Genomic DNA, 120,985 nt, shown 5'->3' with positions numbered 1-120,985 from the left:
TCCCGGACTGGGACACGAACCCGTGTCCCCTGCATCGGCAGGCGGACTCTCAACCACTGTGCCACCAGGGAAGCCCAAGGAGGATTTCTTTTTCCTTTGGTTTGTTTCAAGGATTTCTCTTAATCTTTTCTTCTTTTCTTTTCTTTCTTTTTTTTTTTTGCAGTACGCAGGCCTCTCACTGTTGTGGCCGCTCCTGTTGTGGAGCACAGGCTCCGGACGTGCAGGCTCAGTGGCCATGGCTCATGGGCCCAGCCACTCCGGGGCATATGGGATCTTCCTGGACCGGGGCACAAACCCGCGTCCCCTGCATCGGCAGGTGGACTCTCAACCACTGCGCCACCAGGAAAGCCCTCTCTTCATCTTTTACTTTCTGCAGTTTGAATATGACATGCCTAGGTGTAGATCTTTTTTTATTATTTATCTTGTTCTCAGAAATTTCTGAATCTGTTGTCTGGCGTCTGCCATTAATTTTAGGAAATTCTCTGTGATTACTATTTCAAATATATCTTTTCCAGATGTATGCCCAGGAGTGGGATTGCTGGATCATGTGATGACTCTGTTTTTAGTGTTTTAAGGAAACTCCATACTGTTTTCCATAATGGCTGCACTAATTTACATCCCTACCAACAGTGTGGGAGTGTTCCCTTTTCTTCACCCTCTGGTATTCCCATTATGTATATGTCATAACTTTCGTAACTGTCCCACAGTTCTTGAATGTTTTATCCTTTTTTTTTTCTTTTTCTCTTTGTACTTCAGTTTTGGAGGTTTTTACTGACATTTCTTCAAGTTGACTAATTCTTTCCTCAGCCATATCCAGTCTGTTGATGAGTCCATCACAAAGGCATAGTTCATTTCTGTGATAGTGTTTTTTAATTTCTAGCATTTCTTTTTGATTCTTTCTTAGAGTTTCCATCTTTGTTGTTATATTACCTATCTGTTCCTTCATGTTGTCTACTTTTTTCATTAGACCCTCTACCGTATTAAGCATAGTTGTTTTAAATCCCAGTCTGACAATTGCAACATCTCTTCCATATGTAGGTCTGGTTCTGATGCTTGTTCTATCTCTTCAAATTGTGTGGGGTTTTTTTGGTAAATTTTTTAAATCATTTTTTGAAATAGTCATTATTAACATTTTATTCAGACTCAGGTACCTTTTGGTACGCGGGCCTCTCACTGCTGTGGCCTCTCCCGTTGTGGAGCACAGGCTCTGGATGCGCAGGCCCAGTGGCCATGGCTCACGGGCCCAGCCACTCCATGGCATGTGGGATCCTCCCGGACCGGGGCATGAACCCATGTCCCCTGCATTGGCAGGCGGACTCCCAACCACTGCGCCACCAGGGAAGCCCCTTTTTGGTAAATTTTTAATTGAAGTATAGTTGATTTACAATATTGTGTTACTTTCAGGTGTATAGCAAAGTAATTCAGTTATACATATATATGTATATATATTTGTTATTTTAAAAATTCTTTTCCATTATAGTTTGTTACAAAATATTTAATATAGTTACCTGTGCTATACAGTAAATCCGTGTTGTTTATCTATTTTATATATGGTAGTGTGCATCGGTTAATCCCATACTCCCAATTTATCCCTACCCCCACCTTCCCCTTTGGTAACCATAAGTTTGTTTTCTTTGTCTATGAGTCTGCTTCTGTTTCATAAATAAGTTCATTTGTACTATATTTTTTAGATTCCACATATAAGTGATATCACATAATATTTGTCTTTGTCTGAATTACTTCACTTATTATGGTAATCTCTGTGTCCATCCATGTTGCTGCAAGTGGCATTATTTCATTCTTTTTTGTGGTTGAATAATAGTCCTTTATCCATTCATCTGTTGATGGACACTTAGGTTGCTTCCATGTCTTGGCTATTGTAAATAGTGCTGCTATGAACATTGGGGTGCACGTATCTTTTCAAATTAGAGCTTTTGTCTTTTCCATATATATACCCAGGAGTGGGATTGCTGAATCATATGATAACTCTATTTTTAGTTTTTTAAGGAAACTCCATACTATTTTCCATAATGGCTGCACTAATTTACATTCCCACCAACAGTGTGGGAGTGTTCCCTTTTCTCCACACCCTCTCCAACATTTATTATTTGTAGACTTTTTGATGATAGCCATTCTGACCAGAGTGAGTTGATACCTCATTGTAGTTTTGATTTTCATTTCTCTGATAATTAGCAGTGTTGAGCATTTTTTCATGTGTCTGTTGGCCATCTGTATGTCTTTGAAGAAATGTCTGTTTAGGTCTTCTGCCCATTTATTGCTTGGATTGTTTTTTTTGTTTGTTTGTTATTGAGTTGTATGAGCTGTTGTATATTTTGGAAATTAAGCCCTCATTGGTCATATTGTTTGCAAATATTTTCTTCCAGTCCGTAGGTTGTCTTTTCATTTTGTTTATGGTTTCCTTTGCTGTGCAAAATCTTCTGGGTTTGATTAGATCCCATTTGTTTATTTTTGCTTTTATTTATATTGCCTTGGGAGACTGACCTAAGAAAACATTGGTACGATTTATGTCAGGCAGTGTTTTTCCTGTGTTCTCTTCTAGGAGTTTTATTCATGTCTTATATTTAAGTCTTTAAGCTATTTTAAGTTTATTTTTGTGTATGGTGTGAGAGAGTGTTCTAGCTTCATTGATTTACATGCAGCTGCCAGCTTTCCCAACACCACTTGCTAAAGAGACTGTCTTTTCTCCATCATATATCCTTGCCCCCTTTGTTGAAGATTAATTGACTATAGGTGGGTGGGTTTATTTCTGGGCTATCTATTCTGTTCTGCTGATCTGTCTATTTTTGTGCCAATACCACATTGTTTTGATTACTGTAGCTTTGTAGTATTGTCTGAAGTCTGGGAGGGTTATGCCTCCAGTTTTGTTCTTTTTCCTCAGGATTGCTGTGACAATTATGGGTCTTTTATGGTTCTGTGTGAATTTTAGGATTATTCTAGTTCTGTGAAAAATGTCATGGGTAATTTGATAGGGATCACATTAACTCTCTGGATTGCTTTGGATAGTATAGCCATTTTAACTATATTAGCTCTTCCAATCCAAGAGCATGGGATATCTTTCCATTTCCTTGAATCATCTTTGATTTCTTTTATCATTGTTTTATAGTTCTCAGTGTGTAAGTCTTTCACCTTGTTGGTTAGGTTTATTCCTAGGTTGTTTTTGTTTGTTTGTTTTGTTTTTTGATGCAATTTTAAATGGGATTGTTTTTGTTGTTGTTTTGGGTTTTTTTTAGTTTCTCTTATATTTTCTTATTAGTGTAAAGAAATGCAACAGATTTCTGTATGTTAATCGTATATCCTGCTACCTTGCTAAATTCATGTATCAGTTCTAATAGTTCTTGTGTGGAGTCTTTAGGGTTTTCTATATAGAGTATCATGTCATCTGCATATAATGACAACTTTACCTCTTCCCTTCTGATTTGGATACCTTTTATTTCTTTTTCTTGTCTAATTGCTGGGGGTAGGACTTCCAATACTATGTTGAATAGAAGTGGTGAGAGTGGGTACCCTTGTCTTGTTCCAGAATTTAGCAGGAAGGCTTTCAGCTCTTCACCATTGAGTACTGTGGGTATGCTGGCTGTGGGTTTGTCATAAATAGCTTTTATTATGTTGAGGTATGTTGGGAATTCCCTGGCAGTCCAGTGGTTAGGACTCAGTGCTTTCATTGCTGGGGCTCGGGTTCAGTCCCTGGTCCAAGAACTAAGATCCTGCAAGCTGCATGGCCAAAAACAGAGAGAGAGAGGAGAGAGAGATATGTTCCCTCTCTACCCACTTTGGCAAGAATTTTTATCATGAATGGATGTTGAATTTTATCAAATGCTTTTCTTGCATCTATTGAGACAATCATGTAGATTTTGTCTTTTCTTTTGTTGTGGTGGTGTCTCACATTGATTTGTATATGTTGAACCATCCTTGTGACCCTGGAATGAATCCAACTTGATCATGGTGTGTGATTGTTTTATGTGCTGTTGGATTCAGTTTGCTAATATTTTGTTGAGGATTTTTGCATCTATATTCATCAAAGATATTGGCCTGTAATTTTCTTTTTTGGTAGTGTCTTTGTCTGGTTTTGTTAGTATTCCCTGCTCTTCAATCTTTTGGAAGAGTTTAAGAAGGCTAGGATAAGATCTTCTTTGTATGTTTGCTAGAATTCACCAGTGAAGCCATCCAGTCTGGATTTTTGTTTGCAGGGAGGTTTTTTTCTTTCTTTTTTTAAAATTTTATTGGAGTATAGTTGATTTACAATGTTCTGTTAGTTTCAGGTGTACAGCAAAGTGATTCATTTATACATATACATATATTCATTCTTTTTCAGATTCTTTTCTCATATAGGTTATGACAGAATATTGGGTAGAGTTCCCTGTGTTATACAGTAGGTCCTTGTTGGTTATCTATCTTATATATAGTAGTGTGTGTATGTTAATCTCAAGCTCCTGATTTATCCCCACCCCCCACTTTTTTTTTTATTACAGATTCTATTCATATCTAGTGATTGGTCTGTTCAAATTATCTGTTTTTTCCTAATTCAATTTTGGCAGGCTGTACATTTCTAGAAACTTGTCCATTTCTTCTACATTGTACACTTTGTTGGCATATAACTGTTCATAATATTTTCTTATGGTATTTTGTATTTCTGCAGTGTCAGTGTTATTTCTTATTTTTCATTTCTTATTTTGTTTATTTGGGTCCTCCCTCTTTTCTTCTTGAAGAGTCTGGCCAGAGGTTTGTTGATTTTGTTTAGCCTTTCAAAAAAACAGCTCTTGGTTTTATTGATTTTTTTTTCTATTTTTTAATCTCTAGTTTATTTATTTTCTCTGATCTTTATTATTTCCTTCCTTCTGCTACCTTTAGGTTTTATTTGTTTTTTTCTAATTCTTTTAGGTGGTAGATTAGGTTAATTGGGATTTTTCTTTTTGAGGAAGGCCTGTATCATTATGAACTTCCCTCTTAGAACTGCTTTTGCTGCATCCCATATATTTTGTATGGTTGTGTTTTCATTACTGTTTGTCTTGAGGTATTTTTTAATTTTCTCTTTGATTTCATCATTGACCCATTGGTTTTTTCAGCAGCATGTTTTTTAGTCTCCATGTAATCATTTTTTCCTCATTTCTCTTTCTGTGGTTGAGTGTGCATTGTAATTCTTGTTGTAAGCCAGACATGATCTACTGGGTAGAAGGAACCCAGTTCTCATTCCTGTGAAGATTTCTGATCTTGGGCTTCTACTATTTTTAGGTGGTGATTCTCTGTATCTGCTTGTCCCTCTTCAATTTTGAGGGCAGTGCTTTGCACTGTGATGTTAGTTTTCTGCTGGACCTAAGAAGAATTGTTGGTTTTCAGCTTGCTCAGCTTTTTTCTTATTGTTAGGGTAGAGTGACAACATCTGAGCTCCTTTCATGCAGGACTGACTGAACTCTCTCCAGCTTTTGAAGGAGACTGTTGGCCACCTTCTATGGCCTGCTCTTGCCACTACTCCCACTTTTGCCCTGTGGCATAGAAATCTCTTGAGGAAGAAAGATGAGACAATCATAGGTATCATCTGGTTGATTTTCCCATCTCTCTGGCATTGCTTGCCTTCATTGCCAAAAATGTCCAGTGTCTTGAGAACTATTATTTCGTATATTTTGTTTTTTTCATTATTTCAGGTAGAGGAGTAAATATGATTGCTGTTATTCCATCTTGGCCTGAGGCCAAAGCAACAGGTTTTATTTTTAATAATAATATTTAATGCCAGTGTTCCTCCCAAACACTCTCTATTTACAGCTTTATTTTTTGAACATGTCTAATACTTTAAGAGAATAAGGTGAGAATTAAAGGAAGCACCACTTTCTCTACCCAGTGGAACTGTGTCTAAACCAAATTTGGCAACATTTATCTTTGGTTATCCCAGCTTCCCTGTTCTAAACTCTTTTCCTCATTGATTGTACCTCTTTTTGTCCAGGGTTTAAGAGCCCACAAGCCTTTTCTCCCATATGCTCTTACCTCCTATTCAGTCTTTTTCTTTTATGTCATCAGATGATAGCTCAACTCAGAGCATCCCCACCCATGTCTTAAGTTAAAGAAATAAAACTCTAGCAGTATGATTAGGTCCTGGAAAGCATTTTACTTTAGTGGGGGAAGAGGTGCCAGTAATAGCATTCTAACTTAAAAATGCTATAGGGTTGCATTTTCCACATGATGATTTCATCTGAACCTTGTAGTCTCTTTGTATTGTAGGTTGGACAGGTGGTGTTTGATGACCCTTGCATCACTAAAGCAATGTGAGTTACCTCTGAGCAGCACAGTAGTCCAGGAGGTAGAAAGGAAAGTGAGCTATAAGAAACCCTGAATTGTATTTTACAGTTGACTATTGAACAACACAGGTTTGTACTGCACAGGCCCACTTATATGTGGAATTTTTTTTTTTTTTTTTTTGCAATATGCGGGCCCCTCACTGTTGTGGCCTCTCCCGTTGCAGAGCACAGGCTCCGGACGTGCAGGCTCAGCGGCCATGGCTCACGGACCCAGCTGCTCCGCGGCATGTGGGATCTTCCCGGACCGGGGCATGAACCCGTGTCCCCTGCATTGGCAGGCAGACTCTCAACCACTGCACCACCAGGGAAGCCCCTTTTTTTTCTTTCTTTTTTTTTTTTTTTTTTACTAAATACATACTACAGTACTACATGATGGTTGAATCTTTGGATGTAGAACCTAGGATATGGAGGGCCAACTGTAAAGTTACACATGGATTTTTGACTGGGCAGAGCGTCAGTGCCCCTAACCCTGACATTGTTCAAGGGTCAACTGTATTAGCTAATTTTGTTTCTATTTTCAGCTTGTACACTCTTCTCCATTTCCTTCCCTGCAGCTGCCTTTAAGGCAAGCTCAAGGAAAGCCTCTTTCAAGTTGCTTTACCATTATCCCCATCCTGCCATTTTTGTCCTTCAGGTCCATCTCAAAATTCACTTGCCTCTAGCAAAAAGTAGACATAACTAATGAGGAGTGAAGTACTCCTTGTACATGGTAGAAGATAATCCTGAGTATCTGGGAGAAGAGAGGAAACTGTTTTGTTAATGTACACCTTTCTGTATCTTTTGAATTTTGAACTGTATGAATATATTACTTATTTTAAAAGACTAAGTGAAAAGAGGACTTCGTTTTTTTTTTAAATGCAGAATATGAGCTAATACTGGTTTTTTGATGGTTTACATAATGATTTGGAGAAACCACATATTTTCAGAGCTGATTAGCTGTCTCTTCATTGCATTCATGTTGGGGATACAGAAGCCCAGCTTTTAATTCTTGAGGAAAACCTCGTTCTATCCCAGCAGGTTATAACACGTGTTTTCCTGCTTCTTTGTATGCCTTGTAATCTTTGTTTAGATGCCAGACATTGTAAAATTTACCTTGTCAGGTGCTGAATATATTTGTGTTCCTATGAGTAAATTGAGCATTGTTCTGAGATGCAGTTATGTTACTTGGAAACATTTGATTCTTTCACGTCTTGCTTTTATGATTTCTTAGGAGCTTCCAGAACAGTGATTTCTCTAAGGTTAGCTATTTCCCCCTACTGAGGCAAGAACTTCCTGGTTATTGTACCTAATTTCCCTTGAATTGTGAGGTTTTACACTCTAGCTATTGGGAATGGGCACCATTCCTGGTCCTGTGTGGGTTTAACATTGTTCCCTCTAATTCTTTTGGATGTTTTCTCCCCAACCTCAGATAATTTCCTCACATGCATTTATTGATAGCCTCTGTGATGAATTCCTGAGGGAGTCCCTCTCTGTTTAACTCCTTGTCTCTATTCTCTGTCCTGCAAATTCTCACCACCTTGGTCTCTCTGGACTCTCAGCTCCATTTCCTCAACCTGGGGGATTTGATGGGCTTTGCCTGGGTTCTCTTCTGTGCTGCAGCTTGGAAACTCTCAAGGCAGTAAGCTGGGGCAATTGTAGGGCTCACCTCATTTGTTTCTGTTCTCTCAAGGATTACTGTCCTTGACTGCCTGATACCCAGTATCTTAAAAGCATTTGTTTAATATATTTTGGGGATATTTTGATGGTTGCAGACAGAAGGATAAATCCAGTCTCTTCTTGGATGGAAGGGAAGTCACTAAATTTTTATGTTTTGGATTTCTCTCCTGGAATGTAATGATTAAAAGCTCGTGATGGAGAAATGAGATATAACACTTTCTCTAATTTTATTTAATTTAAACCATTGTCATAAGAAACATTCACATTGCTAACAATGTTAGGAAATATAGTAATAACTTTTGAGTCTCATTTTTGACTTGAAAAATATTATCCTTGATAATATCCTTTCTGAAAAACAAACTCATCATAATTGAAACTCAGAGTAATGACATGTTTACCAACAGTGGATTATACTTCTATGCATTTAGCTTGATTAAGTGCAAACTGTGTTAATATAAATGTCAAATAATATGGCAGTGACCCTTCCATTAGGAACTGACCTTAATAAGCTAGATAATCAAATGGAACCCCATTCTACAAAAGATTAAAAGACTTGTTCCTTCCATTTCATATATTCATTACATGCTGTTCTCTATTTTTCCTGTGCTATTTGTCTCAGTTGGCTGTAGTGTTTATTGAGACACGTCTAGTTCTTGCAGAGTTCGTAGGTGTGCTCACTTAGGTATTTTCTATTCTAATATCTATTTCAGTAGATATTTCTAATATCTCTATATATTTTTGAAGATACTGATTGTGACTCACTACACTGATTTCCTGACACATTAAATTGAAACGTCTAGTTCTTGCAAAGAGTCCATAGCTATTTTTCTATTCTATTCTGATATCTAACTATTATTTTAAAATTCTCATTGTGACCCACTTCATTGATTTCCTGACACATTAAACTGTGTCAACCAGCAGTTTGATAAGCAGTGCCTGACAACACTGGCTGTTGTCCAGTTCACCAGGTTCAAACAGGCACCTATTTGAACCTAGCCAGCTTAGTAGCTCCTGATAGAACAACCAAGAATCCTGGATTTTAAAAAGTACTTTTTTTAAAAAAAAAAAGCCTGGAAACATTGATTAACTAGCAAAAAATCAAGGAATTATCAAGGAAGAAGTTGAGTAAAAGTGGGAGATCCAGAGAGTAAAGCAGAGCACTGCTGCAGCTGGCTTCAGCAGTTATTTGTTGAACCAGAGGAATTGACTTTGGCTTTCACAGGCTCTGGGGCATGACTACAGCAAGCAAATCTCAGAGGTTCTAAATTGTCTAATATGTGATATTGTCCCCACAGAACCAGAGCCCAAAGGGCTGTGCCCTTAGTATAAAGATGACATAGAAAATAATCCCACTCTATGAGGGAACCACAAGGAATCTTAGCTTTAGCTAAGGAGAGAAATTACTGCTAAACATTGGGAACCACAAGGCTTCACACAGTCTTGTGGCTTGAATGCACAGTATTAAATGTTTTGACAAAAACTTCAACCTAAGAATTTAGTGTCCCTCCAGAACGGTAGTGCCCCATGGTGCCTGGCAGATGTAAATGCAAATTCACTCTGGAAGAACCTACATTCACCCCAGAAAAAACTTCCAAGGCAACTGAGCTGCTTGGAGTAAAACAAAAATCTTCAGTTTACGATGATCAAGAGGAAGAAACAATGAAACAACAAAAACCTTCACGGACTTCAGATAATGAAATTATCAAAGACAGACTATAAAATGACCATCTTAGCATGTTTAATGAAGTGAAAAACAAGACTGAAAAATATATGCAAGGAATGAATTATAAAGTATATCCAACTAAATGCTAAAAGGTACCAAATAGAACTTGTAGAAGTGAAAGTGATTGAAAAATTGAAAACTATGTACAGGTTTAACCACAGATTAAACTCAGGTCCGAAAGTTAATGAACAAGGTAAATGCTTTGCAAACTTTAATGTGCATGAAAATTATGTGGGAATGATATTAAAAGGCAGATTATGATTCTGTGTGTGTAAAGTAGGGCTTGAATTTCTGCATTTCTAAAAAGCTCAGAGGTGAGCAGGATCCTCCAGATTCAAGGAGGAATAGCAAGAAATTTCAGGCTAAGTCAGAAGTCATCTAAAATGCAGCTCAGAAGTATAATGAGATGGAAAATATAAAGAAGTTGTTATGAGTCATGAATGATAGAGTGAGAAGGTCTGATATGTGTCTAGTTGGAGTCCCCGAAGAAAGGAAGAGAAAGAATGGGAAAGAGACAATATTCAAAGAGATCATGGCTGAGAATTTTTCAAAACCAATGAAAGATATCATGCCACAGATTCAGGAAGGTAATAAATTCCAAACAGAAATAAGAAATTTACACCTTGACATATCAGAGTAAGCTTTAGAACACCAAAATAAAGAGGAAACTATTAAAATCAAAGAGAAAATAGATATCTTCAAAGGTTTGACAGTTAAACCAATAGATGATCTCTCATTAGCAAAAATGCAAGCCAAAAATGGACACTTCAGTGTACACTGGAAGAAAAATAATCTAGAACTCAGTACCAAGTGGAACTCTTTCAAGTATGAGAGTAAAGTATATTTTCACTTGAAAACAGAAATTTGCCCTAATAAACCTTCACTAGAAGATGATATAAATTAGATAGGATAGAAGGAAGAAATCCCACATGGAAGAGCTCAGATGTGAGACAAAGGCCACAGAAAGTGACTGATTAGCAGATGTTGACTAAATAACAATTCATTGTGGGATTTTAAAAAGGGAAAAAAGATAGAATTAAAATCATAAGAGGGACTTCCCTGGTGGTCCAGTGGGTAAGACTCCACGCTCCCAATGCAGGGGGCCTGGGTTCGATCCCTGGTTGGGGAACTAGATCCTGTATGCATGCCATGATGAAAATTCCCCATGCCACAACGAAGATCCTGTGTGCTGCAACTAAGACCTGGCATAGCCAAAATAAATAAACAAATATTTTTAAAAAATCATATGAGTGGCATATGAATGGGGAGGAACCTAAATGCCCATCAACAGATGAATGGATAAAGAAGTTGTGGTACATATATACAATGGAATATTACTCAGCCATAAAAAGGAATGAAATTGAGTCATTTGTTGAGACATGGATGGATCTAGAGACTGTCATACAGAGTGAAGTAAGTCAGAAAGAGAAAAACAAATATCATATATTAGCGCATGTATGTGGAACCTAGAAAAATGGTACAGATGAACCAGTTTACAGGGCAGAAGTTGAGACACAGATGTAGAGAACAAATGTATGGACACCACGGGGGGAAAGCCACGGGGGGTGGGGATGGTGGTGTGCTGAGTTGGGTTATTGGGATTGACATGTATACACTGATGTGTATGAAATCGATGACTAATAAGAACCTGCTATATAAAAAAATAACATAAAATTAAAAAAAAATCATATGAGTGTCATATGAGTGGGGAGGAAGTGATGAATAGGCTTTTTATTGGCAAAGAAGAGGGTAAGATATTAATCTGCTTTAGATTACATGTTGTCATTGTTGGAATAACTGCCAAAAAAAAAAAAAAAAAAATGGAGACAGAGTGAACAGCTTCCAAACTGGTAGGGGGATAAATGGGATGTAAAAACATAATTCAAATGATAGAAATGGATGATCGAAGTAGAAACATCAAAATTGTGGGATAAATGGAAAGCAAAAAATAGTTGATATAAGTCCATATATCTCAAAAATTACATTGTGAAAATGGACTAAGTGCTTCAGGTATATTACAAAGATGGTCAGATATCAAATAATATGCTGTTTACAAAAGACATTTGAAACACAAGAGTGCAAAAATGCTAAACTTAAGATCAAATTCTGGGCTTCCCTGGTGGCGCAGTGGTTGAGAGTCCGCCTGCTGATGCAGGGGACATGGGTTTGTGCCCCAGTCCGGGAAGATCCCACATGCCGCAGAGCGGCTGGGCCCGTGAGCCATGGCTGCTGAGCCTGCGTGTCCGGAGCCTGTGCTCCGCAACGGGAGAGGCCCGCGTACTGCAAAAAAAAAGAAAAAAAAGATCAAATTCTAACCCAGGGAATTTTGAGGTAGTTGTATTAATATCAAACAAAATGGCCACAAAATTATTAGATAATACAATTTAAAAGTTATATGCACCTAGTAACATAGCCAAAATATATATTGCAGAAAATGTAAGAACTGCAGGGAGAATAAAAAAAAAAAATCCAGTCATTACAGGAAATAGTAACACACCTGTCTTTGTAAGGGATAGAGCAAACATTAAAAAAATTAGAAACCTACAGAATTAAGCATTAACAAACATGATTTAATGAATATATATAGAATACTATATCAAACAATATATCAAAAGAATATACTTTTTTTAAGCATAGATGGGACATTTCATAAAGATTTCAAAAAGTTAAAATACAGAAGTATGTCCTGTAACCACAGTGCAGTTAAGCTAGAAATCAGTGCAAAAAATTACATGTCTCGAAATTAAGCATAAATAATTCATGGGTTTAAGAAGAAATTGTATGACTCTATATACAAAACAGAAACAGACAGACATAGAAAACAAACTTATGGTTACCAAAGGGGAGAGGGAGGGGAGGAGGGACAAATTAGGAATATGGGATTAACAGATACAAACTATTATATATAAAATAGATAAGCAACAAGGATTTACTGTATAGCACAGGGAATTATACCCAATATCTTGTAATTTATTACAAGATAATTACAATATCTTGTAATAACCTATAATGAAATATAAACTGCAAAAAAACTAAATCACTGTGCTGTACACTCAAAACTAGCACAGCATTGTAAATCAGCTATACTTCAATTAAAAAAAAAGTTTTATTAGAGATTAGAAAGTATTTAGAATTGAATGACAATAAAAACACAATATATATAAACTTTTGGGATATATCTAGAGTAATACTTAGGGGGACGTTTGTAGCCTCAAATATGTATATTAGAAAAGCTAGGTTGAAAATTGATGAGGCAAACATCCATATTAAGTTAGAAAAAGACTGGCATTATAAGTCAAAAAAATAGAAGGAAAAAATAAGAGTAGAAATAAATACAACAGAAGAATGCAATAGAGAGATCAATGTGTTTTCACCCCACTCCCCACAGCCTTCCTCCCCTTGCAAACTCTAACCCTTCAGATTCCAGTTTAGCCATCCCCTCTTCTAGGGTAGTGGTTCTCTAAGTGTGCATTCTGGGAGTTTATCAAAATTGCAAATTTGTGGTTCAGACTTACTGGCGGTGAGGCACAGCAATCTGGGCCTTGATGCTCTGTGTACATTAACCAGGAGCCCTCCAGGGGATTCTGATGCCTGTTTAAGAACCACTGTTCAAACCACTGCTGAAACTTGAGTTTGTATCAGAATCCCCTGGAGGGCTGATTTAGTGGAATTTCTTTTTTTTTTTTTTTTTTTTTTTTTTTGCGGTATGCGGGCCTCTCACTGTTGTGGCCTCCCCCGTTGCGGAGCACAGGCTCCGGACGCGCAGGCTCAGCGGCCATGGCTCACGGGCCCAGCCGCTCCGCGGCATATGGGATCCTCCCAGACCGGGGCACGAACCCGTATCCCCTGCATCGGCAGGCGGACTCTCAACCACTTGCGCCACCAGGGAGGCCCTAGTGGAATTTCTAACAAGTTCCCATGGGATGTTAATGCTCTTCTTTTAGAGACCACTGTTTTAGGGGCTTTTAAAACATGCCCAGGAGATTCTGGTTGGATTAATCTGGGTTGTGGCTTTGGTTTGGCAATCTGACAAACTTCCATGTGTTCCTAATATACAGCCACTTCTCCAAGAAAACTTCCCCAACAATCTGTGCCCTCCCAAGCTTTGAGCACATCTCTCTGGGGAGTTCTCCTAGCACCCTGTGCTTCCCTTCTCTGTAGCAATTATTTTGCAGCCCAGGATGGACAACTGTCTACTTGTCTGTCCCTCTCACCAGAAGATAAAACTCTTGTAGGCAAGGACCTTGCCTCCTTTGCTCTTCTACCCTTAATGCTTCAGTAGGCATTCTGTAAATATTGGTTGAATAATTAATACATGAAATGCCTCTGACTGTTAGTAGTACTTACCAGCTGGGTGGTGATAGTCTCCTTTGACACTCACAGAAGCACAAAGAAAGGCATGTGTTCTGGAGTTTGGGATGAGGTTTCTGGAGGGAGAAAAATCAGTAGGGGAACTGAATCAGACATTCCCTGTCACTTGGAATTGAGCAGTCTGACAGGACCCTGTCGTAATGGCTAAGAGTGTGGACTGCCTGGGCTCGAATTCTGCCTCCCTGTCTGCCATTTACTAGTGTGATCTTGGCAAAGTTACCTAAGCACTCTATATTCCAGTTTTCTCTTGTGTAAAATGAGGATAATAAAAGTACTTTCCTTTTGGGTTTGTCTTTTTTGAGAATTAAAATATATGTAAAGTTATCAGAGCAATACCTAATACTTATTAAGTACTATTATTCTACTCCCTTTTAATTTATGGAAGTGACTAAAAATTATTCGATTATTACATCTCAGGCTAGAATAAATGGCTCGCATTTGCCAAGCCTTTAATTAAGCCCCAATATTATTTTTCCCCCTAAGGATGACCACAGATGCGACCAAAGTAAAAAAATTAAAGTAGTAAAGCAATGCAAACTGATAAAATTATTAAACCAAAGGCATTAAAGTATTTGCTAACATGAACTCATATTTTTCACTCAGTTTTGGTATATTTTCTAATTGGATGTATTTTGCATATAATAAGGTTATTACATTTTTCTTACTTTGTAGCTGGTGCCAAGCTTACATTTCATTGGTCTTATTGATTTGGCAATCCACCCCCTGCCCCCAGTTTGAGGTTCTCTCTTAGGCTTAGAGGTAAACTTGCTGTGAGCTCTGTAGAGAGGTAAATGTATTAAAACAGTGCCTGTACTGGCATACTGACTTTATTAGGGATATTAAAAAATAGCCTTTTATATAACTTTTTCCCCCAAAGAGCTATATCCCATAATCCCATGAGGAATATACAGCAGAAGTCTCTCTCTCTCTCTCTCTCTCTCTCTCTCTCTCTCTCTCATTTCCGCAAAGGAAACCAAGCCACGGACTGTTCATCAAAGGTCAAACAGGACTCCAAATTGATTTCCAACCCAAGACATTTCCCATCAGGCGCGCTGTCTCTGGAAGGAGCAGTAACCATCTTACATGAGGCTTGGGAGGTAGTGGCTGTAGTCATCAAAGGACACCGTAAATTCACTCATTTCATCCAAATCCACAAGCTCTTAACCCAGTGGTTCCCAGCGCTGCCTGCACGTCCGAGTCACCTGGGGAGCTTTCACAAATTAACCTGTGACTGGGCCCCACCACAGACCAGTTAAGTCAATTTCTGGAGAATGGGTGTCCAGCATGGACATTTTTAAAAGCCTGGGGCAGGGGAATGGGGAGGGGAGATTCTAAGGTGCAGAACCATAGTGCCTGGAAGTAGGATAAATATCTGGAATGAATGAGCAGGAGAATGAACCCACAGGACTGTAGGAAGTTGCAGTGCACTGAGGCGCAGTCACCTGCCCGTGGAGAGGGTTAATTGTTCCAGAGGCTCCTGTCTACAGGGGAGAATTCTAGCCCTGCCGTTGTCAAATATAGGGATAGCAGGAGAAATAAATATTGAAACTCTGGTTCCTTCTCTCCCTACCCCCCGACTCCCTCTTCCCCTTACACCCAGACTAGCTGTTCATCCCAGTTGGGTTCCAGCCCCCAGGCCTTTGTGCTAAGTGAGAAAGTCACCTGGCCTTGCTGGCTGCCACACACCCACCCTTCAGCCCTTTGTGGGAGTATTGCTGCAGGTTCTGCAGGGTTTGGGAAGGTCCGGTTCTCCCCACCCAGACTAAGACAGTCTTCCAAGCCTGGGAGGGAGACGGTGGATTTCTAATGATGACGCAGTACCCCTCATGGCTGCTGCTGCCCAAGGGGTTGAGTGGGACTGCCAGGGTCAGCCAGCGGTGTGCCAGGAACTCTGTTCCCACTCAAGTCAAAAAAACCTACAATCCAGAGTGCCCACAGGAACCAATGATCTGTACCTGGGACCTGTCAGAACTCAGCGCCTCTTCAGTATGCGAGTGGGGGAAGCTCTCCATGTACTTGAGGCTGAATTTCCTGTCTCCTCCGAGAGTGGGGGTAGGGTGGAGGTGCAAGCAGGATTATATTTATTTAAAGGAAATAAACACAAATGCCACAGTTTATGAACAGATCCACTTCTGTTATGCATGCCAGAAAACAGAAAGGGAATTAGCCTTCGTTGAGTGTCTAATAAGAGCTAACAGTTATTGACCCCTTACTCCGTGCCAGGCACTGGTTAGCTCATGTAGTCAGCCCAGTGACCCTGTGAGGGTGGAGATGTTGAGGAGGTGAGTGGGAATTACTCGTCCAGATTCACACAGCTGCTAGGTGAGGAAAATGAGATTAGAATTCAGGCCGCTGAATTCCAGCCTCTTACTCAAATTGCTGGCTATGTCTCTTCACCTACATCTTCTCACTCAGTCCTCAAAACAAACCTTAAGGCCAGTGATGTTTCACCCATTTTACGTCAAGGAGACTGGAGCACTAGGAGGTACACTTACCCAACATCTCCCAGCTACTAAATGGTGGACCCAGGGTCTGTCAGGTGATAAATACAAATTCTTCCTAATTCTGCATGTTGCCTCTGCCAGATGCCTCACCTCATTCTGTCTCCCCTCCCTCCATGAGGGAACAGTTGATGACAGAGCCAGTCCTTGCCTGGTTCGAGCAAGGCAGACACATAAGCATCTGTAATGTAAGTAATTATACTATAATGTGATAGGTGGTAAAACAGAGTTCCATGTAAAGTGTTGTGGGCAGTGGGGATGGAGTAACTGCTCTGTCTTAGAGGAGGAAGGGCAAAGTTCTGGCAGAGAACCGAAGGAAGAAGGATATTTTCAGGTGGATCCACTCATCCAAGTGAAGATGTCACCATGGGAAAAGGTCCAAGAAGTGAGAGGACTTGTACTTAAGCAAAGGTTGATCCAGTTTTGTAGAATTTGGAAATTATACGATTTTGGGGTCCCTCTTTAGGAAAATACAATATTAGGAATACAAGTTTAGGTATGAAAGTAAATATTCACTGAGAAAGAAACAGATCACACAGTTCAAAATTTTAAAAGCTAATGTGTTGAAAGTCCCCAAGACCACCCTCAGGCTCAGTGATAAACTAGAAGGCTTCAGAAAAGCTGTTATGCTCATGGTTATGGCTTATTACAATGAAAATGTACAGATTAAAATCAACAAAGGGGAAATGCATAGAGGGTGCTTATGTTCAAATAACCCATATTTTACTTAGTAATGGCTCCCAAATGCAAGAGTCATGATGCTGGCAATTTGGATATGCCAAAGAGAAACCATAAAGTGCTTCTTTTAAGTGAAAAGGTAAAAGTTCTTGAAATAATAAGGAAAGAAAAAAAATCGTATACTAAGGTTGCTAAAATTTACTGTAAAAACGAATCTTCTACCTGTGAAATTGTGAGGAAAGGAAAAGAAATTTGTGCTAGTTTTGCTGTTGGACCCCAAACTGCACAAGTTACAGCCACAGTGCATGGTTAGTGTTCAGTTAAGATGGAAAAGGCATTAAATTTGTATAATATATTTTGAGGGAGAGACCGCATTCACATAACTGTTATTACAATGTGTTATAATTGTTCTATTTTGTAATGTTATTGTTGTTAATCTCTTACTGTGCCTAATTCATAAATTAAAATTTACATAGTTATGTAGGTATAGGAGAAACCATGGTATATATAGGGTTCTGTACTATCTGCAGTGTCAGGCATCCACAGGGGATCTTGGAACTTATCCCCCAATGATAAGGGGGGGACTACTGTACCCTCCCTTAGGATACCCCCTCAGAAGGGGGGACTTCTGATAAACAACAGAAATTTATTTCTCATAGTTTTGGAGGCTGGAAGTCTGAGATCAGGGTGCCAACATGGTCAGGTTCTGCTGAGGACCTGCTTCCAGGTTGCAGACTGCCGACTTCTTGTTGTGTTCTCAAGTGGTGAAAAGAGAGAGCTCTGGTCTCTTCATCCCCTTATAAGGGCCCTAATCCCATCCATGAGGGCTCCACCCTCATGACCTTATCACCTTCCAGTACCATCACACTGGGGATTTAGGTTTCAACATATTAATTTTGGGGAGGGGAAAACACAGAAGGAGGTCTGCAAAGCTTTCTCCTTGAGGCCCCTCGTCCTGGAGTCCAAATCTTCAGATTTAGCTATGACCCAGGCTCGCTTAGGATTGGAGGGCAAATTGGGGGATAACTGATAAAGCAACAAATCAGAAAACTTCTTTATTACTAACAGAATGACTTTTGTAAAATATAAACCTAGATTTCTACTTCATTTAGCATATTGATAGCTTTTTACCAAAATTATTTAGTAAGCAAGATTAAAACTTATTCAGTGTATAATTGAACACTGGTTTATTTGTATTTAATGGGTAAATGAAACAAACTATGATTACTAAAGGCTACTGGTATGATAAAGCTAACTGAAAAAACACTGATATATGAACTAATGAATAAAAATAGATGTAAAGTGCTTATATTTTAAAATAAACCATAAATACAAAGTTAAATAGAAAATGTACAAAATTACAACATTTTACAAAGTGGGCTACAAAAAATATTTTTTTAAAAGATGACTCACAAGACTATAAATATCTAAGCAGTGTTTTTAACATTAAGACACAGAAATGGAATGGATGGCCATTCACAGATTATCTCCCTGTGCTTTCTGTGGAGAGAGGGCTGTGAAGAGGGGACCAGAGGCAGTTACGACCCTCAGACTCAGGCTGGGCAGCAGAGCTGCTGCTCTCCTCATGAACCTGCTCAGCTAAGAATACCATGAGAGATGAGTGACAGCTTCTGTAATCTACAGCGGTAGAGCTATTAGAAAAAACCTGGAGGGGGTGGATCAATCCAAAATCAACGTCTGTAACAAAAGGCTTCACCCAGCTCCCAGCACAAACGTGCCACTGAACAGCAGCTAAAACGTGAGCATCCCGAGACTTTGAGAGCCTCATCAAATTCACCCTGTTGTCCCCACCCTGAGCTTCTGATGGTACTAATGGATAACATTTAGGTAGCACTGTAGTTTAAAAGCGCTTTTACTTATATTCTCTTATTTAATCAAGCATCATCAGAGAATGATTTACCAAAACTGATGGAAAGAAAGATACTCTAAAATTTAAAGAGGTCATTCTCAACCATAGCTAAACACTCAAAACACCTGGGGAGTGAAAAGAAATCTGTGATGCCCAGGCTGCACGCCAGGCCAGTCAGACTTCAGGGGCTAAGGAGCCAGGTGGGAGCAGTAGTCACATGTAGAGCTGTAGTTTCTGATTTAATGTGCATCTGGGCCTTGGCCTGGGTGAGGGTTGGGAAGGGCCTCTGGCCTTTGAATATGCTCTGCATCATTGCCCAGGAACAGCGGGCCCTGCAGTGGGAGGAATGTGGAGCCTGAGGCGGGAGGGCCAGAGTAGGGGCTTTGAAGAACTTTCTTGGTGAACAGAGGCTTAATGAAGCGAGAACCCAGTCTGCTGCCAGCTGCCCCAAATTATCTGAATTTAGAAAGGAACACACAATTACAGCAAGTGCTGTATCTTCTTTTAGCTCAGGCGAACCCAAAACCATGGGTAGAAGAGAAAAAATAAAAACCCCATTCAGAGCCTACCTCCTCCAAGAATTTGGGAGATTTTTCATCTGTCTCCCTGTGAAGGATCATTTCATAATTCAGAGCAGCTGTTTTTCTTTTATCTTTTTTGTTGTTGTTGTTCATTCAGCTTTAATGGATAGAATTTCAACATCTCGAGGTGATGGGGAGGGAAGAGTATTCCAAGCAGAAAGAGACACGAGCCTCTACAGAAAGGTAATGGCTAGTTCATCCATGAGGCACTTCACATGGTCTGGTTTGTTATGGGCAAAAGGAGAATGAAAGAGGGACAGCAGAAGATAGAGTTTTGAATCCAAAGTTAATAAATTTGGCCTTTAATCTACAAGCAACAAGGAGCTGGTGAAGATTTTCTATCATCTTAAAGATGAGTAAACCTACAGCAGCGATGTGTAAGATGGGCAGGTAGGAGAGTGATGCTAGAGGAAGGGCATCAATGAGAAAGGTATCGCATTCCCACTGTCCAGGGGGTGATAATGACAACTTTGACTAGGTGGAGGCAGCGGGTATGGAGAGTGGATGGATGCCAGAATTAATGTAGGGTAGAATCGACAGAACTTAGCAACTGACAGAAGCAAGGGAAAGAAAGAAATGGCATCAAATGTAGACACTGATGTTTCCAAGCTGGAAACTCGTGAGAGTATTAACAAAAAGGGGTACCAGCCTGGAAAGCAATTTGGGAGGGAGGAGACCAAGATATATTAGGGAATATTCAGCGTTTATAGCACCTACTGAACGTCCCAGAAGAAAGGACCAAGCCTCCTGGAGGTAGCTCGATCCTGACCACTTAAGCTGGAGCAGAGCGGGGCTGTGTTTTGGCAAAAACACGTACAAAACGGACTACAGAAATCTTACCACTGAAGCTTGCCTGGGCAGGAGTGAAAGGTGTAGCACCACTGAAGGAATCCACCTTTCATCGCCTGCCCTCGCCTCACGTTCCTCACCAAGACTCCCCACACAGGCAGCCGGAAGTAGCCTTTCCCTCCCTGCTAGGCACAGAAGTTCCAGAACTTCCGTCCCTACCCATCACTGGCTCCCAGTCAAGGAAGCTCAATATACAGCGATGCGTCTATTCCTGCACAGCCACCAGGCAGACCGAAAGCACATGGAGGGCACCATCACCTTTAGCCCGTCAACGCACCACCCTCGTAGAGCTACATGCGAGCCACCAGCGTTGGAAGAATTCTTTCTTTTATCTTATAATCCATCTTCATTGTTAATCAAGTTGCTGAATGTATTTTGGCCTATTTCTCTGGTTTCTATTCTGTCCTATTGGTAATCTATCAATTCAAGTATCACTACCACACTGTTTTAATTATTGAGGCTTTATAGTGCATTTTAATATGTGGTCAAGCTATTTCCATCTTATTGTGCTTGTTTTTCAGAGTTGGAGAATAAGGTTTAATCAAAGTCACAAGTTTATCTAGCCTAGATCTAATCTTTCATGCCAGTGGTTTGCAAATGCTTTCTCTCTTTGCCCTGAATCCCTATTCTCTTTTCTTCATCTTTGGTGATACTTTTTCTTTCAAATTAAATCTTATGAGTAGATGAAGAGGAGTGACCCCAGTGAAATGGGGGTGGGGCCTGGAGCCTCTCTCTGGAAGTGCTGCCATAGAAACCTGTGGTTTTGAAGAAGGGTCTGAAAATCAATGACTTATATACTTATTATCATGCTGCATGATAATTTGCTAGAAATCACAAGCCATTCTTCTAAATAAGCGCAATTGATATTTTAATATTGGCACCACATTAAATGTTTTTCTCTTCTCACTGTATAAACACTCCAGCCTATTGACTATTAATAGTATTCTCTTACCTGATGTCTCTCTCTCTCTCTCTCTCTCTCTCACTCTCTCTCTCTCTCTCTCTCTCTCTCACACACACACACCCTCCTACATTTCTCAGAGACCAGACCCACATCTTGCCCCACATTCCCTCAAGACTAGTGTCAGGCATGGCATGATATCAGAGCAAGAGCCCCTTAAGACCTTCTTCATCTAATTATTGATGCCCCTTATTTTCTTTACAGGAGAAAAATCCTTGACATAATAAGAAACATTAGTGTGAATAAGCACTGCTCCACGCAGATATGGACAGCTACCATAGCAAAAAGATGAGGAAACCATGGAGGCCACTGAGGGAGTCAAGGTCATAGGAAAGGAAAGGTAGGTATACAGAAGACTCTGGGACTTCACAATTTCGTAGTGGTCTCTTGTTGTCATTATCTTTCTATCTCCATGTGTACAGAGAGAGCTATGGGCAGATGTGAGCTGGGTCCAGAAAGATGCAGTGAAGCCTCTGATTATAGAGCCTTCATTTTTCTTTGTGGGTAAATTGGCCTGTCCGGCCATCATTTAATTGAGCATCTACTGTATGCCAGGTGCTGTGGGGAATATAGAGATTTTTTAAAAAATGATGCTTCTCTAAAGGGAGAAATAGGCAACGATCTCACAAAGATAGAAGTGAAGACAAATTCACTAGAAGATAACATAGGTGAATATTTAAATGACCTTGGGTACGATGATCACTTTTTACATACAACACCAAAGCCATGATCCAGAAAAGAAATAGTTGATAAGCTGGATTGTTTTTTGTTTTTTTGTTTTTAAACTTCCTCCTCACTTCCTCCCCTTTGAAGTCTAGCTTTTATTTTTTTAATTTATTTTTTAAGCCGCATCGTGTCATGTGGGATCTTAGTTCCCTGACCAGGGATTGAACCCGTGTCCCCTGCAGTGGAAGCATGGAGTCCTCACCACTGGACTGCCAGGGAATTCCCCTGATAAGCTTCTTCTGCTCTGCTAAAGACACTGTCAAGAGAATAAGAACACAAGACACAGACTGAGAGAAAACATTTGCAAAATATATATCTGATAAAGAATTGTTATTCTAAATGTACAAAGACCTCTTAAAACTCAACAATAAGAAAACAGGGCTTCCCTGGTGGCGCAGTGGTTGAGAGTCCGCCTGCCGATGCGGGGGACACGGGTTCGTGCCCCGGTCCGGGAAGATCCCACATGCCGCGGGGCGGCTGGGCCTGTGAGCCATGGCTGCTGAGCCTGCGTGTCCAGAGCCTGTGCTCCGCAACGGGAGAGGCCACAACAGTGAGAGGCCCGCGTACCGCAAAAAAACCAAACAAACAAACAAAAAAAAACTCAACAATAAGAAAACAACTCAAATTTTAAAATGGGGTAAAGGCACCTCATCAAAGAAGATATACATCTGGCAAATAAGCATATGTAAAGAGCTTAATATCATGTCATTATGGAATTGCAAATTAAAACAATTTATTAGAATGGCCAAAATCCAAAACACTGGTACCACCAAATGCTGACAAGGATGTGGAGCAACACACTCATTGCTGGTACAGACACTTTGGAAGACAATCTACTAGTTTCTCATAAAATTAAACATGCTCTTATCATACCGTTTAGCAATCACATTTTTTGGTATTTACCCAAAGGAGCTGAAAACTAATGTCCACACAAAAACCTGCAGCTTTAGTCATAATTGCCAAAACTTGGAAGCAACAAAGATGTCCTTCAGTAGAAGAGTAGGAGAGTGGTACATCCAGACAATGGAATATTATTCAGTGCTAAACAGAATTGAGCCATCAAGCCACGAAGACATGGAGGAAACTTAGATGCATGTTGCTAAGTGAAAGAAGCCAATCTGAACAGGCTACATACTGTATGATTCCAACTCTATGACATTCTGGAAGAGGCAAAACTATGGAGACAGTAAAAAGATCAGCAGTTGTCAAAGGACAGTGGAGAGGGAGGGATGAATAAGGCAGAGCACAGAGGATTTTTAGGGCAATAAAACTATTCTGTATGGTACTATAATGATGGACATGTCTTATACATTTGTCAAAACCTATAGAATGTATAACACCAAGAGTGAACCCTAATATGAACTATGGGCTTTGGGTGATAGTGACATGTCAATGTAAGTTCATCGATTGTAACACATGTACTGCTCTGGTGGAGAATGCTGAAGTGGGGGATGTTGTGCATGTGGGGAGAGGGTGGGCAGGGGGTATATGGGCACTCTGTACTTTCTGCTCAGTTTTGCTGTAATCCTAAAACTTCTTTGAAGAATAAAACCTTTTTTTTTTTTTGTAAAGGCAAGGCATACAAGCAAACAGTTTAAACTTTATTAGCTTAAAAAAATTGCATGGAAATACATGAACTGTCAATAGTCAGTTGCCTCTAAAACATGGAGAACATCTTTATAATCTTGTGTTAGGCAAAGGTTTCTTAAGCCAATACCATTAACATTCACTAAGAAAAAATATACATTGAGCTTCATCAAAATAAAGTTTTGGGGTTTTTTTTTGCCTTTCTTTTGTTTAATTTTGTAATTACATTTGTATCTTAACAATCCACATAATTGTAGTGTTTAAGACTATTTACAAAATCAACATTCATGGGAGGTCTACGAATCAGTACTTCTCTGGATCTTTTCTGTCACTTTGAAAACTAGTGACAGACTGTGTTCTTTTTTAAAAAAAAAAACATCATATACGTATGATAAAAAATTCAAGGAGGACAATGTCAATGCCTAGTCCACAGCGAGGGCAACAAGAATTTAGTTTCTTTAAAACCAAGGAGGTGCCCTTGCACCTGCAGGACAATTTGTTGCCCCATCCATAGGGAGGAATAAGCTTCCTGTTACGGTTGCAACTGCTAAGAAGCTGGCCTTGCTGCGATTTCTCCCAGACGTTTTTAGATACCATGTGGCTGACAGGGTCTTGGTGCTCCAGCCAGGTGTCAGGCCTGAGCCTCTGAGGTGGGAGAGCCGAGTTCAGGACATTCATTCACCAAAGACCTCCCAGCTCCATGTAATATCAAACAGCAAAAGTTCTCCCAGAGATCTCCGTCTCAACGCTAAGACCCAACTCAACTCAATGACCAGCAAGTTACAGTGCTGGACAGACTATGCCAAACAATTAGCAAGACAGGAACACACCCCACCCATTAGCAGAGAAGCTGCCTAAAATCATAATAAGGTCACAGACACCCCAAAACATACCACCGGGCACACTGTTGCCTACCAGAAAGACAAGATCCAGCCTCATCCACCAGAACACAGGCACCAGTCAGCTCAACCAGGAAACCTACACAACCCACTGAACCAAACTTAGCCACTGGGGGCAGACACCAAAAACAATGGGAACAATGAACCTGCAGCCTGTGTAAAGGAGACCCCAAACACAGTAAGATAAGCAAAATGAAAAGACAGAGAAACACACAGCAGATGAAGGAGCAAGGTTAAAACCACCAGACCAAACAAATGAAGAGGAAATAGGCAGTCTACCTAAAAAAGAATTCAGAGTAATGATAGTAAAGATGATCCAAAATTTTGGAAATAGAATGGAGAAAATACAAGAAATGTTTAACAAGGACCTAGAAGAACTAAAGAGCAACAAACAATGATGAACAACACAATAAATTAAATTAAAAATTCTCTAGAAGGAATCAATAGCAGAATAACTGAGGCACAAGAATGGATAAGTGACCTGGAAGATAAAATAGAGGAAATAACTACCACAGAGCAGAATAAAGAAAAAAGACTGAAAAGAATTGAGGACAGTATTAGAGACGTCTGGGACAACATTAAATGGACCAACATTTGAATTATAGGGGTCCCAGAAGAAGAAGAGAGAAAGAAAGAGACTGAGAAAATATTTGAAGAGATTATAGTTGAAAACTTCCCTAATATGGGAAAGGAAATAGTCAATCAAGTCCAGGAAGCACAGAGAGTCCCATACAGGATAAATCCCAAGAGAAACACACCAAGACACATTAATCAAACTATCAAAAATTAAATACAAAGAAAAACTATTCAAAGCAGCAAGGGAAAAGCAACAAATGACGTATAACAAATAACAAATAACAAGGGAATCCCCATAAGGTTAACAGCTGATCTTTCAGCAGAAACTCTGCAAGCCAGAAGGGAGTGGCAGGACATATTTAAAGTGATGAAACGGAAAAACCTACAACCAAGGTTACTCTACCCAGCAAGGATCTCATTCAGATTCGATGGAGAAATTAAAACCTTTACAAACAAGAAAAAGCTAAGAGAATTCAGCACCACCAAGCCAGCTTTACAACAAAGGCTAAGGAAACTTCTCTAGGCAGGAAACAAAAGAGAAGGAAAAGAGCTACAATAACAAACCCCAAACAATTAAGAAAATGGTAATAGGAACATACATATCAATAACTACCTTAAATGTAAATGGATTAAATGCTCCAACCAAAAGACATAGACTTGCTGAATGGATACAAAAACAAGACCTGTATATATGCTGTCTACAAGAGAACCACTTCAGACCTAGGGACACATGCAGACTGAAAGTGAGGGGACAGAAAAACATATTCCATGCAAATGGAAATCAAAAGAAAGCTGGAGTAGCAATTCTCATATCAGACAAAATAGACTTTAAAATAATGACTATTACAAGAGACAAAGAAGGACACTACATAATGATCAAGGGATCAATCCAAGAAGAAGATATAACAATTGTAAATATTTATGCACCTAACGTAGGAGTACCTCAATACATAAGGCAAATGCTAACAGGCATAAAAGGGGAAATTGACAGTGACACAATCATAGTAGGGGACTTTAACATTCCACTTTCACCAATGGACAGATCATCCAAAAGGAAAATAAATAAGGAAACACAGCTTTGAATGATACATTAAACAAGATGGATTAAATTGATATTTATAGGACATTCCATCCAAAAACAACAGAATACACTTTCTTCTCAAGTGCTCATGGAACATTCTCCAGGAGAGAGCATATCTTGGGTCACAAATCAAGCCTTGGTAAATTTAAGAAAATTGAAATCATATCAAGTATCTTTTCCAACCACAACGCTATGAGACTAGATATCAATTACAAGAAAAATATTTGCAAAAAATACAAATAGGGCTTCCCTGGTGGCGCAGTGGTTGAGAGTCCGCCTGCCGATGCAGGGGACATGGGTTCGTGCCCCCATCCGGGAAGATCCCACATGCCGCGGAGCGGCTGGGCCCGTGAGCCATGGCCGCTGAGCCTGCGCATCCGGAGCCTGTGCCCCGCAACGGGAGAGGCCACAACAGTGAGAGGCCCGTGTACCGCAAAAAAAAAAAAAAAAAAAAAAACCAAATACATGGAGGCTAATTAATAACTTAATAACCAAGATATCTACTTAATAACTAAGAGATCACTGAAGAAATAAAAGAAGAAATCAGAAAATACCAAGAAACAAATGACAATGAAAACACGATGACCCCAAACATATGGGATGCAGAAAAAGCAGTTCTAAGAGGGAACTTTAGCAATACAATCAATAGCAATACAATAGCAATACAATCGTACTTCAAGAAACATCTCAAATAAACAACATAAACTGACACCTAAAGCAATTAGAGAAGAACAAAAAACCCCAAAGTTAGTAGAAAGAAAGTAATCATAAAGATCAGATCAGAAATAAATGAAAAAGAAATGAAGAAAATGATAACAAAGATCAATAAAACCAAAAGCTGGTTCTTTGAGAAGATAAACAAAATTGATAACCCATTAGCCAGAATCATTGAGAAAAAAAGGGAGAAGACTCAAATCAATAGAATTAGAAATGAAAAAGGAGAAGTAACAAGTGACGCTGTAGAAATACAAAGGATCGGGAGAGATTATTACAAGCAACTATATGCCAATAAAATGGACAACCTGGAAGAAAGGGACACATTCTTAGAAAAGCACAACCTTCTGAGGCTGAACCAGGAAGAAATAGAAAATATAAACAGACCAATCACAAGCACTGATATTGAAACTGTGATTAAAAATCTTCGAACAAACAAAAGCCCAGGACCAGATGGCTTCACAGGCGAATTCTATCAAACATTTAGAGAACAGCTAACACCTATCCTTGCCAAACTCTTCCAAAATACAGCAGAGGGAGGAACACTCCTGAACTCATTCTACAAAGCCAAAATCACCCTGATACCAAAACCAGACAACGATGTCACAAAGAAAGAAAACTACAGGCCAGTATCATTGATGAACATAGATGCAAAAATCCTCAAGAAAATACTAGCAAACAGAATCCAACAGCACATTAAAAGTATCATACACCATGATCAAGTGGGGTTTATCCCAGGAATGCAAAGATGCTTCAATATATGCAAATCAATCAATGTGATAAACCACATTAACAAATTGAAGGAGAAAAACCATATGATCATCTCAATAGACACAGAAAAAGCTTTTGACAAAATTCAACACCCATTTATCATAAAAACCCTCCAGAAAGTAGGCATAGAGGGAACTTACCTCAACATAATAAAGGCCATATATGACAAACCCACAGCAAACATCGTTCTCAATGATGAAAAACTGAAACCATTTCCTCTAAGATCAGGAACAAGACAAAGCTTGTGGACACACTCTCACACTACTATTCAAAATAATTTTGGAAGTTTTAACCACAGCAATCAGAGAAGAAAAAGAAATAAAAGGAATCCAAATTGGAAAAGAAGAAGTAAAGCTGTCACTGTTTGCAGATGACATGATACTATACATAAAGAATCCTAAATATGCTACCAGAAAACTACTAGAGCTAATCAATGAATTTGGTAAAGTAGCAGGATACAAAATTAATGCACAGAAATCTCTTGCATTCCTATACACTAATGATGAAAAATCTGAAAGAGAAATTAAGGAAACACTCTCATTTACCATTGCAACAAAAAGAATAAAATACCTAGGAATAAACCTACCTTAGAGAGAAAAGACCTGTATGCAGAAAACTATAAGACACTGATGAGAGAAATTAAAGATGGTACCAACAGATGGAGAGATATACCATGTTCTTGGATTGGAAGAATCAACATTGTGAAAATGATGATTCTGCCCAAAGCAATCTACAGATTCAATGCAATCCCTATCAAATTACCAGTGGCATTTTTCACAGAACTAGAACAAAAAATTTCACAATTTGTATGGAAACACAAAAGACCCCTAATAGCGAAAGCAATCTTGAGAAAGAAAAACGGAGCTGGAGGAATCAGGCTCCTGTACTTCAGACTATACTACAAAGCTACAGTAATCAAGACAGTATGGTATTGGCACAAAAACAGAAATACATCAATGGAACAGGATAGAAAGCCCAGAGATAAACCCATGCACATATGGTCACCTTGTTTTTTGATAAAGGAGGCAAGAATATACAATGGAGAAAAGACAACCTTTTCAATAAGTGGTGCTGGTAAAACTGGACAGCTACATGTAAAAGAATGAAATTAGAACACTCCCTAACACCATACACAAAAATGAACTCAAAATGGATTAAAGACCTAAAAAGCCAGACACTATAAAACTCTTAGAGGAAAACATAGGTAGAACACTCTATGACATAAATCACAGCAAGATCCTTTTGGACCCACCTCCTAGAGAAATGGAAATAAAAACAAAAATAAACAAATGGGACCTAATGAAACTTAAAAGCTTTTGCACAGCAAAGGAAACCATAAACAAGACTAAAAGACTATCCTCAGAATGGGAGAATATTTTTGCAAATGAAACAATTGACAAAACTTTTTTCTTTTTTAAAGAAGATGTTGGGGGTAGGAGTTAATTAATTTATTATTTATTTTTGCTCTGTTGGGTCTTCATTTCTGTGCGAGGGCTTTCTCTAGTTGTGGCAAGCGGGGGCCACTCTTCATTGTGATGTGTGGGCCTCTCACTATCGTGGCCTCTCTTGTTGAGGAGCACAGGCTCCAGATGCGCAGGCTCAGTAGTTGTGGCTCATGGGCCTAGTTGCTCCATGGACTGTGGGATCCTCCCAGACCAGGGCTCGAACCTGTGTACCCTGCATTAGCAGGCAGATTCCTAACCACTGCGCCACCAGGGAAGCTCCTGACAAAAGTGTAATATCCAAAATTTACAAGCAGCTCATGCAGCTCAATATCAAAAAAACAAACAACCCAATGCAAAAATGGGCAGAAAATCTAAATAGACATTTCTCCAAAGAAGATATACAGATTGCCAACAAACACATGAAAGGGTGCTCAACATCACTAATCATTAGATAATGCAAATCAAAACTATAATAAGGTATCACCTCACACCAGTCAGAACAGCCATCATCAAAAAATCTACAAACAGTAAGTGCTGGAGAGGGTGTGGAGAAAAGGGAACCCTCTTTCACTGTTCGTGGGAATGTAAATTGATATACCCACTATGGAGAACAGTATGGAGTTCCTTAAAAAACTAAAAATAGAACTACCATATGACCCAGGAATCCCACTACTGGGCATATACCCTGAGAAAACCATAATTCAAAAAGAGTCAGGTACCACAATGTTCATTGCAGTTTTATTTACAATAACCAAGACATGGAAGCAACCTAAGTGTCCAATGACAGACGAATGGATAAAGAAGATGTGGCACATATATACAATGGAATATTACTCAGCCATAAAAGGAAACGAAACTGAGTTATTTGTAGTGAGGTGGATGGACCTAGAGTCTGTCATACAGAGTGAAGTAAGTCAGAAAGAGAAAAACAAATACCACATGCTAACACATATATATGGAATCTAAAAAAAAAAAATTGTTCTAAGAACCTAGGGGCAGGACAGGAAGAAAGACACAGACGTAGAGAATAGACTTGAGGACATGGGGAGGGGGAAGGGCAAGCTGGGACGAAGTGAGAGAGTGGCACGGACATATATACACTACCAAATGTAAAATACCTAGTGGGAAGCAGCCGCATAACACAGGGAGATCAGCTTGGTGCTTTGTGATCACCTAGAGTGGTGGGATAGGGAGGGTGGGAGGGAGACGCAAGAGGGAGGAGATATGGGGATATATGTATATGTATAGCTGATTCACTTTGTTATAAAGCAGAAACTAACACACCATTGTAAAGCAATTATACTGTAATAAAGATGTTAAAAAATTCAAAGAGAAAAGGTAGTTAGAAAATAAAATGCATACAGGAAGATATTTCGTTCAAGATTTTTAAAAGCCACCTCGCTGACATCAAAAGGCTGTAATCAATGAAAGAATACCCTCTCTTCCCTACCACAAAATTTACAATAATACATTCAGGGCTTCCCTGGTGGCGCAGTGGTTGAGAGTCCGCCTGCTGATGCAGGGCACACGGGTTCGTGCCCCGGGCCGGGAAGATCCCACATTCCGCGGAAAGGCTAGGCTCGTGAGCCATGGCCGCTGAGCCTGCGCGTCCGGAGCCTGTGCTTTGCAACGGGAGAGGCCACAACAATGAGAAGCCCGCGTACCGCAAAAAGGAAAAAAAAAAATAATAATAATAATAATACATTCAATATAAAGGTGACAATATTAAGGTGACTCCAACAGCTGAATTTTCATTATGGTGTCTATAGCACTGTGAAATATCTGTCAAATGTAAGCAAGATGATTCCTGGGCTGGACTAACTCAGGCTTTCTCCTGTTGTGTGTTAGCAGCCTGTGTTAATCTCAGCAGCCCACCTGCTGATGACCAGTGTGACACGTTCCTGAGATGGGAAGCGCTAAAGTTCTGTTTTGAAACACACTGTTGAAAAGTGGAAAAGAAGAGTTATAGACTGGGAAAAAATATTTGCGAAAAACATATCTATGTCTCTCTATATAATATATATGTAAATAATCAAGAATAAGAAAACAACTCAATTATTAAGTGGGCAAAGTGTTTGAACAGAAATTTCATCAAAGAACAGGTATAGATGGCAAATAATCACATGAAAAGATGTTCAACATCGGGCTTCCTTTGTGGCGCAGTGGTTCAGAGTCCGCCTGCCGATGCAGGGGACGCGGGTTCGTGCCCCTGTCCGGGAGTCCCGCATGCCGCGGAGTGGCTGGGCCCGTGGGCCATGGCCGCTGAGCCTGCGCGTCTGGAGCCTGTGCTCCGCAGCGGGAGGGGCCGCAGCGGTGAGAGGCCCGCGTACCGCAAAAAAAAAAAAAAAAGATGTTCAACATCATTAGTCAGTGGGCAAATGTAAATTAAAGCCATAGTGAGACATCATTATATACTTGTTAGCATAGAAAGAAAAAAAAATGACGATACCAGTACTGGCAAGTTCAGCCCTCATACATTGCTGGGAGGAATGCAAAATGTTACACCACTTTAGAAAACAGTTTGGTAATTTCTTATGTTAAACATTCACTTACAATATGATCCAGCAATTCCATTCCTAAGATAAATGAATATTTATTCCCACCAAAACCATTATTTCCACTAAAACCTATACATAAATAGTTATAATAGCATTTTTATTCATAATTGCTACAAACTGGAAACAACCCAAATGTCTTTCAACTGGGAAATGGATAGATATTAACTGTGATACGTCTATACAATAGAATACTTAGCAATAAAAGGAAATACTGCTGATATACACAATAATATGGGTGACTCTCAAATGCATTGTTAAGTGAAAGAAGATAGACTCAGAAAATTACGTAACATGAGATGCCCTTTACGTGACATTCTGGAAAGGGCACGAAACAGATTAGTAGTTGCCAGCAGATGGGGGTGGCAGGGGATATTGACTATAGAGAGTCATATGAAATTTGAAAGGGGGGATAGAACTGTTTTATTTGTTTTAATTTTCATGGTGGTTACACAACTCTGCTTTTGTTAAATCTCCTAGAACTGTATAGTTTAAAGGGTGAATCTTAAGGTAGGTAAATGTGATGGTTAATTTTATGTGTCAACTTGACCGGGCTAAGGGATGCCCAGAGAGTGGTTTATGAGGAAGTTTCCAGAAGAGATTAACATTTGTATTGATAGACTGAGTAAAGAAAGTTGCCCCCACCGGTGCAATCATCCAGTCTGTTCTTGAGGGTGTAAATAGAACAGAAAGGCAGAGGAAGGGCGAATTTGCTTTCTTTTTTTTTTTTTTTTTTGCTTGAGCTGGGACATCCATCTTCTCCTGCCCTCAGATATCTGTGCTTATGGTTCTTGGGTTTATGGACTCAGACTGTGAATTATACCATTGGTCCTCCAGTTCACAAGTCTTTAGACTTGGACTTACACCATCTGCTCCCCCTGGTTCTCAGGCCTTCAGACTCTGAATTACACCACCAGCTTTCCTGGTTCTCCAGCTCGCAGACAGCAGATCATGGGACTTCTAGGCCCCCATAATAACATGAGCCAATTCCTGTAATAAATGTCCTCTTATATCTACCTATCTATCTATCTATCTATCTATCTATCTATCTATCTATTTATCTATCTATCTATCTACTATTGGCTCTGTTTCTCTGGAGAACCCTGACTAATACACTAATTATATATCAATAAACCTGACCCTCCTAAGTAAAAAATCCATATCAACAGAATAAAGAAGAATCATATAATCATCTCAATAGATGCAGAAAAATGTATTTGAAAAATTCATTAAAAAGACTCATTCATGATAAACATTCTCAGCAAACTAGGCATGAAAGGGAACTTCCTCAACTTAATAAAGGATATCAAAGAAAAACCTACAGATAATATAATTAATGGTGAGATACTGAACAATTTTCCTCTAAAATGGGAAAAAGGTAAGGATAGCCACTCTCCCATTTCTATTCAAAATTGTTCTGGGAGCCCTAACAAATACAGGAAGGCAAGAAAAAGAAATAATAGAGTTACAAAGGAAAAAAAATATTAATTTTGTGTGCACAGATATGATTGTATATGTACAAAACCAAAGGAATCAATAAAGAAACTTCTAGAACTAATAAGTGCTTCGTACTATGGGACACAAGATCAATATTCAAAATTATTCCTATTTCTATATACTAATGATAAACAATTGAAAAACAGGGTTTAAAAGATGCCGTTTTAAAGCAACAACTCCTCAGTCAGACAGAGAAAAATACTGTATGATATTATACGTGGAATCTAAAAAATACAACAAACTAGTGAATATAACATAAAAGAAGCAGACTCAAAGACACAGAGAACAAACTAGTGATTACCAGTGGTGAAGGGAGTGAGGGGGAGTGGGAGGTACAAACTACTGGGTGTAGAATAGGCTCAAGGATGTATTGTACCACGTGGAGAATATAGCCAATATTTTGTAATAACTGTAAATGGAAAGTGACCTTTAAAAATTGTATATATAACAACAACAACAACAACAACAACTCCTCAGTAGCAGTGAGCACATCTAGTGGCCAGATCTTTGTTTCTAAAACCATTCTCCAATGAACAGGAACAGGGTCCTTGGTGAAATGGCTGATTCTAGGACTGGGGCAGGAAATACACAAGATGAACCTGGAGCATCCTGCAGTGCCAGAGAGTAAGTGCTAAGAGTAAGTGCAAACAAACAAAATCAAAAAACACTTTGATAGGGATATGTCAAAGCAACACAGGAAACTGAAAAAGCTCCCAAAGGCTCAAAGCTGGAACAATTTGTTAAACAAAATTAATAAAGTAGTATTAGATTATAATCCAAAGTATGTAATAAATATCCATGAGTCCATACTCTTATAAACAAATGACTGAATAAATAAATAAATGGGGAAGGAAACATCACCCATGCAGAAGAATTCCAAATAATTTATGTAGATATATTACTTCCACACTCCCAAAGTGTGGCTGACCACAGTGGCTTCTTTCCAAAGAGTATGTATGGAGTATAGTATGGAGAGGGGGGAAAAAGTAACTTTACAGGGGAGAAGCCTGACCAACACTGCCTCAGCCAGGTGATCAAGGAAGGTAAAATCAGGAGTGATTAGTCATGTTGATAGCATGTACCCTTGATATGATATGATGAATGTGGCACTTCACCTCTGTGGTCCTCTTGCCAAAAACCCATACTCCAGTCTAGTCACAAGAAAAACATCAGACAAACCTATCTGAGGGGCAGTCTACAAGATACCTGACCAGTACTCCTCAAAACTATCAAGGTCATCACAAATAAGGAAAATCTGAGAAACTGTTACAGCCCAGAGGAGCCTAAGGAGACATGACGACTAGATGTAATGTGGTGTCCTGGATGAGATCCTGGAAAAGAAAAAGGACTTTAGTTAAAGACTAAGGAAATCTGTAAAACTCAGACTTCACAGAAAGTGAGGGGAGATGAATCTGAATGTGGAATGTAGAATAGTGGTTACCAGGGACTGGGGAATGGGGAATTATTGCTCAATGGGAACAGAGTTTTAGTTTGACAAGATGAAAAAAGTTCTGTGGATGGAGAGTGGTGATGGTTGCACAACAATGTGAATGTACTTAATGCCACTCATTAAACTATACACTTAAAAATGATTAAAATAGTAAATTTTATGTTGTGTACATTTTTTCAAAATAACAAATAAATTTTTAAAAATAAAAATAATTTAAAAAGGAGGCTCAATAGGATACTATTCCACAGAAGACTCAGATGAAGTGTGCAATGCTCACAGTCATCAAACCGAGTTGTAATAATGAGATGCCGTGACCAGTTTCATATTTCTGATTTCTGACTCTTTACAGAAGGTTGCTTAGCAAAATGATGTTGTGTCCAATTTCAACTTAATAACTCTATTATTAATAAAATTTGTTTTCATATTGCAAAGACATGTCTTCATAAAAGAAATATAATTATCTAATGATACAATAAATATTTGTCTAAAAAATTGGGGGGCAAAACTAATAAAAGCAAACAAAACCTGTATCAATGTCTAACAAATTAAATATTCTTAGAAACCAAATTTTATAAATGTAAAACATTAAAAACTAAAGTCATTAAACCTTCTTGTACAATCTATACAAAAAGACTAAGGAAGTCTGAATAAACTCTGGCCCTACTTAATAACAGTGTATTAATATGGGTTGATTGATTGTTACAAATGCACCATACTAATGTAAGTTGTTGACAATAGGGGAAACTGAGTATGTGGGGTATATAGGAACTCTGGACTATTTCAAAATTTTTCTTTAAAACTGTTCTAAAAATAGTTTATTTTAAAAATGCCACTCACAATAACATCAAAGAACATAAAATACCTAGGAAGAAATTTAATGAAAGACATAGAAGCCCTCTATGATGAAAACTACAAAATATTATTGAGAAAAACTCAATAAAATATGAACAGATGAAGATGTATTCTATGTTCAAAGATTGGAAGATAATATATTTCAGATGTCATATTGTTAGGATGACATCTCATTTTTGTTTTGTTTTTTTAAAATTTGAATTAAAAAAAATTAAAGTATAGTTGATTTACGATATAGTGTTATTTTCTGGTGTACAGCAAAGTGATTCACATATATATGAATATATATATAATCATTTTCAGATTCTTTTCCATTATAGGTTATTACAAGATATTGAATATAGTTCCCTGTGCTACACAGTAAATCCTTGTTGTTTATCTCGTTTATATATAGTAATATGTATCTGTTAATCCCATATGTCTAATTTATCTCTCCCAGCCCCTTTCCCCTTGGTAACCATAAGTTTGTTTTCTATGTCTGTGAGTCTGTTTCTGTTCTGTAAATAAGTTCATTTGTATTAATTTTTTAGATTCTACATATAAGTATTATCATATATTCATCTTTGTCTGACTTCACTTAGTATGATAATCTCTAGATCCATCCACATTGCTGCAAATGGCATTATTTCATTCTTTTTTAGGGCTGGGTAGTAGTTCATTGTATATATAAACCACATCTTCTTTATCCATTCATCGGTCGATGGACACTTAGGTTGCTTCCGTATCTTGGCTATTGCACATAGTGCTGCTGTGAACATTGGGGTGCATGTATCTTTTTGAATTAGAGCTTTTGCTTTTTCTGGATACATGCCCAGGAGTAGAATTGCTGGATCATATGGTAACTCTATTTTTAGTTTTTAAAGGAACCTCCATACTGTTCTCCACAGTGGCTGCACCAATTTACATTCCCACCAACAATGTAGTAGGGTTCCCTTTTCTCCCCACCCTCTCCAACATTTATTATATGTAGACTTTTTGATGATGGCCATTTTGGCTGGTGTGAGGTGATGGCTCATTGTGGTTTTGATTTGAATTTCTCTAATAATTAGTGATGTTGAGCATCTTCTTGTGTGCCTGTTGGCCACCTGTAGATGACATCTCAATTATAATTCCATCAGACTTTCTGTAGAAATATCAATTTTTACTTATTAAAGCTGATTCTAAAAATGCATATGAAATTGCAAAAGGACCTAGAATAAGCAAAAAAAATCTTAAAGATTGAAGTTGGAGGACTTATACGTTCAGATTTCAAGACGTATATAAAGTTACAATAGATGAGACAATATGTACTTGGCATATGGATAATTAAATAGATCAATGGAATAGAATATCAAATCTGAGTAAACCCATAGATACAGTATAACTTGATTTTCTGTAAAAGCACTAATGCATTTCGATGGGAGAAAAACGTCTTTAACAATAAACGGTATTGCAATAACTGAATGTTCTTATGGAATAAAAATGAACTTTTACCTGTACTTCACACCACACACAAAGATTAATTTGAGATGGATTATAAATTGAAATACAAAAGCTAAGTCTATAGACCTTCTAGAAAAAAACAGAGGGAACTATCTTTGCAACCTTGGGGTGGAAAAAGAATTCTTAGAACTCCAAAGTACCTAATCAGAAAAGAGAAAAAATAGAGAGATTTGACTTCATCAAAATTTTAAATTTCTAATAATCAAAAGACAATATTAAGAAATGAAAACACAAATCACATTCTAGTGGGAAATATTCATGAGCCACATAGATCTGAAAAAGGACATGTATACAGAATATATTTTGAAAACCTCCTACAAACAAATCCATAATAAAAGGCAAATATAACAGCATTATGAGAAGGACAAAATTTTAAACAAGCTCTTCATAAAAGAAGGTATAAAAAGCTGCTAATAAGCGTATGAAAAAGCTATCAATTTCTCTTCCTTTTCCTCCAACACCTTCTTTAGCCACAGATATCAGATAAATGTGTGTGTGGGTGAGGGGAAAAGGAACCAATAGGGTGAGTGTGTGTGTGTGTGTGTGTGTGTGTGTGTGTGTGTGTGTGTGTGTGTGTGTTTAGAGAGAAAGAGAGAGAGAGATTAAGGAACTGGCTTTTGCGATTGTAGAGGTTGGGGAGTCTAAAATCTGCAGAGCAGCCTGGCAGACTGGAGACCCAGAGAAGAGCTGAAGTTGCAGCTCAAGTCTGAAGGCCTACTGGAGGCCAAATTCCCTTTTTCTCAGGGGAGGTCAGTCTTTTTTCTCTTAAGGTCTTCACCTGATTGGGTGAGGCCCACCCACACTATGAAGAATAATCCACTCTACTCAGAGTCTACTGATTTCAATGTTAATCTCATCTAAAACTTCTAGAATAGTGTTTGACCAAATATCTGGGTACCGTGGCCTAGCCCAGTTAACATGTAAAATTAACCATCACCTTCAGCAAACACTGACTGGACGTAACATCCCTAGGTATGCCTATTGGTGATATAGTAATGAAGGAGAGAAAGGTTCCTGTCCTCAGCTCTCCACGGTCTGGCCAGGTAGGGCAGCTGCATGCAGAGGAGGAGGCAAAGAGCTTAGCCTGCAGGTGGGCATGAAGGAGTGAAGGGAGGGAAGGTGACATTTGAACCAAGTCTTGAAGGTTTATTACTATATCCTGAGCTCCTAGAACAGTGCTTGGCACATAGCAGGTGCTCAACAAGTATTTGTGAATGAAGCTGAAAGCCATAGAAAGAGAGGTAGATTAAGATAGTGACAGTCATCACATGCCTGGCTGAAGAGTTGAACACAATGGAGAGTGACGAATGGATTTTAAACAGCACATGAGATCAGCATTGACAAGCAGTTGGTGGCCGTGAGGAGAACAGACTGTAGGGGCTGACAGGGGAGACTGGAAGAACTGTCCAGAGTCTACTACACTAGACCAGGCATGACATAAATAGGAAGCTAGCTAAGGCGTTGACAAGCCTAATTGGTAAGGGGTGAAGAGGAGATTTAGGAGGTGGGACTGAATGTTAGAGAGGCTCCAGGGATGCACCCAGCACAGAAGGCCCTCATATACCCTTATTTTACAGATGGGAAGTCTGAGACCCAGAGAGGGAAGCAACTTGCGTATGGCCACACAGCATGCTGACAGCATATATTGGATGGCAACCCAGGTCCCATCTCTGGTCAGGTGTTCCTTCCATGCCAGACAGTCTGTGTTCTGCTCTCTCTTGCTCTCTTAGCCAACCTTGTCCTCAGGAAACTTTCCAAAGTCATCCCAGCCCCTGCAGTGGGAGGGGAGTCCCCAGGCCTCCTTACTCAGCGCCGCCTCTGGCTGCTGACAGGCCGGAGAGGCAGTGGATACCATGGTGGGCGAAGGTCACCTGAGGCTTCTCCTGGAGCAGCTGCCTGCTCTGCACAGCTATGAGGCTGACCCCCAGCGGCAGTTGTTATTTTAAGTAATTCATGCTGGAGGAGGAAGTGACTGAGGAAAATGTGAAAATGAGTAGCTATTGCAAGATGTGTGTGATAAATGAAGCAGGGAACATAAAGACAGACCAAGAGGCACATCTGTTATTTTTGTTCCTTTTTATAGCAACCTCTAAGTCAGACTTTTCACACCCAGTAGGAACCTTAGCTGCTGAGCGATTTCCTGACCCAAGCACTCATGAGCCCGGATGGGAGGGGAGGAGGGAGGGTGTGGCGGGGCCCTGGGAACAGTGTGTGAACCCTCAGAGCAGCACCCCAGGCCCAGGCGCCAGGCACAGCCGGATCTGAGGCTCTGAGCAGGAGGGGCTGGAGGGTTTCGAAGGCCAGAGCACTTCCCCTCCATTGACTGAAGAGTAGGGTGGCGACCTCAGTCAGTCCCTAAACCCAGGGATGTCCGCACCCACACTGCCCCTGACCGGCAGCCAAGAATGCAAGGGGGCCGTTTTCACAAGAATATGGACCCGGTACCCTGAACCTGGGGGAATGCTGGCTTTCTCTCTCGAGGCGCTTCCCCTCTGTTTTGAGGCAGAGGGAGTGCCCGGTGCCCTTGTGCCAGTGGGGACTGAACCTGGGGGCGGCCAGAAGTGTCCTGGCGGAACAAGCGTCCTGCAGGGGGACTCTCTCTGTTCTGAGGCTCATCAGTGTCTCAGAGGAGGGATTGAGGGGCTGCTGGGGGAACCCTATCCCTGAGATGGCCCCAGTCAGTCTGCTCAGGGCCTCCTCTGGACGCACGCGGGAGGCTCTGGAGCATCCTGGGAGCGTGTAGGGATTAAGCCGTTAGCCATGAGCGCCTTCGCTCTCGTTGTTTGTTTCTGTTGATTGTGCGCTCAGCTCTGCGCTGAGCGCTACTGTGGGACTCAGGGAGAGAGGGGGTCTGCCCTTGCCTGGGCACAGTCACCTCCTGGTTGGAGCTGGAGCAGCTTCAGAGAAACAAGAGGGACAGATGAGTGGGAGGACGGGAGGCAAGACCAGGGCTGGGAACAGGGGCGGGAAGAGGGTTTCAGGAAAATGATTGAATACTTGGAAAAATTGCAATGAGGCATGTAAAAGAGAGGGCCATGGCCTTGTCCAGGAGTGGGGCTGGAAGCCACACGTCCACAGACTTCCCTGTCAGCATGACTGGATGGTTTTCTCTGGCAGTGGGGATGGCCTGGAAGCGGAAGTGGATGGCGAAGTCATCACTGGCTGTGCATTGGCCTGGCAAGTCCTGCACAGCAGGAGGACCATCCTCCCCTTCTCCCTTTTATTTGGAGCAGGACGTAAGCAGCAGCTAGGTGTGGCTATGTGACCGGGTTCTGGCCGATGAGAGGTAAGAGGAAGGCGTTGGATGGGAAGGTTCCAGAGCAGGAGGATAGACCGCTGGGGCTCTCCCTTTTGTTCTCCCCTCCTCTTCCTTCCTCTGTTATGCTGCCTGGAACATAGACACCATGGCTGGTGCTCAAACAGCCATCTTGGACTATGAGACAACGTGCAAACAGTTAAGAAAAGAGCGTGGGTCCCCCATCCACTTAGAGCCACCATCCCACCTCGGGGCTAACTACCTCTGGATTCCTTTTATGTGAGAGAAAAATAAACCCTGATGACCTTAAGAACTGCTATTTTGAGTTTGCTATTATATGCCACTGAACCTAATTCTAACAGACACAGATCAAGTATGAGGAAATGGTGGGTAATTATAAGGATGTCAATAAAGTGATTCACCATGGGGTCTGAGCAAAGTAGGAAAGAAGCCAGGAGGTGGCCGGTACACTGGGAATGGGGACTCCAGCACCCTTTGGGCACTAACGCAGCAGAGTAGCCTATTGAGGGCAGGGGATCTTTAAGAATGGAAAACAGGAAGTTGTGGTTAGAAAGCAGAATTTCTGGTTTTATGGTTTCAGAGTCTTCGTGACAAGATGTGGTCATAGTAAGTGCTAAGGTTTCCTAAATACTTCCTGTGCGACCAGCTACCTTTTAAGTAATTGGTGTGCCTACACTCACTCCTCACTATAATTCTGGAAGGTAGTTTCTTTTATTAGCCTATTTCATAAATAAAGAAACTGAAGCTCAGGGAGGTCAAGAAACTAATCTGAGGGGACGAAACTGGTGACTGGCTGGGTTGGCAGTAGAACCCAGGCGGTGTGACTCCAGCGTCCAAGCTCTCAGTCAGCCCTAGCTTCTGCCTTGCATGGCACTGGGGACCACCGGGCAGAGTGGAGAGAAGCATGTGAGCCCAGGGGGGTGAAGGCCTGCGAGGCTGGCTGGAGGCTGGGTGTGCGAATCTTCCAGCACGGTGGCAGGAGGTGAGGTGGAGGGGAGGCGGCGAGTCACAGCACCAAGCGCTGAGTCGACAGACCCCTGCCCTGGGCTCTGGGGTTCTGAGGTCTTGGAAGATGACACAGGGCTCTAGGGAGCCAGCACCCTGCAGCGTGAGTTAGATTTCGGCTGAAGCCGAAGAAAGGTAGGTTCTAGAACCAGATGGCCTAGGGTCAGATCCCATCTTCCTCACCGTGTCACCTTGGACAAGTTACTTAACCTTTTGTGCCTCAGTGTCCTCCTGTGTACGGGCATAATAATAGATCCTACCTCATAAGACTATGCAGATAAAATGAATTAACAGGGCTTCCCTGGTGGCGCAGTGGCCGATGCAGGGGACACGGGTTCGTGCCCCGGTCCGGGAAGATCCCACATGCCGCGGAGCGGCTGGGCCCGTGAGCCATGGCCGCTGAGCCTGCGCGTCCGGAGCCTGTGCTCCGCAACGGGAGAGGCCACAACAGTGAGAGGCCCGCGTACCGCAAAAAAAAAAAAAAAAAAAAAAAAAGAATTAACACCGGGGAAGCACTATGGACAGCGCTCACACACAGTGAGCACTCAATACTCTTACTGCTGTGGATCAAGGTGAGGAGGGCAAACGGTGAGAGGACTCCATGGAGGAACCATGGGGCCAAACCACCTGTCAGGGAAGGCTCTCTTCCTTCTCCTCTGCACATCACTCTGGATGTGTCCCTGGGCCTCCTCTCCTGGGTTACTTGCTTGTCAGTCTCATGTTTATAATATGAGGAACGACTTGACTCCTTCTAAGTAGATGTCTGAGCATCTCGGGAAGGGTGAGGAGTTTTCCTCTGAAACTCCCATGCGTTTCTGAACCCATGCCTGGGTATCACTAGGCACCTGTTTCATGGTCACTGTCCACATGGTGTTTGTTGGATGATGGCATGAGCTGCCCAGCTTTGCTCATGTGGCCAGGATGGGGCCTGACTTTGGTCCACCGCCCTCCTCATCCGGCCAGGTGACTGGTTTCCAGCCCCGCCCCTGCCCTGGCTGTAGACACTGCCTTGGCCCTGACTGATTCACATTCCATCTGGTTCCAGAGGGTCTCACACACTATGCACAGTTAGTGATTTCCTCACTCATGTCTGCAGTTATTATTAGGCACTGTTGGAACACAATCCTGCTGAGGGAACTGTTTTTATTAGCAAGTGTCATAAGGTTCGTATTTGTGCATCTGTTTAGGAAACATTCTGGCGAGGCTGAGACAAGTATTAGTGAGGATGCCAGCGAGTCTGGGAAAGAACCAGGCATCCCCAGGCCAAAAAAAGCACCTGGATGGCTACACGACTGTGGGCAGGTCGGAATTCCCTCCCCAGTGTCCCCACCCCCCATCAGGAGGGCTGTAGCTCCAGGCAGTGGCTGGCCCAGCCTCGGAGCCCAGGGTCTACCCTTACCTGTGCTGCTGACCCACTGTGTGACGATGGGCAAGTCATCTTGCCTCAGTGGGCATCACAGTGTCAATCTGTGAAATGGACATAATAAGTGTCATCTCACAGGGCTTTTATTTTATTTTTTATTTATTTTTATTTTTTATTTTTTTCACAGGGCTTTTAAAATGCCCAACCAAAAGTATAAAAATGAAAGTGCAGTGGCTCCCCTGGTGGCGCAGTGGTTGGGAGTCCGCTTGCTGATGCGGGGGGTGCGGGTTCGTGCCCTGGTCCGGGAGGATCCCACATGCCGCGGAGCAGCTGGGCCCGTGAGCCATGGCCGCTGGGCCTGTGCGTCCGGAGCCTGTGCTCCGCAAAGGGAGAGGCCACAGCAGTGAGAGGCCTGTGTACTGCGAAAAAAAAAACAAAACAAAAAAACCAAAGAAAGTGCAGTGGCTGTCATATGGGCCACCACGTGTGGAGTGCCAGCATGCACGGGTATTGTGTGGAGTACAGGAACCAGCGGATTTGACCCTCAGGACGGTGTGTGGGCTGGGGTGAGAGAGGTTACGTCTCTTCCAGATTCGCAGAGGCTGTGAGCAGAGGGGCTGAGATCTAGATCTTGGTAAGCCTGGCTCCAAAGGTCATGCTGCGCCAGAAGGCACAACAGCCTCAAAAAATTACCACCACACCCCACCCCCACCCCCACCCCCACCCCCAGCTTGTCTGGGAGGCCCGGGCAATGAGGAGAGCAGAAGAGAAGATGGGGCTAGGACAGAGCTGGGAAGGAAAAGGGAGAAAAGGGAAGGATTCCAGATGGGCAGATTGGATTGCGGGGAGCACAGGAGGGCTCTGGGCGCTGGTGGTTTCTTTTTTTTTCTTAGTGGTAGTTACCTGGGTGTCTTCACTTTGTGATAATTTGTGGAGCCATACACCATGATTTTTACACTTTTCTGTACATATGTTATACTTTTTAAAAAGGTTAAAAAGAAAATAGGAACTTTGTAGCATACAGTTAGTACAAATGCATTTTTAAAGTTCATACTCATTATTACTTATGCAGATCTCATCTGCGTCTATTCTAATGACACTAAAAAATTATGTTTAAGAATCTGAAGGGGGCTTCCCTGGTGGCGCAGTGGTTGAGAGTCCGCCTGCCAATTCAGGGGACACGGGTTCATGCCCTGGTCTGGGAAGATCCCACATGCTGCGGAGAGGCTGGGCCCATGAGCCATGGCCGCTGAGCCTGCGCGTCCGGAGCCTGTGCTCCGCAATGGGGAGAGGCCACAACAGTGAAAGGCCCGCGTACCGCAAAAAAAAAAAAAAAAAAAAAAAAAAAATCTGAAGGTATCCAAGTAAAATTCCCAAGAGCCTGGGTCAATGTATAAATCCCAGAACTGAAATTCTGAGGATCATTGACCCTTCCCTGTGGTGGACTAGCTCCTGACATGGAACCCACCAGCAGTCGTAGGTCATCCTTCCTTCTCCTCCCATCTAGAAGGTGATTTCCTCCAGCTTCCCTTTTATTTAGGTTGACTACAAAACTCAGGTTAGCTAATGAGGTGTGAGCAGAAGTGTTATGTGAAACTTCAGAGAATGTCTTTGTTTAAAAAATTTTTATTGGAGGGCTTCCCTGGTGGCGCAGTGGTTGAGAGTCCGCCTGCCGATGCAGGGGACACGGGTTTGTGACCCGGTCCAGGAAGATCCCACATGCCGCGGAGCGGCTGGGCCCGTGAGCCATGGCCGCTGAGCCTGTGCGTCCAGAGGCCTGTGCTCCGCAACGGGAGAGGCCACAACAGTGAGAGGCCCGCGTACTGCAAAAAAAAAAAAAAAAAAAAAAAAAAAAATTTACTGGAGTATAGTTGATTTACAAAGTTGTGTTAGTTTCAGGTGTAAAGCAAAGTGAATCTATTATACATATACATATATCCACTCTTTTTTGGATCCTTTTCCCATATAGGACGTTACAGATTATTGAGTAGAGTTCCCTGTGCTATACAGTAGGTCCTTACTGGTTATGTATTTTATATATTGTAGTGTCTATGTGTCAATCTCAATCTTCCCATTTATCCCTCCCTCCCTTACCCCAAGAGAATGTCTTTAAATGGAGAAAGACCTCCATTTCTTTATCTCTTTCCTCATGTTGTTAACTGGACCTTAGATCTGATGGCTGGAGCTCTGGTGTCTATTTTGGAACAGGAGGACAAGAGCTCTTCCTTGGAATATTAAAGTGATGAGCTAGAAGGAGCCTGGATCTTCAAAGACTTTTTTGAATGAAGCCATTCTCCTAGCCCTAGATTGCTGTTGGATGTCTGTTATATAATAGAAAAGAATGTATAAGTTTATTGGATTTCTGTCCCTCAGAGCTGAACCTGATTCTAACTCATATTCCCCCCATGAAAGACATGATGGCTTTTCCTTGTCCTCCTTGGGCCTCACCATTAACCAAGGAGTTGTTGGGAAGCCAAGTTGTCAGTCACCAGCCTGAAAAATACCATTAACCACTTCAAAAGATTAGGCCCTACATGAAAGCTGAATGGACAACCCAAGTCATATGATCTTAAAGGATCCAGGGGGTCTCCCAAGTACCTCTTTCACACACATGGTGCCTGAAATTCTATCTTTATGTATTAATTCATAAGATTATACAGCTATGAGAATTCCTACTCAAATACAAATGATTCTAGTAGGGGTACTAATATTATATCATATTATATTATATTATATTACTTCTCACATTAGCATGAAGGCTTTTATCTTAGAAGTAGAGACTGAGTTAGAGAATTTTAAATATGAATGGGACTTTGGGGGATCATTTAGCCCAGTGTTTTCAAACTATGTTTCAGTAAGCCCATGCCTTTCTATGATGGTGCCTAGGGAATGCCATTTGGGCTGAGAAGGGGCGCAAGGCGAGGGATGAAGAACACAGAGCACCCTTTTGCTTTGAAGCCAGGATTTTAATGCTGGAAAAAGTTTTAAAAACAGAGCACTCTTTTCTTTTATAGGCTCAAAGTCCAAGGTTGCCAATAGGTTAATCAAGCCTGAATTCAGATGGCCAGTTAATGGCAGAGCCAGACCTAGGATTCAGGTTTTTGATGCTTAGGATCATGCTCTTTCCATGATTCCATACTTCCTTAGGTCAGCTTCAGGTGTGTAGTGAGACACAAGACAGGTAAATTTGGTGGGAGGAAAGTGAAGGGGGCAAATCGTGGTCTGGGCTCCAGTGGGGATGCTGGGCCAGCAGACAGGCTGGACCCTGGGTGTGAGTGGTCAAGAGCTGACGGGGGAAGAGGAAAGCCACCGAGGATTCCTGACCACCTTCACAAATTCATTAAGACTCAACTCTCCCTCTATCTCCAGCCATAGTAAATACTGCTGTCTAGAGTCGTACAGCTTTATAGTTTACAAAATGCTCTTACAGCTTTACATTTAATCTTCACAGACTCCTCCTTTGAGGGGTAGGTATTATATTTTCTGGTTTACATATGAGGATACCAGTGGGCTACAGAAGGTAGCTGTCTCTCCTGAGCTCACAGAGCTGTGACCTAAAGCGTGTCACCTTCTGACTCCCCATCCCTGGCTCTTTCCCACCATCCAGCAGCATCCCCACACTCCAGGACACTGTCAGCCACTCTCTCCCGCCTGGCAGGCTTTGCAGCCAAACACCAGGGCGTTCAGAAAACAAACATAATCTGCTTCCTCACTTGTAAGTTGGCAGACCTGTTGCCTGGCTTCTCTATTTTCCTCTGAGCTTGGTGACTGTAGTCATGCGTGTAGCACCAGTAAACCAGTAACATGTGTTGGGGGTTGGTGGGATGGGCAGGAGACAGAGCCATGGGTGATGCTGTACATGGTTCTGAAATGGCATTTCTGGGATGTTGAGGGGGCACGGGTCCCTACTCTCTCATTTCTTTTTTCTCAGCACTACTCGGTCACAGCAACAGTGTCCTATTAAAATGAGGAAAAGGGAAACATAAGTGAAAAAAAAATGTGCTCTTGGTGGACACGGCGATGGACTCTCCAACATTCATTCCATCTTCAACTCCGTAGCAGCAATGTGGTTTCTGGAATTGACCCCAGCTCTTGGGGAGAGTTCTTAGTAGACTAAGCCAACTAGGATAACACCATTGCCTTGTCAGTGATTGGTCCAAGGACCCAGATGTAAGCCAATCCTGTGCATGGCATCCGTCCAGTGATTATTATGGGTCCCAGGTTGGAGGAGAGTGTCTTTCTCTTTCTTCCTCTCTCTCTCTTTCTCGCTCTCTTCTGCTAATGTCTCAGTTATTGCTGACAGCCACTCTATAACCATGAGGACAGCCATGCTTAGGAAGAAGCCTATACTTTACACGGCAGAGCTAAAGACAGAAAGAACATGGGTTCTAGAAATACTGGTTAGCCAACTGTTGATCCCACCTGACCTCTAGTTTTTCTGTTATGTGGGAACATAGATTTCCCTATGGCCCCTGTTATTTTACTCAAAAGCTCTTAACTGGTGCACTGACCTTCAAGACACAAGATTTATTATCTCCAGAAGTGAGATGGAGTCTCATCAAGCAGCCCATATTCATGCTCAGTGGTTCCTGATGACCAGGGGCATGTATTTATGGTACAGCTGGTCAAAGTTAGAGGGCATTCTATGCATGGGAATGTCATCCTGTGATCTCCAGGCTGCACTTCAAGGATAAATGAATCTGCGCTAACCTGTTGACAGTGGATAATGGATTAACCTGTTATAATCTATCAGGCCTTTGTAGACATAATGCCTGAACGCAGGTGAATGCCTTTTACAGTGACTCCTTATGTCAATGGAGTAGGACTTTTGCACAGGGCTCTGCCTATCACATGATATGGACCAGGGGCAGCCACCTACAGCCTGTGGGCCAACTCTGGTCATGCCCATTCATTTCTGTATTGGGCAACGGCAGAGCTGCCTGCAACAAAAGGGGTATGGCCCATGAAGCCTACAGAATCTGGCCTTTCCAGTAAAAGCTTACTGACCCCTGGTATACAGCACCATCTGCTTGGCCTGTAAGTGACAAAGGTCTGGGCAAACCCACCACATAGCAAGGCCAGGCCATCCTACGGGTGACTATGCTTGTGGATAAGGCTCTGTTTTCAGGGTCTTCAGGCAGAATACATCAGTCCCGTTGTTTTTCATATGAAAGTACTGACAAGAAAACATTACAAAAAGTTTTCTTTAAAGAGTCCTGTTTCCACTAATTCCTATTATAACATCAGATCCATGTTCCTCCAGAAAACCACTCTCCATTAGATTGCATTGAAGACACAGGAGGATGTGGTCAAGGTGCTGCTCACCTGAAGGTTTCCTTCCAGTACTCTCTGTGCAGCTCTCCTGGGACTGGCCTTTGTTACAGGCACAGATGATACTTCACATTAAATTTCCTTCCATCAGGAGCACTGAACGAAAGCCATCAGAGCCTTTCCCAAGAGCAGGGCTTTAAAAGGGAGGGGGAAGAGAGTGCTTTTGTACCAGGAACCAGAGGGAGCACTGGAAAGTGGAAAAAAAAAAAAAAAAAAAAAGTGTATCAGAGACAGGCTCTGAGCTGTCCCAGTTTACAGTGGACCTGCTCCGAGCATGCTTAGCGATTTCCATGAATATCAAATGAGCTGGATGGTGAAGCACCAACTACGGTGACAGCTTTCGTGAAGCGGTGAGCCTCTGCCTCTACTCCTTGCCTGCTCCCCTGGAAGGGGCAGAGGATGCCTTCTCAAGTTGGTGCCGTAATGAGAGATCCATGGTGGGTCCGCCTGCCAATGGGGTGTGGGGCCCTGCAGCAGTGGGGAGGGGTCTGTCACATCCGTGTCTTTGCAGGCATTTCTCCCTCACACTGTTCTCCACCAACCTGCAGACTGATTTATCTAAAATGCAAATCTGAGCATATCATTCCCCTACTTAAAATCTTGCAATATGGGCTTCCCTGGTGGCGCAGTGGTTGAGAGTCCGCCTGCCGATGCAGGGGACACGGGCTCGTGCCCCGGTCCGGGAAGATCCCACATGCCGCGGAGCGGCGGGACCCATGAGCCATGGCCGCTGAGCCTGCGCGTCCAGAGCCTGTGCTCCGCAACGGGAGAGGCCACAGCAGTGAGAGGCCCGCGTACCGCAAAAAAAAAAAAAATCTTGCAATAGTTCCGTGGATAAAGCCCCAGCTCCCTGTGCTCTGGCTCCTGCCACCCCCCAGCCTCATCTCCAGCCACACTGAGCCGGCTGTACCACATCGGCTGCTGCCCAGCCTGCCTCGTCCTCCACCTGGCCAACCTCCTTACCTGTCTCAGTTCATGTCAAACACCGCCTCCTCTGGACACCTTCCTTGCCATTCGGCCCCTGCCCACCTCTCCACCCCTGACACCCCGATTTGGGTTTACAGTCACACTTATCCTGCCCTGGGGCGCCGTGTGTCTGTCCTCACTGTGCTGTGAGCTCCTTTAAGGGCACAGACTATGACTTACTGATCTCGTTTCCCTGGCATGTCATAGAATACGAAGAACACGGGAGCACCTCCATCACAGCTACTGAATATCTGGAGTTTTTAGGACCCAGGACGGCGGGTAAATGACACGTGCTCTGCTGTGGCCATGGCATTAGGGCTGGGAACCTCCCCGGGTGCTTTAGAAATGGATGATCACAGGGGAGCAGTCATCCCTTTCCATTTCTCAGGTACCTAAGGAACATTAAACATTTCTAGGCAGCTACACTGATAGGCATTTTTTTGAAATTCTAGCATTATACAGACCAGCAGCAAAATGTGACTCGGGGCCAGCCCTGGGTTGTAATGAAAAACATTCAGCTGAATTCATCAGTGCTCTTCCTTAAAGGACAGGACCTGATCCCAATGTGTCTACCCCAGGACTCTGCCTTTAAGGTGAGCAAAGGAGATCCCAGGTCCCTTTTTGGCCACCATGTCATCTAAGTGTGTTCGTTTTTTGGCTGCGCTGCACGGCTTGTGGGATCTTAGTTCCCTGAGCAGGGATTGAACCCAGGCCCTTGGCAGTGAAAGTGTGGAGTTCTAACCACTTGACCGTCAGGGAATTCCCTCTAAAAGTGTTCTGAGTGACCTTATTATAAACCGTGTAGCTGTTTCTATCTGTGGAAATATGACATGCCCGAAGTAGAAGTGAATCACTTTTCACTGCAATGCCCTGGATGCATAAACTATTATGGAATAATAATGTCTCTACCTTTTTTTTTTTTTTTTTTTTTTTTTGCGGTACGCGGGCCTCTCACTGTTGTGGCCTCTCCCATTGCGGAGCACAGGCTCCGGACGCGCAGGCTCAGCGGCCATGGCTCACGGGCCTAGCCGCTCGGCAGCATGTGGGATCTTCCCAGACCGGGGAACAAACCCGTGTCCCCTGCATCGGCAGGCGGACTCTCAACCACTGTGCCACCAGGGAAGCCCAATGTCTCCACCTTTTTTTTTTTTTTTTTAAATTATTTATTTATGTATTTATTTATGGCTGTGTTGGGTCTTCGTTTCTCTGTGAGAGCTTTCTCTAGTTGTGGCAAGTGGGAGCCACTCTTCATCGCGGTGCGTGGGCCTCTCACTATCACGGTCTCTCTTGTTGAGGAGCACAGGCTCCAGACGCGCATGCTCAGTAATTGTGGCTCACGGGCCCAGCTGCTCCGTGGCACGTGGGATCCTCCCAGACCAGGGCTCGAACCCATGTCCCCTGCATTGGCAGGCAGACTCCCAACCACTGCGCCACCAGGGAAGCCCAATGTCTCTACCTTTTGAAGCAAACTGGGTAAACTGGGGCAAGTGCAGGAGAGAAATACCTGTGTAAACAAAAAGTGTTGCCCACCTTTCCAGTTCTACAAGGATAAAGCCATCAGCCACTGCAGTCACCCACCGACACTGAGCCCTGAAGAAAATTCAGGACGGAGAAAACCAGGAAGCATTCTGTGCTTTGGATATACTGGTCCCTAGATAGTTAAGATGCATATCTAAAGAAAATTTTCAAGTGATCCCAGATTCTTGCATCTTCCCATACATAGAAAAGCACTGAAATCATTAACTTGAGACGTCTGTTCTTTGTGATTAGCAGTCATCTTTCGATGTTTGACTACATGTTTTTTCCAGAAAATAAAAATGCATGTATGCTGGCTCCTCCCTTACCTCTTCAGCGTAGTCCCTCAGAGCTGTCTGGGCTATAGTCCTCAGTAAGTTCCCCGAATAAAACTTAACTCACAACTTTATGTTGTGCATTTTTCTTTCAGTTGACACCTGGGAGGTGGTGCTGAGACGGACGAAGGATGTTTCTCAGGTTGGAGATGTGAAGGCCAAAAGGTGACTTCGTATCCATGTTCAAGATTATTTCATAAATCATTTAGAGCAAAATTCATACTTCATAAAGGAACGGAACAAGGAGTTTAAGTTATAGTTACAGTCTGTAATAATAATTTATTGAAAACAAGACTGGTGGCACAGAGTCCAGTGTCTGAAGCTGCCCATGCAAGTGGCAAACCCCGGCGGTCTGGATTACGAGGCCATCCCTGGGCATTTCTAGTCAGTGGCCACAAGACACCCTCATCCCAGACAAAGTGTCCCCAAACCACAAATCTGCCTTGTTCATACAAATATAAAGATGCACAAGAACAGCCTGTTCTTATCACAAACTCCTTGAACACATGGGTGGAATGCCACTTACATAATCTGGCAGGCTGCAGTTGTGCCGTTTGTTATAAAACCCAGCTTTCTTTTTCTTCTTTTTCATCAAAATTAAAAACCTTTTGTTTTAAAGGAAAAAAATCAAGAAAGTAAAAAGACAACCCATACAACAGGAGAAAAGTTTTGCAAATTATATATCTGATAAGGGACTTTTTTTTTTATAGTGGATGTATTTTAAAAATTTTTTTATTGGAGTATAGTTGCTTTACAATGCTGTGTTAGTTTCTACTGTGCAGAAAAGTGAATCAGCTATACGTATACATATATCCCCCCTTTTTTGGATCCCCTTCCCATTTAGGTCACCGCAGAGCACTGAGTAGAGTTCCCTGAGCTATACAGTAGGTTCTCATTAGTATCTATTTTATACATAGTATCAATAGTATATATATGTCAATCCCCATCTCCCAATTCATCCCACCACCCCCCTTTCCCCCTTGGTAAACCCAGTTTTCTTAAACCAGTAGAAACCTCTAAGATCTTTTCAAAATAGGAATCTTTCCATTTTCTATTGGAGACAGTGCTCAGAGCATGAGTAATGCCCATCAGTTATCAGTTATTTAGCAGATTGTGCCAGTGTTGACATTTATTCTTGGCTTAATTGTGCATGAATGTGTGTTTTAAACAATGATGCAGCTGTCCCCATTCCCGGCAATTAGGATATAAAAATGGTGTTCGCTGAATCTGGCAGAGGGACCAGTTCTCCATGTGTTTACTCTTTTGTTTGCAAGGCCTTCTGAGTACTTGCTGCAATTCTACAATCAGAATATCAATTTGGCTTAAAATAGAACCATGTTTCCATTAATAGAAACAACAGGGACTGCAGACCTCCGTGTTTCAAGATCTTCAGTCTCTGACTCCATCATAGATGCTTGTGATTGTGTGTATGTGAAAGACACTTCTTTGACTTCCTGTGGAGACAGGTTTAAAATGCCATTAGGATCAGAAGAGCAGTGTCAGCAGAGATCTGGACTATTGCTAATCATCTGCAGAGTATCAAGCGATCCAAATATCTCCCATATATAAGTTCCAGGACCCCAGTGGACACCAAAATCCACCAGCTCAAGTCCCTTACATAAAATAGCATAGTATTTGCATAAAACCTATGCACATCACTAGACTGCTTATATTACCTACTACAATGTAAATGCTATGTAAACAGCTGTAAACACAGTTTAAATGCTATGTAAATAATTGCTGGTACACAGCAAATTCAAATTTTGCTTTTTGGAACTTTCTGGAGTTTGGATTTTTTTCCAAATATTTTCAATCCCTGGTGGGTTGAATCTGAGGATGTGGAACCTATGGATATGGAGGGCCCACTATACTGCCACGAGATTCTATCTATGGCTAATGCCAGCACCAATATTCTTCGCTGCTGATTCATGCAGGTGACCAGGCCATTGAGGAGAGACAGTATCCAGGGTCTAAAGCTGTTATTTTCTCTTGACTATTTTGGCTCTTGGCTTGGTGGGCTTTTTGCTATTAGATTAGCTAGTTCGTATCAGCTAGGATGGGACCAGTTCCTTATTAGGTCATGGCAAGTCTGAATAAATTACCTATGAAAAAATAACTTATCCCTTTGGAAACTGTTTAGCAGTACTCACTAAAGCTGAGCATAAGTACTCCATGCCCCAGCAATTTCACTTCTAAATCCTGATAGCCAACAGATACGCACGCATATATTCACCAAAAGACGTGCACTGGAATGTTCATGGTTGCAACTACACAGGCGTCCGTCAACAGGAGAATGGATAAACAAGTTGCACTATAGTCCAACAATGGCATACTATAAACTAAACTCTAACACACAAGGCATTAGTTTTCTGTTGCTGTGAAACAAATTACCACAAACCTAGCAGCTGAAATCAACACATACTTACCAGCTCACAGTTGTGCTAGTCTTAAATCTGGGCCCAGTGTAGCTGGGTTTTCTGCTGAGGGCCTCACAGGCTGAAGTTAAGGTTTAGGTGCTGAAGCTCAGGCTCCTCTTCCAAGTTCATTTGGGTTGTTGGCAGAATTCGGGCCCTTTTTTGTGACTGGAGGACTGAGGTCCCTATTTCCTTGCTGCCTGTCACCAGGAGCCAATGTCAGCTCTTAGAGGCCGTCTGTATCCATGTGGACCCCTCGATCTTCAGTACCAACAATGAAGAACTTCCCTTGCGTCAATTCCTCTCATACTTCATTTCCCTTTCACCAGAAAAAGCCCCATCCTTTTTCAGGGCTCATGTGATCAGGCCCACTGAGAACAATCTCCATACCTTAAAGCCAACTGATTCGGGTCTTAATTACATCTGCAAAATGCCTTTACAGCAGCACCTAGATTAATGTTCAATTGAATAACTGGGAGAGGCTGAGAGTACAAGAGAGGATGAGGAATCTTGGGGGCCATCTTAGAATTCTGCCTACCACACAACAGGGATGAATCTCACAGTCAATAGTGGGCCAAGGCAGTCAGACATGAAAGAAGATATAATGTATGATTCCATTTCCATCTTCCATAAAATGCAAGAAAAGGAAACACTGATCTTTGGTGTTAGAAGTCAAATCGTGGTTATTCTTGAGTGTGTAGTAACTAGAAAGCTGCAGGAGGAGATTCTGGGGGACTCATAATGTTTTTGTTTCCTGATCTGTGTGCGCCGATTACATGGTGTATTTAACTTGTGAAAACTCAGCAAGCTGTACATTTTTAGAATAATTTGGATTTATTATTTTAAAATAGAGTCGTTTGGTTTTTCCAGGGAAGCATGCATCCAAAGACAGCTATAAGTGTCGGTACCTGATGCGAGTGGAGAATAAGCAGGAAAGGAAAGGAAACAAGAGAGTGCCTTGACTGGCATGATGGTGATATACCTTACGCACACTGTGGGCAAGGGCCAACTAAGTGAAGAGCTAGGACTCTGTTAACTTGAGCCTGCGTGCTGGACCTGCTACATAATTTATGTGGCCCATTGCAAAGTGAAGTACTGGGGCTCCTTGTTCAAAAATTGAGAATTTGAAGACAGTAAGAGTGGAACGTTAAGCCAAGGCTGAGGGTGTGGGTTACGGCACTGGTCCCACTCCCTGGAAGCCAACCCTGCCTGTGGGTGTGGGAGAAAGAGCTACCTCTCAGATCCCAGTCTTTGAGCTTTGAACCTATTGACTGTAGACTGGGTTAGCCGGAGCCTAGGAGGTGCTAACTCATTAGTACATGCAAAAGCAAGCATTTTGATGGGCAAGACACCAATCAAATGTGGGGATTATAATAATAATGGACCATCTAAATGTTTATGTATTATTTCTTTCGTTTGCTAAAACGCCTACTGGCAACCTCATGAATAATATGCATTTGATACATAGATAGCACAGGGTCCACTTTCACCTTGTAAATTAGCATGAATTCCAAGACATTGGTGGAACCCTAATCATGAGATTTAACCATGTGTTCTTTGGTCTTTTCAGTTCAAAGAGCGAACTATTAAATGCCGAGACCAGAATATTGGAGTCTGGGTACTTCACCGTCAAAGTTCTTTTTCTTGCTGAGAGATTCGAGTTCCAGTCAGGTTCCAAGTTGAAGCCCCGACCTGACTCTACAACCTCCCCGACTGGCTGGAGGGCCCTGGGAAGGGGCGCCCTAGAATCATCCAGTGAGGGCTACGTGGTGACCGCCGGCGGCACGTGACTGCCAGGCGGTGGAGACTCGCAGTGCCAGGCTGCCTGGGCTGTGGCTGGGCGTGCGGGGTGGGGGGAGGGGGGAGGGGAGGAGGGGAGAGCACAGTTCGAGGTTAGGGTTTCTGATGCGGTACGGCTTTGGCATTGCATTTCTGATTTTTCCCTGGTGTGCACCCTTGAAGCACAAACCTTTCTAGACAGTGACTTACTAAAGCTTTGGGGGACAGTGGCTCCCGAAGGCGGCCAGCTGCCTGGACCTAAGATTTACGAGTGGTTCCAAGGATGAGACAAGGTCCCAGTGTCTCGGTGACAATGAAGTCTTTGACGAACAGGCGGGAGCTGAGGCTGGGGAGTGCGAGGAGGCCTGTGGCCCTGGCGGAGAGCCCCTGAATCTCCTCCCTGCTGGAGTGGGGCGCCCGGGACGCGGGCGGGCGATCCCGCAGACCATCAGCATGCAGGAGCCGCGCGCTCCGTCCTTGAAGGGCTACCCGGCTGACCTTGCTCCGCTTTCTCCGGAGAAATCTCCCCGAGAGCGCGAGGACGCGGCCGAGGCGGTGACTCGGTGCCTTGCGCGCCGCATGCAAACGCTCCCCTCCAGCCAGCCCAGCTCCGCAGCCGCGGTTTCCCTTCCTGCCTCCTTTTTAAATTCCACGATTCAAACCCGGCATTTTCCGCTCCACCCCTTCCCCTTTCCATCGCCCGCCTGTCTTCACCCAGACTGTCCGGGTGTTTTGTCCCCTACCTCCCATCTGCAGAACTGAAGGTCGACCTTCGCGCTCCCTCGCTGCGGGCCCGGGGATCGGACGTGGCCCGCCAGGGTCTGGCACTGTGCTCGAAGAACGATCCGGAGCCCGGCCGGAGGGGGCGGTGTGCGGCGCTCTCGGGCGCACAGGCGGACCTAGCCCGTGCCCCGCTCCCCATTGGCCGCCACCTCGGCGGGGGGGGCCGCCCGTGCTCAGGGCACCTGGCGTCGCCGCTCCGCAGGGAAATCGGAGGCTGCCGGGCGCGGACGCCGGGAGGGAAAGGCATCCGGAGGGAAGGCCCGGGGCCGCTGTCGAGTTCCCAGAGGCCTGCCCTGTTCTGCCAGCCGCCCCGCCGCGGGCGATGCTCGGATGCCCCTGCTCCGTCTGCGCCAGCCGGAAACTTTGCCCGGAGAAGTCCCCCACCCTCCTGACCGCGCGGAGAGGCGCCTGGTGGGCCGCGCGCCCCCCGGGGCCCCGCAGCCCCGCGCGTGATTGCGGGGGCCCCCAAGCGCCTGGCGCACGCCGCGCCCCGCCGTGCGCGAGCGGCCGCCAGGATGCGCTACGCGGACCCCTCGGCGAACCGGGATTTGTTGGGGAACCGAACTTTGCTCTTCATCTTCATCTGCGCCTTCGCCTTGGTGACCTTGCTGCAACAGATCTTGTATGGCAGGAACTACATCAAGAGGTAGGAAAGTCCGAGCGCGGGTCGCGGTGCGCGGAGCCCGCGGGTGAGTCCCCAGGTGGCGGCCGCAGCATCCGCCTCGGCGTCCCCGGGGTGAACGACCGTGGGGTCCTTATTTAGCCTCGAGCAACGCCGCGTTAGGTTCGGGTCACCGCGCTCCGAAGCGCATCTCTCCTCCCAGCTAGAGGAGAACGCCTGCCCAGCGCTGGCCGGAGGCGCCCAACAACTTTGTTCTGATGTGAAAAAAGGGGGACAGGTTGGAGTTCGGAGCGGCCAAGCTGACGATAAATCCATGTGAATGCCCTGAGCGGCCGCAGGGGTCAGATCGGTGTCCCCAAATCTACAGCGGCATGGCCATTTGGTTGGAGGGGAGGCTGCCGGGTGTGGAGGGCTCAAAATCGGATAGGCTTACCTCTCGAGTCCTGAACTTTTGTGGGGGCCCTTAGGGGAAAAAGCATATTGTTCCCCGCAGGAGTGCCGGGTTAGGTTGGGGGGATAATAGGCTAGGACGATGCGACAGAGAGAGTGAATCCTTAGAAACCAGTAACCACTGGATCTGTGAAACCACAACCTCATCCCTCTGAAACAGATGGTTCTTTCTCATCCTTACGCAGAAGGTCAGAGCTGCAGCAGAAGTTAACCCTCCCCTCCTGGGCTCTCCTCCCGCCCCCCCCCCCACCTCATCCACAGGCGAACTCCATTAAGAGATAGAGCAGTAGGAGGTGTCACTCAGAAACTCGGGCCCAGCCTCAGTCCCTGTGTGTGCGGAAAATATACGGAAATGCCAACCGTTTTCTTCTGCCTGCCCTGCTGGCTGAGGGGAACCGCTTCGGGTTACTCTGCCTGGTTTCAGGGCTTGGGGAGAGGGCTGCCCCAGGGCCCTCTCATTTCAGAGCCTCTTTTGGAAAGAACCCACCTCTCTTTTCTGCTGGAGGTTTTTCCTTTGCTGTCAGTTGTCTTCCTGCTCTTGCTGCCCCTCCGCAGCGAGGCTGATAGAAAACAAAATGCCTGGCTAGCTATGTAAACATCCCGTCTTCTCTAAACTTCTAAATAATAAAACAGTTGTTCTCTTTTCATCCTTTGGATTCCACATCGGTCATTTGTGTCCCTAGTCTGGGCGGCACTCAGGGGTGGGAGAGTGACATTGCTGCTGGGCCTTGGCTCACAGTAAGAGAGCCAAGCAGTTAGGCCATTTTCCGCTCCATGTCCCAGAGCTGGGTAGGATGAGGCCCCTTGGCCAGGACATTTGTTTCCAACCAGCCACTGCTCCTGACCTTCCCAGAGAGCGTTTTTCTCTGGTTGAGGGCAGCTGACGAGCTCTGCCTGGTGCTGGTATCTTTAAAGGACATTTTCAGAGAGTCTCCCGGCTTGCTGGAGCCCATTGGGCCTGCTGTCCCCCAGAGCTGACCCTGCTGGGCCCCAAATGGCCTGCTTGCTGCACTTGCTCCTCAGCTGGATGGCTGTGGGTTCCTACCCCCTGCTGGCACCTACCCAGAGCTGCCGGGGCTGCCGGGATCGTTGCCGTCTCATCAACAGTGGGAGAATATCCGTGCCCACGGCAAACGGCAGCTCAGCTTCTAAGCGCTTGCCCCGGCAGGCCCTCCCTGATCTTGGGTGGATGTGCCAGCTGCCCGGAGCTCAGCGGGCATACCAGTTGCATCCCATCCTCTCACACAGAGACCCTGAGCCCCTCAGTCTCAGAGGCTGCCTCACAGGCCTCACTCCAGGGACTGGAGGAATCCGATCAAGGAAGCAAAAGTTGCATGCATTCAATCCTGGAAGGGCGCCGTGGGGTCTTTAAAGAAGATGATGCGGTCCTGGTGTTCACGGGGCTTGATGTCTACTTGGGGAAACACAATGGCCACAAATGAGATAGGAATGAGTGTTGAAATGTTTAAGGCGGGAGGCTCCACTGGGCTGGAGCTGTTAGGGAAGGCTGCCCGGAGAAGGCTTGACCTGAGTGGGCCCGTGAAGGAAGGAGAAGCTTTGGGCAGGTGAGTGGGAGTGCACATCAGGAACCGAAGAGGGCAGGAGCAAAGGTGCGGACATGTGGCACCGCCTCCTCGCACCTCTCCCAGGTTGACCCTACCTGTGCTGTCGCACTTGGCTTAACCTTTGGTTTGCTGCTCCTGGGGCTGTCCTGACCCTGAACCAGGTTGCGGCTGCCACATCGGAGCATGAATAGCACCTGCTCCCCTATCTTGTTTCCTACACATCTCATCACTGTAATGAATCGACTTGATGGGATTGTTGGTCTGTCTCCTGTGTAGAAACACTTGAGTGTTCCTCCAGCAGATGTCCTGGCACAGCCTGCATCAGAGTCACCTGCATGGCCATTGAAATGCAGATTCCCGGGCCTCTCTCCGGGGGTGGGATCCAGTAACCTGCTTTTTTAACAAGCTCCTCAGATGATTTGTAACAAGTCCTCTCTGCTGCTCTAGGCCCGTGGTTCTCAATAGAGGGCAGTGTTGTTCCCCAGTCAATGCCTGGAGACACTTTTGCTTTTCACAGTGGGGAGAGGAGAGCATCTGGCATCTCGCAGGCTGAGGCCAAGGATAGGGCTAAAGATGCTGCAATGCATGGCCCGTCCACGACAAAAGACTTATCCAGCCCCAAATGTCAGCAGTGCTGAGGGGGAAAAACCCTACTCCAGATGAAAATTCCATGAGGTACGGGTTCAGTCTGTTTTGTCCCCAGCTGTACCCTGAGTACCAAATATGGTGCCTGGCACATAGTAGGTTCTGAAAATATTGGGTAATGAAGAAACGATTGAAAGTGGTGTGTGCGTGCACACGGGCAGGGGTAGTGATCACAGGGACACAGTGAAGACGTGGATCCCATTGGCGTAAGGGGCAGCGTAGGGAAGGAGGGGGACAGACGTAATATTGGGTCAGCGGCTTCAGTGAAGTGCTTTGCGGATTGGGAAGGACAGTTGGAACCTGGTTCATTAGGACATAGGGAGCCACATGCGGTCCTTGAGTAGAGTAGGGATGTGATCAAAGTCTTCTAAGGAAGGGGTAGAGAAAGGGAGAGAAGGGGAGGCTGTTGTCACAGCCTGGTCAGAAGTGAGGGGAATGTGGTGCTGGGAGCAGATCTACTTTGGAGCCAGGGATTCGTTTGTCCATTCTTTGCTTCTGTGCTGAGCTGTGTGGATGCATTCGGCAGAGGCTTCATTGTTTGATGTGACACAAAGAGCTCAGGGGCACAAAGAGGGCCAGCTGTTCTGGTGAGAATCAGGGACAGATTACACCCGAAGGAAGTGGGGGTGTGAGTCAGTCTGCATTCTTTCCTTGGGCCCCTGGCTTCTCCCTGTGCTGTACAGGGGACACTGCCGGGAAAGGGAGTGGAGGGGAGACGGAGGGGAGGGGGAGGGAGGAGGAGAGGAGGAAGGTGGGGCAGCGCAGGTGGCTTAGTGGGCTCAAGGTCTCTACAGGAGAAGGTGCACTGTATGTGGATTAGGAGGGAAAGGCAAGAAACAGAGCTGTGAAGTTTGCCCTTGGTGCTTCTTGGCTCCACACCTGCTCTTGATTGAACAAATCCTTGACGAAGATTTCCTACACGCTGAACACTACAATGGTGTGCAAGACAGACACAGCCCAGGGTTCTCGGGAGCTCACAGTCTATGGGGAATACAGAAGGACACATAACACGTACACAAGCCACACTGGAGGTGTGGACATGGAACTCTAAGGATGTGGAGGGAGCCATAGTGAATCAGGGTGTCTTCAAGGTGCAGGGAGGCATTTGAAGGAAGTCTTTTTTTTTTTTTTTGGCATATGGAAATTTATTACTATCCTGCTTTGATCATCAAAACTTATGATCTTGGTCTCTCTTCTTGCCTTTGTATAAGGCCAAAAGAGAGACATTGGCTACTTTGACAAACTTAAAGCAGACTCCAGGAATGTCACCAACAGCATGACCTTTGTGACCAAATCCAGCAACCAGAACTTCATCATTTTCCTCAATAAAATTCAAACAACCATCACTGGGTACAAAGGCGGTGATTTTTTTGCCATTCTTGATGAGTTGAACCCTGACACGCTTCCTGATGGCAGAATTTGGCTGTTTGGCTTCAACCCCTACTTTTTCAAGCACAATTCCCTTGGCATGAGAAGCACCTCCAAAAGGGTTGGCCTTCAGGGCTGTGCCCAAATGGGCTCTCTTGTACTGTTTATCATGCCACTTCTGGTCTCATCGGTGGCTACGGAGCTTCCTGGCAGTACGAAGACCACGACACTTGCCCATCCTGCCGGCGCCACGGGCCTGCGCGAAAGAGTGAAGGAAGTCTTAAGGACAGGGGAATGACCCATAAGAACGTGGGAATGTGGAAGGATGGGGGAAGATACCCAGGTTGACCAACGGTAGAAAGGTGCAGGGGAGACTTGAGTAATTCTTCATACCTCCTATATAGGTGGGGGGCAGGGTGGGGCAGGCAGGGCCGGGTTATGGAGAACTAAGTGGGAAATATGTGAGAAGGAGCTTGTCCGGAGCAAAGAGGGTAACAAGTTCGAGTCTAGATCTGCTCAGACCCTGCAAGGCAATCCACTTGGAACTCTCCAGCAGCTCATTGGAAAGGAGCTCGGGAACTGTGGGTGGACAAGAGCCAGACTAACAATGGAGAGTTTGGAGTCGCCAAGCATCAAAATCAGCATTTTTCCAACTTTTAGGATTGTTATCCACACTTAAGAAATATGTTATACCCAGGAATCCAGGACACACTCACATATACATCCATCTGAAACAAGCATTTTGTGAAAGAATATTTGGCCTTATTATGAGAAATTCACTTTAGTATTTTCTATTCTACTTCATTAAAAAATTCTGTTTCACTTCATTTAAAACATAAATTCAGCCTTAAAAAGGAAATTCTTTTTTTTTTACTGTGGTATAGTTGTTTTACAAAGTGTGTTAGTTTCTACTGTACAAAAAGGAAATTCTGATGCATGCTACAGCATGGACGAACCTTGAAGATGTTATGCTAAGTGAAATAAGCCAGTCACAAAAGGACTAATATTGTATGGTTACACTTATATGAGTAGTCAAATTTATAGAGACAGAAAGCAGAATGGTTGCCAAGGGCTGCAGGGTGGAGGAATAGGGAATAAGTGTTTAAGGAGTACAGAGTTTCAGTTTGGGAAATGAAAAGGTTTTGGAGATAGATGATGATGATGGTTGCACACAATGTGGTTGTGCTTAATATCGCTGGACTGTACACTTAAAACAGTTAAAATGGTAAATTTTATGTTATGTATATTTTACTGCAATAATTTTTTTTTTAATTCTGGAGGCAAACCACTGAATTGATTTTATAATCTGTTGGTTGAAACGCTTAGTTAGAAAAACACTGGCCAGTGTGATGGAATTGGATGAGATCACCCAGGAGAGAGCAGAGTGAAAGGCGTAGATGGGCAGGGGCATAGAGGAGAGCCTCGAGGGGTGCCTGCACCTAAGGGCTTGAGAGAGGAGAGCTGGCCGGAAGCTGTAGCTGCAGAGAGGTGCAGGGGAGGGAGGAGATGGGGGTGTTGAGGAAACTAGGGATAAGGGCACCAGGCAGACAGTGGGCACCTGTGACTTGCACTGCAGAGGGATCAGGTATGAAAGGGCCAATCGGGGTTTGGCACCAGAGGCAAGGGAAGTCTTGGGGTGAACGTTGGGGAGAGGGCGAAAAGAAGGATTTTCTAGAATGAGGGCATGGAAATTGTCCCCTCTCCCTTTGAGCCCTCCACTGCTCCAAATTCCCTTTGTTAGTGCTAACACCTTCACGTAAATTCATATCCCTGGAGTGTTAAGGACTTCAGTTATTCATACTTTAACAGAGGGGCAAGGAAAGGGCAATGTTTCTGTTTTTTTGTTTTTTTGTTTTTTTTAAGGTAGAAAGAACATTGTGTGATCTGGTCGCAACCTGCCTTTTAAACTTAATCTCAGAGGAAGACTAGATAGGCATGGGCCTTGAATACCCTCCTTCACTGTCTCTCAGTGGAGCTTTATAATTCTCCATAAAGAATTTGAACATTTTTTTGCTAGATTTATCTCTAGCTACATAGTTTTTACTGCTATTGTAAAAAAAAAATCTTAAAAAAATTATATTTTCTAACCATTTGTAGCTAGTATAAAAAATAAATTTGATTTTTTTGTATATTGATTTTATAATCAGCAAGCTTGATGATAATAATAATAATCAACACATAAGGATCATAATTTATCTGTAGAGTCTTCTGGAATTTCTTTGTAGACTTTTTTTCCCCTTTCATTACAACCCTCATACCATTTTTTTTTTTTTTCATTACGCGGGCCTCTCACTGTTGTGGCCTCTCCCGTTGCGGAGCACAGGCTCCGGACGCGCAGGCTCAGCAGCCATGGCTCACGGGCCCAGCCACTCTGCAGCATGTGGGATATTCCCAGACTGGGGCACGAACTCGTGTCCCCTGCATCGGCAGGCGGACTCTCAACCACTGCGCCACCAGGGAAGCCCCCCTCATACCATTTTTTAAAAAATTAATTTTTATTGGAGTATAGTTGCTCTACAATGTTGTGTTAGTTTCTACTGTACAGCAGAGTGAATCAGCTATATGTATACATATATCCCCTTTTTTTGGATTTCCTTCCCATTTAGGTCACCACACAGCACTGAGTAGAGTTCCCTGAGCTATACAGTAGGTTCTCATTAGTTATCTATTTTATACATACTATCAATAGTGTATATATGTCAATCCCAATCTCTGAATTCATCCCCCCCTTTCCCCCCTTGCTGTCCATACGTTTTTTTCTCTCTGTCTGTGTCTCTATTTCTGTTTTGCAAACAAGATCATCTCTACCATTTTTCTAGATTCCACATGTGTTAATATGTGATATTTGTTTTTCTCTTTCTGACTTACTTCACTCTGTATGACAGTCTCTAGGTCCATCCGCCTCACTACAAATAACTCAACTTCGTTTCTTTTTATGGCTGAGTAATATTCCATTATATATATGTACCACATTTTCTTTATCCATTCCTCTGTTGATGGACATTTAGGTTGCTTCCATGTCCTGGCTATTGTAAATAGTGCTACTAGGAACATTAGGGTGCATGTGTCTTTTTGAATATGGTATATGTCCAGTAGTGGGACTGCTGGGTCATATGGTAGTTCTATTTTTAGTTTTTTAAGGAAACTCCATACTGTTTTCCATAGTGGCTGCACCAATTTACATTTCCACCAACAGTATAACAGGGTTCCCTTTTCTCCACACCCTCTCCAGCATTTATTGTTTGTAGATTTTTTGATGATGGCTGTTCTGACTGGTGTGAGGTGATACCTCACTGCAGTTTTGATTTGCATTTCTCTAATAATTAGTGATGTTGATCATCTTTTCATGTGTTTCTTGGCCATCTGTATGTCTTCTTTGGAGAAATGTCTGTTTAGGTCTTCCACCCATTATGTGACTGGGTTTTTTTTTTTTTTTGATATTGAGCTGCATGAGCTGTTTGTATATTTTGGAGATTAATCCTTTGTCCGTTGCTTCGTTTGCAAATATTTTCTCCCATTCTGAGTGCTGTCTTTTCGTCTCGTTTATAGTTTCCTTTGCTGTGCAAAAACTTTTAAATTTAATTAGGTCCCATTTGTTAACTTTTATTTTTATTTTCATTACTCTAGGAAGTGGGTCAAAAAAGATCCTGCTGCGATTTATGTCAAAGAGTGTTCTGTCTGTGTTTTCTTCTAAGAGGTTTTATAGTGTCTGACCTTACATTCAGGTCTTTTATCCATTTTGAGTTTATTTTTGTGTATGGTTTTAGGGAGTGAAGTAAAACTGGCACTGTTTGCAGATGACATGATACTACACATAGAAATCCTGAAGATGCCCCAAGAAAACTATTAGAGCTAATCAATGAATGTAGTAAAGTCACAGAATACAAAATTAATACACAGAAACCTCTTGCATTCCTATACACTAACAATGAAAGATCAGAAAGAGAAATTAAGGAAATAATCCCATTTACCACTGCAACATAAAGAATAAAATACCTAGGAATAAAACCTACCTAAGGAGGTAAAAGACCTGTACTCAGAAAACTATAAGATGCTGACAAAAGAAATCAAAGATGACACAAACACATGGAGAGATATACCATGTTCTTGGATTGGAAGAATCAATATTGTGAAAATGGTTATACTACCCAAAGCAATCTACAGATTCAAAGCAATCCCTATCAAGTTACCAATGACATTTTTCACAGGACTAGAACAGAAAATTTTACAATTTGTTTGGAAACCCAAAACCCTGAATAACCAAAGCAATCTTGAGAAAGAAAAATGGAGCTGGAGAAATCAGGATCCCTGACTTCAGACTATACTACAAAGCTATAGTAATCAAGACAGTATGGTACTGGCAAAAACCCGGAAATATAGACCAATGGAGCAGGATAGAAAGCCCAGAGATAAACCCACACACATATGGTCACCTAGTCTATGACAAAGGAGGCAAGAATGTACAATGGAGAAAAGACAGCCTCTTCAATAAGCGTTGCTGGGAAAACTGAACAGCTACATGTAAAAGAATGAAATTACAACCCTTATACCTTAATTTATTTTTCTTATGTTACTGTGCTGATTAGGACCTTTGATATCATGTTCAATAAAAATGTCATAGTGAATATGCTGGCCTTAATTCTGATTTTTTCCTTAAAAATTTTTAAAAAAAAGAATCGCTATATTGAAATATACTCATCAATCCACCCATCTATAAATTCATAAAATTCACCCATTTGAAGTATACAGTTAAATGGCTGTTAGCATATTCACACAGTTATGCATCCCTCATCACAATCAATTTTAGAACATTTTCCTTATCCTGCAAAAGAAACCCTGTACCCCTTAGCCATCATCCCCTAGTACCCCTATATCTCCCAGCTCTAGAAATAAATAAATACACTAATCTGTCTCTATGGATTTGTCTATTCTGGACATTTCATATAAATGGAAACATACAATATGTGGTTCTGTGTGACTGGCATATTTCACTAAGCATATTTTCAAGGTTCATCCATGTTGTAGCATGGGTCAGTTCTTCATTTCTTCTTTTTTAATTTTTATTTTATATTGGAGTACAGTTGATTAACAATGTTGTGTTAGTTTCAGGTGTACAGTAAAGTGATTCAATTATACATATACACGTATCCTTTTTCAAGTTCTTTTGCCATTTAGGTTATTACAGAATATTGAGCAGAATTTCCCATGCTATACAGTAGGTCCCTGTTGGTTATCTATTTTAAATATAGCAGTGTGTATATGTCAGTCCCAAGTTAGTACTTCGCTTCTGTTTATTGACGAGTAATATTCAATTTATGGATATACCTTTTTTTTTTTTGCGGTATGCGGGCCTCTCACTGTTGTGGCCGCACAGGCTCCGGACGCGCAGGCTCAGCGGCCATGGCTCACGGGCCCAGCCGCTCCGCAGCATGTGGGATCCTCCCAGACCGGAGCACGAGCCCGTGTCCCCTGCATCGGCAGGCAGACTCTCAACCACTGCGCCACCAGGGAAGCCCTCAGTTTCTTGGTGATGTCCTTTACAGCATGAAAGTTTTAATTCTGATGAATTCCAATTCATCTACTGTTTTCATTAGTTGCTTGTGCTTTAGGTGTCATATCTAAGAAACCATTGCCTGTGTACAATATCTAATGTCACAAAGATTTACACCTATGTTTTCTTCTAAGAGTTTTTATAGTTTTAGCTCTTATGTTGAGGTCTTTGATCCATTTTGAATTAATTTTTGTATATGGTGTCATTAATCCTGATTCTAATGGAAACGGTAAAGTGTCACCATTGAGTCTGTGTGCTTGGTTTTGTTTTGTTTGTTCTTGTTTTGTAGATATCCTCTAGTAGGGTAAAGAAGGTTCCCTTGTGGAGTATGCTAAAAAGTTTTGTTGTTTTACTGTGTTTGGATACTAATTTTAATCAGATGCTTTTTCTACATCTATTGGAGGATATGGACTTTTTCTCCTTTACTCTTTTGATGTGGTAAATTGTACTAATAGATGTTAAACTTACAATTTTAGAGATAAACCCATATTGTTCATGGTACATTATTTGTTTTATATGATGTGACATTTTATTGACTAATATTTTTATTTAGGATATTGTATCTCATGTTCTTGAATGATATTGGCATGTAATTTTTTTTGGTGGTGTTGTTGTGGTACGCGGGCCTCTCACCGCTGTAGCCTCTCCTGTTGCGAGCACAGGCTCTGGATGTGCAGGCCCAGGGGCCATGGCTCACGGGCCCAGCCGCTCCGCAGCATGTGGGATTCTCCCGGACCGGGGCACGAACCCGTGTCCCCTGCATCGGCAGGTGGACTCCCAACCACTGCGCCACCAGGGAAGCCGGCATGTAATTTTTTAAATGCTATTTTTGTCTAGTTTTAAAACCTGTCTTGTAAAATGAGTTGGGAATGTTTCCTTTTATCTGTTTTCTGGAATGGTTTATGGAAGTTTGACGTTTATTTTTTGAAAGCTTCACAGAATTCACCTGTATAGCCACCAGCACCTAATGTTTTCCTTGTTAAATTTATTAGAATTTTAGAATTAAATTACTAATTATTAAAATTAAATTACTAATTCTGTTTCTTTAATGGTTCAAGACTTCAGGTTTTTATATTTCTTCAATCATTTTTTAGCAAATTATATTTTTACAGAAAATTTTCAAAAGATTTCAGGTTTATTCATACAAAGTTCATAATATTCTCTGTTACATCTGAGTTTTGGCCCCTTTTTTTATTCCTAACATTGTTTATTTGTTTCTTTTTCTATGTTTTTACTGATGTTTATTAAATGGCCAGCTTCGGGCTTCGTTGATTTCTCTCTTGTATCTTTACTTTCTATTTCATTAATTTTTATGCTTTGGTTTTATTCTAGTATTATTTTTCTAACTTCTTAAGTTGGATGCTTATCTCTTTAATTTTCAGTCTTTAGTATTTTCCATTGTAAACTTCTAAGGTTATAAAATTTCCTCTAAATAATTCTTTAGTTAAAGCCCTATGTTTTGGGATGATGATGATGATAACAGCAATTTGGTGTTATATTGCATTTACCATATGCCAGGTACCAGCTCAAGTGGTTTATATATTACCACACTGAATTCTAACAGCAAGTAATAGATGCAATTACTATTCTCATTTTATAGGTGAGGGAACAGAGGCACAGTGAAATTAAGTAATTTGTTCAAGGTCATACAGCTTGTAACTACCAGAAGTACTTTCATTGTCTTAAACTTTTATTTATTTATATATTAAAAAAATTTTGACTGCGTTGGGTCTTTGTTGCTGTGCACAGGCTTTCTCTAGTTTCGGCAAGTGGGGGCTACTCTTCATTGTGGTGCGTGGGCATCTCATTGTGGTAGCTTCTCTTGTTGTGGAGCAAGGGCTCTAGGCACGTGGGCTTCAGTAGTTGTGGTGTGCGGGCTCAGTAGTTGTGGCTCACAGCCTCAGTAGTTGTGGCACACGGGCCTAGTTGCTCCGCGGCATGTGCGATCTTCCCTGACCAGGGATCGAACCCCTGTCCCCTGCATTGGCAGGCAGATTCTTAACCACTGCACCACCAGGGAAGCCCCTTTCATTGTCTTGAATTCCAAATATTTTCTAATTTCTCTCATGATTTATTTATTTTTGCTCATAAATTTAGAAATGTTTTAAAATTTCCAACTACTTTATTTATTTATCTTCTTAAATTTTTAACCCAAATTCATTGTGATAATAAGAGAATATGGTATTTATAATGCTGATTCTTTGAGATTTGTTGAGATTTTCTTTGTGATCTCGTCTGTGGTTGATTTTCATAAACATTAGGTGTGTACTTGAAAAAAATGTGATTCTCTCATTGTTAGGTGCAGTATTCTTACTTGTCTTTTCTATCAAGTTGTTTTTTTAATTTTTCAATCTTCTGTATCCTTATTATTTTTTTTAATTTTCTGGCTCAGTTGTTCTGTCAATTTCTAAAAGATGTGTATAGAAATCTTCCTCTGTGATAGTGAATTTATCAGTTTCTCCTTATCAACTTACCAACTTTTACCTAATACATATTGAAGTGATGTTACTAAATGCATACTAGTTTAGACAAATTGTCTTTCTAGTGAACTGAATCTTTTTTTTTTTCTTTTTGCGGTATGCGGGCCTCTCACTGTTGTGGCCTCTCCCGTTGCGGAGCACAGGCTCCGGATGCGCAGGCCCAGCGGCCATGGCTCACGGGCCCAGCCGCTCCGCGGCATATGGGATCCTCCCAGACCGGGGCACGAACCCGTATCCCCTGCATCGGCAGGCGGACTCTTAACCACTGCGCCACCAGGGAGGCCCTGAACTGAATCTTTTATTAGAGTGTAGAGTTTATTTTTAGTAATATTGATACATTGAAACTTAAAGTTGACGTTATCTAATATTAATATAGTGAAACAGCTTTCATTTGGCTAGTATTTGCTTGTCATGACTGTCTCTATCCTTTTTTTCAACATTTCCATGTCTTTCATTCCATGTCTATGTAACCAGCATATAGTTACAGTTTTTATATCTAGTCTGACAATATTTATCTTTTACCTGGAAAGCTTAGTGTATCTACATTTATTGTGCTTACTGATGAATACCATATGATATTAGAATATTATTTCTACCATCATATTCTGTGTTTTTTTATGTATTCTGCTTTGCTTTTTTTTTCTGTCTTGCCTTTGGATTATTTGTGTTTTCCTGGCTGTAGGAAGAGGTTTCTAACGAGAATCTTCATCTTGGGTAGGCCCTGTTGCCATTGCAAGGGAAGCATGGATCATGGGGATTGAGCGATGCCCCTAGGACAGCCGCTGGCTTTAGAACTCATCTACTACTTCTTTCCTTGCCATATTATTCATCCATTTAAGAAGGAGTTTTACACATATTATGTGTATTTTAGTTGTATTTTAGTGTTTTGTAGTGGGAGATGTTACAGATTGGGTTCCCTGGAAAGCAGACTCTTTGCCAGAGACTAGAATGCAGAAGGTTGATTAAGATGTGCTCTTGGGATCAACACCTGAAGAAGGGAGAAGGAATAAGATTGAGCAGGGGGAGAAATTGAGCTGCAGTGCAGTCCCAGAGAAGGCCTTAGCCACCCTGTAGGATTCCCTGAGTTGAGCCTTCCTCAGAGTGAGGAGGCTGGGCCTTTGTACCTCTGGGTTGAATTTTCAGGCATTGAATGCGGCTACTTCTGGAAGAGGGTGGTCTTGACCAAGTTGGCTCTCCTTACATGAGGCAGTTCCCAGAGGGAACTGAGAGCTGGGGGCTGTCAACTCTGGGCACCCCCAGCAGGTGGGGCAGAAATCCTTCATTCCTGAAGGGGCACCTGCCACAGAGGGCTTTTCAGTCTGCCATTTTGCCAGAAATAGAAGTCCTCGAATGTCTCCATCCCCTACGCCCTCCCCAAACAAAAGTCTTACCCCCATGATCAGCCTGTGCCTGAAGCCCCACTATTTTTTTTTGAAAGAACAGAGTTCTCAAAGCTTTATTAAAGTGACTTTTCCAAAAACGTGAAGAGCCCACTATACCTCACCCCTTTAGTGAAGACGGAACAACCCACCTTGCAAGCCCCAAAAGGATCACCTGAAGCCCTACTCTTAAAGAAGAACATCGCTCCTGCCAGCCAAGGGTCTTTTATACACATCATGTCTGTCCTGACTCTGTGCCTTTACCCACACTGTGTTCCCACCTGCTATGCCTCCCGCCTGTCTCTCTGCCAGTCCAAATCCTGCCTCTCCTTTTGTTCTCAGCCCACAGTGCACTTCCCCTGCTCTGAATTCATAGCGCTTGTGCTGTGTGTACTTAGCACAGGCTGCCCAGCACTGTCCTGTTGTCTTCTGTGTGACTGCACAGCAGGCAGGAGCCCAGGCTGGGCCTGCCTTGTCCTGCCTGGTGTAGACAGGACTCCTCTATACTCTGTCTTTCCTCCAGCCTTCCTCTCTCCTGTGCCTCACGGGGGCAGATCTGGGCTGCCTGCATATGGCTGGTGCAGGCCTGAAGCTTGAGGATATGAAACTGGGTCAAGGAAAAGTACAGCCTGACTTCGTGCTGTATCTCAAGTGCACATTCGAAGGCTCTCACCACTGATCCAACTCTCCCCCTACCGAGGGGCAAAGCCCTCTGTTTGACTGCCTGGAGAAACAGGCACAGCCCCAGGAGGTGGGGATCACAGGGACTGGAGGATCTACCGGGGGGGGGTGGCTCTGGAGGGGGACGGTGCCTAGCGGGGACAGGGTGGAGATGGAGGGCGCCCTAGAGAGGAGGAAGGGGCTGAGCTGACCACCGCCTGGGGTCTGTGCTTCGCTGGCAGAACCGCTCCAGTTTTGCTGGTCAGAGCAAGTTTTGATGGGGCACCTGCTTGTAGGGCTGGGACTGGGGGGAGGCAAGCGAGGCACCCAGGGGACAAAGTTTAAGGCGGCTCCCTCTCAGGTATCGACCCTGCGCTTGCACAGGGTGGGGGGTGGGGCCGTCCTCGATTTTGTCCCCTGGGTGCCTTGCTTGCCTCCCTCTAGTCCTGGCTCTGGGCTCTCTGCGCCCAGCTTGCACTAGGTGGTGGGTATTAATCAGCTTCCTGTCCCTTCCCCAGATGTCCCTCAGGGATGCAGAGCTAGCCTCTCACTCCTCGCCCTCGCCCGTCTCTCTCTCTAGTTTTTTTCTTTTTGGTATTTGTACTTTCCAGGCAAATTTTACCTCTTAGAGGATCTGGTTTCTCCCCTTTGACTTATCCAGGCCTATTCACTTCTCATCTAATAGGCTCTCATCCAATAATTCCCAAACTTAGCTCTTAACCCTATGTGTAGGGACCTCCCCCTCCACGTACATACACCTACAGGTGATGGATTCATCAGGTAATTACATGAATTATTAATATTCATTAAGGGTTCATGAGCGAGGCTCTGACCTAAGCAGATAATCCTAAATGAAGATTATCTCATTTAATCTTCACCATAATCCTGTTAAACAGATACAATCCTCCTCATTTAATACTCAGAGAGGATGAGTAACTCCTGTAAGTCCGCACAGCTTGTAAAACCCTTGTAAGAGATATTTTATTCATCTCTGAATTCCCAGGACCTAGCACAGAGCCAGACATTAATTGTTGAATGAATGGTGCATACAAAGAGAATACCCCAATTTTTTCCCTACAGTCAATGCATGTCCATTAAACACTCATTCCGCTTTGTGCTGGGCGAGAAGGGATGTTATTCAAGAATTATTAAGTATGCTACATGTCCTTAAGGAACTTACAGAACCCTGAAAGAGACAAACATGAAAAATAGGTAAGATGGTATGTATATAAATACATTTGGAATTGTGTGACAAAGACTATAAATCTTATAGGTTTCAGAGGAGACAGCAATCAAGATGGTCAGTAGCGAGGTGGGGCTTGATGTGGGCTTTGGAGAACTAGTGGGTTGCAGAGACTGGGGTTGGAGATACTCTGGGGGACAGGCTGAGGTGCTGAGGCTGGAGGAGCAGGTGATGGAAGTCACTGAAGGCTTTTACATTTCTCTTTGTTCCCTGGCGCTCTGAGGCCAATGGCCTCTCTGGTCTCGGTTTAGTCTTAGGTAGTATGAGTGGGTGGCCTAGATGCTTTTGTCACAGGTTGGGCTTTGCCAGACCTTTTGAGGGGGCCCACAGGTCCTGCCGAGGCCCTAGACTGTGGAGGGATGGAAGTGGGGCAGGTAAGCCAGGAGGTGTGTGTGTGATGCCATGCATAGAGGGGGCTGGGGTTATTGGGAGAAACAAATACCCAAACCCACAGACGCTCAGCTTCCTTACAGTCAGCCTCTGTATCTGCGGATTCCACATTCATGGCTTCAACCAACCGTGGACTTGGACCCTGCCAATGCGAAGGGCTGACTGTACCATAGTCTGGGGGCTTAAACAACAGAATGTTATTGTCATACAGTTCTGGAAGCTGAAGTTTAAGATCAAGGTGTCTGCAGGGGGGTTCCTTCTGAGGGCCGAGAGGAAGAAGGAACCCCATGCCTCTCCCCTAGTTTCTGGTGATTTGCTGGTAATTTGGGGCATTTTTTGGCTGGTAGATCTCTGCCTTCATCTTAACACAGGTTTTTTTCCTGTGCATGTGTCTGTGTCCAAATTTCCCTTTCTTTATAAGACCACCGGTCATATTGGATTAGGGGTCCACCGTACTCCAGTGTGACCTCATCTTAATTTAACTAATTACATCTGCAACAACCCTATTTCCAAATAAGGTCACCCTGGGATTAGGACTTCAACATATGATTTGTTTTGGTGAGGGCAGGGAGACACAGTTCAACCCATAACAGCCAAAGGAACTAAGAGGGAGGCAAGGTTGGGGCAGGAATGAAACGATTGGAGAAGTTTAGCTGGACTGGGTTCCACAGGTCTGGCCAACAGTGTGAGGTGTAACCTCGGAGGCACCTGCACACGGAGAATCTGGGGGCTGCCATAGGATGGAGAAAATAGAATTAGTGGGCGCTCTCGACAGAGAGAGTAGTTGGAATGAATGCTTGGATAAGTGTTTGAGGGAACCCTCCCCCATGTCCCCATCACTCCACTGCCGTCCAAGGAGGGAGGGGGTCCCCACTCTGCTCTCTGTCGTGTACTGTCTGCAGCCTGAGTCCCTGAAGAAGCTGGAGGGCTGGTGTGCGCATCCCCATGGTACCCCATGTTCCTCCTGAAAGAGGCCCCCCTCCTTGAAATAAATATTGAGCAAAGATTTGACAAAGAGTAGTTGGAAGGGCTGTAACATTTTTGGATGGCCTAGGGTACCCACTCTTTGGGTCTGGCCCTGACAGTAGAGGTCTGGAACGCCAGTCATGGGAACAGGACTGTTTGGAGGTTGGCCAGCGGGGAACCCAGCTTCTCTGTGATGCAGAGGCTGGGGTGGGGCGAGGTTGCCCCAGAGTTGTGCCTGGAGCTCATCTGGTTTCTCTCTCTGGACCCCTCCTATGGCTGGTGCCCCCGTGTGCACCCTCCCCTCCCTTCACCTTGGCACTGGCTGTACTTGGACTCCCCGCCGGCCACTCCTTAGTCAGAGGCTTCCGCAGAACCATGGATGGCCTTGGCATCCAGGAGGCTCACTGACACCAAGGGCCTTTCAAGGAGGTCAGCCCTTTGCCACTCGCCTGCGGACCCTCACCCATGCCAGTGCCCACCACTTGCACCACCAGCCTTCTTTCCCCTCTGGGGGTGGAGAGCATGGGGGGGCTCAGCCTGGGGAGCGCCCCCCCATTCCTGAACTCAGGATGCTTCACCTGCGGCATCTTTTCTGTTGCCCCCAATGAAAGGCTCCACAGGCAAACCCTGGGGAATGAACGCACTTCCCTTTCCCCCTGAGGTTCTTCTTGGGGGGAATGTTACCGTCAGGGAAATAAAGTGAGTCACTAGTGAGTCAGGATGGAGACCGGGTGAGGGAGTACGTGGAACCTGATAATTATGCCCATTAATCCTCCTGTAAAGGCTTCCCAGCTGGCAGGCACTTTCTCTCTGAGCTGGGTGGGGAGGGCCTGCACCTTCTCCAAGAGGGCCTTCCTGAGCACCCATCCCAGCTCCTTCTGTGGACCTGGGGACAGCGGAGGACTGTGGGAGGGGAGGAGGGCAGTCTGCAAGCCCCGGGGGGGGAGGCCGAACCCCCAGACTCCTGGGGGCCCAGCTGAGTTCTTTGCTCAGAAGACGACATTGGTCACCTCCCTCCTAGATGACTTTGAGGGGCCGCAGAAAGGTGGCGCTGCTTCACCTGCCACCTGCCCTGGACCCCTTGCCAGCCCCAGAACGAGCCACTGTACTTATGCCTCAGGCCACTGAAGGTGCCAGTCCTCTTCTGGACCATTCTTCTCCCGATCCGCCCGTTTCCTCATCACCTACTTCATATCCTGCTCATATGTCACCTTCTCAGGGAGAAGACCACCCTATGTGGAGGACCTCCTCACCCCAAACTCCTTATTCCCCTTGCCACCCTTTATTTTTTCCATAGCACTTTTTACCATTTGACACATTATGTGTTGTGTCTCCTATTAGCTTATCTGTCTCCCTCTGCTCAAAATTAAATGTCACTGGGGCAGGGCCTTTGCTAGTTTGTTTACTGTTGAACTCCAGCTTGTCATGGCTGTTCAACAAATATAGAATAATAAAATAATATATGTATATGTATATATATATATATACACACACACACACACGTATACATATATAATGAAATAAAAATAGCATGAATGGATAAAGGAAAGATATCATGTCAGCTGTGAGGTACAACATAAGTGCTTTGCTGATTAGTTATAGAAGAGTGGTTATACATTTTATTTGACAAGCTTGGTGTGAAAGAAATGGCTCATTTCCTCATATTCTTTTTTTTTTTGCGGTACGCAGGCCTCTTACTGTTGTGGCCTCTCCCGTTGCGGAGCACAGGCTCTGGACGCGCAGGCTCAGCGGCCATGGCTCACGGGCCCAGCTGCTCCGCGGCATGTGGGATCTTCCCGGACCGGGGCACGAACCCGTGTCCCCTGAATCGGCAGGCGGACTCTCAACCACTGCGCCACCAGGGAAGCCCTCCTCATTTTCTTTTAATTAAAAAAAAAAAAAAAGACTAAACTGTATCCACCAGCTGGTGGGAAACTTAGTCTATCATTATTGAGGTGCCTTCCCTCTGCCCCCCACAGGGTAGTGTGAAGGTCCTGGAGGCTTGTGTGGAACAAAACAGCTGGGGGGCTCCCTGGGCCATCCCGGCTTCAGCCAGTCCACTTCTGCTCCTTGGAGGCTTCTGGAACCCTGGGTCGAGCCTCCCAAAGTGCCCCAAGCAGCAGTCCTTTTGAGGCCCTGCTGTCCATTTAGAAGGGGACAATGGAGAGGAACTCCAGACCACCATCGTGGGCTTTCTGGACTTGAGGAACCTCCTGCTCAGCCATGGTCCCACCCACCCACCCATCCCCAGACCTGAAGGGCCTCCCGCTGCCTTCCAGGTTGGCCTTGCACAGTTTCTTCGGTGAGCCGGGAAGCTTTCAGCCTCCACAACCCACATGGTCCTAAAGTAAGGGGTTGAAAAAGCCAAGCTACCTTCTTGGAATGGAGGAGGGAAAATACCAATGAATAGTTCAATAGGCTAGCCTCCCACGAAAGTTAAGTATTGATGTTTTGTGAATGATTTTCTTCTTCTGTTATTCTTTTCGAATAGAGCCGACTCAAGGTTATCTTGTCAAAACAGCAGCTCAGTAATTTGCATTCCTAATATATGCTTTGTCCAGTGGGAGGGCAAGGGCGGTTGCAGGCAGGGCTCGGGAGCCTGCACACCCCTGGGCTTCCTCTGTGGGTGCCTTCTGTGATGATGAGGCTGTCTGTCGTGCAGGAGGCAAAGGCTGAGGGTCGCTGACCCAGCCCCCAAGATGGAAGACCCCAAGGTGTGCTGACTCCTGGCATAGGATCCCACACTTTGGTGGCTGAACTGTGAGGCCAGTCTCCTGAATTCCAGGCCTAGCTTTGCCTCCAGCTGGCTGAGAGGTAACTCCCAGTCTCTGCCTCAGTTTCCTCAACTGGGAAGGATGATGCACACCCTGTCTCCCTCCTAGGACTAGGGGCAGCCTCGAATAAAAGGATATAAGTCAGGGGCCGTCACTGGGGGTCCCCAGGCTGCGTGCAGCCCTCAGCAGGGGGTGTTTGGTCTGCACAGCATTTAAATTGGGAAATTAAAAATAAAAGTCTGGGTTTCCAGCATCTCTTGGAAGAATGAACAAAATGGCAACCCATGGCCCATCTTCTCATATGGCAGAAGCGGGCTGGGGCTCAGGACACCTACCCGGGCAGGAGTAGCACAAGAATCCCAGTTCCTGCTGCCTTTGCTTCACTCATTCACTTCAATCACTGTCTGCCTCCCGGGAGGCTTGACCGCTCACTGGCGGAAGTGAAGCACTTTGTGGGAACGTAGAGTATTGATGTACAGTTGGATTTTTATTGGATGTTTTATCCAAGGTGTGTTACAGGTGAAATGGCCCAAGGAGAGTGAAGATGATTGGTTAACGGAGAGTAAGGGCATTATGGGACCATCCCCCGCTTTAGAGATCAATGTCAGGGAATGAGAGTGGCCCTTCTGACCAGCACGGGGTCCCTCAGGGGGGTAAGGGCACCATGTTCTTGGTGGCCCACCTGCTTGAGACTAAGTTGACTCAAGGAAAAGAGGAGGATTTGGTTCTGTTCTTGGTCAACACCTGAGTCAAGAAGGGCTTTTAGCTCAACTGTTGCAGCCACTTCTGGCTCCTGATCCCTACGTCCCCATCCTCACAGGGGCCTGGGCTCTCCCTGCCTGGGAGGGTGAGCGTTTAGAAACACCTCTGTGTCTACAACCCCTCTACCCGCCCCAGGAGGGCTGGACCCAGTGAGCCATCTGGGGTGTGTCCCCCCACCCCACCTTGTTTCTTCCTCTTTCCTGGGATGTGAAAACCTCCTGCTCTAATTTTTCCTCAAGAGGGACCTTGGAGAGGGTGGGATTCAGGATTCTGGAGTTCTAGAACCTAAAGGTACCCGAGTCAGCCCCTTTTCCCCACTCTGCTTGCTTAAGGGATCTTGGGTAAGACAATTTTACATCAGGTTTATATACACGTCTCTTCTCTAGAAAGGACTATAAGCATGTAGGGATGACACACAGAGAGGTAGGCAAAGGGGACCAGTGACTCAGGGCAGACTGTGTGGTGCCGAAAGGCTTATGCTGACTGGGCCAGGAGGCTCAGGGAGGAGAAGACACTTCAGCTGGACTTTGAAGTTTGGGTGGGACTCAAGTAAGTGGGGGATGGGATGAGGGTGAGTGGGAATGCCAAGGGCAAAGGCGTGAGAGTTGAAATGCCATGGTGGGTCACGAGGCTGCAGGCAAAGCTGCAGGCAGCTGCTGGAAGGGCCCCTGAGTTGAGGGTTTGGAACTTGTCCTTTGGCGATGGGGATTCTTAGAAGGTTCTGGAACGGAGGAGGGGTGCTGCTGGCATGGTTCTCAGGGAGCCAGCTCTGAGGGAGCATAGGAGTGCATGAAGAGTGGAGATGAGGCTCGGAGGTTGGTGCCTTCCTATCCTCTTCTGACCTGGGGAATGCAGAAATGACAGTGGCTTCAGTCTCCCCCTGCAGAGCCCGAGGAGGCACGGCCTTCCTTGGAGGTGGCTTGTGAGGACAGGATGCAGATGCCATTTCATCCGGAGGCACCCGGCCAGCCTTTGCGTGATCTGGGCTGCAGGCCCAGTGCCCCACTGGGTTGTGCACTCAGCGCCTGGAGTCCTGGGCTCTGGCATCAGGGGTGCGATTTCTCAAGGAAACCCAAGTGTCCACAGTGCCCAGTGTCCTGCACCCCACGGATTCAGCCTGTTTTGGCTCAGCGTCCCTGGTGATTCCGACATCTGAGGGGGCATTGCCTGACACTTGGCCCCAGGGCCTGCTGTATGCAAAGGCAGGTGGTGTAGTTACCCATACACTGTGAATGGAGTGCTATGGATGCACCACAGCCCCGCTCCCATAAGCCATCTCCACTGGCCTCCTCCAGTGCGGAAGTCCCAGGTTAGAAGTCTGTGACGCTGGATCTCCCATCAAAATGGGGGAGGATCTCAGAGGATATTTAAGCAAGCTCCTTCATTTTACTATAGTCTATGATTTGTTTTATATAAAAATATTATCACTAAATGATTGATGGCAAAGGCAGCAGCTCTAATACTTAAAATAATAATAATATAAATTTATAAATAGTTAAAAATATTGGATAATGACAGATACTGTATGATATTCCAGTTATCTGTGGAAGCTAAAAAATAAAACAAACTAGTGATTATAACCAAACAAAAATAGACTCACAGATATAGAGGACAAACTAGTGGTTACCAGTGGGGAGGGGATGAGAGGAGAGGCAAGATTGGGGTAGGGGATTAAGAGGTACAAATTATTATGTATAAAATAAGCTACAAGGGTATATTGTACAACTCAGGGAATACAGCCAATATTTTATAATAATTGTAAATGGAATATAACCTTTAAAAATGATGAATCACTATTTGTACACCTGAAACTTATATAATAACATTGTACATCAACTATACTTCAATAAAATCTTTTTGTAGAATATTGGATATTAGAAAAGTCGTGTGTGTGTGTGTGTGTGTGTGTGTGTGTGTGTGTAAAAAGCATGGGGACAAAAGGGGAGGAAGAAGCAAGGGCCTTGGGATCAGACATGGACTTGAATACTTTCTCTGCTCCTTCCAGGTTCCGGGCAGATTATGAATCTAATCTTATGAGCCTCGATTTCCTCATTTGTGAAATGGGGGGATAATAATACCTACCTCCAACCTGTTGGGAGGATTCAAGATAAGAAAAACCTATCACGGTGCCTGGAACATTATATCTATATCTATATCTATATCTATATCTATATCTATATCTATATCTATATATTTGGCTGTGCTGTGCAGCTTGTGGGATCTTAGTTCCCCGACCAGGGATCAAACCCGGGGCCCCAGCCGTGAAAGCGCAAAGTCCTAACCACTGGACTGCCAGGAATTCCCTGGAACATATATTTTTTTAACTCACTGCCATACATCTTAGTAACCCTTCATAATTTTTGGAGGATATTATCAATGGAGGTAATACCACTCTCATGGGCACTTCTGTCTGTTTTTAAATTGCTTCTCCAATATATGATTTTGTCTTTTGCCCTGAAACTCCCCCTGGTAGTTGACTCTGGGAAGCCTGGGCCACTTTTGCTACCCTCCGACGGCTGCAGGAATTACTGCTATGAGAGTCAGGGGTTAACAGACATGACTGTGGGTTACACAGCAGGAGACCTAGCTAAGCTGGGCTGTCCTCAGCGACAACAGAGTAAAGCTGAGCCTCAGTGAGCCTATCACAGATTTCATAATCAGAAAGTCTAGACTGGAGCTATTTGAATTTTAACAGTCACAGAACTTTTAAGTAAGTACAAGGTGTGAAGTGGTACCCTAAGCTTTTCAGTGCTCAGGGCCTTAAAGTATCTGAATCCAGTCCTGAATAACTCAGTTTAAATAATTCTTTACATGTCGCATTTCCCCAGGTTTAAGGCAACGTTAATGTTTGTTTCACCAGCAAGGTGCCAAGATTTCTCGAGGCTGCCACAGCCCAGGAAGTTCCCTGCACCGACTCCAAGTCCTGTTAGTGATTTCAGTTCTGCACTTTGTTTTTTAAAAATTATTTTAACACATTTTTATCGTGAACAAATTAAGAAGAAGATGGAGAATGATGTGACAAACACCATGTAGTCGTGACTGTGAATTATCAATGTTAACAAATGTTAACATTCTGCCCTATGTATTTCAAATCTTTTCCTCTCTTTTAAAATAAATTAGACATAAAAAACAGAGGACCCTTTGTAGCACTTTGATTGCTAATATTTTTTATCTTGTTTGCTAATATTTTCATGTGTGTTTGTGTAATCACCGGAGCTGTAGGGTGAGCATTGAGAAAACATGAGTTTGCTCACCTTGGGGTCCTGACCCAGGCCCTGGCACAGTTGCTGGCACAGAGTAGATGCTCAATAGATTTTTGTTGAATGAATGAATGAGTGAATAGAGCTTCTTTTTCCTTTGTTATCCTCCTTCATATCTCCACGTACCTTTTCCTCACTGGTGTTTCGTTGGCTAATAATAGACAATTCTTACACTTAGCTCAGGAATAGAATTCAAATTACTGTGTAAAATATATTGGTTTTGAAACTTACACAATCAGGTTTTTTGGAGATAAATTAGAAAATGTTGCTAAACTGAAAGAAGGAATAAACCTGAATCCTCCTTTCAAAGATAACCAGCTTTATGGTTTAAAACCCTACAAAAATGGGATCATTAATGCATATCCCCTTTTATAACTTGCATTTTTCACTGAATTTATTATGCACACCTTTCTGTGTCATAGTTCCTGCTAAATATTGTAATAATTGATGTCTTCTTAGTAGTCTGTCACTTCTACAACCCTGGGAGGACTGTCTTGTGAAGAGACACCCGGGTCTCACAGGGGCCAGTTTGGGCGGGAGAGTGAGAGTGCTTCTGGCTCACCCTCACCCCTCGTGCACTCGGTGGACACAAGTCTCGCTGGCCGGACTCTCTCTAAGGAGCCTGTGAGTTTCCTAGCTGAGTGCTGGGCTGGGAATTGCTTGAATATGCTTGTGAACCAGCTAATTTTCAAAATTGCAGGTGGAAATACTACTGTTTTCTTGGCCTATAGACAGTCTGGTACAAGCTTTTAGGAATAAAGGTTTTTACAGTCAGAAAGCCAGAAAGTGCTGGGTTTAAACCCTAGGTTGGCCACCTGTTAGCCTTGTGGCCTTGGGCAAGTTACTAAACCTCTCTGAGCTGCACATGTCATCACCTATAAGTGCAGAAAATGGGACTTGCCACATTAGCCTGTTGTTGGAATAGAGATAATGTATGTGAAGGGCCTGGTTCACTGTAGGTGCTCAGTAAATGTTTCCCTTCCTGATAAACCAAACCCAAATTCTCTCTAAGAAATACCTTGCAATATTACCTCGAAATGTCTCTTTGAAAGGAAACATAACAGATACATAAATAAAGGTATTTATATTATAGATGTTTACAATATATTTATAAATGCATATAAGATCGATTTATGTATTATATGCATATAATATTTGTTATGAATAGATAAATATATAAAGAACTTGAACCAGAACCAAGTGGAACGCTGCTGTTCCCTGAACACTAAGAACTGGACGGGCATTTTGCTGTGGCTTCGGACTCTGTCCTGTGAGTTGTGCCTATTCCTCTCCCAGGCCAGCTCCGCTCTGCCGAGGAGGCTGGAGAGTGTGAGAAGAGAATCGGAGTCACTTGGCGAAGCATCGATTGAGCACCTCATGTGTGCAGCCTTCTGCTCACGGGGCCCCAAGGGCGTCCTCCGCCCAGCGTGTGGCTGGAAATGGGGCAGACTCGCAGGCGGAAGGTGACCTGGTGTTGCCATTGAGGACACAGCTCAGCCCTGTAAAACTTTCGGTCAAGAACTTTGGAGACATCGAGACAGTTCTCCCGACTTGAAAGATGGGAATAGAGGCCTAGAGAGATGTAGAGACTTCCCTGAGGTCACTCAGCTCATTAGTGGCTGATCCGGGTGGACCAGAGCCCAGCTCCAACCACTGTCGCTGCCCCATTTCCCTTAGTGTAGAGACTTTATTAGAGGGCTTTATTTTTAGGGGTTTAACTGTTTTATTTTTGTTTGCTTTATTCTCTACTTAAAAGTTAAAGTTTACCCCACGTACCAGGGTCTTTAACGGGACTTTAAAATTCACATTTAAGGGCAAGCCAGTCTCTAGAAGGTGCACTGAAGCTCCGTGTTGTGAGCAGTGGTTCTTAACGGGGTCGATTGTCTCAACAGGGGACACTTGGCGATGTCTGGAGACAGTTTTGGTCATCACAGCAGGAGGGTGGAGGATGAGGACCTGCTGGCCTCAGAGAGTAGAGACCAGGGGTGCTGCTCACCAGAGGATCACAGGACAGTCCCACAGCAAGGACTGTGCAGCCCCAAATGTCAACAGTGCCAGATTGATGGGGCGTCAGCAGCCCTTTCCTCTGTAGCCTTCTCTTTTGACTTGGTCAGGTTCCCTCCGGGAAACTCATCCATACCCAGACCTTTGGGGGCAGGGTGGCTGGGACCGGGCGTGCTCAGTAAGCTGACTTTCAGGTCAGCCCAGCTGTTTTTAGCCTATTATCTCGGTATATGAAGAGTGCCGTCTGCAGGGTGGGCAGGCAGAAGGTCCGGACTGCTTGGGCTTAAGGCAGGGGACTTGGGTGTGTGGAGGTGGGGAGTGTTTAACGCTCCTTATAAACCTGAAGCAACTCTCCTGCCCGGGGCTCCATTCTGCAACCCCACCTTCAGTGGCCCCGAGCCTTCCTGCGTCCTGCACGGAGAATAGATTTACTTCTTACAGGCGTCAGGGCTCCACTGTCTCTGGCCTAAGGCAATTACTCATCTGCTTTGCATCTTCCAAAATGTTGTCGCTGGCCCCTGCTACTCCCCTCCGTCCATGCTCACGCCCTTGTTAATGCCTTTGCTGTCCTTTCAGTCAGGTTGGGGGAGGGAGCGAAGACAACCATGTGTGTTGAGTCCATCATCATAAACCAGGAGGTGTGTCCTTATGAGCTGGAAAACTAGATTTCATTAAAAACTTTGCCGTGTGTGTGGCCTCTGGGGAAGGCAAAGAGCTGGCGAGCTGGAGCTCTTCTGGTGTGAGTCTCTGGAGGTGGAACTGAAGGGCGCACCAGATGGGGTAGGGGAGCTCTGTGACCTTGATCTCGCTAAGCCTCAGATTCTCTGCGTGTAACCCCGCCCTGCCCGTAAAGGTGGAGTAAGGGCACGGACGTGTAGACGAGCAGAGAACACCGTAAAGGGCTGTGATTTATTACCGTCATCCTCCTGGGTGGACATCCCTCTTGTCTCCACTAGGCGTGATCAAGGCGAGGTGTCACGTGGCACATGCCAGAACGTGACTCTCTGGTGATGGGCTTACCCAGCACGTGAGCATGAGTACCGACTGCCTCGTTCTCTTGCCAGAGGTCTCCAGTTTGGTTGGCAGAGTGGTGACCAGCTGGCCAATTGGACGGGGCTCTTTAATGTCACGGACGACCCAGCAGTGCAGAGTGGCAGTGACTCCAGCTCCAGGTACAGACCCCGGCGAACGACCAGGGAAGCTCATCCCAGGGTGACCCTGCACCCCCTGCCCCATGGCCTACCCCCCAGGGCTGCCCTCAGGGAAGAAGCCGTCTCAGCACAGTGGCCCAGAGCTCACTTGGGGATCCTGCCTTATCTGCTTTGACAGGAGGGGTGAGGGCTAGGACCCAGCCAGAACAAAGCAGGGACTCCTGAGCCCCTCTCTTTTTGGGGGGGGCTGGAATGGGGGCTGGAGAGGGAGTCTGGGTCTCCAGCCTCCATGTGAGATGGGGGCAACATTCCACCCCTGCTGCAAGGCTTTCGGATACCCAGCCACAGGTGTGTGTAGGTTTGTGGGGGGTGAAATCGGGGTGGGTGAGGGTCATGGGCTCCCTGTTCCTCTGAAATCCCACTGCACAGGCCATTCCTACTCTGCCCATCTGTGAGGCTGACCTTGGCTGGGGAAGAACGTTTTCATCAAGATACGGTGCTGAGGGCTTCTCTGGCGGTGCAGTGGTTAAGAATCTGCCTGCCAATGCAGGGGACACGGGTTTGAGCCCTGGTCCGGGAGGATCCCACATGCCGCGGAGCAACTAAGCCCGTGCGCCCCAACTACTGAGCCTGCGCTCTAGAGTCCGCGAGCCCCAACTACTGAGCCTGCGTGCCGCAACTACTGAAGCTCACGTGCCTAGAGCCTGTGCTCCGCAACAAGAGAAGCCACCCCAATGAGAAGCCCGCGCACTACAACGAAGAGTAGCCCCCGCTCGCCGCAACTAGAGAAAGCCCGCACGCAGCAACGAAGACCCGACACAGCCAAAAATAAATAAATAAAATAAATAAATTTATTTAAAAAAAAGATACGATGCTGAGAATTGACATTCATACCATCACGTGGTTATTTCTTCTTGATCGGCTGTAGTGCTTGGAGTTAAATAAGTAATTAAGGGCATTCTGTATATTCAGGAGTAGGAGTTCAGGAACTATTTGTAGAATGAATGAAAATGGGATATTCTCAGGTAGGGCACACTCATTGCGGGAGGTAGGGGGGAGCATTGTGGGGAATTTTTCTGATAAGATGGGATGCTCTCTCTGCTTGGAGCTGGGTGTGGCTGGAACTTCCCAGCTAAGGGTTTCCTGGGGCTAAGTTGTTTGTTTCCTTAATTTTTGCATTTATAAGTATGGGCTAACTTTCAGATCAGTTTCCCTGGGAAAGAGGCCTGAGTTTTCATTGCTGTTAATTTTGACACCCAAACATCAAATCGACCCTGCAGAGGAGAAATAGTATGTTTTTCAGGGACCTCAGGATATCTGATTTTGTTCAATGCTTTGAAAAAGAAAAGATGCGGCTCCAGTGTCAGAAGCCGTTTGGGAAGGTGTCCACAGACAGGCCTTGGAGTGTGGTGGGCAGCCTCGGACCGTGGCCTGGGATCAGGGTCTTATTCTGGCCTTTTAGGAGCCCAGTTCTTTCCACATATGCGTGGTGGGAGCCCCGGCCAGCCGCTTGGCCCCTGGGATGTCACCCAGTGAGAGTGACAAGTCCAGAGCTGTCTGTTCCCTGTGTAGAGCCTCCAATGTTGGTCCTTCTGCTGTGTGACCCGCCCACACAGATGGCGGGTGGTCTAGATAACTCTTCAGGTGTCTCCCTGGGAAGGACTCCTTGAAGGGCTCACCAAGAGGTTTTGGCTAGAAGGTGCTAACAAATTGAGCAAGACACAGCAGGCCCCTGGGAGGCCATTCTGGGCAAATGTCCTGGGCAGGGGCTGCACGAATTCTAACTTTTCCTCCTGCCAGCGGCTTTGTTCTCTCTGCCCTTTTCCTTCAAGCTTATCTCTAATTTCTCTACCTATCTCAGCCCACCTAGTCTCTCCTCTCCCTTTCTTCCTGTCACCCTTTCTTTGTCCACTTTTCTTTCTCAGCCCCTGTGTTCTGCCTCTCTCCTCCTCCCTCTCATCTCCCTTCCCCTTTATCCTCTCTCCCTCTCTCAGCAACTCAGGCCAGCCTTCCCTTCCCTGTCTCCTGGGGTCCCTCAGGGCCAGAGACACCTGGCATCTGTCAGGTGCCCTTTATTCAACATTGTTACCCACTGAGTTGATTTCCTTTCAGAGAGCCGCCATTTGTGACCGAGAGCTCCCTTAGCCACTGAATAAATGTGATGGCCACACATTCCAAGTTCTTCTGGGACACTTCCAACTCATATCCCAATTTCCAGTTGGCCTCCAAACTCCCCACGTATGTGAGAAAACACAGTATGTATTTCACACATGTAGAAAATAATGGTTAATGTAAGTAGAACTGACCTGTATGTTGGTGACTCTTTTCTTTGGTGTGGGAGCAGCTTCCGCCTTCTTTAAAATGGGCAGGACAACTCCTGGCAGCAGACGTGCAGGGCTTGGGGGAGGACCTAATGACACTGTGAAAGGGCTCTGCAGAGTGAAAGTGCATCATCCTAGCGGACAACTCTCCGTGCCTGGAATACGGGATGAGCTCTGTGGTATTGTTCACCTACTGAATAATTCAGCGTATGCCATATTTTGCTATCCGTAGCTGTGTGGTATGTTGAAGTGTGGCACACCTGATGTCATTTTTTATTAACACTGTTGGAAGGGAAGTCAGGAGGTACCATTTATAACAGAGGATAAAGAGGGGCAAAAAAAGCAATGACTCATAAATTGAATACTCAACCAGGAGCCACAAGAAGGAGCAGGTCCAAATGATTGGTCTGGAGCACTCCGAACAGGACCGCAAAGGAAATACAGGCCAGATGGTTCTCATAAAGGCTGTGGCCAGGTCTTCACTTTGGGCATGAGCTGGGGGAAGTCCAGACCCAAATGGAAATATACATTGACATATAGCTTTATTGATTTCAAGTCTAGATCTAAAAGCATCCAATAAGCATCCCTAGGAGAAATACTTTAGTGAACAGATAAGAATAATTGTTAATCAGCCAATGCTTCTATTTAAGTGGGTGCTTTGAGCAAGCAGGAAGGTCTTTGAAGACAGCTCTCATCATGTTCAAATTATGTGTTTATGTTTCTGTCTCCCCACCTAGACAGTGATTGTGCTTCTCCATCTTTGAATTGTTAACACCCAACATGGCACCGGCTCAATAAATGTTAATTGAATAAAAGAATGCATTAAGCAAGAACATAGTAAAGACTATTGTTAAGAATGCAAGCTTCAATGTCAGTGTCCTGGAATTCTCCCTTAGAGATTTATTCCTTTGGATTAAACCTTGTCTTCTGGCACTGTCTTTGAAAATTAATCCCTGGGAAAGGGAAACACTTTGGAATCATAAACTCATTCACAGTTTGGAATGACCAGAGAATTTTTTCTCTTGAGAAGAAGAGCAGGTAGTAAGGAAGTCTGAGAGTTCTGGGTGGCAGGGTGGGAAAGGGGAAACTGATAGTGGAGGAGGGGTATGTAGAAAAATAGAAGGCAATGAAGGCAGATGATGTACTTTTGCAATAACTGACTGAGAACTACGCCCCCCCAAACCACCCCCACCACGGCGCATGGTGATTCTGGAAAGGGTAGATAGGGGAGGGGAAGGAGAAGGAGGGCACTTGTCCTGTCAGCTCACTGCTTTGACCTCTCCAGCCTGGCCAGCTGCCTGCAAGACCAGTGACCACCTGGAGGGCAAGGGGAGGCGCAGCACCCGTCTGTCCTGCAAAGTGGACAGTCAGCATCGCCTCCGTTGCCTCAGGACATCCCAAGGAAAGGTCCCCCAGTCACAAGGGCTGAGGGCAGCTGAGGCAGGAGTCCCCAAGGGGCTGACTCGCAGCCTGGCTTGTAGCCACAGCTCAAAAGGCTTCACTCAACTTCTGCCAAATGGATCCTGTTCCATATCCCAGTCCTTGTCCTCCTGCCAGGATCCACCTCCCACTAGGCCTCCTCCTTGAAGCCTTCCCTGATAGCCCTTTTCACTCTATGTTCACTCTAAGATGTGTCTGCACAGAGGGCTATTTCTATCATTACTCAGGCAGAGAACTCCAGCAAGTGCACGTGAACCACCCTGTGTTTGCTCGGGCATTCCCCAAACCTCGAGGAGCCTCCTACCCTGGGGAACTGGGCTGGACTGCCTGTGCATGCAACTTCAGGGCCCTCCGGACACGATAGCTTCAGACACAGCCCACAGGCGGCCTGGCTGGCTGGCCTCCTCAGCCCCTCCTCCCAGGGTGCACACAGCCTTGGCCCCCTGGTCCGAGATGGATGGCAGGAGATGGCTCGCAAAGACAGCTCAAGGAACACTTCTCTCTGAGGTCTAGGACAGAGCTGGCCCAGACTGTCGCCCGCCCAAGCTGTCTGTTCCCGGGACAGTATTTTCCCTGTGCTGCTGGGCTTCTGACTGGGGTGCTGGGGACTTTCTACAGAGGAAGGTAGCACTAGCCACAGGAGTAAAGGTCAGGCCCCAAACTGGTGACACAAAAGCCTCTTAGCTCTGTAGAATAGCAGGCCAAGTAAGTGTCAAGGCTAGAGCTTTTCTCTCTGGGTCAAGGTCTGTGTTGTGCCTAGCATGTACCGTGCAGTATGAGGTGTGGAATCATCATATTTCAGAGCTGGAAGGAACTAGACTGAATTCAATTTAGCACTTTATTATGCTATATTAAATTGCTCCCTAATTGTTTCGCGAAAGTGTATAATTAAGGAATAAATTGTGTGATACAAGTGCTCCAGGAGCCTAGTGTAGAAGTCAGAGGCGCTTCCATGGAGGGGCTAGACTTGGCTTGGCCGTGGATGGGTGATGCCTGTGGCCGAGTGCTACTGGGGGCTGGCTGTGTGCCAGGCATGGTGCTGGGCACCTGACATGTATTACTGCAGTTAATCCTCACACTCAGAGCTTTGAGGTGGGTACTGTCATTGCCCCCATTTTACAGAGGAGGAACTGAGTCCCCACTTCCAGGTGTGGTGGGTGGTGCAGCTGGAACACACCCCATGCAGTGTGACTCTTGAGTCCTAGCACTAGTGGGCCATGCACGATGGAGGGATTCTTCTTTCTGGGCTGTGGACAGACATCCAAGGTTGGGTTGGATTGGGTCCCCTCGTTTCTCCTTGCCAAGTCCTCTCAGACCGCCTATTCCTGCCCTCAGCTCCTGGCTGTTAGACTGGACTAAAATGGTCATATTGATCTAAGTAGGTGATTACGTGCATATCTTCTTCGAGTATTGTCATTAGCACTAGAGGCAAGACAATCTTTAGGGTCTTTCATCTCTTCCTCTCCTCTTTCCCACTTTTTATATTCTGTGTCCACCCACCCTCCACCCCCAGCCTCTATGCTTCATGTTTTCTTGATTGTTATCCCTGAAAAATGCTTCCTTCCATCTGCTCCTGGGGGTCCTGGATTTCAAAGAGAAGCCCTTGGTGGCAGGGTTAGCCCAAGGGAAAGACTTTTCCATGGTGGACTTACAGGTGTGGTGACAGCTGTGAGGGGTGGGGTCTGCACGCCTGCATTGTGGGTGCAGGCTGGGTTAGTATAAGCCTTTCTGGTCAATTTTCACTTCTGCAGAAAAGGACATAAATAAATAAATAGCCGGAACTCTTGGGCTCCATCCAAGATGGCACTGCTTCCTCCTTTCCTCCCACACACCCAATGTGGGCCTCTGGTGGCAGACAGACAGAAGAAGTTGACTGTGAAGGCAGGGTTTTTGGTGCCCTGAGACTCCTTGGGTGGTGCCGTTCCATGAGCTTTGTGGCCCTTAGTTTAGTCTGAATTGAGTGTCCTGGGCAAATAACCACTTACATGATCCTTTCTGTGCCTCAGTTTCCTTCTCTGTGACGCTCCCACCTCGCTCAGTCACTGGTGGAGTCCCCTGGGTGGGCTCACAGCTGGCAGGAGGTGCTCCCTCTCGGGGCCTGGTTTCCACATCAGATGATCATGGCCTCACCCCTTCCTCGCCCCCGCCAGCTCCTCAAACCCTCTGTTCCTTGCTTCTGTGGCCTGTTCTCCCTCCTGTCCTTCTTCACAGCTCCCGTGCTTCCTGCCTCCTGGACTGTCATCAAGAATTTTATACCAGTCACTTAGCACAGACAAGAGCACAGAAAGGAGTGAGAATGGAAAGAAATGGAGAATGGAAAGGACAAGAGATCTGGGGTGTGGCCGAGAGGACCAGCATCCACCTGGTAATCAGTTTAGGGGATGCTCAGAAGGTAAGACACCAGGGTCGTCCAGTTGTCAACTCTGTGTAGCCATGCATAGCCCCCACCACCGTCTTCGATGGCCATGAGGTCTGTGGGACAGTGGGCAATGGGGCTCCCAGAGCCTCGCAAAGAGGCTGTCTTCCACCGCAGGCTTCCCTGGGTGGACTGAAAACCATCCCTTCCTCACACTCAGCTGGAGCTCCAAGGTGTACCTTTTGAAGCCTCACAGAACACTTAAGTCTGTTCTTCTTCATCCAGCTTTTCCTTCACACATCAGGGAATCCCATTCTCTCCACCTTACCCATGGCGAGCTCTGCATACGCTCACTATCTTAGTCAGTGCAGGCTGCTATAATGAAATGCCACAGGCCAGGAGGCTCATAAACAGAGATTTATTTTTCACAGTTCTGGAGGCTGGAAGTCTGAGCCTGCATGGGCGCCAGCATGGTCAGGTTCTGGTGAGGCCCCTCTTCTAGGTGTCAGCCTGTCATCTTCTTGTTCTGTCCTCACATGGTAGAAGGGGCTAGAGAGCTCTCTGGGGCCTCTTTTATAAGGGCTCTAATCCCATTCATGGGGGCTCCACCCTCGTGACCTCATTACCTCCCAAAGGCCCCACCTCCTGATACCATCACCTTGGGGGTTAGGATTCAGCATATGAATTTTGGGGGGACACACATTCAGCTCACTGCATACACTCACTCCTTCACATTGAACCTCCACAGTCTCCACCTCCAGCTTCTCCTACTTCTGGCCTTGTATCAACCCACACCAGTGGGGCTTTTGCCTCCCTGCTCCCCCAAATCTGTTTTTCTCAAGGTCACTGATGACCTCCTAGTTGCTAGATCAGTGGGGCCTTCTCCATGCCCCTCTTCCTTAACCTCTGTTAGCATTGGATGAAGCTGACCCATTTATCCCAGAAACGTTCTCTGCTCTGTGCGTCCACGTCATAGGGCTCTCCTGGTTTTCCTCCATCCCACAGGACTTACTTTTCGGTCTCCTTTGCTGGCTCCTTCTCCTCTGCCACCAGCTGAATGTCAGAGCTGACCGCAGGCCCATCCTCTACCTTCTTCTCTCTTATGTTTGCTCTCTGTCCTGGAGATCTTATTGAGTTCTTTGTCCCTTGACTCTGGGATGTGTGTCTCCAGCCTGACCCCCTCACTGGGCTGCAGACGTGTGTATCTGACTGCCTAACCGATCTCCTGTTGGGTGTCTGAGAGTCATAGCAAGCTTAACATGGCCCAGGAACCTTTGATTCACACCCAAACCTATTTGTCTCCATCATTCCCACCTTCTTCAATGGCTCTATGATCCAGCTAGCTGTCCAAGCTAAAATTCTGGGATTTCCTGTTGATTTTTCACTTTCTCTTTCTAAAAGTTGCCTTCAGCATGTCCTACTGGTTCTTCCCCTAACCTCTTTCCTGGTCTGTCTCCTCCCCACCTCCTCTGCAACCCACCATCTTCTCATGCTGCAATCATTTCCTGTCTCCATGTTTCTTCTCTCTCTTTACAGACCATTCTCCCTACAGCAGCTGGAGGGGAACTTTTAAATAAGATCATGATATTCCCCTGCTTGGATGCTCTGCTGTGCTGGGTGGCCCATGAGGCCAACTTGACCTGGCATTGCTCACCTCTCTGACCTCAATTCCTTTCACTTCCCACCAGCCCCTCTGCCCAGGCCACACTGCTGCTGCTGTCCTGCAGCCTTCTTTGGCTTCCCATAACCCTTCCAGGCACCCTCCCATCCCCTGTCTTGCTTTACTTTTATAGAGCTCATCACTACTTGGCCCTATGATGAATTAATATTTTGTCTTTTCTCATGGAAGTCCACGAGGCTGGGGCTTTTGTCTGGTTTGGTCATCGCTGTATCCTGGCCTCAAACAGTACCTGGCGCATGGTAGTGGATCAGTAAGTCTTTGGTGAGTGAAAGAGGAGAAAAGCTGTCCTTGGAGGGGTACAGACAGGCAACAGAGGAGTTGCATGTAATCTGGTATAATAAGGACTGGGCTGGAGGTGTGCCCAGGGGCCGTGGGCACAGGGGAGGGAGGGCAGGGAAGGCTGCCAAAGGAAGCTGACACCTGGGCTGACCTCTGATGGATGAGTAGGTTGTAACTAAGAACACACAGCGAGGAAAAGTATTCCAGCCAGAGAGGAAAGAAGACTGACTCACGTCCCTGTCCCTGGGAGAGAGAAGAGGACTTCTAAGGAAGGAGGAGTGGCGAGATTGGGAGGGAGATGAAGTGGGCGGGGGCTACTAGGGAGCAGCTCTTGGCTTGGGCACCTGGGGATGATAGTCAAAGCCACCAAGAGCTGTGTGACAATATGTGCATAGAAGATTGACCAGAGCTACTTTAGACCCATGAAGGCTCCAGGCTGCTGAGCCGAATTTTACAAAGGGGAGCTTTTTTTTTTTTTGCAGTACGCGGGCCTCTCACTGTTGTGGCCTCTCCCATTGTGGAGCACAGGCTCCGGACGTGCAGGCTCAGCGGCCATGGCGCACGGGCCCAGCCGCTCCGCGGCATGTGGGATCTTCCCAGACCGGGGCACGAACCCGTGTCCCCTGCATCGGCAGGCGGACTCTCAACCACTGCACCACCAGGGAAGCCCCAAAGGGGAGCTTATTAGGGCTCCCTGGTCTGGCCCAGAAAATAAGGCTGCCGTGTAGGTACTCTTGCAGGGAATGTGCTAGATACTGGATCTGGGGCCCTGCAGAGCTGCTGGCTGGGGAGGAGGAGTGTCAGCATGAGGCTTTGCCCCTGACCCTCCCCCTAACTGTGCCAGGAATAACACTCCACTGAGGTTCACAATGGAAGCAGATTAATCACAATACAATCAAGGGTTGCGCTCAGAGCCTCAGGCTTATGTAGCTTTCAGTTCTGATTTCTCAAAATAGCTCTGGGGATTCCTGTGGACAGATGAAGAGACACTGGTCCAGAGAGGGCCCTGGTCCACTCCGGGGTCTGAGTCAGGTCCCTCCACCACCCAGGAGGGGCAGTGTGTCCTGGCAGCTGTGACCTGCTATTGTTAACAGCCAAGCCTTTCTTGCCTCTCCCTGCACCTATCTGAGAAGACACTCCAGTCCTTTGTGTGTCAGGCTGTAATTTTCAGACTTTGATTTCTGTGTGTTTGCCTTCTGTGTGTTTGCCTTAGTATGGTATCTCAAGATGGCAGCTGTTCTGCTCTAAAATAGCACTGAGCTCACTGAAGGGCTGTTGGCCTTGGGAAGGGGAGGGGGCTGCTTACTGAGAAGCTCTCAAATGACCGTGGCTTATGCCAGTCAGGGAGACGGGCTGCACTGAGGTGACTAAGGACATCGGTTCTGGGCTCTTGAAAGTGTGAGGTTCCTTTTTTAGTGCCTCCATCCACTGGCTGAATGACCCTGGGCAAGTTACTTTACCTCTTGTAGCCTGAGTCTCTGGTGTAAACCAGGACAGTGATGCCTGCCTTTTAGGGCTGTTGAGAGGATTAAGTGAGGCCAAGTTAAGGATCTAGTATCAGGCTACCACATACAGTTGTGCAGGGTGGGCACTGCACAAAAGTATCTAGCCAAGTGGAGTTGAAATCCAGCTCACTCTCATTTGACAAGCCATGTGCCTGGCATGTGGAGAAAAAGGTGCTTTTTCCTAATTCACACAGAGGTGCCATACCCACACTGTTCCTACCCAGTGTGGGATAAATAAACCACTCTGTGGTTCTCTGAGACTCCGCACCAGGCTTGACAGGGGCCCAGGGGTTCAGATTGCTGAGCTGGGGCGTCTTCCCTACTCCTGGGGCTGGTGGAGGTCCAGCAGGTGTGCTCTTGTGTGACACAAGGACTGCCCTGGGCCTCCTGTTTTCTTGAACAGCATTAGTATCTGGGGAGGAAGCGGCGTATTAGATAGAAAGCTGAATGCATGGGCTTCATCTTGTACCAGCCAGTGGCTTCTGGGTCTCAAAGTACTGTGGCCCCTAAGGAAGATCCCACGGTCCTGAAGGAGCTCTGGAGGTGGGATCAGGTGAACAGAGGAGCCCTCTGTGGGGCAGGCTCACGGGGAGGGGCTGGGAGGAATGACAGAGCCAGACTCTGCACACTGGATCCCGGGCATGCTGAAACGAGGCCTCCTCAGCCTTCCAAGCTGGAGCCCACGCCTGCGTGGGAGGAAGGGAACCAATATTCAGAACCGTTGTGGTCACGTCTTCATTTGTCTTCTCGCTGAGTAGGGGCCCTTGCCTGCTGATCAGGCAGCCAGCGCTGCCCAGCTATGCCCCCCACACTCCTGAGGGCACAGAGACGGGGGCAGGATGGATGCGGCCAGGCACCAGCATTGGACTTGGCTGACAGAAGCCAAGTGGCATCTGAGATGAGCTGGGCTCCTGATCTGAGCGGCTGGGACTATTTATACCTGTGAGGTGCCCGAATGTGGTGCCAGCGTCCCCTCCCCTTTGAGGTGGGTAGAGATCATCTTTCTAGAATTGAAAGAAGGGACAGTGACGAATTCACCTTGAGAGGCTAATGGCGTCGAGGAAGTTGGAGAAACTGTTGCTCTCAGTCTTCTAGCAGCTCAAGGGTAAGCTTGAGATATTTAGAGAGAGATCCATGACTTAAAGGGGCCTTTCTTAGTGGTTTCCAATAGTAAGAGAAAACTTATAAAAATATAGAAAAGTGTTTTTTGAATCATTCATAATCCCATTACTCAGAGAAACCTACTATTTTTTTTTACTATTTTTTAAAAAACATCTTTATTGTAGTATAATTGCTTTACAATGGTGTGCTAGTTTCTGCTTTATAACAAAGTGAATCAGCTATACGTATACATATATCCCCATATCTCCTCCCTCTTGCGTCTCCCTCCCTCCCTCCCTATCCCACCCCTCTAGGTGGTCACAAAGCACTGAGCTGATCTCCCTGTGCTATGCGGCTGCTTCCCACTAGCTATTTTACATTTGGTAGTGTATATATGTCCATGCCACTCTCTCACTTCGTCCCAGCTTACCCTTCCCCCTCCCTGTGTCCTCAAGTCTATTCTCTACATCTGCGTCTTTATTCCTGTCCTGCCCCTAGGTTCTTCATAACCATTTTTTTTTAGATTCCATATATATGTGTTAGCATACGGTATTTGTTTTTCTCTTTCTGACTTCACTCTGTATGACAGTCTCTAGGTCCATCCACCTCACTACAAATAACTCAGTTTCGCTTCTTTTTATGGCTGAGTAATATCCCATTGTATATATGTGCCACATCTTCTTTATCCATTCACCTGTTGATAGACACTTAGGTTGCTTCCATGTCCTGACTATTGTAAATAGAGCTACAGTGAACATTGCGGTACATGACTCTTTTTGAATTATGGGAGAAACCTATTATTAATATCTTGTTACAGTCCTTCCCTTTTCCCATGTGTTCACGTATGTATATATAATTCTTTTTGGAGATCATAGTTTTGTAACTTGCTTTTTTCACTCAACATTATCATGAGCATCTTCCCATTACACACAAAAATTTAAGCATCTTTTTTTTTTTTTTTTTTTTTTTTTTTGCGGTACGCGGGCCTCTCACTGCTGCGGTCTCTCCCATCGTGGAGCACAGGTTCTGGACACGCAGGCTCAGCGGCCATGGCTCACGGGCCCAGCCACTCCGTGGCATGTGGGATCTTCCCGGACCAGGGCACGAACCCATGTTCCCTGCATCGGCAGGCGGACTCTCAACCACTGTGCCACCAGGGAAGCCCTAAGCATCATTTTTGATGTCTGCATGGTGGTCAGTATCCAGACCAAAAAGGGATTTCTATGGCTTCCTCCAGAATGCCGTCCTTGGGCCTCCTGTCAGAAGCAAAATCGAGGGGTGACCCATGTGGCAATGCTTCTTGCAGTCTTATTTCCTCAAGTCATTCATCTTTAAAGAGTGAGATGGAGCAGCACAGCCTCCCAAAAGCAAAGCCCAGATATGCTGGAGAAAGAAGCAAGGGCTATTAGCTCCGTTTTTCAGATGGAAAACTAGGCTTTAGACCCAGGCCTGCAGTGATTTTGATGACGTGGCTGAGGTACCACATGGAGTGTTTTCAGAGTACCTGGGATTTGTTATCACGTGTGGTAAGACACACAGACGTGGAAATGACTGTCGTGAAGGAAGAGGTTTTTATACTTACAGATCTCTAGAAACAGGAAGCACACCATGCCATGTAGGACCACACAGGAAGCACCAGAGTCAGTCAAGAAGCAGAAGGAGTGGAGGGAAAAAGTGGGCAAGAGCCATATAGGCAAAGCCTATATGGAAGGAACGGATGCGACAGGGTATGCAGACTTAAGGTTGGCTAGTGCGAATAATTTCATTGGGCTCTGGGGCAGAGGGCTGTCCCTAGTTGTTTGGCAGCTGGCCTTGGGGTGATTAGGGCAGAGGGATAAGTGGCCCTAAGTGTGAGAGGAGGAGGTGGTGGTGGTGGTGGAGTGTAAGCTCTGGCTTGCTTGGTTTGCGTATGAAAGGTGTGCTCGTGGGCTGTTTACCATCTCTAGGAATTGACTGGTTCTAGGAGAGGCAGTCTCTCCAGGGCCAGCAAGGCCCCAGATGTCAAAGCATCAGAAACACATAGTTAATCTATGGAGCCTGCAGCAGAGATGGGTGATCAGGGACATCCCCACGTCCAAGCAGAATTCAACATGGGCTTTATCCTCAGGGTGGTAGGGGAGAGGTTTACTAATAGCAGCAGAAGGAGGATGGCAGCCAATCCAGATGGTGGAGAACTTCCTGAGTGATTCGTCTCTGGCTCAGCTCTGCCATCAACTAGCTGAGAGACTGTAAGCATGTCTCTGACTTCCTGGGCATCCACTGGCAGCTCTCGCCCTTTAACGGCAGGAGAAAGGGAAAGAAGGGAGATGGACATGCCTTGGGCACTTCCTGTGTGCCAGGCACTGTACTAGTGCTTTTTCTCTGAAACTCTCATCAATATCTGCTCTCAGCCCTGTCACAAGTGTACTGCATTTTTAATGCGGATTTTGCAAATGAAGAAACTAAGGCTCAGCAAAGTGATGGGCCTAAGGTGGCTAATGAGGGGCAAAGAAGGATGTGAACCTTATTCCGAAATCCTCTCCACCTAATAGCCACTAAACACACCACACAAGACCAATTGGAATCATTGAACTGCCTAGTGATGTGCATATGAGTGATGCTGGGGATTCAGGAAAAAGGAAGACTGAGTGGAGGTTGGCAGAGGTAAGGCCAGGAGGGCCTTGTGAAGGCAATGGAGGGGCTGGCTGACCAAAGGGAGGGGCTGCTTGGTTTTAACTTCCTTTGAGAGTTTCTTTCTCCTGTTTGTGGATCATTCATTCATAGTATTGTTCTGGCTTGGTTAGTAAGTGGGAAAAACGGAGGGAACCTTGGGGATTGTATTTAAGTGCTGGGTGGGACTTTAGATACCACCTCGTTCAGATTATTTTTAGGAGAAAAAAGAGGCCCAGAGAGGGGAAGTGATTTACTCAAAGCCACACAGCTGGTTTAGAGGCATATCCTAGATGTGTCTGCAAGTGTCCAACTCCCTGAGAACACTAGGAGAAGCCTCCTCTTAATAATCTTCTGCATCATTATAATCTGGAGCTTTTCTTAGAAGCATCCGGAGATCATGGCTTCAGATGACCCAGTGGATTCCAAAGGGCTTCGTGTCACTGGCTCTGGTTGCAAATGATGATCTTTGTGATAAGACACCAGACCTCACTTACTGTTATGTGACTGGAAAAATGGCATGAGTTGGAGCCAAGGTCATGGACTTTTTTGTAGCCCCGGGCTGACACCTTGTTCTTAGTTTCAGATAACAGAATCCATTTTAGCTAAAGCAGAAAGGGATTTATTAAGGGTAGAGATAGCACAGAATCATTGGGAAAGCTGAAGACGGACTCTAGGCTAGCTTCCAGGAATGTCTCTGCAGACTGCACTGTGAAATTGGGCCACCGTGGAAGCTGCTGCTTCTGATATAATCGCAAAGGTGCTGCCACCACTACAATTTCCAAGAGCCATGCCACCTCTGCCACATTCTGCACCAGCAAAACAATACCTTGAGCTTTGTCACTCTTCTAGAACACGGCTCTGACTCAGTCTCATGCTACTGATTGTTGAACCTAAATTGCTTCAAGGACCCTAGCTACAAGGGAGTCAGGGAAATGTAGTTTTTAGCTTTCTTGTCTCTGTAGTACGAAAGGTGCAGAGATACCAAAGACAAATTCCCAGTGTTTGAGATACTCCTCATTTGGAAGGGGAAATAGATATATAAACAGACTATTATGATACAATGGTATCTGCTCTAATTAGGGGCAAATGTATAGAGGGACCCTGAGAGTGAGCATTAGAAAAGGCTTCCCAGAAGTGGGGGCATTTGAGCTGGGTACTGAAGGATCAATATGAGTTTGCCAGCTGAGAAAGACAGAGAAAGGAGTTGTAAAACACAAGGGAAACAGAAAAAGGAGAGTGTGATATTTTGGGGATCCTCAGTGCCTAGTTCTTATGAAATCTGCTTAAATTCTTTTAAGACATGAGAGAAACGAGAGGATTTATTTTGTATAAATAGGAGCCAATGTGTTGTATAAAATATTTTAATATTCTAAAATATTATTTAAAATTTCTTAAATATATAATTATAATATTTTAAAAATTAACTTAAATCACATTAAAATAAAGAACAAATATTTACAAAGATAATAGTTTTAAAGTGTTAAATATTATATTTTTACATTATTTAAAATACCGATATTTTAAAAAGAAGCCAATTTATTGGATAAATGTCTCAATATTTCTAAAGCAGCACAGACTTAAGTTTGTCTACATAAGTTAGTGAGAACATATGTGAAATAGCTGCTGCCACATTTTGGGAGGTTTGTGGGAAATGCTCAAGGACTGACTTTATTTTAAATCCTTGGTTATGGCTTGCAGTGCCCAGCAGCAGTCCTGGGGCTCCATCCCCACCTCCTGTTCTCCAGGGCTACCTGTTGAGAGGCCACTGCCCCAAGTTAGAGAGGCTGACCCTGCAGGCTTCTTGATTCTGGGCTGTCATGGGATCCCACCCTCCCAGCTTAATCTGCCCAAGCATCTTCTGAAAGAGAGGCCGTGAGGAAAGGGTGCACCTGGCCTCTGCCCTGTGGGCCCCTTCTGCCTCTGTGGCCAAGTCCAGCAGTGAACTACTGTGTTTTACCTTGGTGAGAACCCTCCCCCCGACTCTCCCCGCCCTCCGGCTCCCCCACCCCCCGGGCAGGCGGATGTTCCCTGGGCTGGTGCAAACTGTCAGGTGCGGCTATGGGAGGCCAGAGGGCACTTTCTAGGGGTTACCAGCTGTCCTCGTGAGTGGGTGGACAAGAGCAGTCTTGACTGTATGCACTGGTACACAACGCAGCTTTGCCACCTGCCACCTACATGACTCTGGCAAGTGAGTTAACTCCCAGAGCCTGCTTGTGATGACCACTTTCCTGGTGGGCTAGTAATAAAGATTGAAAGGGAATATGATGCTTAATGAAATAAGTCAGACAGAGAAAGACAAATACTCTACGGTATCACTTATATGTGGAATCTAAAAAATAATACAAATGATTGTACATGCACAACAGAAACAGACTCACAGACTTAGAAAACAAACTTGTGGTTACCAAAGGGGAGAGGGATAAATTGGGAATATAAGATTAACAGATACAAAGTACTATATATAAAATAGATAAGCAAGAAGGATATACTGTATAGCACAGGGGATTATACCCATTATCTTGTAATAACCTATAACGGAATATAATCTGCAAAATACTGAATCACCATGCCGTATACCTGAAACTAACATAATACTGTAAACAACTGTACTTCAATTAAAAAGAAAGAAAAGTGAATGCTTCTACGTAGAGTGCCGGGCCCTGAACGTCGCCCATGACAAGGGCTCAGCAGTATTGGCTGAAATTGCTATTGTTATTCTGTGTGAAGCTGCAGAAGGTACTGCAAGGTGACTCTGACATGCCTGGAGCCAGCTGGTGTGGGAGTGGGCTCAGGCCCGTCTACACTGACAGCACCACCTGGAGTGCCACCTGTTTAGCCTCAGTTTTCTCAGCTGCCAAATGGGGAGAAAGAAAGAGTCTCACCTAGTCACATTGTGAGCATCGGCATCAGTGAGCTAATGGAAACAAATACTTTTTTTTTTTTTTTTTTTTTTTGCGGTACGTGGGCCTCTCACTGTTGTGGCCTCTCCCGTTGAGGAGCACAGGCTCCGGACGTGCAGGCTCAGTGGCCATGGCTCACGGGCCCAGCCGCTCCGCGGCATGTGGGATCCTCCTGGACCGGGGCACGAGCCCGTGTCCCCTGCATCGGCAGGCAGACTCTCAACCACTGCGCCACCAGGGAAGCCCAACAAATGCTTTTTACAGTAGAACAAGCAGCTTGTGTTTTTTCAGCTACGCTTGTGGCTGTCGTTGTGTGACACTTCTCCCAAGAGGAGGAGAAAGGAGAAAAGAGCAGGAAAGGGCAGGACCAGCTGAAGACCTGTAGCCTCACTGCCCCGGCTCCCAGGGCTGCCTCCATCAATCACTGGTCAGAGGAAGACCGCAGATGAGAACATGCCCAGAGCATCCTTTTTCTCCTTCGAAGCCACCACGTGGAACCAAACCTGCTTCTAAATGTCATGATTTACTGAAATGGGTTCATGCTTATACTTCCAGGTTGATGGAGGTGCTGAGAGTAATCAGCCACCAAGTGATCAGGCCACAGGGTGCCAGCAGTCCTGGAAACAGACCCTCATCAGGTCGTCTGCTGGGGTGGGCTGGTTTGCTCTATTAATTTGGCCAGATACCACCCCTCTGCCCCCCACCCCCCGACAACAAGAGCCCCAACAGGTCCCTGAAAGTCTGGCTGCTTCTCTGCGTAGTAACCTCTGTCCCTATTGGTCCCCAGGTACTTTGAATTTTACGAGGGCCCTTTTGAGTATAACTCCACGAGATGCCTGGAGCTGAGGCACGAGATCTTGGAAGTGAAGGTGCTTTCCATGTGAGTGTGGCCGGGTGGGTGGTGGGTGCAGGGTGGTGCACGTGGGGACGGGCAAGGCAGGGTGGGGTAGGGGGTGAGGGATTGGCCCAAGGAAACTGGAAACTTGGTGCATCACTACAGAGAAAGAATTAGGGTGCTTCCCCGGGGCCTCTGGCATTCGGAGAGCTCTGGAGGGCTCGACGCAGGGATGACTGTTCGTGTTTTATGAAAAATGCCAAGTTTGCAAGGTTACCTCTGGTGACTGCGCGTTCCAGTCCCCGGCTCAGTTACCAGCGTCTATGGTTATCATCACTGGTCTCTTCTTGGATAGAAATCGAAGAGGGCAGAGGAGCATCTTATCTGAAATTCAGTACTTTGTGGCTTAAGCATTGCCCTCTTGCTATTCATTAAATTTTTAAAAATTATTTAAAGGATACAACATTCAAGTGGTACAAAAAGATATACAGTGAGAAGTCCCCTTCCCACAGCTACCCCCCTCCAGTCTCTCCCTCAGAGGCCACCCATGTATCCTCGTGCATCCTTCCAGAGGGTCTGCATAAACCAGCACCCATGGGTGGATGTCTTTTACCTTTTTTTTTTGTTGTTTTTTGTTTTTTTTGTAGTACGCGGGCCTCTCACTGTTGTGGCCTCTCCCGTTGCGGAGCACAGGCTCCGGACGCGCAGGCTCAGCGGCCATGGCTCATGGGCCCAGTCGCTCCGTGGCATGTGGGATCTTCCCAGACCGGAGCATGAACCCGTGTCCCCTGCATCGGCAGGCGGACTCTCAACCCCTGCGCCACCAGGGAAGCCCCCCCCCTTTTTAATACAAATAACAAGAGAACTGTGCTCCCCACTCCCCACCAACGGTGTATCACCTGTGGCTCTTTTACAACCTGTGTGAGGGAAAACGCATTACATGCTGGACTCACTAGTGTGTATGTGCCTCCCTCACAGCACTGCCATGAATTGAGAGGAATTTGTGTCATGTTAATCATGGTAGGATGTATGTTTCTTTGAAAACAGTTATCACTGACCCTTGAACAACATGGGTTTGAACTGCACAGGTGCACTTATATGCAGACATTTTTTGAGAGTAAATGCTGCAGTGCTGCTTGGTCCGATGTTGGTTGGATCTGCGGATGCCAAGGAGCTGTGGTCAGGGAGGGCTGACTACAAGCCCTGCGCTGTTCAAGGGACAACTGTACATCCGATGTGGGAGAAGTACAGTTGATGTGGAGCCAGGCAGTGCTGGGTGCTTATGTGGACTCATGGGCCCTGACACGATCCCAGGACTTCCATCCATGGCCCACAGGCAGGAGCCACTGCTCCTTTAGCCACTTGACATGATATCCAGGTCATGTGGGTCATTGAAAGAGCTTGGAGCTTGGGGTCAGGCAGACTTGGGATCCAAAGCTGACTCTGGGCCTTAGAAGCTCTGCATCTTTATACAAATTACTTAACCTCTTTGAGTCTTTCCTTACCTATAAAAATGGGGACACAATTCCCTACTCTTAAGGGTTGCAGTAAAGACTAGCTGAAGTAACATATGTGAAATAGATAGCCCAACAGTGCACATCTACAGCAGCACACGTAATAGGTGCTCAGTAAATGTGAATGTGCCCTCTCTCTCCTCCCTCCCCTTTCTTTCCGTTTTGGAACCAGCAGCAGCTTTTCTGGGCTGACATTCACAGACTCCATCAGCTTAGTAGTGCAGGAAAGCTCCGGGGATAAGGCCAAACGTCCAGCTGGGACCAGCTGCGTTGTTCACTGTCCTTGTTCTGATCCAGGGTCTGTATAGCGCCTAGAGGGACCACAGGAGGCAGCTCACCCTCTGTCCATCCCACCCAGCCCTGAGCGGAGCACACCATGGAGGGTGCTAGGAGTTAACTGGGTCAAGAGGATTCTAGACTGAGGGGACAGTTTGTGCCAAGGCCTGTGTCAGGAGGGGCCCACTGTGTCCCAGGCTCTGAGAGCTGGCCTGAGGGGGAACAGGAGCCATGTCCCTGGAGGAGCAGGCAGGCCTGGACCTTGTGGAGCCTTGCAGTGTGGACCGGGATTTAGATTTTATCCTTTTCTTAGGTCCATGGGCACCCATGGGAGAGGTTTTAAACAAGTGGGGGTGGGGGGAGGATAATGTGATCGGTGTTTGATACGCTCTGCCGAGGAGCTGTGACTTAGTGATGAAGACATCTGTCCAGCCCGCAGGCAGGAGCCAAAGGTATAAGCAGAGAGCCTTACCTTTTCTCAGAACTCAGAGATCTCGGCCCCTTAAATGTTTCACTGTGGAAAGCTGGAGCGCTCTCACTGAGAGCTTACCTTAGAGATTTCAAAGGGTAGATAATTAATCTTTTAAATTATAAAATGCAGACAAGTTTCTTCATGGTTACTTCAAGATCTAGACAGGAAGTCTGAGAGACCCTATAAATGGGCCGTCCTGTCCCATCCCATCCCTCTACCCATATATTTTCTCTGCATTAGTATAAATCCTTGTTTTGGTTTGCTATGGCTCCCATAACAAAGTACTACAGACTGGGGGGCTTAAACAAGAGAACTTTATCTTCTCACAGTTCTGGAGGCTGGAGGCCTGAGATCAAGGTGTCGGCAGGCTTCGTTTCTCCCGAGGCCTCTCTCTTTGGCGGATACATGGCCATCTTCTCTCTCTGTCTTCCCAGGGTCTTCCCTCCATACCTGTGTCTTAACTTCCTCTTCTTATAAGGACATCAGTCATGTTGGCTTAGGGCCCACCCTGGTGATGTCATTTTAGCTTAACCACCTCTTAAAGACCTTACCTCCAAATAGAGTCACATCCTGAGATATTGGGGTTTAGGGCTCAACATATGAATTTTGAGGGAGGTATAATTCAGCCCATAAGAATCCTTATCACAGCTTCCATTTAGGGACCATATTAGAAGTTACCGGGCCCTTTGTTTCAAGCCTAAGTCTTGAACATTGCGGGGTGCGATGGGAACCTCATTTCCCCCCATGATCTGTGGCCGCCCTTTGTCCCTTGTCAGGGACTTGTGTTGGTGACAGAAGGTCCTCTGCGTGTTTGGCTGTACTTCTTGTCTCTGCCTTTGGGGCACCCTCTCTGTTCTCCTGAGCTGAGCGGCCATCCCAGCGGGCGACCTGTGAGCTGTACCCCATCTGTCTCTTCCATGTCAATTGCCCTCCATGTGGTCCCCTGGCCCTGGAGTCTTGGCGCTGGTGGTACTGGGGGTCTGAGAGGAGAGAGGCCAGGCTGTTCATGGGGCATGTGAGCCTGCTGGGTCATCAGGGAGCAGTGATACCAAGTGGCTCCTTTCCTGAGTCCTCAAGCTGAGGTCAGTGGGCTCCCCCAGGGCTGGAATCGGAGAAGCCAGAGGGTGGTCTCTAATCTGAGTGTTTCTGATGCTACCTGGGCACCTGTGGGCTTCACTGTGCTCCAGCCCAGAGCCAGGAGCGGTGCTCACGGTGGAGACCCTGAGTCATCCAGAAAAGGTTAAATCTCCCGTCTGTGAATGGAATGGGCTGGACGGATGTGCCCAGAGGCCCTTCCGGTATATGAACGTCAGCTGGCATTCCATCTGAGGATAGAGTGGGGTGTGTGATTCATCTGGGAATGATTCTGATCCAGAATTGCTCCAATCAATGGTAAAAATCAGTTGGCTGGAAAATTCCCATATGGTAAAGGCCTCGTTCCCAGACAATGTCCAATACAATGAGGATTTACTCTGTGATGATTTATTACGAAATCACATTGTCCCTGATACTTGTAAAAATTATTTATGCTGACTTTTAGTCATTCTAGGGCCTCTTTATTTATTTATTTTTATTTTATTATTATTTTTTTTTGTGGTACGCGGGCCTCTCACTGCTGTGGCCTCTCCCGTGCTGGAGCACAGGCTCCAGACGTGCAGGCTCAGCGGCCATGGCTCACGGGCCCAGCCGCTCCACGGCACGTGGGATCCTCCTGGACCGGGGCACGAACCCGCGTCCCCTGCATCGGCAGGCGGACTCTCAACCACTGCGCCACCAGGGAAACCCAGGGCCTCTTTATTTTTAAACCAATTGCTGCCTGTGCTCACACACTGATGGGGGCCATGCCTGGGACCTCACCCTTGGTGTCTCCTGCCACCGCTTCCCCATCTTTCTGGGCTGGGGAACCCTGCACAGAGCCCTGTACTGAGACCAAGAGAGAGGCTGGGAGCAGGGCTGGCTGGGCAGAGCTTTCAGGGCTGGATGTCCCTTTGTGCCCACACTTTTCTGAGTCTTGTTGCCTGACCCTACCCAGGCTCGGGACGTGTCTGTTAAATGAATGAGAAAGTGGACGAAACCTAGGTGGGAACAGAAGAGGTCATGGCGGAAAAGGAGGAGAACGATGAGGGAGATCGAGATGATGGTGATCATCTCCTGCACGCGACTAGAAAAGTCATGTAGAATTCAAAAGTTTATAATAATAAAAAGCAACGGTCCCCTTCCCCACACCCTCTGCCCCAGGCCTGCTACTTGGCTGTTTCTTCTGGGAATTACCTTGGACCTCTCAGTCCTATGTGTGCCACGTATGGCATGTTTAGCATTCACTTGACATCCTGCTTTGGTGGGTGAGGATTCCGCTCCCTTCCCCAGCCCCAAACCATCCCCCCACTTCCCCCAGTTGAGGGGTACTGCTGTTTTTAGTTCTTCTATCTATAGATTGCCTAAGTAACCTATTTCTTGTTCTACCAAATGTTGGCAGTATCTCTTGATCCTGTACTTTGTAAGATGAGGCTATTAAAATTACCCCAACTTTTTAGTTCCAGCCTCTGGCTTCAGTCATCCGTGAGTTTACCTTTAGAATGTCAAGGCTGATAACATTTACATTCTATTTGTAACCATAGCAAGCCGCTTTTGGGGCTGCTATGGGCAGACTCTAAAATTTGAAGATCAGAAAACAGTGATTCTCATCTCTTTTCCTATTCATTTTTTCCCCTTTTTTTCTCGAGCTTCTAGTCATTTTTTCCCTTCTGAGCACTTTGTCTCTATCATGCCCCATTTTTTTTTTCCTGCCTGTCCATCGACCAGGCATTCCCCCAGGGTTTCCCCTCATCCTCTTTCTCCATCCTGGACAGGCTGCTCTCTTGGTGGGTCACACACTGTTGTCCTCTCCCTTCTCTGCCTCCGTAGGTTAGATTTACCTGGAGCTGCTTCTTTCTTGGTTTACTCCTTCGTTTTGCTTCCACCCATCTTCAAGTAAATTCCCCCCAAATGGTGGGTGGAAGGTAAGGGTTTGAGTCCTTCTGTGTCTCAGTGACCTAATTCTTCGCTTAATTTTTGGTTTGGTGGCATTGATAGTTTAGGCGAAAATCATTCACCCACAGAATGCTGAAGACCTTCTCCAGCATCTTCTGGTATCCGGGGCTGTATGAGCACGGTACGAGTTGTTCCTTTGGAGGTGACCTGTTTTCTTCTGTCCGGGGTCTTTACAGATCATGACAGTTCTGGAATAGCCTGATGGTGGACCTCAGGATACACGCTCATGGAGACCTCTTAATCTGGAGCTCACTCCAAACCCTTGAACTTTCTCTTGGATTTCTTCATAATTCCTCCTCTCCAATTTTCTCCACTTCTTCTTTCTGGTACCTCAAAGAGTGGTATTCTTCTGGATTGCTCCTCGAATATCTTTTAATCTCATCTTTTCTGTCTCTTTGCCCTTTGCTTCTGTTTTCTGAGAAATTCCTTGACTTTACCTTCCAACTTTTCTAATGAATTTTTTTTTTTCCCCAAGAGCTCTTTCTTTTTAGATTGTTCTCAGAGCAATCTAGTCTTTTTTATCCCTCTTCTGGAATATTAGTCATGTCTTGGGAGAAAGGAGGCAAGTGGCTGGCTCAACCCTTCATCTTAAAGTAAAGGTGATCTCTGCATTTGTAAAGCAGCTTACACATTTTTTTTATACATATTGTCTCATTTGATCTTTCTGACAACCTTTGAGATCAGCAGAGCAGAGGTAATTATATCTGTCTTACAGATAAAGCAGCTGAGTCTCAGGGAGATTAAATGACTTGTCTGAGGTCCTATTGCCAGTTAGGGATGGAACCAGGATTCCAGGCTGGGTATCCAGGCCCCGACCTTGGTCCAGTGTGTGACAAGGACATTGGAGGTACAGAGGATGGGGCCTGGACACTGGTAACAGTTGAACTTGGGACCCTGGCCTTCAGCGTTGCCAGGCTTGTGTTTCTGGAGGCGTTAGAGGCATTGGCTGTTCAGGATGCTGCCCTAGGGGCCTGTGGTTTGCAGGGAGTGAGGGAGGGCAGCAGTGGGTGAGCAAGGGTGCCGCTGTGTAATGGCACCTCTCCTCCAATGTCACATGAGCTAAAGAAGCAAGAGCTGCTATGGGAGGTTTGGGGAAAGCTGGAAGGAAGGCATCAGGATGAGAGGAGGGACTCCTTCCAGCTCTTTAAAGCTGCCAGGCAGGTTCCTGCCCCAGGGCTTTTGCACTCACTCGTCTCTCTGCCTGTAATACTCTTTCCCCAGATGTTTGTGTGGCTCACTCAAGCATCATTTCAGTTCTTTGTGCAAGGTTCCCCTCTTCAGGGAAGGCTTCCCTGATCAACCCATCTGAAATAGTCACGTTTCGACCCCTGATTCATTTTTCTTTTTTTTATTATTTCTTTTTTTTTAAAATTGAAGTATAGCTGGTGTACTATATTATATAAGTTACAGGTGTACAATATAGTGATACACAATTTTTAAAGGTTATACTCCATTTATAGTTATTATAAAATAGTGGCTATATTCCCTGTGCTGTACAATACATCCTTAGGCCTCCTGCTTCATTTTTCTTTTTTCTTTTTTTTTTTAATGGATTAACTTGGTTTTTTGTTTGTTTTCTGGGCTGTACAGAGCGGCTTGTGGGATCTTAGTTCCCCAATGGGGGATTGAACCCGGGCCCTCGGTAATGAAAACGTGGAGTCCTAACCACTGGACCACCGGGGAAGTCCCTTGCTTCATTTTTCTTTGTAGCACTCACCACTCCCTAACATGGCATTAAATATCTGGGTTTGTTTTTTTTCTGGTTGTGGTAAGAATACTTAATATGAGATCTACCCTCTTAAATTTGTAAGTGTCCAATACAGTATTGTCAACTGTAGGCATTAAGTTTTACAGCAAATCTCTAGAACTTATTGGTCTTACATAACTGAACCTTTATAGCAACTCTTCATTTCTCCTTCCCCGAGCCCCTGGTATCTATCATTCTACTCTGTTTCTATAAGACTGACTCTTTTAGATACCTCATACAAGTAGAATCAAGCAGTATTTGTCCTTCGGTGACTAGCTTATTTCACTTAGGATAATGTCCTCCAGATTCATCCAGGTTGTCACATATGGAAAGATTTCCTTTTTTTTTTAAAGGCTGCATAATATTTCATTGTATGTATATAATACATTTTCTTTATCCATTCGTTATCAGTAAACATGTAGGTTGTTTCCATATCCTGGCTATTGTGAATAATGCTGCAGTGCACATGGGGGTGCAAGTATTTCTTCAGATTCTGATTTCAACTCCTTTGGATATATACCCAGAAGTGGGATTGCTGGACCATATGCTAGTTCTATGTTTAAGTTTTTGAGGAATCTGCATACTGTGTTCCATTGTAGCCACACCATTTTACATTCCCACCAACAGTGTATGAGGGTTCCCTTTTCTCTATATCCTCACCAATACTTGTCAGCTTTTGTTTTTTTGATAATAGCCATTCTAACAGGTAGGATGTAGTATCTCATTGTGGTTTTGATTTGCATTTCCCTGGTGATTAGTGGTGTTGAGCACCTTTTCATGTACCCATTGACCATCTGTATATTTTCTTTGTAGAAATGTCTTTTCAAGTCCTTTGCCCATTTTAAAATCAGGTTATTTGTTTTTTTGCTATTGCATTGTAGGAGTTCCTATGTATTTTAGATGTTAACCCCTTATCAGATATATAGTTTGCAAATATTTTCTCCTGTTCGGTAGGGTTGTCTTTGTACTCTGCTGATTATTTCCTTTGCTGTGCAGAAGGTTTTTAGTTTGATGGAGTCCCCTTGTCCATTTTTGCTTTTATTGCTTGTGCTTTTGGTGTCGTATCCCTGTATATTTGCTTCCCATTTGTAAGGTCTGTGTGGGCAGGGAGTTTTTCTGTTCACCACAGTATCTCCAGTTCCTGCCATGTCGAGGAATTCAATACATAGTTATAGAATTTATTTGAACTCAGACTTATTGATTCATTCATTCATTATTGATATACTCAACAAATATTTACCACTCATCTGCTATGTGCCTTAGCACTGGAGTCACAGTCAGGCATGATCCCCTGCCCCAGGGTATTTACTATTTACTGGGAAATACCAGGCATAGGTAATGACAGGTTATGGGTTTTACAGAAGGGGAAAGTACAGGGGGCTGTGAGTCAGCATTGTCAAGACAGCTTAGTTTAACAGTAATAATAACTTACACCGGTAGGGCACTTTCCACGTGCCAGACACCATTCTTAGTCATTTATTGCATCGTCTTATTTAGTAGTCTCAACAAATCTGGGTGGGTGAGCAATAATCTAGTGTTATGCCCATTTTCTAGGCAAGAAAACTGAGGCTCAGAGCAGTCACATAGCCTGCCTGAGGTCCCATAGTTAGGAAGTGCCTAAACTGGGTCTGAGGCCCAACTACCCTTCTGGTTCCAAAATCTGTGTACTTAGTCACTATCCTGTATGACTTTTCCTGCAATCACCCCTCCCTGCACCAGTCATATACTCTCTCTGTAGGTGAGGCTTGCCTAGTTTGGGAACAACTGTTTCCCCCTCCAGTTAAACACAGGGGGACACAGCTCTGCAGAATGAACCTGTTTTTTTTTTTTTTACTTAAGTATTTGCCTTTTTTTTGAAATCATGCACCTTTTTTGAAAGCTGATGAAAGCTTCAGATTTTCCCTAAGATGTGCACATGGGTGGACAGACAGGGGATTTTGCTTATAATTCAGAGGGTTCATAGGTTCCCTTAAGACCTTTGGTGGACCTCAAAGTAAGAACCACAATTAACGGTAGTTTTTTGATAACACTCAGCTCCTGGGGGCTTGTCACTTTCCCATTCATGACCAAACCAGAATGACCTTTAAAGGGCTCCCCTTGCACCAGTGTCCAAGACCAGCCAGCATCTGAACTGGGCCACAGCCAGGTAACCCTGGACAACTGTATAATGCTTAACTGTAGGATGGGGAATGTGGGAGGTCAGGAGACAAAAGTCATGGCTCTGCCTTTAAGGAACTTATGGTCTGTCCAGCATCTCCCAGCATTCCTGAGAACTCCAGTCAGAGGCACCGCTCAATGGGAAAAGGGTTCCATGATCCAATTCTTTTTTCTGGTTTCAGTCAAAGGAAGAATCCTGCATGATTTAGACATTCCCTTTCCAGGGAGTGCTTTGGGATGTCACAATGCTGAGATGTCTAAACCCAACTGGCATAAAGCCTTGCAAATGGTGGTTCAGACAAAAGGCTTCTCACCTCTTCCTCTCTCTCGCTGGAAATTGTGATCTGCCCTTGAGAAAAGAGAAAGAGAAGGGCATTGTGCCCTTGTAATGAGCGCTACTGTGTGCTGAGGCACAGTGTGGGGTGATCTACAGACCTTAGGGAAGTGGCCTTACACCCTCTATAGACAGCTGTTCCTGGGAGAACTGTGAAGGCCCTTGGGGGTGGGCACGTGAGGAAGGTGTTTTAAAATGTGCCGGGATTTGTTTTGATCACATATAGTAAGACACACAGACATGCAAAAGGCTATTGTGAAGGAAGACGTTCTTATGCTCACAGATCCCTAGAGACAGGAGGCGTGGCACACCATGCAGGGACACATGGGGAAGCACCAGGGTTGGTCAGGAGGCAAAGGGATGAGGGGAAAGCAGAGGTGAGACCCTTTATTGTGGTTTTCGTGGAAAGGAATGGACAAGGCAGGATAAAAAGGTTCACGACTTTCTAGTTTGAATAATTGCAGTGGGCTCTGGGCATAAGGGCTGCCCCTGGTTGTCTGATCCCCAGCTCTGGGCTGATGCGGGCAGGGACTGGTGGCTCTGTTCATAAAGAAGGTGGTTGAAGGTGTGGGCTCTGGACTAGCTGAGGTGTGTATGGAAGGCATGCTTGCAGGAGAGTGGCTGGCTATCTCTAGGAATTCACAAGGCCCCAGATGCCAGAGAATCAAGAGTACAGCAAATTAGAAAATACAGTTAATACAAAGGACCAGCCCAGGATCTGGCATAAGGGGGGACAGGAAGGGGGCATGTTTGGGGATGGTGACGTTGTCCAGCCTGGCCCTTTCATGCAGTCTCTGCTCTCCACTCCCAAGGGTGAAGCAGTTGGAGCTGTTCGACAGGTGGAAGAGCCTCCAGATGTGCAAATGGGCGATGGACATCTCTGAAGCCAACCAGTTCAAGTATCTATGACTCGTCTGTGCTCCCCAGCCCTTCTGCTCATATGGTCCCCCTGGCCACCTCTTCAGATCTCCCTCGTCCTGCAAGGCCAGCCCCCAGGGACATCTTCCCCAGAGCTGGCTCTGATTGGGCTTTGGAATCTGGGAGTGGGGAGGTTCTGACTCAGCACACAGGCTGAGGCTGGCATCTTGCTGGGTGTTGTCCGCCATGTCCCTGCCTTTAGTCCTGGCAGCAGCCCTGTGTGGTCCGTGTTATCGTCTCCAGTACAGCCCCTGACGGTGAGGTGAGGTGTTTGAGGTCTCCAGGAGGCCCATGCGTTCAGGTACATTAAGCATCTTCCATGACCTTACCCCGTTCCCCACCCCGCTCCTTGGGCAGCTGCTCTAACGTAGCAGTCCTCTCCTTCTCAGAGCACTTGGGCTTCTACAGCCTAGACCAGCCACTGGAGCCCTGCTGTAGCTTATTCCCTAACTGCTCTCTAACCGAAACTGACAGGTTCTAAGCTCCCAGGAGGCAAAAGCTCTATCTTAATGTTCTCCTGTCTTTGAGAGCCTAGCAGATGTGCAGACAGTCTCTGTGATTAGTGGTGAGTTATAGGGGCCTCTCCACTCTAAAATTCTAGGAGTTAATGGTATGTTTTTAGTGCAGGGTAGACCTTATTGGATGGAATTGACAGAATCCTGGGAACGCGTGTATAAACTGGATTTTAGCAACTCAGGCTGCAGTCTGAATGTGCTGAAGAGCCATCTGCATGAAGGAATCCTACACAGGAAGCTGTGAAAAGCAAATAACACTATGTATTTTGTATTTTCTGTATAAGTCACTTGTTCCAGTTTGTTGCAGTTCTGGGCCAAGTTGAGAGGCAGTTTTAAGTGGCGCGTTTTAGGAACGTACTGCAGGTGCCAGCAGCCCCCAACCAGATGCCTCTAGGAGACGGCAGAAACCCAGCTAAGGCCCGGCAGTAGTTTGCAGAGACCCATGTATCATGGACTAGAAGGTGGGCAACAGGTCCAAGGTCTGTGCTGTAAATGCAGCCCCAATTCCGCCTTTGGAGCGAAGCGATATTGCGGGTGGTGCATGACGGGGAGGCCCAAGCACACCGAGGGCACACTGATAAGCACTCAGCGTGGACGAGGTCAGTGAGATGCCAAAGGATGTTGTCCAGGCTGAGAGCTGGACAGAAGCCTCGCCAGTGGGATTCACATACCTAAGGAAATAATGTAGCAACGGGAAGATGATGTGGCAAAAGAAAAACCAGGATCCACGGGGGAGCCTTTGGCATGGATCAGCCAGCACAATCCGGGGAGAGGCTCTGGGGGAGCTGAGACCTTTCTGGCGGTGGGGGAAAGAGAAGTGACATCCAGTCTTGCTATGCTCTGAATGGGAAAAGCTTCAAGGCCAGTTGGTCGTCCCCCTTTGCTCTCATTATAAGCTCATTGAATGATGATGAGATTCTTAATTTAGGCGCAAGAACCTGGTGCAGTGAAGTGGGGTGGGATGGGGGAGTGTGCTAGAACACAGGCATGAGCATTCCAGTGACAGGAAAGGAATCCTCTAACAGAGGCCCTCCCCCGCCCTACTGCTTACACATGGACACGCTGGCACTCTGGTTTATATATCAGTCACTCGTGAGCTTGGTTAGTTTGAGTCAGTCTCCCTCACTTGGGTACTCACCAGTGGGCTGACAAAATGGAGTTTCTGGACCAGCCAGATGCTGGTTTATAATGCTGACCTATGGCTCCTGCCTGGCCAGGGCTCTGGCCTTGCCCCTGGGAAGACTCAGTCACATTTTAAAACCCAACCCTCCCCAGGAAAGACCGCTCTCTATGGCCGGCAGCCAACTGATCTCCCCAGTGAAGTCCCTGCAAGAGATAAAGTCACAAAAAATAATGGGTACAGCCTTCCTGGCTTTGGCAATCTGGAGTCACAGGATTACAGAGGGTCAGAAGAGCCAGCCCCTGCATTCTACAGTTGAGGAAACGGAGGCTCAGAGAGGGGAAGACACCTGCCCGAAGCCCCACAGCTGGTGGGGGCTGAGCAGAAACTAGAAGCCAGGCCTCTTGGCGCCAGGTTGGCGGCTCAAGTTTCCATCCCACACCTTCGGTGTGGATTTTCCAGAAAGCTCGTCCTCAACTTTAGTTAGTGGTCATCATCCAGACTCCATGGAGATGGTGTTCCATTCCTCCCAGGGCTGCCCAGAGGCTGGATGTAACTGTGCCCAGAGCCAGCGTTGGGCGATGAAGGCCAGTGTGTACTGGCCCCCTGCTGCTGTTTGTGGAGAAAGTGGGTCCTCGTGGGCTCACAGCCCCCTGTGAGAGGGTGGCATTTTGCATCCTTTGTCAAATCCAGCCCCTCTGCAGCCAGGGTGGGGCTTTGGGTCCCCAGGATAGGGGAGCAGGATGTGCCTAGGATCTGACCCCATCACCAAGCCTTGCAGGCACCCTGGAAGAATACACTGCCGGGCGGAACACCAGCTGCAGAGAAGAGAAAATCAGGATTCTCTGGCCTGGCTAGCTCCCAAGCCCGCCTCACAGCCCCACTCTCCCTTGAAGGCTGTTTTTTTTAAGCCTGCTTGCATCATCCAAGCTTTAACCTTTCTGTAGCTCATGTTTGAGTGTTTTTGTCAGTGAAAACCACAGTGATTTTCTTGTTTTTAAATAATGAACTCCTTAAAACTTTTGGAAGCCAGGTTCCACTTTCTGCAGGCGGTCATCCAGTATCAACCCACCAGCCCAATTTCTGACCCTCCCCTATTCCTAAGACAGTTTGTAAATCACTGAAATGGCACATTTCTGTTGACTGTGTATGTCTTGCTTTTTGACCTCATCAGACAGGGTTAGCCTTGTCTAGAGTCAGATATGGGGGCCAAGAACCAAGGAAGAGCTCTCATGCCTGTGTTTTCCTTTAGAGCTGGATAAGGAAGCGTTTCTGGGAAGCAGTAGAAGGCTTAGCGGCTCTTGTGAAATCTCATGTGGGGGATGCTTCAGCCCGCAGTTGGCAGGACTTGGTAGTTGACCCCCACGTATCTGACATTGTGCAGGGTCCAGAGAGGCAGGGTCCCTGCCACGCAGGGGCTTTCGCTCAAGCGGAGAGGGAGTTGACAGATGATGAAGCGAGTGATGCCCAGTCTGTTCTCTGGGCCTTTAGAGGCCAATGCGGCCAGTGGGGACAGGGCAGCTGGGAGCTCACAGAGGGAGACCAGGCTGGACCCTGAAAGGCTTGGCCATTGGGAGGAGTGTTGAAGCAGAGGTGCGGGGGGCAGGGGAAGGGGTGGGTGGGAAAGTATGGTGCTCCCTGGCCTCCCCAAGGGACCTCAGTTCCATGACCCCTCTGTTCTCTGAGAGGCTCTGCCCTGCCCTGTGTCACTGGTCTCTCTCCGTTTATCTCCTGCCCGGCAGGTCCACTCTGTCCAGGTGCTGCAATGCCCCCTCCTTCCTCTTCACCACCCAGAAGAACACGCCCCTGGGGACGAAACTCAAGTATGAGGTGGACACCAGCGGCATGTACCACATCAACCGGGAGATCTTCCACATGTTTCCCAAGGTGCTGCTTTAGGCGGGGCGGTCTGGGTGGGACAATGGAGCTGACCCAGTAGGGCCCTCTGTGGCCATGCCCGTGTGGCGTAGCATCACTCAGCTGTGCCTTGCACCCAGCTGTCCTAGTCCTGGCTTGCCATTCTCTTAGGCTCGGTAGACCGTCCTCCAGGGTTCCTGGGGGTTCTGCCTGAGCACAAAGAATGCCAACTGGCTGTTATTCGAATGACTTTTGGCAAGAAAGTGGTTGTGAAGTTTTGGTTATTGCCTTGCTTGCAAAGAACATCCTGAAGCTATCTGGGAGCAGGATTAAGCATTTGTCCCCAACCCGAGGGAGGCACAAGAGCAAAAATGTGCATGCAAAGGTTGTGTGCACAAGAAACCGCAAACCATACAAAGTAAAGCACTGAAAGATTGATCTCGTATTGGCTGACCTTGGGCAGTCCTTTTTGTCTTCCAAGGCTTCACTCTCACTGTCTGTGACACTGGGGTTTGGACTAGGAATAGGTTTGGCTGCTTAGAACAGAAAATCTAAAATATCAGAGACTTAAACAATAGAGACATTTATTATTATTTTTTCCTTCACTTATGAGAAGTCTGGAGGGAGGCCGTTCATTCAGGGCCAGCATGAGGCTCCTTGGCCAGGGGGACCACAGAATGAGTGACCCACGTGAGCAAAGTGCCCAGATCATGGAACCCAGGCACAGGCAGGCGCTTCTGGCCTAATCGTTGCACCAGACCCTTGGAGAAGGGACCCTGGAGCCTGTATGTTCAGTGGATGAGGATGGTTACCACCTGAAGAGGAAGGTTCCATGCAAGGTGTTTATGGGCACCCCCTGGAGAGTGCCAGCCCAGGGCAGGGTTTAGTGGGTCCAGTTTGTAGAACTGCTGGCGTTCTAGCAAACTAGGGGGCGGGGCGGGTTCAGTTCTTGCTGGATGAAATGTGAGGGGCTGGGCTGCCCTGCTCCGGGGAGTGCTAATGAAGCAAAGCCCAGGGGTTCCCTGCATTCTTGCTCTGAGCACCAGAGTGCACTGGTATGACTGGGCCTGGGGGGGAGGGGAGAAATGGGGGGAGCTGGAGGTGGACGGGTGTCAAACATACCCTCCCACAGCAGCGCTGGAGGACGATGGGGCGTGAGTCGTCTTTACGAGGTGGGTCTTTCAAGGCCTGGAACGTGAGACTGGTGACAGCAGGTGAACTTGCAGGTAATGCCAGTGGGTGACACACAGCTCAGGTATAACATATGGATGCAAGGAGGGCCGTGGGGATGGGCCACTGAGGCCCAGGGAAGTGGAACAGGGGTTGCCAAATATGCAGGCCATATGGTCTCTGTCACAGCTACTCACCTTTATCGTTCTAGCATGAAGCAGCCACAGACACGAGTGAGCAACAGAGTGTGGCTGGGTCCCAATAACGCTTTAGTTCCCATTAGACATTGAAATTTGAATTTTATATGTTTTACACATCACAAAGTATTCTTTTTTCCCACACTTAAAAAATATAAAATCTATTCTTAGCTTGCTGGCTGTACAGAAATAGGTGGTGGGTCAGATGTGGCCCACAGACATTAATTTACCACCCCTGAATTAGAGCATGTGATATAGAAGTATTTCCCAAACTTCCCTAAGGTGAGTTTTTTTTGGGGGGTTGAAAAATATGCAGCTTCTTGGGCCCCTACCCCGACCCTGAAGATTCTGATTCTGTGGTTCTGGGATGGAGCTAAGGATGTATATTTTCAGAAAGTACCCAGGTAGTTTTTGATTTACAGAAGTGTGAGAAACACTGACATAGAACATAAAAAGCCCTTGATGATCTCTCCAAAAAGGACTTTGTTTTTATTCTTTCTCTGGTCAAAGTCAAACAGTGCAGTTCCCCCCACTGACCATGAGACGCCCTTGTTTTCCCCATCCCGGTTCCCGGAGCCTGTCCCTCCAGGGAAAATGTGCCATGAAGAAGGACAGTCTCCCACAGACAGGTGCAGCATCTCCTTTGGATTTAGCCTAATTGCTGATGATCCCATTGTAGTGGGATTTTCCGTGATGCTTGTCTGGCAGTTGGTTCCAACATAAGCCCCAGGTGCTGACCAGGGCCAATGTCATGCAGGTGTGAGATAGGAGGAAAGCTGCCCGGCAGCCTCTGGGTGACAGAGATGGAGGGTAACTTCAGGGCCATCCCGTAATAACCACCTGGTCCCCTTGCAGAGACACCTCTGTGCCAAGCACTGCAGTGGGCAAGCTTTTCGTCTACTCCAGTGGTTCTCAATGTGGGGGGCAGGGAGGTGGAGACATTTTGTAACGTCTGGAGATGCTTTTTGCTTGTCATGACGGGAGGATGCTCCTGGCGTCTAGTGGGAAGAGGCCAGAGATGCTGCTACACGTTCTACAGTGCACAGCCAGCCCCCGCAACAAGGAATGAGCTGCTCCAAAGTCTCAGTAGTGCCAAGTTGAGAAGCTCTGCTTTACATCATCTCAAATGTAGAGCCACAGGAAATACACGTTACTATTCTTATTTTACAAATTACAAAGTTTAATTTGTAATAAATTTTACAAAATTTACAAAACCAAGTCACCGAGAGCTCAAAACACTTGTCTGTGGTTTCCTCACTTCATTGTGGGGCAAAACCAGGATTGAACTGGGTCCGTTGACTAAGGGTGCCCAATCCTGGTTTGACCAAATATAAGTCCTGCATCCCAAGCAAAGTGCCCTAGTCCTGAGCCAGCTGGGATGGTTGGTCACCCTACCCTGGACTCTGGGTCTACACTCGTGCCCTGAGCCTGCCTGGTCCCACCTGCCTCAGGATGCCCACGAGGCCTAGAATGGGGACGTGGCCTAGAACCAGGTCTCCTAATCAGGCCAGTATTTGCTTTTTCCTGCCTACTTGCCTGTAGTCCCCTGGAAAGCATGCCCAGGGAGTCTTTGTGGGCAGCCAGCGCCCAGACCAAGGTAACACCACCAGCCGAGGTATGACCAGGTTGGAGCGCTGGGGGATGCTCCCTCCCGGTGCCCCCGTGGCTGCCATCATTACTAGAGTGAGTCCTGGACTCCCTGCACTCAACGCTTTTTCTTGACACAGATCCCAGTGTCCCTGTCTCTCACTGCTCCCCTGGTGTGACCTTGCTTGCCCACCCCTCGTCGCTTGTCTCTGCTGCTACCAAGTCCTGGCATCTGTCCCAGTCTATATGGCCTTTCTATCCCAGGCCTGTGCCCTCCCCATGGAGCAGAGGGAGGGTCTGTACCTTACCCTGAGCTGAAAGGGGTGAGGGCTAGGGTTAGGGCCCTGGTCCCTGGTGGCTCTGCCACGTATCTGCTGCTGTCATCTCCCAGAAGGTCTGCATTAACCATTAAAATATGTGGACTAGAAGTAAAAGAAGCTGGGCTTCCACTGGGAAAACCAAAGGCAAGCAGGGTTAGCCATAACTTGTACCCTTGTCTTTCTGGAAACCGGAGGCATCCCAGGGCTTATTGAAAAAGGCTGTGGAGATCTGGCTTCCAGTTCTAGCTCATTCCTAATTGCCTGTGGAACTGAGAACAAAGCTTTTGACCTCTTTTTTCATTTGCAAAGTGGGGTAACCACTTTTCTCCCACATTGACTACAAGGCTGTCTTGTGAGGCTACGAGGAGTGGAGGTGGACGTGGGCGCAGAGGTGAGAGCACCAGATGAAGGCAGGGGTGGCCTTGCCTCTGACAGCTGCGCCCCTGTCTCCCCAGGACATGCCCTACTACCGGTCCCAATTTAAGAAATGTGCCGTGGTGGGCAATGGGGGCATCCTAAAGAACAGCCGCTGCGGGAGGGAGATCAACAGCGCCGACTTTGTCTTCCGGTAAGAATTGCCCCGGGTCTCCACCTGCCACTTCTACCCCCATGGCCCTCCCCCTCCATGCCTGCCCCCTTTCTGGTTCCCCAGCCTGCTAATGCTGCCATTTACGTGATTAATCCCCACTCTCCACCCCTGCAGACCTCATGCTCTGGGTTGTCCCTTCCTCCTTTAGCTCTGTCCCTTGCAAGGGGTTGAATCTCTCAGGTCCTCAGTCTCCACATCTGCAGAATGGGAGCAAATAGCATAATAGATGTGAAGACACTGAGGACTCCCAGGGGTCATGCAGATCTGTTGGTGAGGTCATCTGGGCAGCCACCTCTCTGGTTGGGTTCCACTCCTCTGGAAGCACCGCTTGGAACCAGGGTAGTCTTGTGGCTGACACCAACATGAGCTTCACCCTGGCCTTACCTAAGCTAGACACTTGTCCTTGTATTTCTTCTTCCGTATGTAGAAGCCCTTCTTATCTCTTTGGGGATCCTCGTTTACCTCTTTAGCCTGGGTGAAGAAGATAGGTTGAAAATGAGAACTTAAAGCAAAGAGACTTGGGTTGAGGCTGCAGTGGGATCTCATGGGTCGTGGATCTACAACCATTGGGTCACCCAGGTTGGTGAGGGAAGGGGTTGAACTTGCCCTTCCACGCCCAGGCACGAAGATTCCACCCGGCTGGTTTCCTCTGTGTCCCTCTGCCCACATGATCACCAGCCCTTTCTTCGCCACACCCCAGCTCCATCTAGAATGACATACTACATGCAGTCGGGCTGCCTCATCTCTTCTGCAGGTGCAACCTACCCCCCATCTCGGAGAAGTACACCATGGATGTAGGGGTGAAGACGGATGTGGTCACGGTGAACCCCAGCATCATCACAGAGAGGTCAGTGGCCCTCTTTCTAAACCTGTGCTGTCCAATATGATAGCCATTCATCATGTGTGGCCACTGGGCACTATCCAGATTGAGATGTGCCATCTGTAAGTGCAAAACACACACCTGATTTAAAAAATTTAACATGAAGAAGAGGATGGGCCATACCTCATTAAAGTTTTATATTGATTACATATTAAAATGATAATATTGGGGGTCACCTACTTCTTTCTACTTCTGTAAATGTGCTTCCTAGAACATTTAAAATTACATTTGTGGCCTGCATTATATTTCTTTTGGACAGCACTGGTCTAGACTCTCTTCCCCTAGAGATGGGCCAGAGAGCTTCCCAGTGTGTGACGGGGACAGGCAGCTCCCTGCACAGTGTGTCCGCCGGGCAGTGGGGAGAAGCCTCCTGCAAAGACCTCAACCCCACCTCCTGACTCCCCTCCTGGGGTTCTGTCTGGGAGGCCTGGGGGAGGGGCTAATGGGGTTAAAACTCCAACTGGGGCATAGTTACATCTCCAGGTCAGATGAAGGGTAAGAGGAGGGGGAGTGGTTAAATCCGGTCAGATGCCCGGGCACATTTACAAGGAGTCAGCTGAGTGAGGGAGCATTCAGAGAGAGGCGCAGTGAGCCAGCTGGGAGGGCTGTTCAGTGTAAAGAGAAAGGCGAGGGAGGGGAGGAAGGGCTCAGGACAGGCAGCTGTTTTGGTGTTCTTCACTGGGGGAAGGCAGTGACAGGTGAGTCCTTGGGGAAGGCAGGACAGGTGAGTCCTGAGGGCTCTAGGGAAAGCCTCCACTCCCTCGCCTCTTCCCCTCTGAGCCCGCCCCGGGCACTCTCAGCTGTATGGGTTAAGTATTACCCTTCCCCTTCAATGACACACTAGATAGTTGTCCTTTTGGGTCCAGATTGCCCTCTCCGGCACTCGCTTACAAAACTATAACCGTCCTGGAGGAAGGCGGACATTCATCTGCTAAGTGACTGAGCCGTAAGAAGGCGGGGGTGGCCTTGAGAGGCTCCTACCCCAGGGTGCAGGGGTGGGGCAAGCGGAGGGTCCCGGGGCCCCGTCTCACCCTGCGCCCCCGCCAGGTTCCACAAGCTGGAGAAGTGGCGGCGGCCCTTCTACCGGGTGCTGCAGGTGTACGAGAACGCGTCCGTGCTGCTGCCTGCGTTCTACAACACGCGCAACACCGACGTGTCCATCCGCGTCAAGTACGTGCTGGACGACTTCGAGTCACCGCAGGCCGTGTACTACTTCCACCCGCAGTACCTGGTCAACGTGTCGCGTTACTGGCTCACCCTCGGGGTGCGCGCCAAGCGCATCAGCACCGGCCTCATCCTGGCCACGGCGGCGCTGGAACTGTGCGAGGAGGTGCACCTGTTCGGCTTCTGGGCCTTCCCCATGAACCCCTCGGGCCTCTACATCACCCACCACTACTACGACAACGTCAAGCCCCGCCCGGGCTTCCACGCCATGCCCTCCGAGATCTTCAACTTCCTGCACCTGCACAGCCGCGGCATCCTGCGCGTGCACACGGGCACCTGCAACTGCTGCTGAGGGCGGCGCAGGCTGCCCGCCAGCCCGGCACACGGAACCTCGCTCCTCCTCGCCCGCCCGCCCGCCCGCAGGGCAGGGCGAAGGCCTGGCGCTGAGGCTGGCACGCCCTCGGACGCTCGGCTTCGGGCTTGGGTCCTGTGGGCTGGGAGGCTGGGCTGGGGGCCGGGCAGAGTCAGCTCCGTGCCGAGCGCCCCCCACCTGCGCACGGGTAGCGCACTGCTGGGCCACACCTCAAGGTCGCGGCCCTGGGGATTGCAAGTGAATCAAGCACATTTCCACTCAGTTTTAGCAACCGAGAGCACAAACTGTATGGCCTCTTTGCAGCTAAAGGAAGGCCCCAGCGGGAACGGAAAAGAGGGAGACAGGACATGTGAGCACGGTTAAGATTTAACTCAGGATTTTGGGTTCCTGAGTCTTATACCCAGGCCTCAGCCCTGAATTGTTGTAGAGAACCTCAGAACTTAGAGGCCAACCCAGCGGCCAGACCTTCCTGTGGGGACAATGGCTCAGAGAGGTCCAGGGATTACCAGCCAAGGTTCCACCAA

At 45.7% G+C, this 120,985-nt stretch overlaps 1 protein-coding gene and 1 pseudogene across 3 annotated transcripts; one reads left to right on the top strand and one right to left on the bottom strand.

Annotated features, from left to right (window-relative positions):
* The first annotated feature begins 56,416 nt into the window (after positions 1-56,416).
* On the top strand, positions 56,417-120,440 carry ST8SIA5 (ST8 alpha-N-acetyl-neuraminide alpha-2,8-sialyltransferase 5). 3 transcript variants are annotated; one of them, XM_060119247.1, is made up of 8 exons: positions 56,417-56,547; positions 83,085-83,192; positions 100,194-100,286; positions 110,584-110,670; positions 114,067-114,211; positions 117,911-118,023; positions 118,799-118,891; positions 119,972-120,440. In XM_060119247.1, the coding sequence occupies exons 1-8, from the start codon at positions 56,417-56,419 to the stop codon at positions 120,438-120,440; spliced, it is 1,239 nt and encodes a 412-aa protein (XP_059975230.1). The 3 variants fall into 3 exon arrangements, with proteins under 3 accessions (XP_059975230.1, XP_059975231.1, XP_059975232.1); XM_060119248.1 differs by lacking the exon at positions 83,085-83,192; XM_060119249.1 differs by lacking the exons at positions 83,085-83,192; positions 100,194-100,286.
* On the bottom strand, positions 60,345-60,789 carry LOC132502944 (small ribosomal subunit protein uS12-like; annotated as a pseudogene).
* Positions 120,441-120,985: the final 545 nt, after the last annotated feature.

The sequence above is a fragment of the Mesoplodon densirostris genome, chromosome 15, assembly GCF_025265405.1.
Source record: "Mesoplodon densirostris isolate mMesDen1 chromosome 15, mMesDen1 primary haplotype, whole genome shotgun sequence".
In the NCBI taxonomy this organism is placed as follows: Eukaryota; Metazoa; Chordata; class Mammalia; order Artiodactyla; family Ziphiidae; genus Mesoplodon; species Mesoplodon densirostris.
The sequence above is the reverse complement of the archived record's forward strand: the minus strand, read 5'-3'. Positions and strand labels throughout refer to the sequence as shown.

Bases quoted from the DNA above. Each gene is read 5' to 3' on its own strand.
- ST8SIA5 (XM_060119247.1), top strand. From the start codon at position 56,417: ATGCGCTACGCGGACCCCTCGGCGAACCGGGATTTGTTGGGGAACCGA. The intron at 100,287-110,583 runs GTGAGTGTGGCC...TCCACTCCCAAG, and splicing joins GAAGTGAAGGTGCTTTCCAT to GGTGAAGCAGTTGGAGCTGT. The intron at 114,212-117,910 runs GTGCTGCTTTAG...CTGTCTCCCCAG, and splicing joins TCTTCCACATGTTTCCCAAG to GACATGCCCTACTACCGGTC.